At 40.1% G+C, this 143,612-nt stretch overlaps 7 protein-coding genes and 3 long non-coding RNA genes across 17 annotated transcripts; 6 read left to right on the top strand and 4 right to left on the bottom strand.

Moving 5' to 3' along the window:
- Positions 1-654: 654 nt before the first annotated feature.
- LOC147172777 (free fatty acid receptor 2) lies at positions 655-1,665 on the bottom strand. Its single transcript, XM_086078783.1, has one exon. It carries the CDS (start codon positions 1,663-1,665, stop codon positions 655-657), a length of 1,011 nt encoding a protein of 336 aa, XP_085934909.1.
- A 14,498-nt stretch (positions 1,666-16,163) lies between these two features.
- LOC147172776 (uncharacterized) lies at positions 16,164-41,705 on the bottom strand. 4 transcript variants are annotated; one of them, XM_086079298.1, is made up of 11 exons: positions 41,627-41,705; positions 40,201-40,413; positions 39,928-40,118; positions 32,990-33,050; positions 30,153-30,488; positions 26,032-26,295; positions 24,114-24,401; positions 21,270-21,383; positions 20,188-20,249; positions 18,629-20,086; positions 16,164-17,357 (listed from the first exon to the last, which is right to left on the bottom strand). In XM_086079298.1, exons 4-11 carry the CDS (start codon positions 33,030-33,032, stop codon positions 17,328-17,330), a joined length of 2,595 nt encoding a protein of 864 aa, XP_085935424.1. In that variant the 5' UTR covers positions 33,033-33,050; positions 39,928-40,118; positions 40,201-40,413; positions 41,627-41,705; the 3' UTR covers positions 16,164-17,327. The 4 variants fall into 4 exon arrangements, with proteins under 4 accessions (XP_085935424.1, XP_085935425.1, XP_085935427.1 ...); XM_086079299.1 differs by lacking the exon at positions 41,627-41,705 and adding an exon at positions 40,664-40,692; XM_086079301.1 differs by lacking the exons at positions 39,928-40,118; positions 40,201-40,413 and having other exon boundaries at positions 41,627-41,702.
- LOC147172775 (uncharacterized) lies at positions 32,772-42,286 on the top strand. Of its 2 annotated transcripts, XM_086079303.1 has the most exons (7): positions 32,772-33,207; positions 34,354-34,385; positions 39,125-39,184; positions 39,380-39,757; positions 40,224-40,463; positions 40,796-40,895; positions 41,657-42,286. In XM_086079303.1, the coding sequence occupies exons 3-7, from the start codon at positions 39,133-39,135 to the stop codon at positions 41,715-41,717; spliced, it is 831 nt and encodes a 276-aa protein (XP_085935429.1). In that variant the 5' UTR covers positions 32,772-33,207; positions 34,354-34,385; positions 39,125-39,132; the 3' UTR covers positions 41,718-42,286. The 2 variants fall into 2 exon arrangements, with proteins under 2 accessions (XP_085935429.1, XP_085935428.1); XM_086079302.1 differs by lacking the exons at positions 32,772-33,207; positions 34,354-34,385 and adding an exon at positions 37,297-37,526 and having other exon boundaries at positions 41,657-42,282.
- A 5,534-nt stretch (positions 42,287-47,820) lies between these two features.
- Positions 47,821-75,477, bottom strand: ago3a (argonaute RISC catalytic component 3a). 2 transcript variants are annotated; one of them, XM_086077534.1, is made up of 19 exons: positions 74,703-75,477; positions 63,858-64,029; positions 63,652-63,772; positions 62,474-62,682; positions 61,554-61,690; positions 59,896-60,030; positions 59,741-59,828; positions 58,517-58,664; positions 58,305-58,424; positions 58,073-58,216; positions 56,485-56,618; positions 56,215-56,399; positions 55,167-55,326; positions 54,995-55,085; positions 54,681-54,875; positions 53,374-53,508; positions 51,836-51,937; positions 51,549-51,748; positions 47,821-50,380 (listed from the first exon to the last, which is right to left on the bottom strand). In XM_086077534.1, exons 1-19 carry the CDS (start codon positions 74,719-74,721, stop codon positions 50,272-50,274), a joined length of 2,604 nt encoding a protein of 867 aa, XP_085933660.1. In that variant the 5' UTR covers positions 74,722-75,477; the 3' UTR covers positions 47,821-50,271. The 2 variants fall into 2 exon arrangements, with proteins under 2 accessions (XP_085933660.1, XP_085933661.1); XM_086077535.1 differs by having other exon boundaries at positions 58,094-58,216.
- A 655-nt stretch (positions 75,478-76,132) lies between these two features.
- ago1 (argonaute RISC component 1) lies at positions 76,133-102,002 on the bottom strand. Of its 3 annotated transcripts, none has more exons than XM_086077724.1 (19): positions 101,637-102,002; positions 95,245-95,431; positions 93,015-93,135; positions 91,618-91,799; positions 91,113-91,249; positions 90,899-91,033; positions 90,729-90,849; positions 89,000-89,147; positions 88,815-88,934; positions 88,401-88,523; positions 88,180-88,313; positions 86,957-87,141; positions 86,730-86,889; positions 86,487-86,577; positions 82,652-82,846; positions 82,291-82,425; positions 82,104-82,205; positions 81,455-81,654; positions 76,133-80,150 (listed from the first exon to the last, which is right to left on the bottom strand). In XM_086077724.1, exons 1-19 carry the CDS (start codon positions 101,659-101,661, stop codon positions 80,042-80,044), a joined length of 2,610 nt encoding a protein of 869 aa, XP_085933850.1. In that variant the 5' UTR covers positions 101,662-102,002; the 3' UTR covers positions 76,133-80,041. The 3 variants fall into 3 exon arrangements, with proteins under 3 accessions (XP_085933850.1, XP_085933851.1, XP_085933852.1); XM_086077725.1 differs by having other exon boundaries at positions 90,729-90,840; XM_086077726.1 differs by having other exon boundaries at positions 90,729-90,816.
- Positions 102,003-102,989: 987 nt separating this feature from the next.
- dhdds (dehydrodolichyl diphosphate synthase) lies at positions 102,990-108,939 on the top strand. Its single transcript, XM_086078499.1, has 9 exons — positions 102,990-103,026; positions 103,362-103,431; positions 104,440-104,556; positions 104,621-104,763; positions 105,028-105,144; positions 106,111-106,212; positions 106,448-106,562; positions 106,638-106,745; positions 108,358-108,939. Exons 2-9 carry the CDS (start codon positions 103,369-103,371, stop codon positions 108,595-108,597), a joined length of 1,005 nt encoding a protein of 334 aa, XP_085934625.1. The 5' UTR covers positions 102,990-103,026; positions 103,362-103,368; the 3' UTR covers positions 108,598-108,939.
- A 918-nt stretch (positions 108,940-109,857) lies between these two features.
- Positions 109,858-113,584, top strand: LOC147172771 (uncharacterized). Its single transcript, XR_015095469.1, has 6 exons — positions 109,858-110,083; positions 111,358-111,375; positions 111,473-111,499; positions 112,729-112,776; positions 112,855-112,908; positions 113,000-113,584. It is a non-coding gene; the product is annotated as an uncharacterized LOC147172771 (long non-coding RNA).
- Positions 113,585-119,887: 6,303 nt separating this feature from the next.
- LOC147172770 (uncharacterized) lies at positions 119,888-123,415 on the top strand. Its single transcript, XR_015095462.1, has 3 exons — positions 119,888-120,358; positions 120,927-121,015; positions 122,937-123,415. It is a non-coding gene; the product is annotated as an uncharacterized LOC147172770 (long non-coding RNA).
- Positions 123,416-123,885: 470 nt separating this feature from the next.
- Positions 123,886-126,683, top strand: LOC147172769 (uncharacterized). The gene is made up of 3 exons (XR_015095438.1): positions 123,886-124,140; positions 124,880-124,958; positions 126,238-126,683. It is a non-coding gene; the product is annotated as an uncharacterized LOC147172769 (long non-coding RNA).
- Positions 126,684-133,079: 6,396 nt separating this feature from the next.
- LOC147172768 (uncharacterized protein C1orf232) lies at positions 133,080-138,039 on the top strand. Its single transcript, XM_086078915.1, has 5 exons — positions 133,080-133,218; positions 133,294-133,543; positions 135,460-135,537; positions 135,617-135,723; positions 136,896-138,039. Exons 2-5 carry the CDS (start codon positions 133,463-133,465, stop codon positions 137,269-137,271), a joined length of 642 nt encoding a protein of 213 aa, XP_085935041.1. The 5' UTR covers positions 133,080-133,218; positions 133,294-133,462; the 3' UTR covers positions 137,272-138,039.
- The last annotated feature ends 5,573 nt before the right edge of the window (positions 138,040-143,612 follow it).

The raw sequence follows: 143,612 nt of genomic DNA, 5'->3' as shown, positions 1-143,612 counted from the left end.
TTTTTAGCGCAAATGTCAGATGCTAACTAATAATTTGGCAGATTGCTATATATGAATGCAAATTCTTATAATATCTAAAACGCAGTTTGCTTCCAGACAAAGAATCAGAATGCTAAAATAAATGAATTTTACGAAGTAACACCAGAACTCGAAACTGTATAATAGTCTTATATTAATGGTGGACATGGGAATTACCAGTTGCATGTTTTTAATTATTTTTCAATTTACGCGACGTTAAAATGCTATAATATGCTCGCTAAAACCCGTTGACATTATTGACACTAAAGCGGAGTGTTTTGTTGTTTTGCAGTCAATTACATGGAGTAAATACTGGAATCTGACCCAATCATTAACCTGACCTTAACCATCTCTACCACCAATGTAACCCAAAACCCTCAAATAAACTTACCCCAACTCAATCCAAAACCAAACTGTACACTCTTTTACATCTTTTGATATTCATTTTTCTGGTGCCTTTGTCCACATCCCGCCATTGTACAAAATGGTTGCTCTGCTCATCGTGACAGGCAGCGGCCCTTCTGCGAAGCGGCACGCGGCACCACAACACGCCCCGACTCACGACTCACGTGCGACAAACATAAACATGACATTAATTTCCTGCCGCCGGCGGTGATAAAGAAATAAACCAAGCTGTTAGATAGCATTGATCTCTTCTTGTTTGCTCTCCTTATCGCCCCCGCCCTGCTTGGGGGCCCGCCACGACAGGCACCCGCTCAGGCGGGCCCTCGCCCCCTCCATCACGTTGCCCACCGTACCCCGCACGGCCGCCGACGAGAAGTAAAAGATGAGCGGGTCCAGGCAGGCGTTGAAGGTGCTGCACAGCAGGGCCTTGTCCCGCCAGTCGGGGTTCCGCCAGGTGATGAAACCCACCACGTGGGACACGTTGTAGGGGCCAAAGCAGACGGCGAAAACCAGCAGCGTGCCCAGCGCCATGCCGATGGCCCGGAGGCGCCTCCGCCGGTCGATGTGCTGCAACCGCGAAAGGATCCGGATGAAGTTGATGTAGCAGAAGCTGCAGATGAGGAAGGGGATGCAGAAGAGGACCAGGCAAAGCTCCAGGCGGACCGGCAGGAGCACCTTCAGCTGGGCGTCGGAGAAGTTATCATAGCAAACCTTCTCCGGCGCCGGCGTGGTGACGTTGGATTCCGCCGCGGCACTGACGGGCTCGTCCGACGCGCCGATGAACGGCATGATGAAGACGATACTGAGGTGGGTGAAGGAGAAGATCCAGAAGAAGACGCTGGCGGCGACGGCGTAGAGCGGCCGGCGTTTCAGGCTGTGCTGGATGGGGAAGGCCACGCCCAGGTAGCGCTCCACGCTAACGGCGGTCAGGAAGAAGATGCTGTTGTAGATGGTCATGTAGAAGACGAAGCCCGACATGGGGCACAGCGCGTAAGGCATCTCCCACAGCATGTTGTTCACCGCCTCCTGCATCTTGAAGGGCAGGAAGAGCAGGAAGAGGAGATCCGAGATGGTCAGGTTGAGGAGCAGGATGTCGATGGGCGTGGCCTTTTGCCGGACTTTGGTGCAGAAGGTGTAGAAGGCCAGCACGTTGGCCGGGAAACCCAGCACGAAGGTGATGACGTAGACGGACAGGCACAGCTCCATGCTGCACTCCTGAATGGACAGCTCCTTCAGAGACATTGGACCGGCGGCTCCCCCCCCCCCCCCCCACCCCACCCACAAGGAGGACGTTCACGGCGGGTCGGGACGAACCCCGGCGAGAGACGTCTGCTTCCGGTTGCCGAGCCCGATGGTTAGCTCATTTTTTCTGCAGAAAAACTGGAAAATGGAAAAGAGATTCCTTCACAATACATTCACAACTGGTGGATTCCGGGAGACACGATTACTGTAACTCATTCGGAATGCCGCAGCTCGGGTTCGGACCAGAATATATTACTCCAGTTCTAAAGACTTCTACACGAGCTCTCAGTCAGCTCCCGAGTAGACTTGAACCCACTTGGGTTCTGAGGTCCGCAAACTCGAGTCAATTAGTGGGGGCCGGAGTTCAAAAGCAAACATGGCGAAGCAGCATTTAGCTGATATGTTGCTACGCAAATGGAATAAGCTTCCAACAGAAGTGTGGTCAGCCCAGAGTGTAAATGCTTTTAAATCCAGGTTTAAAAACTTTTAGCATAAAGCTAAAATACTATTAAAAAAATTAATCTAAATCTTGTTCTTGCATTGTACGTCCTTTTACTAATTTTAGTAAGATCGTTTTAAAAAAAAATAATTTTACTTTGCTTTTAAATGTTTATTCTTTTTTTTGTAAATGCTTTTAAATATACTTTTAATAACGTGAATCACATTTTTGTACGACACGTGAGTTTGTGTACAATCGGATAAATTCAACTTCCTCACAAACACGATGGAGTGTCTTCTTCTTTATTAACTGTCCGCTTGTGTTCTCGCAAGAGGCAGACAAACATGGCCCACTTTGACTCCATGATGCTCTCTGATGTCATTCTGCACACACCAAACAAACTGTTGTCGTTTCTTTTGTGTGTGTTTTTTTTTACTGGCCAGCCCCTGCGTTTACCGTCAATAAATCATTGAAATTAATTAAATGGATTCCACTTCAAAGACGGCAATATTACTCGAGAGAGAGAAAAAAAAACACATTTACAATCACAAAGTAAATGGATTTGAACACTCGATATTTAATTTCCCTCATTGGAAAAAACAAAGCACCTCTACGTATCTATCTAGCTAATAGGCTTAAGATTTACATTTGGTTCAGCTATTTAAAACTGAAAAAGTAAGTTTTAACTCATTCACTGCCATTGACGGCTATAGACGTCAAAAATTCATTTTAACTTTTTTTTAAATAGTTGAACATTTTTTTCCAATTTTGTTAACAAGAGTATGAAAAAAAATTGGACATTTAACAACAGATATAAAATTTTTGATTAATCGTGAGTGAAGTCATGCGATTAATTACGAAAACATTTAGTCGCCTTCGCCCCTCATTTTTAATAATATTTTCTTCTTTAAAAAAAAAAGGTATTTAAAATTTTTTAAATAATCTTTTCTTTTTTTTAAAGAAAAATAATTTTTTTAAGCGTAATTAATTCCATGACTTCACTAGTTAACTCACAATTAATCACAAATTTTATATCTGTTCGAATTTTTAAAAAATCTAGGTTTTCATACTCTTGTTAACAAAAGTGGGAAAAAATGTTAAACTAACAGAAATAGTTCAAATACATTTTTGACGTCTATAGCCGTCAATGGCAGTGAATGAGTTAATGATATACCGTAATAAAAAAAAAATCAAATAAAAAGCAAGTCAAAAACTGTCAAAAACATACAGTAATGGTAAAACTATTAACTCAATGTTACCGTGACTATCAAATGAAGCCACTTAACATGCTAATTCTTAATTATGAGCATTTGCAACTTTTTCATTTCAATAATCATCACAAACAAATGATTTCATGTTTCAGAATTTTTTTTATTTGTGAGACAGCTAAGATATTAATTTGACAAAAAACGAAAGTCAAAACTATCAAAAGCACAAATATTGAAAAAAAACAACAAACACGTAAAAATGCTTGTAATGATGAATATTAAAGTGATCAGATCAGATCAAGTCGAACCACAGTTAGCATGCTAATTCATCATGCTAAGAGCATTTTTGTTCAAAGTTTCACCGTCAACAACACTTCTACTACACTGGTAGCACTAAAAACATTGAATAAGCAATTATTATTTTTTTAAACAAAAACAGAAATTCTTACCTTGCATCCAACAAGGTGCACGCAAATTTCTCCAAAGTCCTCTCGTGTTCCCTCACTTTTTTTGCAGCTCACTTCCTGTTCCAGAAGCACTTAATCGGCCCCGCGTTTGTCGCCGTCTTGGCCCGTCCCCCTCGCCGGCGTGCTTGCTCAGCTTGCTTTATTGGATCTCTCTCTTTATGCCGAGCCGGCCGTCCATTTCCACTTTATTTACATGGCGCTCCCGAACATCCAGCGTGCGGATAACGGCAGTTATTGCACCGCTGCAATTTATCAGCTCGCCAAACAGCGTCTCCCCGGCGACGGGCGAGGGGCTCGGACCGCCTGATGCGGGTTATTAAATCATATTCGGTTATCTGCGCTTCTACATGGATGCGTTCCGTTGTTAGAGCGAGAGTTGGGGGCGGGGTGAAAAGGGCATTTGACCTGGCGGACACACGGCCCGACATACGGCGCGGTTGGGCTAATCAAACAGCAGCCTGTTGTTTGCCGACTCGTATCGTGAACGAGGTTTTCATTCAAAGGTGGATTATGGCTGACAGGTGAGAAGACTTCTGTATGCCAAAGTCCACCCCTGCGATGCCTGAAAGTACATTTAGTCCACATTGAAGTGTTTATTCTGCTGTGATGAGAGTGACGCGGTGTTGACGGTTTAGGACTTGGGGTACGGGGATGCATTGAAAGTCGCCATGCACCATATTCAGGGCCCGGGTTCCAAATTTCAACTTTGAACAGACTCACTCCCCTGACTTCCTGGTGGGGGCCGGGTCAGAACCATGTAGACCTACTTGACCTTTTGGGCCATAGGGTGCCGATTGGGTATATTTAAAAGGTTAGGGTTTGGCTAGGGTTTGAGTTTAGGGTTATGATTAGGTCATAATTTAGTTAATGGTGAAAAAAGTTTGTAAATGATAACCAGGCATTTGACCAGGGGTGTGTAGACTTTTTATATGCACTCTATATGTGCTTACATTGGTTATGCGACAAAACCTGCTTTCGACAATCAAATTCAGTCGGGGTTTTTTTTTTGGGGGGGGGGAGGTCAAGGGTGCGAAAACAGCCGAGTCATCCACCATGCATCCGAAACAAGTGTTTATTTTTTCATACAAGTAATGGATGTCATCATAAAAGGGATTAAGGGCAAGTAGTAGCAGTCAACTACACGAGATTATCTGTCTGTTTATTAATTTACTGCATGTCTGACTGTGTTGTAAGCGAGCCGCCCTTCAAGCAGCAACATGGCGGCTTAGCAGAAACTCATCTCGTCTGTCGAGAAGGCCGGGCTGGGGGGGTGTGAAGTGTGTGTGTGTGTGTGTGTGTGTGTGTGTGTGTGTGTGTGTGTGCGGGGTGTCTTCTTATTCACCGAAAAAGTGAAGGTTCATGCGCGAGGGATTAACAACAACAAAGAAATCCTACCCGATACCATAACTGTAAATTTCACAAACCCTAATCTTAGCTCATTCACTGCCATTGACGGCTATAGACGTCAAAAATTCATTTGACCTATTGCTATTAGTTTCACATTTTTTCCCACTTTTGTTAACAAGAGTATGAAAACATAAAATAAAAAAAAATTGTACATTTAGAACAGGTTTAAAATTTGTGATTAATTGTGACTTAACTATTGTCATGTGATTAATTAAATATTTATAATTTAAAAAAAAGTAATCATCTGACGCCCATAATTTTTTAATAATATTTTTTGTCTTTTTCTTTTTTAATTAGGGTCATCAGGCGAATAAAATTCTTAATTGTAATTAATCACGACTTCACTAGTTAACTCGCGATTAATCACAAATTTTATATCTGTTCTAAATGTACAATACATTTTTTTCTAGGTTTTCATACTCTTGTCAACAAAAGTGGGAAAAAATGTGAAACTCATAGAAATAGCTCAAATTAATTTTTGACGTCTATAGCCGTCAATGGCAGTGAATGAGTTAAATCATTTACTGCCATAAATTCATTTAAAAAAAATGTTTAATTAATTGCATGATTTCATTAGTTAACTCACGATTAATCACACATTTTACATCTGTTTTAAATGTACAATAAAAAAAAATCTAGGTTTCATACAATACAATTTACAAAAAAATGTTAAACTAATAGAAATAGTTCAAATGATTTTTTGACGTTTATAGTCGTTAATGGCATTTAATGAGTTAATGTAACATAACTCTGACAACTGAATTGAGAAAAAACATATTTTCAAGAGGCAAATAAAAAATAAACAACTGTGATAACGTGGTTGCACAAGTGTGCACACCCTATTGTAAGTGACTTTGTTGGGATTTAACCAATCAGACTCAAACTCCTGTTAAATGTCAGCATACAACTTGTCACTGTTTGAAGTAACTCCAAAATTCAGATGTTCTAGTTGGCTTTTCCTGACATTTTTTGGAACTGTTCATAATTCCCTTCACTTTGATTAAGGTCCCAGTTCTACGAAGATGATGAGCAGCGTTTAGAAATCATGGCCCAAAAATTCAACCGTGGTTTTTGCCAGATTTCAAGCAAAATTCCGAAAATGTGGGGGTTTGGGTTTGGTTGAGTCTTTGGGAAAAGTCAGGTTTGGCTTAGATTGCGTATTTGATTTGCGGAAGTCGGATTTCGGGTTTCAGGTTTGGAGACGGGTTAGCGCTGAGCTTTCGGGTTAAAGAGAAGTGGCCGCAAATGTGACACGCGGGTCACGCTTTGAGCGTTATTGCCAACGTGCTTGCGTCACCTGTCTTCCAATGTAAACCAAGCATGACAGATGTTGATCATTAGCAAGGTGCGCCATCATCACGTCATTTCAAAACAGGGACTTGCCTTATTTGCCACCCAGCAATCGCATCTTTCATTCATTCTATTTTTAGACTTACGACTGTTGGGCTTTCGATGCTTTCGGAAACAATAAAAGACAGTTGCATTGTGAAAGCCAGCCCAGTGATAAATCTGAAGGTGGGCCCCAAAAAAGCTGCTCGTATTTGGATCAAGACGATAAAAATGTCTGGAAAGGTTGAGCGGCATTGTAAAAAGGACAAAACATATCTGATGCGAGGATTCACGTCAAATGGCGGCTGATGGCGGCGATTACGAGTGTCCTTGAGATTAGGGTTTACCTTGAGTGGAGGCTTCGGGTTCAGGGTTAGGGTTTACGGTTTTGGTAGGGTGGCAATATGGGTAGGATTGGTGTTAGGACAACGATATGGTTTATGGGTTCATGTTACGTAGGGATTTAATGATAATGAAAATATTGTGATATCGCGATATTAACGTTACAATTTCGTCGTTGCCATGTCATGACATTAAAAGTGGCACATTACAGTTAGTTGTAGCACCCCCTGGTGGTTAGTTTATTAGTGCATCTTAATTTTAATTATGAGTGTTTTGGCCACTGCAGCGGTTATTAAGGGCGGGAATCTTTGAATGTCTCACGATTCGATTCTGATTTTTGGGTGTGCGATTCGATTCAGAATCGATTTTCGATTACGAATGATTTTTGCTTCAAAATGATTTGACTGACAATGATTTTTGCTTCAATTTATAGATGTTTAAGGAATCGTAATGATCTAATCCAGTCTGACTCGCTAATGCTAATTAGTGCGCTACTCGCGGCACTTTTTTTTTTTACTCAAAAGAACGGCTCCACGCTGCAATTTTTTTTTATTGGAATAACTTGATGGTGACTTTTTCCTTCTACGCTCTAATGTGGCTACAACTTAACAGTGTATCAGACCACGTGGAACCACACTGCCCCTCAGTGGCCAAATACGGTACAACATGAACAGCGCTCCCAGTAAAGGCGCACACAAACAAAGGCAAGACAGTATAAAATCATTTAAATACAATCGATTTGGGGACATTTAAAATCGATTCTGAATCGCAGTAAATGAGAATCGCGATTCTTATGAGAATCGATTTTTTGGCACACCCCTAGCGGTTATAGTCCTATAAATCAGTCAAACGAGCAAATATTTTTCAACATATCTGTAAAAAAACAACAACACTTTTTTTCGCCTGCTTCAGCCGAACACAGTCTTGTGAACTACAAAGACCATGATGCTTTGCACCACCGAGCCAATAGGAGCACATGATAATGACATGACCAAACCTATTTTATGTCACTGTTGTTATTACGTACAAAAACAACATTTTGTTTGTTTGTGTTTCCAGGAAGGAATAAAGCATGTCGGCGGTGAGACGCTGACAGATAAATGATTATTACAAGGTCTTTAACGTAAAGGAATCGGTCGGCGCAGCTTTCAACAAGTCCGCCGCCAACACGGCAACACGGACGACGGCAAACATAAAACATTGACTTCCGCCGCCTAATCTAAAATGTCTCCAGTGAAGCGCACAAATGCACGCGGAACATATTATACACGCCGCAAACTTTGTGCTGACTCGGCCGCTTTGTGCACAGGCATGCAAATGTCTGACAGTTTCCCGTTTGAGACAAAATGTCACCGCCTAAAAGACCTTCAACGTATTTGACAAAAAGCTCTCAAGGAATATATGAGAGCGAATGATTATTATTTTTTTGCTACAAATGAACCCTGACAGAAGGAATGTGTAAATGTCACCATTTAACGCCGTCACATGACCACAGCTGACATTTGGACGGGCACAGATTGTCCCGCTTTGCCGGGAACACATCAAATGGAATGAAGAACAAAATACACACAAAACACTCAAGCAATGGGCTTAACCGACTGATTCGAACAATTAATACCAAGAAAACATCACTAAAAATGGGACATATTGGTACCATTTTTTTATCTCCAACATGTCGGCCATGTTTGTGGAGCGTGTTGTATTTGTTTAGCGTTTTGTCCGACATTTTGTTTTTATAGCTTGTTTTACTGCCATTTTAGTGGATTATGTTTTCCGCCATGTTTATGAAGTGTGTTGTCGGCCATATTTGTAAAGATTGTTGGCCACCGTGTTTGTGTTGTGCACAAATCGGTTGTGACTCTTGTTGAATTGGCCGTTAAAAATGTATCGGAATGTTTAGCCGGCTAATGATCATGATATTAAACTGTTAAGCAAACAATCAATAAAGCAAGTGTATCAACATCTTTGTCGTAATTTGCCGTTTTGCTGTCGTTGAGGTTCGCAAACTTGGACGCTGGACCAGAGAGACGAACCCTCCTAGGTTAGCCTAGCGCTTGTGAGAGAGTACAGAACACGAAGGGATTTAAAAGTTTACCAAAATATATTTTTTTAAAACACACTCTGGGTTCTGTTGTTGGCCAATGCACGGCGAGGGATCCTACAGGTTAAAGTTATTTGAAACTAAAAAGGAAAACTTTTCCGTAGGTTGACGCGGCTGCGTTTAGATTCAGAATCGATTTTCGATTATGAGCGATTTTTGATTCAAAATGATTTGATTGACAATGATTTTTGCTTCAATCTATAGATGTGCAAGGAATCGTAATGATCTACTCCAGTCTGACTCGCTAATGCTAATTAGCGCGCTACTCGCGGCACTTTGATCACTCAAAAGAACGGCTCCACGCTGCAAAAATTATTTTTTTTACTTTTATTGGAATAACTTGATGGTGACTTTTTCCTTCTACTCTCTAATGTGGCTACAACTTAACAGTGCATCAGACCGCGTGGAACCACACTGCCCCTCAGTGGCCAACTTGTGTACAACATGAACAGCGCTCCAAATAAAGGCATACACAAACAAGACAGTATAAAATAATTGAAATAAAATCGATTTTGGGATATTTAAAATCGATTCTGAATCGACTAAATGAGAATCGCGATTCTTTTGAGAATCGATTTTTTGGCACACCCCTACTGTTTACCATTATGAATGATCAAATTGGATTTCTCATGTTTTATGGTCTACGACGTGATTTCGTTTTTTGGCGGGAGTACAATTGGTCGAGTGATCGGGACTCACTGGTTACAAACGAACCAACGAATACGAGAACGTAGACTTGTACGCGTTTCTGGTGTGTACTGTCGGCCATGTTTGTGGACTGTGTTGTCGCAAATGTTTCTGGACTTTGTTGCCAACCGCGTTTGTGGAACGTGATGGCGGCAAAGTCTTTTGACGGCCAAATTTGCGGAGTGTGTTCAAAATGTTTGCGGACTATTTTTCGGAGCATGTTGTCAAGCCATGTTTGTATTTTTAAATTCAAACTGGTGGGTGTATAAGAACACATTAAATGAGTAAGTACCGAAAAAAAAAAAGCAATACAAACTAAAAGTATTTATGTTTAACAGTGTGTGTTTGCAAATCGCAGTCATGCATTTCATCGTCTTTATTTTTTGCCTCGCACGCTGCACCATCCTTAATACTCGCAGCCAGGCAATAAGCGGGACCCCCGCTGCTTTTGGATCAGGCTCTCGCAGCCCTAAATACCCCAATGACTTTATTGGTATTGCGCTGGAAAATGAAGCCTACGCAGCGTGTGTTGTGCCATGTGAGTCGCGCTATTAAAAGCTCCACTGCAGACATAGAGGACGGAGAGGAGAGGAGGGGGGGTAGGGGGGGGGGTTTGCCGTTACTGGCTCAGGTGTTTGGTAGGAAATCATACAAAAAAGTCAAACCGGAAGCACCTGCAGAAAACATCATCTCCACACAGGAAGGCCAGGGCACAGACACGAACCCATGACCTCTGAACTGTGAGGCTGTACTGCCCATAGTAAAATATTTGATATATTTTTATATTAAATCATTTTCTTTCACATATAGTCTTGCTTTTTACAATTTTAGCAATTTACTTTAGCAACAAAAAATATTTAGCTGGCGTCGGGCCAAAATCTAGTGCTGCCAAAATCATCACCTTTCAGGAGCTACCCCAAAACAACATGTTTTTCTAAGCATTAACATTGCATCATCAAAGAGAACAAGCCATTTTCAACACTTTCGATGGGTCAATAATTCGTAAAAATGACACTCACACGTTAATTGACCAAAAGTATAGATTTTTGAGAAGAAAAAAAAAACGAAATTTGGCAAATTGTGACTTATGAGTTTTCGCCAGTGAGAAATTATATATAAATCATACACGGTTTATATATTTTTTCCTTTCTTTCCCATTTTATTTTCAAATATATTCTATCTTTTTTTTTTTTAACACAAAAATATTTTAAAAAGTGTGATTTTTAATGTATTAGTTGATTGATTTTACATATGGATTTTCCATATTTTAGTTATAATTGTAATATGTTTAAAATAAATAATGTGTACAAATAACAATCATTATATGTATTTTATTCCCTTTACATAGATGTTGTTTTTTCATTGACATGCAAATTATATGCGTGGACATGAACATTTTCGCCGCTTAAATCACATTTTCATTTTAAATAATTATTTAAATCATTCTTCGTGATCAATATTTTTCCCCACTCCAGTCCAGGTGGGAGCGGTAACGCTCATTCCAAGCTTCTTCCAAATAATTCAAGGCAAAATAGACACAAGTATTTGAGCAATTCTAAGTTTTCACATGATAAAGTTCAGAAATCATGAAGTGAATTATTTGAGGTGGCGATTTCGGATGTTGTCGGGATTATAAATTCAAATACGGCACGATCCAAAACTGCTTAAGTACAAAATTACACTTGACAGAAAAGCGTAATTCCTTGGCGGAGGTAATAAAACAAACAGACAAAAGAATTCAAAAATTATAACCGACTTAAGGCGTGTCACATTTTACATTTTCAGCCAGCGTGTTTTGCTTCGATTTTCTGTGATCATTATTTCTTCTGCAATGTTTCAAACAAACAATGCTTCGCTTTGATGCGCTCGTCTTGAGGTGAGCTTCGGCGGATCACTTACAAAAGATGTCCCCCCCACCCCCCACCCCCCCTTCTTGTAATTGAATTCAAAGCAGCAGGTGCATCACTATTCTAAATGTTTTGGAGGCGGGCTTTCACTTCTAAGAAAACGCGTGTGTGCCTTACAAATATGACAGCAATAATATATTTTTTTAAAAAGCCTTTGATTTTCTTGTAAAATGCTTCTTGTTAGGTACTCCCAAAAGGCACGCGTTCACCTTCACCAACAAGCCTGTCGATTTAATTTATGTTATGATTGGCAATGATTTTTGTGAGGGGGGTTTGGGGGAGGGGGTGTTGAGGGGCTTTGATGCTGCGCAGATGGCGAGGGGCCGTCCTCGCCGTCCCCTGAGGGAAAACAAAAAACTAAACGCTGCGAGCGATCGATGGCTAACCTCACACGGCTCCCCCTGGTGGCAGTTTGAGAGTATCATTTACATTTTTTTAGACACTCCCGTCTGGAGCTATTTACAGTTATGAACCGTCGGGGATTCGGCGTCCTGCTCAAGGACACCCCCGCCGGATGTAAGGCCCCTCCAAACAGCGGTAAATTCAGGATCACAAAAAGTAGTCAGCTGCGGAGCCATAAAGTCCATACGTTTGTTTTATTTGATGCCTCCCCCCCTCAAGGGACGACATGTTCACAGGTCTCTAAATGGCGTCGAGGTGGATGTCAGTGACAATATGGGGTAAGGACGGGAAAGACTAGTCCACTGGTGGACTTTACAACCGCAGTCATGTTTGGTGCATGACCTTGACTAGTTGCTAATTCCATGCATTTGCCTCGAGGCTGCTGGCACTCACAAATGAGCGTGCCAAATGAAATGAGGCTGTCACCTTAATTGATTGAAATTGTTTTCTATTTTTACATGTGCGGCTTTAGCGGGTGAGGGTGAACAAGTAAGGCAGGATTTGGGAAAATATTTCGATCCATGCTACCAAATTGGAAGATGAATGCGCACACACTCTCTGAGGCCCCTGATTGATTACGTAATTTAAAAAAACAAACACAAAAAAAACGTTTTTCTTATCTGTCAACCATTTCCAGCAATCCACGACAAGCTTTAAGTATTACCATTTCAAACCAAGAGTTTAATCGATTCTGAAAGCTATCTGGGATCCAGGGTAATATCTGTGTTTGTTTTTGTCAGCACTGTGTCAGCTGCCATTTTCCAAAGCATTCGCCTCACTGTTCATCAGCAACATTTGGTCATCCGCCTCAGTCAATTAAACACAACATAAAAATAAAAAAAAATCAACCGCAGTCAAACATTCATAAATATTTTAGGACCGCCACGACTGAGTAAAAAAAAAAAAAAAAAGAAAGAAAGAAAAAGTCTAACTTAAATGTGCAATGTGTGTGTTTTCGTAGTGAGCAGTCATCAATACACAAAAACCAAACCGGCCTTTAAATTACGCCTCCAAAGGGATGCGTAAGCATTCCCAGAACGGCCCGGCCTGCACTAAATCATCCGAGTGGCAAAAACAGCAGCAGATTTACATGCAAATAGGACGAGCCGCGCCGGCGTTTGTCTCGTCGTTTCAATTGTTGCGCCCCGTAAACAAGCCACTTAACCGCGAGCGAACGCGGCGCATTTGCCAAAGCCATCGCAACTTTCCCATAAATCACCACTTTTCATCGCCAGGCCCTTGGCACACCTCCACTCGTCAAAGACTCTCCACCGGGGCGCTGGGAATCCTCAGCGGGATTTATCGTGAGAGGACAACATGCAAATTGACTTTGAGTTCGGTGAGCTAACAGGATGGCCATATGGTAACACGTATGGATGAAAATGAAATAAATGGCTAAATAAATGAATAAAGTTCCATTTATATACAGTACAGTGTTCGCTAGTTAGTACGTGGTTCACGATTTTTTTTAGTGCAATTATGCTTTTTTTTTTTTTTTACAGTAATGTACCTATTTTATCAAATTTATGAAGGTTTGAACATTGAGAATATTTAAACGAGAGAAATGTGAGAAAATGTAAATGCCTTGATGAGAAAAGTTCCTAAACTTTGTGGTGAGGGGTTTTAGAGCCTTAAAACATTTCTAATAAATGCAAAATATAAATTTCAATTTTAAATCTAAATTTTAAGTAAATTAATATAAACTTCAAACAATGGTTATCAGCCTCCTTGACTATAATATTCGGTATTGGGTTTGGAGAAAAAAAAACATATCGGACTAGATAATACCATTTTCTTTACCGTTGCCTCTCTTTTGTTTAAAAAGTTGTTTATTTCTTAAGTCTTGTATGTTCAACCTTATTTACGTAACTGAGACGATTACTAATTTGCATATTTGTATCCTCTTTTCATTGGAAAGTGAGTTCACGTGACATGACTTACCCGCGCGCACGTGCATGTGGCAACAGAATCACGTGACTTCGCCAGCAGCGCCAGTAGCAGCAAGTCTGTATGGAGTTTGTGATTTGTCCAGCAGTGCCCATCGATGACTAACAAGTTATATTATTTTTATTTACTTGTCTGTAAACATCTCGTCAGAACCAGCCATATCTTGTTCCTCCCAAATGCTTGTTAAGAGTGTTTGGACGACGTTTCTCATACGCACGTTACCGCGTAGCAATCTTAAAAAGTGATGTTGCGCCGCTCAACTAGACACCGGAAGTGTCACCATTTCAGTTTCACAATAAGAGCGCACACCGGAAGTGCCGTTTTAAATGTCGCTAGCTTAATTGCGCTTTGGTTAATTTGCCTCTTGCTTATTGGCCTATTCTCCGTTTTTCACCTACACTCACACCAATAGCCCGCGAATACTGAACGAATGTTGCATGATGATGGAAGTGAATTGAATGAAGAAACTTGGAGTAAATCATTCACTTGAAACAGTGAACTGTTAGTATATCCCTTACACGGTGGCTGCGTGAAAGGGTTCTCACTTCTGCACACAGTTGCGGCAATGTCCCACTTGTGAGGGTTGTTGAAAAGTGTGTGTGAAACGTCTTAATGATTCGACAACATCACAAAATGAAGACATGCTGAGGAGACACTGTGCAATCAAACAGTCTTTCAGCGTCGAGCGTTCGCAGCGATTCAAGAGACATAACACACACGGGAAGGTTGTGTTGTTCTACTCCACCAGCGCTGACAGCTCTTCACTTTTCTAAATTTAAACACGGGCAAAAGATGCGAGCGGCAAAAATAAACAGTGCTCTTAAAAAAGCGTCTGCGAGAGTTTTGACCTATTCACCGGCGGCGTGTGCTATACGAACACACACGGCGCAACGAACACCTTGCGATGGGTTTACTTTGGAATCAAAGGCTTACAAATATGCTTAAGAAACAGAAAATTGTTGATTTTAAAGGCAAAAGTGGTTCAAAACGGTTTCAAATTTGTGCTTGTTAAAATCTTGCGGTATTCAACCACAGCAAGCTCAAACATTCATAATCAATACAGTCCTACTTGAAATAATGAGATGAAGTGCTATTAAGTCACAAAGATTGTCAATTCATGCAAGATGTCCACTGTAAACAGACTTTTATTATTTACGTTCATTGTTACCTTTGGCACTTTCAGCTTTGTTCTTGGCAGTACGAAACATGATGCCACAAGCTAAATAAAACATTCTGAAGCACATCCCTGAGTTGCGAAAATCCCAAATCAATAAATACAATATGCAATAATGACATTCCTTGATGATTATGACCCTGGCGCAAGACAGTAAATTGGCTTTTTCAGCGGAAAGCGCCTCGGGCTGGGCCTGGCTCGTCTCTTTGTGCTGACCTCACTCATGCATGGGTGCGATTACTTCCCCAACTCATTTAAGTCGCATAAAAGCCTTTAATTAATAAGCAGCCGTCCAATTGTGGGATCCCCTTCATGGTTAGCCGAGCGTCGCTTCCCCGGCTCCGTCGAGGCCAATCCTCTTAATTGAGAAGTGTCGCGGCGAGCATCCGTAAACAGAAGGCGCAAAATAAATAGTGCATTGGAGGTGAAGAGGGCGCCGTATAGCTTATTTGCATTTACTTTAGCCGGATAGGGTATTTTCCCCATTAGGCTTTGTTCACGCACATTTGGCATTTAAAAAAAAATCTTTTTAAGCCATTGGTAGGATGTAATCGCATTTCAAATAGTCAGGTGGCGAATAGAAATAATGTAGCAGACCATCAGAAATCATTTACAGAAAAGGCACTTTTAGAAAGGTATGTAAACAAAAAATAAAATTCTAAAATAAAATAAAAAATATATAAATTGGCCAGTTTAGCTAATCAGAAGGCAGAAGAAAGCAATTTCATGAGAAGACGGAAAGGCCAAATCATACCGTTAAATATATTACTTTAAAACACGTGAAAATTACATTATTATTATCAACTATTTTTTTAAACAATATTAACAAATGACAGTTGGCGCAATAATCACAACCACAACATTATAGCCAAGAAGAAAGTCATTCCAATGAACAACAGTGGTGAGCTGTGCAATTAATACCTTTTATAAACGTATTTTTCCCACTTGCTGTCGACTGAAGATGACATCATCTGTGCTGAGTAAGTAGGTAACGACCAATCAGGGCTCAGTTTACTGACCAAACTCAGAAAACAGGTGAGCTATTAAATGGTCGTTACCTACTTCCTCTGCACAGGTGGTGTCATCTTCAGTCGACAGCAAGTGGAAAAATTTGTTCATAAAGCTATTAGCTGTACATGAAAAATAGTTAAATTAATAAGTAATTCTGGACAAAATAACTTTTTACTGCTGAAAATGGCTCAATGAGTCAAATATCCCTTTAAATACTAGAAAAAGGTGCACGCCAAGCAACTGGTGGCACTTTTAACCCCTACCAGGCCTTTTAGCCAATCAAGCGGAAGTCAATTCCGGAAAATGCCCAAAAGCTACAATGGTGAATCGACGGAATGTGTGCCAGGCCCTTTTAGCCAATCAGAAGGCTAGGATTTCATTTTCAGTGAGGCGCAAAAAACTACAAAGGTGAAGTGACGAAAGGCCAAATCCTACATGCACAGATACTCCTTAAACACGCTTTAACAATAAGACAAAACAAATTGCATGTAAACGTAAAGAGGAACTCAACCCCCAAAAATGTTTTCTTGACAATAATATGTTCTATGCAGCCCCATTAGTCTAATATGGTATTTTGGTTAATATTGTGTTAGTGGAATATGAGTTAAGCAGCAAAATCCAGCCGTTTTTATCAGTATCAGAAGGCGGCCATTTTGAAAATGACATCAGTTACTCAGGGCCCAGGCAACGACCAATCATAGCTCACCTGTTTTCTGAAGCTGAGCTGTGATTGGTTGTTACCTGAGACCTGAGCAACTGTGATGTCATTTTCACTAGGCAGCACGTAGCAAAATGGCCGCCTTTTAAGATGGATTAAAAACGGCTGGACTTTGTTTCATAACTCATAGTCCACAAATATAATATTAATCAGAATGTCCTGTTTAGACGAGTGAGGTCACATATAAAATATTATTGTCAAGAAATGTTTCAGTTTCAGCCAATCAGAAACCAGACATATTTACGCAAAAGACAGAAACAAAAATGGCGACATCACCCAAAGACACAACCTTACAGTACGTTTTCATTTCGCTACTGAACTTGTCTGTTTTCAGTCAAATCTTGTGAAACGCGCTTGTGCTGCTTCATCCATCATAAGGCAATTTATTTTTTATTATTATTTTTTGTAACCATATTTAGGACAAAAGGAACCTTTGTTGTTGTTGTTGTGGTGTTTTTCCCAACTCCCATTCGTCGTTTGAACGTCGAGACGAGGCAAAGCGACGGAGTGCCGACATCTGTCATCACCTCGGCCTCCCTCGGTGAGCCTGATGCTGGAGACAAGAACGCTTCATTGTTGATGTGCAACAAGCACCGAGTGCAAGAAGACAAAGTGCAAACAGAATCGCGACTGACGACAAGCAGCCGTGCGCTTAAAAGCTGACAAAAAGACAAAAAGCTTATTTTTTCTTTTTTTTGCGTGGTGAAAATGTGATGGGATTACATTACAGATGAAACCACGTTGTCTTTTTTTCTTGAAATTAGAGCTGTCAAAATTAATCGATTAATCGACAGTTAATTATCAGATTAATCGGCAATTATTTTAATAATTGAGTAATATTTGGAGCCTTTTTTTATTGTCCAAATTCTCAGATGTTAGCATATCAACAATAATTGTGATTTCTGTAGTCCTTCATGAAGACTGATTATCATCTGTTTAATAATCATTTACATTTTACTTCGGAAAACATTGACTGAACCGGTAACATAGTACAACAGCAATCCCCCCCTCCCCCCTTTTTATCACTATACAAATACAAAGTACGAAATAACCATCAATCACTTGTTAATAAACAGTAATTAAGTAAAATAATAATAATAATAATAAACTTTAATGAAAAATTAAAATGAATCAGAATAGTCAATCAATCGATTGAATAATTGCTAGATTAATCGATTCTAAAGAATTTCCATCGTGACAGCACTAGTATGGTGTTCCTCAGGGTTCAATTCTGGGGCCTCTACTGTTTTCACTATATCTGCTGCCCTGTATTCCATCTTAAAGGGGAAGTCAACCCCCCTTTTTTTATGACAATAATATGTACTATGCAGCCCCATTAATCTAAACATGGTATTCTGGTTAATATTGTGTTAGTGGAATATGAGTTAAGCAGCAAAATCCAGCCATTTTTATCCATTTGCCACTTGCTTGTTGCTAAAGTCTCAGGTAACAACCAATCACAGCGCAGCTTCAGTAAACAGGTGAGCTGTGATTGGTCCTGAGTAACTGTGATGTCATCTTCAGTCGACAGCAAGTGGCAAAATGGCCGCCACCCTGAGATGGATAAAAATGGCTGCATTTTGCTTTATAACTCATGTTTAGACTAGTGAGGTCACATATAACATATTATTGTCAAGAAATGTTTAAGGTTGACTTCCACTTTAAGAAAACAGCTGTGTTTGTTTTCAAGTGCTCTATAAATAATATTGTTGAGCGCTCCTAGCTATCAAGCAAAACTGTAACACTTCCTGAATTTGAAAGCTGATTGTCTTCTTCTTCTGAAGGAAAACCGGCGACAATTTGACAGAATTGAAAACAACTTACCTGCTGCGGGTGGGCGACATGACCGTGGCCGCTACGACCGTGGCCGGCGTGGCCTCGGGTGTGAGCATGGCCGTGCGCGGCCTCTTTTACAGGATGCTGATGGTGCCCGCCATGCTTGGGGCGGTGCTCACCAGATTTGTGACGGGCGTGAGTCCTGGGAAGGCTCTGGAACCCAGTGAGCGGGATAACAGGCGGCGGGGTGGGCGGTCGCGGTCCCGCGGGCGCAGAAGTCGGTTGAGACCGTGTTCCAGGGTTAATCAGGGCTGCTTGTGTTTGTTGTCTCCGGTTCTGGAAGGTCTGCGTGTTCTCGGTGTGGGATTTAAGTGCCGCTTGGGTGAGGGCACTGGGTTGTCGCTGGTTTGAGACGGCGGCAGTTTGGCGAGGTTGGCTGGCGCTGCGGGTTTGAGCCCCTTGGCTTTGCGCTTGGGCCAGTGCCGCCCTCTGTTGGTGGGTCACTTGCGCTTGGTGGAGGTGGTTCGGATCAGCCAAGGCTCTGGTATCTGGACTAAACAAGTTCGTTTGTCTCAAAGCAGTCTGCTGGTTTATGAACGGGTTGCTGCTTGGTGTGGTTTCCTGACTGGAGGCAGGTTGGGTACCAGGCGGGACCCTCAACTCTCTCTCCCTTTGCGTCGTGGGGCTTTTGTGCGAGTGGTTGACGGGCTCAAGTTGCGGCACTCTAAGTGTGCGCCAGTCCCAAAAATCAGCCGAGTGGCTCCTCGTCCCGTCTTCCCGACCCTCCCTGAAAGGATTTCGACCTCGCGATTGATTTTGTCGTAAAGGCGGGTGGTTGGTGTAGTCTGTCGTTTCTGAGGTCAGTCCCCTCGGGAGGGTGCCGCCCGGGTACGCCGGCGTCCCTCGCAAGGTATCCCACGGCATCTGGTGGGAGGAAGCACCGCGGACTTCCTGTTGGTAAGTCTGCGTCTTGGCGTTGCGCTGAGCAGCGTGGGATCCCGTCGGGATGAGCCCAGGCTGCGCCTGAGGATTCTCCGTTGGACCCCGGTGGGCTGACCCGCTTTGCATTCTGGGGTTGGACTGCCCTGCGTCCAATAATTGAGGAGCGTTATTGGCGGCTTCCTGCTGAGGGAAGGTGTTAAGGTTGACGTGGATGGTGGGCATCTGCGCGTTCTGCTGGGAACCTCGCGTCAAGCTCAGCTGGACCCCCGCGGGCCCTCCGTTGCCTTGCGCGGCCCCCGTCTGGATCACGATGTTCGAATTGGTCTGCTGCGTGTCCGCTCTTGCGAAAGCCGGATTGTCGACGCCGTCGAGCGGGTACGAGGACGCGTTGCCAAGGAGTCGAGGGTCGCTTTGCTGCAAGCGGTTCAGCTGCAGGTCGGCGGGTCTTTGGTGCTGGGTGGCGTACAACTCTGCGGGGCGGCGGGCTTGCGGGTTCGATTGAAAGATAGGGGGGTTGGGACCTTGGGCCAGATCCCTTGCAAGGTTAGCGCGGGGATCTGGAGGCTTAAGCGGGAGGGAGAAAAATGAGGGAGGAGGGTTAGCTTTTAGTGGCGCCATCACACGCTGGTTCAAATCGATAGCGAATCATGTGCGAGCTGGCTTACTAGAGGTTGGGGATTTGTGCGGTTCTTCTGTACTATGATGGCTTCTTCTCGCCTTTGTCGCGCTGGAACAACACAGCCGCAAACAATTACCAGGAGACAGCTACAAAGTCGTGTACAGTAAATACAAGATTTAGTGAGAAGCTTGTGCTGTATTTCCTCAAATATACCTCCGTGCAAATAGATAATTATCAAACTAATTGCCTTGTCTCAAATAAATGCCTCAGGGGGAAAAAACGGTAGTAACTCTTCTTTTCTTTTTTTTATTACTTTCTCTGTGACATATTGTGTGTTTCGTAGGAGGACTTATGGAAGAAATACCAATTAATTGATATTTGTACAAAAACAGAACATGACTTGCTGTGAAATGCAAATGGCAAAAGTTGAAAGACAACAAAAAATGTGTGCCCGTTAATAAATAAATGCCTCACTTCCGATAAACAGTCATGATAGATAGATACAGGAATGAATTTGAAATCTGGACTCAGTCATATGGAAACTCTAAAAAGAGAATTGTTGAACCAATTTAAGATTATGAATTGAATTGACCAACTTAAAAAATGTGTTTTTAATTATCGCTTCAAGTGGTAACACGTGATTGAATTCAATTATTAAATAATGATTAAATAATAAATAATGATTAAATAATGATCAATAATCAATAATCACTTACATTTAATATATTCACCTGAATTAAGTTCAAAGTGACTGCAATCCAAAGTATGAAGTTTATCCATCCATCCATTTTCTTAACCGCTTGTCCTCACAAGGGTCGCAGGGGGCGCTGGAGCCTATCCCAGCTGGCTTCAGGCAGTAGGCGGGGTACACCCTGAACTGGTTGCCAGCCAATCGCAGGTATTAAGTTTAATGAACTTTTTTTAAGCTGGTCAACAATTCAATTTGTACACTCTAAAAACAGTTGGGTCAAAAGTAGCCCAATTATGGATCAAAAACAGAACGATCCACTTTATGGGTCAATTTGACCCAACTTTCTGGGTTGTTTTATACAAAATGACCCAATTTGACCCAAGTAAAGGATTTGATCAATATGTATGAGTTATTCTGAAACTAATTAACATCCTTACCCCGTCTCCTTAGTACAAGACACACCAGCAGCACGATGAGCAGCACTAGGATGACGAGCAGCAGAAAGCTGCCGATCACGATGCCCGCCACTTCCCCGGCGTCCAGACAAATGTCTGGAATAAAAAAATAAAAAATAAAACACAAGTCAAATCTCACGTTATATAATTAATTAATAATTGACGCTTTTTAGAGTGTCCCGAATACTAATTTTTTCTCTCGGCTGGCCTGGGAACGCCTTGGGATCCCGTCGGAAGAGCTGGTCGAAAAAATGTTACGACGACGTCGTTAAAAATTCCTCAGGAGACGGTAAATAATATCTCTTTTCACCGGGTACATCGGCTTGGAGCCCGTAGGGGCAACAAAACCCGTCCTATTATCGCCAAGTTTGAGCATTTTAAACAGAAAGAATTTGTTAAAAGTAAAGGACGGGAGCTTAAAGGGACCTCATTTGGAATGAATGACCAATTCCCGAGAGAGATCAATGAGCGGCGAAAGGTACTGTTTCCTATAATACAATAACAGACCCAGAGGGCCGATACATTATTATTCAGGTGACTATATTTAATAAAATATATACATTTGGTAATTTATATGCCCTTAATAATGATGATCCGGCCTTTTTCCATGAATTTTTCTCTCAGCTGTTTGAATTAGCAGCGAACTCTACTATTATTATTGGAGGAGACTTTAACACATTCTTAAATCCATTAATAGATCGTTCTAATAATACAACATGTATAAGGCGATTACAATCTACTAAAGTAATAGGGGAATATATGGATGATTTTGGCCTCGTCGACAGCTGGAGAATAAAAAAAACAATTACCTTATTTTCCGCTGTGCACCGGTCTTTTTCAAGAATTGATTTTTTTCTTACAAATAACTCTATTGCTGATAAAACTGTTACAAAAATACATCCTTTTATTATTAGCGACCATGCACCAGTCTCACTTTCCCTACAAGTTGATTATACCTTTTAACCACCCCCGACATGGCGTTTTAACATCTCACTGCTAAACGACGCAGAGTTTGACAAAATTATAAGAAAAGAGTGGGCAGACTTTTTGGAAATAAATGACTCTAAAGACTTATCTCCATCTCTTCTCTGGGAAAGCAGTAATTAGAGGTAAAATTATATCATATTCATCTTGTAAAAAGAAACAGGATAAAAAATTAGAAAAAGACTTGGAAGATAAAATTAAACAACTGACGGATGAGTACGCAATAAACCAAATAACCAACTATGGACTGACAAAATACAAAAATACAGTTAGACGATATGCTATCTAAAAAGACAGAGTTTATAATACAACAATTGAAATACAACAACTTTGAATATAATAACAAATCAGGTAAATTTCTTGCAAACCAACTTCAACGCAATCGGGAAAAAAACTCTTATAACGGCTATTAAAGGGACAACTGGTGAATGCACACAATCACCAGAAGAAATTAAAAAAAAAAATGTATAACCATTATCGCAACCTATACTCAGAAAACAAAAATCAATCAAAACAAAATCAACACTACTACCTATTACAGAAAATTCATGGAACCCTGCAAGCCAGGACCCACACTACTCATTTCCTATAGGTAATTTAAAATACTGAGGCATAAAAATCTCACCTAAATTAACTGATTTAATTCATTTAAACTTTACTCCACTTCTGGATAGCATTTATAGTGACTTGGAGCGCTGGAATAATCTTCCTATTTCTCTAATAGGACGAATAGCCACCATTAAAATGAAAGTTTTACCCAAAATAAACAAATTTTTTCTCAATGATTCCATTTAAACCTACGGCTATCTGGTGCCAGTTGTTGGACTCGGCCGTTACAAAATTTTACTGGAATAAAAAAAAAGCAAAGATTAGTCTATCTACTCTTCAGAAAAGCACAATACACTTTGTTTATAGACATATAGGGCACACTTTGGGGGGCTGGGGTAGGGTGGAGACACAGTCTTCGCCCTACAACTGGCGGTGGGGGTTTGGGGGCCTGGGGTGGATGGCGGGGGTGGATGACATGTCAGATCGGTAAAATTACCGAATGAACAATACTGAGCTCTCCAGAAAAAAAAAAGGAAAAACGAAAAAGAAAAAAAAAGGAAGAGCTGGTCGAAGTGGTTGGGGAAAGGGAAGTCTGGGCTTCCCTCCTAAAGCTGCTGCCCCCGCCACCCAACCCCGGATAAGCGGTAGCAAATGGATAGATGGTCATTTTAATATTACAAGAAAAAAAAATCATCATTTTAGTTAGAATTTCACTTTATTTGGTTTTACAACTTTTGTTGTGGTAAGTGGTAATACTGTGGGAAAAAAATAATTGTAAAAGTAGTGAAATGAAGCCATATTTTTTTTATGAGTCAATGTTACGACTATTCTGACAACTTTACGACTATTTTTTCTCCCTAATTTTACTGTATTTTTATTGTCTCAATGTGACCATGCGGATATTAAATAGCCATATAAAGTTTTGAGGAAATTAGGTGGGTTGATTTTTGAGTTATGGTGGTAACAAAAAAACCTGCTTTGCCCTTTCAGCTTGCCAGCGGTAACAAACAAAGATAATGAGGCCAGAGAGAACAGATAAGAAGGAGGAGAGTGAGAAAGAAAAATAAATGAAACCAAAAGATGGAGGTGTGTGTGTGTGTGTGTGTGTGTGTACGCGTGTGTCACCAAATGACTTTGACCACATTCCCGCCAGATCAATCTCCCAGGATGCATTGTGTCCCTCTGCTGTCATGAAGACAGATACGCGGAAGGCAGGGGGGTGGGTGGACGCCGTTCTAAAACCCACCGCCATCATTATTATCCGCCTAGAGGTCAACCTTGGTCATAACTCACTTTCCACCGACACGTCCGTCGCACGCTCAGACTCGCCGCCCGTCACGGCGTTCCGGGCGGTGCACGAGTAGCGGCCGCTGTCGTCCGTGGACGACGTCTGGACGCTGAGCGCGCCGCTGTCGGGCTGCGCCGACGCCACCGGCTCGCCGTCGCGTTGCCACGTGAACAGGGCGGGGGGCAGCGAGTCCGATAGGCAGTTGAGGCGCAAGATCTGGCCGGCAAGGACGTCGGCGCTGCCAACGCAGTCTTTGGGCGCGTCCTTGGTCAGGACCGGCGTGTCGGGCCCGTCTGGTGGTTTGTGGGGAAGAAAGATAAGAACACAGAAACAATATTATGAAAAGCATAGGGCTGAACGATTTGGATAAATAATAATAAAAAAAAAAAAAGGGCTGAACAAAAATAAATAATACATTTAATAAAAATAATAAAGGTCTTAATACTTGTCTAAACATGCCGCAGTTTGAGCAAACGGGTGTCGGGTCCGTCCGGTGCAGTGATGGACACAGCAGGTTGTTATCAGCATCACAAGATACACTTGCTATTGATTTGTTTTCACCTCCAAAGACCAAAGAGACTTTCTGGGTTGTTGAAGCCAATTTACTACCTCCACCAAGGAGCTTAAGGTTCGCTTTAATTAGCTAGCAAAAAAATGACTATGAATCTATGCATCATTATACATCTACAAGTAGATAAGGGTGCATCTTAGGTATTGTTTTGCATTTTCAGCAGTTGCCTTCATTTCTCTGTGACTAATATATAAATAATGACAACATCTAAAGCCATTAGAGACAAAAGGCCTAATGTTATGCAGATATATGCATGAGTCATGATAGAGAAAAAATATTTTAAAAATGTAGTATAAAAAGTTGGAAAGTTATGAGTCATGTCCCAATACTACGAGAGAAAAAATACAATATTTTATAGGTTTACCGTTGAAAAATTAGTGGGAGAAAGGTTATTAGACTAAAGTCATAATTTTGACAAATGAATATTCGGACTTTATTCTGCAAAATTTCTTGCATACCGTCTTTTTCGGACTTGAAGTCACACTTTTTTCATAGTTTGGCCAGTACTGTGATTTATATTCAGGTGCAACTTGTAGTGAAATTAGAGCTCGGTCAATTGTGGTCAATCATTGCGCCTTTTCTTCACAATTCATTTTAGAAGTGTGAAGAGACTTGTAGTTAAAAAATAAAAACTTAAATAATCATAATTTTGTTCTCGTAATTGTTTTTTTGTCAAGTTTGTCAATAAGATTCAAGTGCTAGTCAGAAATGAAGATTTTTTTTAAAACCCAGATTCCTACTACAAAAACATTGTTTTGCATTTAAGTCACTTTATTCTTTTACCTAACAATTGAATAGGAAAAAAATTTAAAACTAAGAAAAAGTCAGAATTTTACATATCTATTTGAGAAAAAAAAATGTCTAAATGCTATCAGAGTACATTTGTAATATTGCGAAATGTGTTTTTATATTTTTGGGGGGGAAAGTAGTGATTGCTACACAAATAGTCAAAATTGAACAAAAGTGTTATCTTTGTAAAAGAAAGTCATAATGTTACCTGAATAGTCACAAAAGAAGAAAATAATTTGTTGTGTTATGCAGATAAATTTGTAACGTAGTACACAAAAATAGTACTTTTTCTAGAAAAAGTTTACATAAACTGTTGTAAAATTATGAAAAAAATTTACATGACTAAAGTAATTATACAGTTTTTTTTACTTATTATAATTAATACATAATTTTAACAAGAAAAATCCTCTACTGTTTTTTTTTTAAATCTCAAAATACCAATAGATAAACAAGAAAACTGCACCAAAGTCCCTGTCCCATTCCTCCACAAACCGATTTCATCCCCTCCTTTCAACGACAATTATAGAAAATGATCACGTTAACAATAACGCTCGCTCACTCACAAAAGACGGTGAGACTCCGTGTGGTGGCGAGGCCGCTGACCGGGTTGCTGACGGTGCACGTGTAATCGCCGGCGTCGCCGCGCTGGCCCGGGTTGATGATCAGCGATCCGCCGATGATGGTGATCCTGCCGTCTTCGATGATGGCCACGCCGTCTTTACCCCACTGGAAGGTGAGCTCGGTTCCACCTGAGGCGCACGTTAGCGTGATGTTGCCCCCTTCCGTCGCCACCGACGGAAGGGTGAGCGTCACCCCGGACACGCCGTCTATAAAAAAAGCCATTAATCTTGCGTTTAAAAATAATATGAATGGCGTTAAAGAAACTTTAAATTGACTAAAAATGAACGCACAAATTTTGACACCCCTAATATTTGCAATAGGCCTACTGCACGTACTGTAGTATTTGTGTTTGGATGTTAAGGGGCGTGGCCTAGAGCGTGACATCATGAGCTGGAGACGGCAGCTCCTTGCAAGTGTTCTACTTTCGTATTTGTGTGTTTGACTGTTTGTCCCGTTCAATAAATGGCTGAAAGTGAATCGGCGACTGTGGCTCTCCTTTCCCACATGCAAGGGCATAACCATACCGTAATTGCACCATTTTGTTTTGTGTGACATATTTGAAACTCGCTTGTACGTCAAATTCTGTCTCGCAACCTGAATTTTATTTTTATTTTTAAGTTGGTAACACTGTACTGCAAAAACTCATTTTTTTTAAATGGTCGCGACAAACCGCAGATTTCGGAAATTTCTGCAACGGACTAGGCGATACGTTCTACAAATAAAGCAGCGATATACAGTCCAACGTTGGTTTGATGTTTATGGTGAGGCTACAGCACGCAGGTGCGGGCACAGATGGTGAATAAAGGCCAGATGAATGAGTGGCGCAGAGATGCTGGCTGGCGATCGGCCTGAGTTTAATCACTGCACAGGGAGCAGAGCCTCAAGGATCATCTGCAAACATCAAGTATTGATGATGCAAGTGGACGCTGGGTTTCAAGGATTGTGAATGTGAATGTACGTTTGGGGTTAGGGTTAGTTGCACAAATCAATTGCAACGAGGAGGACAGAGAGAAAGCAATACGGAGTCATGAAAATATTATATGCCATTTTTCCGCAAATTGTAACCGCTATGCGAAGACGTCTAAACATTTATTTATTCTTTTTTACAATTTCAGTTTCAAATTATTTAATCTGACAATTTACACATTCTATGAGTAAATAACTGAGTTATATAGATTTTGCATAATATATGTAAAATGTATCTTTATAAATATTGTTTTTAATACATTTTTGTAAATATTTTATTTTAAATTGCAAAAAAACTTTAATATAATAAATATTTATTTTCACACAAAAAATATTGTTTATTTGTATATAATTGTTAATGAACAACATATATTAGAATAAAAAAATGATTTGAATACTAATATACTACTATATTACTAATATGTTAATACATTTCAGATGTTTCAATTTAACTCATTCAGTGCCAGCCATTTGCACTGAAGCAACCCCCTTCACTCCTGGCTGTTTTACTGGATTTTGACTGATTTTGCAGCAATTAGCATTAGATTATAGCTAAGTTTCATCATTATTTACAAATCGGTTTAGAACTGTGGGTAAATTAGTTTTTTTCAACATGGCCTGGTTGATCTCTTATACTCTGGTGCCACCTGCCGTTTTTTTAATAACTACCATTGATTCAGCCGTTCTCTGCAGTTGAGAGGCTGCATCAAAGCCTTCTGTATGCTCTAATGTAATTTTTAGTTGTATTTTTTACCTATAAATTTACATTTAAATTAGAACGTATTTATCTGTTTTTGGGAGCAAATGAGTTGAGGTCGCAATGTAGCACCAACTACTGGCACGGAAGACTTACTTCATGTTTTTCTTCTTCTTTTGCTTTAAGTATCAGCAGCTGGTATCGGCATCCTTCATAAGTACTGGATAGCTTGAAATAAGGTATCGTCCCGATACTCATCCCTAGTTTTTAAAATTTGGTCATATGTATGCTGTCCTTGGGTGTTCTGAAAGGTGCCTTTAAATAAAACAATCATAAATTACAACATTGGTAATATTATTATCATTCATAATTTAATAGCCAATCACTTACAACTAGACCGAAACTAATTTTGAGTCCCTGTCTCTTGTTGATACAAGGCATTTATTGTTATACAATTGATTGTATAAAACATCTCCCTGATTATGTTGAAGGAGGAAATGATCCCAAACGTCTCTAACGCGACGGCTGCTGTTTTTCCCTTTCCAGCCGCCCTGCTGACTCGACTGCAGACGTGTGGTATTTTGTGCCAGACGCACAAGGACGTGACATCGGCGTGCTCTTCGGCAAGCGCGCACGTCGCAACCTTTTCGGCAATCATTTGCTCCACCCGTCACCCCATTAGCGACGCCGCTGGGAAACGGAGGTGGGCTGGACGACGGCAACGTGGGATGATCACAATAGACGTTGTGCAGAACCGGCCTTTATGGAAATCAATGCAAATAGTGCAGATAAATATAATACAAAGTGCGCTGTGACACATCTAATAGTGTGTGTGTGTGTGTGTGTGTGTGTGTGTGTGTGTGTGTGTGTGTGTGTGTGTGTGTGTGTGTGTGTGTGTGTGTGTGTGTGTGTGTGTGTGTGTGTGTGTGTGTGTGTGTGTGTGTGCTGCATATCAATTGAGTGAGGATGAGTGGAAATAATCCACACTGTAGACTAGGTTACATGAGCACACAATGTACGTGTCATGGTTAATGCAATTTCTCCTCTCGCCAGTTATACAAGCGATAACAACTAACTTGCGCATTAGAAATAATTAGAATGACTAGAAATAATCCACCACTGTCGAAAAAAACATAAACCACATCAAGCACGGACATGTGCACAAGTTATTTGTCAGATAATGAAACTGCTCCTCTCCCTTCAGGCCGACACATTGCACAGTAGAAATAGACAGAATCACTCGAAATCGAATAAGTCAAAAAAAGTCCAGGTCATACTTGTGCACAAGGTACACATCATGATTAATGTGATCATCATGCCTCTTGCCAATTATGTATAACTGATACCTTGCACAATAGAAATACACTGAATGACTATAAATACAGCAATCCACCACTGTTGAAAAAATATAATCCACATCAAGCACGGACATGTGCACAAGTTCTCATAATGTGACTGCTCCTCTCTCTAGGCCGCCACCTTGCACAGTAGAAACTGAATTACTTGAAATAATCTAAAATAAAAATAAAAAAAGTCCAGGTCATACTTGGGCACATGATTAATGTGGTCATCATATATTTTGCCAGGTATGTATGATAACCGCCACCTTGCACAATAGAAATAAACAGAATGACTAGAAATAATCCACAGTCAAAAAAGTCCACATTCCCCACAGGCACATGCAAAATTTAATATCATCATTTAATTGTTGATTGTTCATCTCGCCAGTTATTCATGTCAGCCACCAACTTGGGCAATAGAAATAAATAGAATCAGTCAAAATAATCCACAGTCATAAAAAGCCATAGTCCCTACAGGCACATGCAAAATGCAATATCATCCTTCAATTACTGTGATATTACCTCTAGCCAGTTATTCACGTAAGCATCCACTTTGAACAATAAAACATAAACCAAACCAGTCAAAATAATCCAGTCAGAAAAAAAATAGTTCACAGTACTCTCAATAATGTACCTGTTAAGATGCAATCACTCTTCTCACCAGTTATATACGATAGTCATGACCTTGCACAATAGAAATTATAACGACTTGAAATAATATTTAAGAGTCAAACAAAAAGGTCCATAGGCACAGTGCTCACGCACTGTTCGCATCCAAATTGATGTGACTACTTCTAAAGTAACAAGCACCTTGCACAATAGAAATCAAGAAAATGGCTCAAAGTAATCCACAACTATGGCAGGCACGATTGCATGCGCATGCAATAAACATTATATTGCTTCTCTCGCTAATTAATCATGATAGTTGCCACATTGCACAAATGGAAAAAGAAGAACCCCACAAAATAATCCACAGAGGATACAATTTTGCAGCCCAAACAGGCGTGTGCGCAGTATACAATCTATCATATAATTGATGCTTTCTTTTGTCAGTCCTTACCAAAAACCCTGAGCGGCGCAGATCTGGAGTTTGGGGTGAGGCCCGTGGAGGCAAGCGGGACCACCTCCACCGTGTACGAACCCGCGTCCCCCAGCTGGGCACTTCCGATGCGGAGCTGCGTGGCCGTGATGGTGACGCGGCCGCGAAACTGCGGCACCTCGTTGATAACGGAGGAACCGCCTGCAAACAGGCCCAGCGTCACGCCCTCGTACAGCCAAGTCATGGACAGCACGTCCGGGATGGTCAGCACCGTGAACTGGATCTCGGTGCCGGTCAGCACCAGCACGGGGTCAGTCTGGAATTGGATCTGGATCTGGTCCTGTGCCAGCACCAGGACTGGAAAGCAAACATGATGGTGGAAAACTAGATTAGTGACCATAAGGGTTATTTCTATTAAGCAAGATGGGAGTTACTTTAAAAAACTGGTGACATGTGAATTGTGACATTTGCCTGTGCCTGCCCAAATGCAGAGTTTTTTTAATTTATTTTTTTAACTGTGGATTACTGTGAGTTTTTTTTTGTATATTTCCATTGTGCAAGGTTGCGTGTATCATTAAACACTGGTCAATTGCATCATAATATGATTATTCATGTAACGGAGTACGCAGTGGATTCTTTTTTTTTGCATGTGGATTATTTCAAGTTGTTTTATTTATTTCTAATGGTGGTTATCAGAAATAAGTAGCGAGTGGAGCAATCACATTAATTATGAGCTACACTAAACATGTATGGACCTGCCAACTTTTTTTTTTGACTGGATTCTTTCAAGTCGTTTTATTTATTTTTTTATTGTACAAGATGACAGTTATCAGGAATAAATAGCAAAAGAAACAAAAGCATTAATCATGACATGTACATGGCGCAACGAGTGCACCATGGAATACTTTTTGACTGTATGGGTTATTCCTCGTCATTCTGTTTCGAAAAAAAAGTCCTACATTCTATGTTGGCCTCTTTTTCTAGCATCTCTTTGTTGCCAAAGTTAAGCTGGACTATTTTGTCATTCCTACAGAGGTTCCCTTCTTTTTACACATGCATGTTAATAAAACGTGACAATTGACCACATTGCATGATTCTACCTTTTTTTTTTTTACACTTTGTTTTTATGACTAACATTTTGACCTTGGAACAGACTCGTTCTATTGTTGTGAAGTTTCCTCAGCTCTAAAACAAGCAGAAACAAATGTGCAGCAATTATCCTGACCTACTTATTTAATTATAACAAGCAAGCAATGTCCCCATATAAGACTGTGTATTTACACAAAGAACAAGCACGATTCACATTCAGGAAAGACTCCAAAGTCCAATTACTTCATATTTTCATACTCAAATTAATGACTCTGCATTATTTATGATTTCAAAGAAGCTCGATTAGGGGGAAGTTAAAATAGACTTTGGCAGAATGTCCTCAGACTGCTTGGTGGGCTCAATCACCATTTTGCCAAATCAATTTTCAATAGGCAGCGGGGAAAAATGACTATTTAATTAAATGAGAATGTCGGCGATTACGACTTGAATTATTATCTCTCATGCATGAACGGCGGGTGCCGGACGACGAGCAAATTGAAATGTAATTTCAAATTCCCGACGCCTAATTTTCTCCGCCCGTTTGCCGCAACGATATCTTTGGCACTCTGTCTTGTTTTTTGTTGTTTTTTCTTCATGTGGGTGCGACAGGCAGTGTGGCCTGTGACAAGTGGCAGAATTAAACACCACCACACGTTGTTGACATTTTGCATGGTTTTAAAGACATTAAACATTCAATTTGAGGAGTTTGTCGCTTGTCTCAATGGCTTAAAATCTAATAATGGCTTTCTCGTGTCCAGAAAATTGAGTAAACAAAAAAAAAAATCTTCTTGTTACTACAATAAACATATGCAAACATGACTACAATAAATACCATTTTAATATTAAAATGATCTGCAGGAAAGATAAGTAAAACAAATAAATTGCAATATAAATCAAAACATTTTATGAACTATTCATATTTATATATATTCTATATTTCACCTCGGCGGGTAAGTAAATGTGCAATTTAAGTCCATTCACTTAACAACAAAGTAATGCAAGACAATACGATAAACTATTTTGTAAACAATTATTACCATACATTCTATTATCAAAAACTCTACATAGATGATTATTTGTTATAAAATATTTTAAAAGAAAGAAAATAAAGACATCACCCCTAACAAAAACCGTGTACATTCTGCAGGAAGCAAGCCATATATTTGGTTGTGTTATCTAATGATTTTATCAATTTGATATTTATTTTTTGTAAAACAACGTTTTATTGTTTTGTAAAATGTCAATAATTACTTGAAAAGCACAATAAAGTTATGTTTATTTTGGCAACCACCGGTAATGACGTGTTACGTTCAGGGTCATACGCTTCGGTGGGTAAAAGAAGACATCTCTAAACTAGATATGAACAATTAAATCACGTCTTCTTCTTACACTGGCTCAACAAAGATAATACATTATCATTGTCATTGGATTAACGATCATTACAAGCATTAATGAGCTAAACACAATTTAAATTGTTAAACAATCACTGTCTCAATGATGAATTGTTAGAATTACGAGCACGAGATGAGGCCTTGAAGGCATCACGATGGGAATGCGGTTGCTCTCGTTTGGGAGGGAAGACAAATGAAGGGAAGGCGACTTTGCGGTTTGAAGGCTTTGCTTTTCTTTTTTTGCCACCTCCCGTGGACGTGTTTGAAATACCACGCAGCTCGTCTTGTTTTCTTCCCACGTCACCGACTCGGAGGTCATTTGGGGGCTCTTTCTGAAAGCTGGAGGGGGGAAAAAAAGTGCCGTGTTGTTTTGATTACCTGCCAGTGAGATCCCGACGAAGAAGGCCACAAGTTGTCTCATGTCGCCAGTCAGGATGCCCTGTGGGCAAAATTTGACTTTTTAATCTGCAAAATAACCCCTGGGATGACGTCCACAAGCAAGTTTTGTGATACATTACAAAAGGAATTAATGCTGTAAATTACTAACTTCCTCGAAAGCGTCATCAAAACAAACAGACTATCCCTCATTTGCGGAGGTAATAAGTTTATTATTAACTTACCCGCGCATGTTCTCTTCATGGGCATATTGGTACGTGATTAATGTCATGCTCAGTTTCGGGACGCATTGCTGAGTTAATGATGTAAACTTCCGGGTTGCCACCCCTACCGCCTGTCAACTGTTGCACCTGTTCTCTTAAAGAGCCAGCACCCTAACAATGCGGAAATAGAAAACACAAGCGGTCTACGTGATGTGTTTACGTGGCAGCCATGTTGAAGGAAGCAAAGACAATGCATGTGTATTGACTTGCTCATTTCTCATCCGATTTTCACGAGGTTCACTATTTTTATCAATATCAATAGGTCTTTATTTGTCCAAGAGCATTTTTGCAATTATATTAAATTTAAATGCATTTCTTCTCATTTTCTTTCCAATACGTTTGGGACTCTCTTTTATTTTTATTTTTTTATTACTCAATATTTACCAGTTGACTTATAAAGGTAATGATGTATTGGGAAGAGGCCTTTATGTATTTCAGAGCATTCTTAAAACCTACATAAAATACAGTATTTATCATTTTTAAAATATAATACCATGTGAGCAACTGCAGAAAACACTAAGCACTTATTAGCGATAAGGCATTTATTTTTCCACAAATAATAACACTTAATTAAACCACAATATGTGTTATGTTCAGTCCCATAGAGCCCAATGCATTTAGTCCCTAGTGTCTCCCTTTCGGGGGTTTTCAACACGACTCAAAGCTTTAAAAATGTTAATTTCATGGCTTTATTATAAGTAAAGCTAGCAATTTCCAACCCTCCAACAATATTTATGAGTTAGCAGAAAATTATTCTAGCACCAAGCCGTATGGATGTGCAAAAAAAAATAAAAAGAGAAAGTGAGCTAACAAACAATTTTTCTGTTGCAAAGCTTCACTGTAGGCAATGTTCACTCTTAATCGCCTTCTTCCTAAACGCTTCCTGCCAGCCGGCTGAGGCATTATGCGAGAGGAACAAGGTCAAAGGAAGAAGCTGTTCAATTATTAAAACTCGTTCGCGTTGTTTTGCTTTGCTTTCTGCAGTAGCCTTCAACGCGGCTTGTTGATTTAATGCTAAACATATAGTACATGTGAATGAGTATACAAGAGCGTCTGATGTCTTTTTTTTTTTTCTTCCAACAGGGCGAATTGTTCCTGAAAATTTTTCATTCAAGGTAGGTTTGTTTGTATTTACATGTATTTTCTTTCAGTAGGATATAATGAAATAGTTTGTTCTACGGTCAAGTCAATACCCCGTTGCATTATGGGAAAACATTTCAAAACAAAATTATGCACTGCATGACATGATAATAAATCATGAAAATTACAATTAATTGTAACTAAATATTCAAACGTATTGTGTAGCATTGTATGTAGCATTATGTAGCATTTAGCCTACAAATACGTTTGAACGTATTTGCAAGTACATTCAAATGTATTTCGATTAGGTGTGTCAAAATTAGTGCGTTAATTTTGAATTCATTTAAAGTTCCTTTAATGTCACAAATTTTTTTAACGTTTGATTAATGGACGCCCGTTTACTTGGAAAGCCTGTATTAGGGGAATTCCAGTTGCAGCGGAGCAGACACGTCCGCGTCCAAATTTAGCAGTAATAAATTGAATAATAAATAATGCATGTGTATTTATGGAGACTGGGGTCAAGTTGTATTTTACAATTTTAAAAATGTGCAAAATTTCACAAGTTACTTCATGGTAAAAATTAGCTAGCTCTTAATATGAAAAGAAAAATGCACCGAGCTGTCACCGACAAATGCAATTATGCCATCTAGTGGCAGATAAATGACCTCAACACAATTCAATATCACACTTGTTTTTTTACAGTACAGTACATTTAATTTGAACAAAATTTTGTAAATATTTATGAAATTGCTATATCAATGACTAAAAGATGCAGCCATATTTCTATTAGTTAAAAAAAATCCACTTTTATGTTAACAAGAGTATGAAAATATGTGATTGTACATTTAGAACAGATTTTTTTGCAATTAACCGTGAGTTAACTATTGAAGTCATGCGATTAATTACGCTTAAAAAATGTAATCGCCTGACACCCATAATTTCAATACGCTCAAACATACTTGCCAGTCAAAAAATTTTGAAAAATAATCATAAAAAGCAGAAGCAAAAATAAATACAAAATAAAATAAAAAATAAACAGCACTGTGTATGCCAGAAAATGTATCTGACTTGAAATTTCAGCCATGAGCTGCGCATAAAGTAATTATTATTATAATTTGATTATAAGATGTTTGAGGACAAAACTGGCTTGAAATTTCTCACACAACTCCAAAGTGTTGGACTCCGTGTTGTTTATATCGCCATGGTCACCACATTGTATTGTTCATCTAAACAAAGTGGACAATGATGGCACTTGCAGCACAGCATACATGCACTCATTTTATGTGCCAGTGCCCCCTGCTGGTTAAAAGCAGTAATAAGAGCGCCCACTGGGAGTGAGAGCTGTTTGATTGTTCATGAACACTCGGCAAGGAGGCGTCGGATTCAAATCATCATCATAATTGCTCGTTGTGTGCCTCCCCCCGTCGATAAGTGATGTCATTACGCCTCACGCTCGCTCTCTAGGAAGGAGGTTGACAAAACAGTCTAATCTCGCATAATGGCTGTACCGCCACTCGCCTAATATGGCCGAAAAATAGTCCCAGTGGGAATGCAGACACACAGGGAGTAATTCTCATATGACTTTTTTTTTTTTTTCCTTCCAGCTACAGTTTAGAAGCGGAGACAATATGTATTGTTCCCGCTCGGGAGGGATAATAAGACAGCAGCACAAAGAGTATTTTATGGCTTCCAAGTCCTACATTGTCGCCGGTTTCCCTTCAGAAGAATACTGCGAGCAAGCGGTGGCCAAGTGGGCAGGAATGCGACCTGTGACCCAAAGTTCGCCAGTTCGCTTCTCGCGACCGCACCGCATCATCGTGAAAGAAATTTCAAGTCAGCTGGCCTTCCAATGCAGGAAGTGTTCCTACAGTTTTGCACGATAGCTAGTAGCTACCAACACTCAACGCACTTTAAAACAACTACCGCTGTTTTCTTAAAGTCAACCTTAAACATTTCTTGACAATTATATGTTATATGTGACCTTACTAGTCTAAACATGACATTAATATTACATTTGTGGAATATGAGTTATGAGGCAAAATCCAGCCCTTTTATCCATCTCAGGGGCGGACATTTTGCCACTTGCTGTCGACTGAAGATGACATCACAGTTGCTCAGGACCAATCACAGCTTACCTGTTTTCTGAAGCTGCGCTGTGATTGGTTGTTATCCCACTAACACAAAATGAACTCATTCACTGCCATTGACGTCTATAGACGTCAAAAATTCATTTGAACTATTTCTATTAGTTTAAAAACAAGAGTATGAAAACCTAGATTTTGTTCATTGTATATAATATATCTGTTATAAATGTACAATATAAAAAAATCTCCAGGTTTTCATACTCTTGTTAACAAAAGTGGAAAAAATGTTAAACTAATTGCAATAGTTAAAATGAATTTTTGATATCTATAGCCGGCTTCCCCTTTAAGAGCAGCAGATACAGTGAAAACAGTAGAGGCCCCCGAATTGAACCCTGGGGAACACCATACACATGAACACAAATTTTATGCATTTTTAAAAATCACAGCAAAGCTATTGTGTCAAATTCTAAGTCCGAATATTTAACATGAAATGTGCTTAATGCTACATAATTCATATTACTACAGTTTGAGTTTTTAAAACATTTTTAGAATATGATTTTTAGGCGCCACAAGTCTAACTGGCTTGAAATTTCTCACAACTGGAGTGGCTTTAAACATGCACACGTCTGTTTTCGTATTACTTTTACTTTTGCGAGAAATGCATTTTAGCAACATTAAATAAATGCCCCAAAAATTAAATTTCTCATGCAGGTCTGTCAAATTCTGTCGCCACGGTTACAGGATTGTTTCGCTGTTGCTTTTGAGGCCCTTTCTGTGAGCTTTTGCCGCTTTCGGAGGAGCGCTCGTTTTCACAATAGAGACGTCCAGCTGCAGGCCAGAGGAAGCTTGTAGTGTAGCCTGCAGGAAAGAGAGGTGGAGTCCAGCGCGAGGAAACGGCTTGAAAACAAGGTTACGCCTCGCTCGGGCTTGTGTGACCCGCTCACGTTTTCACCAACTCCGCCACGTCCGTCTCCGCGCCACCTTTCTGGCTATGCGCTGACGTTTTTTCATTTGGCATTTTCGGGGGACTTTGGCAGCCAACCACCTTGAACTTTGACCGTTGGGAAAGCGAAGAGAGAACATTTTGGGAAGGTGGGTGAAGTTTCAGGCTTTGGGGGGAGGGGGGGGGGCTTCATGTTAAATGTTGCTGGCGAGCCCGTGGAAGTTGAGCTCGCGCCAAGCGCGTTGCTATCGTTGGCCGTGAAATCGAATGAAACAAATAGCCGCAAAATGTGCCTGACATGATTGTTGTTTTAACCGCTGCCAGGTGCAAAAGTGTTTTTGTTTTTCAAAAGTTTGTTGTTGTATGTTAGCAGAATTACAGCAAAGCCATGCCAAGGAAAAATATGTGAAAGGGAAAGGCATGTGAGAAATTTCAAGTCAGTCAAAAATTCACTAGTTATTGCTTCTGTCTGTTTACTACAACCAACTGGATACAAACTATCTGTATATATCTCAGCCATTTTCACTGAAGCAACCCCCTTCGCTCCTGGCTGTTTTACTGGATTTTGACGGATTTTCTTTAAGCAACCTCTTCATGTCAGAAGTTGCATCAAATTTGTGATTAATCGGGAGTCAACTATTGAAGTAATGCGATTAATTACAATTTAAAAAAATTATCACCTGACGTGATTTAAAAAAAAAACAAGATTACTAAAAATTAGGGCCGTCATAATTAATCGCATAAATTCACTAGTTAACTCAGGATTAATCACAAATTTTATATCTGTTATAAATGTACAATTAAAAATTCTTGGTTTTCATACTCTTGTTAACAAAAGTGGGGGAAAAAATGTTAAACTAATAGAAATAGTTCAAATGAATTTTTGACGTCTAAAGCTGTCAATGGCAGTGAATGAGTTAATATTGTGTTAGTGGAATATGAGTTAAACAGCAAAATCCAGCCATTTTTAATCCATCTCACGGGGCTGTCAACTGAAGATGACATCACAGTTGCTCTAGCATTTAAAAAAAAAACACAAAAAAAAACGTATACATACGTTTTGGGGAGTGAAGGGGAAAGTATTAAAAAACCTTATTTATACGTATTTGAATGAGTTAAAAGACGATTCAAGAACGGTACAAGTGGAACGATTTGGTTCGATTCAATTTGATAAGGTTACGGCTGTACTTTTGTCATGTTTATATGTAACAAGTTGTTAAAAAGTATTCAAAATTCAAACTATCCAAGTTAATTAAATTTAAAACAACAAATCAGCAGCAACATCAAATCGATTTAGACCTGGTGTGCATCTCTCATTAATTTGGTTGGTTTAAAATCAAAACCCATTTTCTGATTAAAAGTTGTTGTTTTTTACACCCCTAATATATACGTATGTGTATATGTTTGTAAATATGTATACTTTTTTTTTTTCAGTTCCTCCTCACCTAATCAGCTTCCGTATTTCAAACCATGTCCCCGCTAATGTGCACTGGTTCGACTAACAACAGATGGAGCTTGGTTACAAAAGTATTGACAACGTCGCTCAACGTTACAGACTCCTCTTGCGACTTTTTTTTTTTGCAGCTAAGAAACCTACAACATGAGCAGAAAACCTTTTCGCATCGTTTTCTAAATGCCCCCCCCCCCCCCCAAAAAAAATACGAGCTTTTGATCAAATATTGTGATGCTTGTGAATGCAGTAAGGGTGTACGCGTTGATGTGTGCACGTGTTGTGTGTCCACATCAGCTGGCGTCATGGCTCTAATGGACTTCCTGTGCTGGAGAGCTGCCACATTGCTGCTACTGTGTAAGTGATGTATTGCTTGTTTTGTTCAAGTTGACTATTGTCCCGTTTACTGGACATCACGTTATATGGTAAGCACACGCCATTTGCTCCACCCACTGTCACCGTTTTGTGTTGAGCGACATTATGAGGAACATTTGCCTCACGAGTCAATCATTTTGTGTTGATCATAAATGTGTTGTTTCTTGATTTGTGCAGTTGCCAGCGGGCTCGAGTGCATCTCGGTGCACATCTCCAACGAGGAGCCCGTGTACATCATCCCGGGCTCCACCCTGGTCCTCCGCGCCCACATCCAGTACGGCTCCCCAGACCAGCTAGCGGCCGTCACCTGGGAGCGGCAGCCCGAGAGCGCCGCCCCCGACGGGCGGGCCATGCTGGCCTCCTGCCCCGGCGGGAGCCTCCCGCTGCCCGTCCAGTGCGCCGCCACCCGACCTAACGTGCGCGCCAGCGTGGAGATGGAGGCCAGCGTCCTGCACGTTAGCAAATACGGCAAAGCCGACGTGGGGGTTTACGCCGTCACCGTGACGGGCAAGGCGGGACAATCCAGCACGGCGAGATGCATCGTCAGAGAATACGGTGAGGTTATATGTAACGTATACACCTTAACTTTTTTTTTTTTAACACATTCACTGCCATAGACGGCTAGAGACGTCAAAGATTCAGATTCATTTTTGTGGGTCAAATGAAAAAGATTATATTACAGTACATTTCATTTTGTAATAGCATTTAAGCGTGACGACCGGGACCTTTGCTTGGTTTGGGGGTGCCGCCTGTACCCCGGTGCTCCTTTCTCTCTTTCTACCCCACCACAGTGTTCCGCCCTACCACGTGGCTGGCGGTGGGGTGGGCGCGGGTGCCCTCACGACGCCACTGTCCGGCACCTCCCCGGCGCCGATTTCTGGGAACGGGTGGTCCCTGGGGGTCGTATAATAGGGGGCTGGCAGGGGTGGGAAATATATTTATATACACACATATTTATTTTATTTATATTACTTTCATTTAAAATTCACATTTCTAACCTTTGCGTGCGTTTGCGTCGCAGAGGCGGTGCACCACGTGTCGGTGAGCATCAACGTGTCGCACTCGTCGCTGGTGTGCGGCGAGGCGTGGGGCACCGAACCCCAGTTCAGCTGGCTGCACGAGCGCGACGCCGTCACCGGCAGCGTGGGCCGCGTCTCTCCGGACGGCGCAACCCTGGTGGTCACCAAGTTGCCCATTTGCGGCCACTTTACCTGCGTGGTCAGCAACAAGATGGGTTACAGCTCCGCCACCTACACGGCCGGTACGGAGACATGTCAAATCAACAGAAATCTGAATTATTATTTTTTGGGGGGGGTTGTCATTATTATTGTATTATTTTATGTAATAATGCAAAAAAATTGAAAAGAGCTAATCAACTGATAAATCCAGCGAATTCGAGTGTTGACATGAAAAGTAGCAGCAATCAATTTCTGTCCTTCCTATGTCCTTCCTCACCCCCACCTCATTCTTGCCTTTCTCCCTTCCTTTCAAACCGTCCTTGTGTTGTTCCTCCCTTCCTTCCAACCTTCTGGGCAACCATGTCCGATTTCCTTTTACTCCCCCCCCCCCTCCCCTCCCCTCCCTGTTGCGCAGCACCGTGTGAACCAAGCGGCATCAGCGGCTCGACGGTGGCTATTGTTTGTCTGGTGGTGCTGCAGATCTTAGGAGGAGGCCTGGCTTTTCTACTCTGGAGGCAAATATTGAACAAATCTTGAAGAAAAAAAAATACAAAAATGCTTTAACCTATGTATTGCTATTTTCTACGTTTACTGTCAAACTAATAAAAAAAACAGAGCCACAATGACTTTTGTTTTACAAAAGTCCTTTAGCTCAATACTAAAACGCAATCGGAAACACCATAGACAGGCTAACAGAACTAGCATCAATGTCATGCTATTTCTAAACCTTAATATTTGAACACAAGTGGTGGCAACACATATACACAGATAATACAACAATACTGACGGGCAAATATTCTTTATCCCTCTGCAAAAAAAAAAAAGTTCTAATATTGCTTACTTAAATCGCCACATAGCTTAGCCTTTAGCCCGCTAGCTTCATGCCAACGCTAATTAGCATTAGCATAGATTGGACACAAATTTTGTCCAATTTCTATAAAATTTGTACAAATTATGCTACACAAATAAATGACCTAATTGACCAAATACTTTTTTGGCATTGGTAGAATTTTCGGAAAAGTCAGCCCTCAAAAGCAGTTTCATGTAGCAACATGAAATTTGACCCAGGAAGTCTGCCATTTTAGTTTGAAGCCACCATTTTAATGTCATTTGGCCATGTCAAGTGGTCCTTCAAAAGGTCAACTCGTCCTAATGTTGCCAAATTTGAACTAAATATACAATCCAGACTCACAACACAAAACTGCAAGATTTAAAGTTGTTGTTTTTGTCTGTGCTGTGCTTGTACCTGATTTATTTTTGCTGTTTTCCTTGCCAGGAGGAACCGGAACAGGAACCGAGGCGACAGGCTGCGAGAACATATTGACGACAACATTTAAAAAGTGCCAAAAGGATGGGTGGGGGGGGGGGGGGGGTGTTAATGTATATAATACATTTGAGGAAGTCTTTCTATTGTCACCAGCAGGACTTGTGCTACAATATCAGGAGTCTGTATCTACACTGCCTCCTGCTGGGCCACACTTGACACTGTTAGTTTAATCAGTCATCCTCCCGGGAACACAAATAAAACACGAGAAACAAAAAAACCGCTTGTATATAACACATACAACTGTAGAAAATTGCAGTTAAGCATTTTAGCAAGATACTCTCTACTGTTTCTATGAAAAATAAAGCAGAAATGCTCAAAATATCGTTTATGGTGCCTTTTGTGTGAAAATACATTGAGAAGAATGCATTTGCTTGTTTTGGAGTTCAAATTGTCCAGAGTGCATTTTGTATACAGCGTCATTGTAAAGTGCATGAGACAACCTTGGTTGCCATAAAATCCGCCAGTCCTGTTTATGCCTCTTAGCGAAAGGTTACGTGCAGCAAGGGAATTGACAAAGAAACCACCAAATTGTAAGCCAATGTAACATGCAGTTTTAACAACACAGTGCTAAGAGGAAAAATATATTTAATGGTTCAATTAAACTTTTGTACACTCTTTTTGTTTTGTTTAAAAAAATGTGTCTAATGGTTTGAAAACAAACTACAAAGACTAAAATGCTAATTATTGAACATCAGGCAGTGATTTGCTTGCAGATCACTAGAAGAAGCACAGGTAACAATGTGATTGTCCAGTTCATTTTAAAATAATTCAGTTGATTGCATTGTATTGGCTGTAACTTATTTATTTAAAAAAAAAATCATTTTTAAATAAATGTTCATATTTTACAATGTTTTTATTCATTTTTGTACATAACAAATCCTTACATAAATGTTAACAAAATAATAAAAACAATTACTAATATTGAACATTCTGAATCGTCACTTAATTCATGCAGAAAAAGTTTAAAAAAAAATAAGTGTACTCACCATCAAGTCGTCATGCTGCACAACATCAATGACTGTTTATTGCATGTTCCTGAGAGGCCAGTCTCTCCACATACTGAAACCCACAATTGACTTTGTGGTTTACATTATGAACGCTGCTTTAGCTAAATTGTACCAAGGACTATATTATATAATAGTAATCTATTGCTACCAATTAAGATCCATTTCCTGTTCAATGGTGGGAAGTACAAATACTATTCCTTACTGTAGGCATTGGTACTTTAATTCAATATTTATTTTTCTGACAACTTTTTACTTTTGCTCCCAACATTTGAAGACATATCTGTACGTTTTACTACTTCCCTTATCAAAATGTTTTTTGTTTTTTTTAGTAAAAGTCAAATTCCGAATTGAACAAGCACATAACAAAAGTTCCCACTGTGTGTGACCAAGGTAAAGCAAAGCATTTTATTGCAAGTATTAGTCAAACATACACTTCAAACAAGAAGCAAAGCAACACTAAAAAAGGCCAACAACCGAAAGGAAGAAGTTACAAAAAGGAACGAATCAAGCAGTCGGTACAATTGCGACAAATGCAAATCACGTAGGCGCCGTCGCCGAGATCTTTACACATGTGACTGACGCAAAGAGATGCTACGTTGCAGGAAAAAAAATAATAATAATAAAATTGGGGTGTCAAATGAAATGTTTCCTTGGCCACGGACGAGCAATCGGGACGTCTAATCTCTTTCGCATTATTTGGTTCAACTTCGGTAGTGGAATGCTGAAGGGGTGTGAAAAAACATTTGACTGGATTAAGTAAGAAAGGGTTGTTACAGTATTTCGCTTTTGTCAAACAAAAACGTACAATCTTGTTTGCCCGAGTGTCGAAACGAAGACGCGATGCAGGCACAGGTCTCACTAGCTAGCCTTCTGATCGGGACCGGATCGGATTTTGTCATTACGAAATACTCGACACTCGGATGGCCGGACAGGACAGAAAACTCGCTGAGAAAAACTCGGACCATCCCGAACGGCGAGACTTTAGCGTAGCGATTTTAGTGGTTTTGGAACGAGAAGAGACGAAACGTACGATCGGTTTCAAGTACGCAGGCATAGGACACAAATAAGGCTTTTTTTTTTTGACACCCGTCCTCCTGTGGCACAAGAGCTCGAGAAGACCTTTCGTAGAATCACAACTCACAAAAAATTAAGGGTATCGGATTTATGGATGAAATTTCAGGATGAACCTAAAATGCAGGGAATTTAATTTGATCTTGTCTAATTTTTTTAATGCATTGTTAATGGTTTTTGTTTTATTAGCATCCACTAGCACATTTTCAGTTAATCACCGAATACCCCTAACTTTTCTAAGTAGTATCATCTATCCAATGGAACCGAAATGGCAGATGTAGCCCAAAGATTCAGGTCTGAAACGGCTTATGACGTCGGGATTGGCATTTGGAGGCTAAATTAGGAAGAAGTCCCATTTAAAAAATTAAATTAAATAAAAAAAAATTAAAAATCAGCCCGTTCGCATATTTCGTTGTGCTTGCGCGTACGAGAATAAGGCTCCAAACACCTTCCAAAAACAAAAAAAAACACTCAATAAATACGCCATAAAATACTCCGCATATATAGGCTTCTTATATATATATTTCATTAACACATTTAAATAGGACATCACAAAGGAAAAGTCGGCTCAAGAACAAAATGTTTAAAAAAAATCTGATAACTTTTTTTTTTTTTTTTTTTTACAGTTACCGGTATATATTTGGACTCTAAAATAGTTAAGAATGTCAGGCATTACTCGAGCATGTGTGTGTACACGACTTGTAAGTCGCATAAGCAATTCGCAGTTTTCTCTTAGGTCGTCGGACATTATGCAGCATACCAAGGTAAGTGAGGTGCAGTGTTTCTGAGAACTCCCCTAAAAAAAAAAACATAACAGTTCGCCCGCCCCCCACCCACCCACCCCACCAGGATTTAAGACCTTTTCAGTCTACATCCTACTGGCTTGTTCCGCCCCCTCCCAACAATGCACTACCCTTAGCATTAGCATGAGGGAGTGCCAGGTCTCTGAACCATTCAATACTGATGCTGGTCTCTTTTTTTTTTTCTTCTTTTTTTTTAATGCCCTTCGAGCCAAATGAAAGCCTCAAGTCCTCCCTCCCCGTCAAACGTTTTGTTGACATCCCCATCTAAAAAGGTCCAAGTGGTGGATTAAAGACTCCGGGTTGAGACGTAAGAGACTGAACCCTCAAGAGTTTTTCAATGGTGGTCTCTAAAGTGCTGTGGTTGACATTCATGGGTTCTCCATATTGGGTTATACCAACGACAAAATCCGAGGTCCAAGACACTTCCAACGTTTGCCCGTTTCTAGAGGAGGAGGAAATAAAAGCCAAAAGTTTCTTGAAAAAGGAGCGTCAAGAAGAAAGGCACTTTCTGTGTGCGCCGTTACTTTCTGTGGACAGATTCCACTTTAAAGGGAGACAGAGCTTTTCTACAAAACCTGGCAAAACATCCCATAAACTTGCTCCACTTCCTTTCACGTGAGCTCATTCATTGGCAAGCGATGGTTTATTTTTCTGCTCAACGCGAGGCCTTGTAAACATCAAGTATCAACTCCACCTTCCGACAGAACCAGAGATCGTCGGATCCAAATCAGAGAAACCTCCCCGGCAAACCATCACTTTTTTAAAGGGGTATTGTGTAGGAACTTGAGGGCAAAGAAACAAGTTCTTTGGGGTCAGGGAGACAAAACTGCAGAAAAACTCAAACCCATCTTCCAACAGTCCTTGAAAATGGATCACTTGCCAGTTGTGGAGCAGGCATCAGCAGCAGGTGAGTAGGGTGGGGGTCATTCCCCTCCCACGATAGTACCGGTCCCTCAGACCCTTCTGTGTTGTTAGACGGGAGTGGGGCTACCCCGGTAGCAGGGCTATCCTACAATGACCAGGGTTGTGGGGGCACTCCCACACCCACAAGGGTAGGTGCTGTACCATTATCACGGGGTTTCACCAGGCTAGTGGGGGTCCCCGCGATGCCCACCAGAGTAAAGAGGACCAAGTCATACCCAATTCAAGTAGTTGGGACTAACCCATACACTCCTCAGGACTGAAGGCTGCTTTAGACTCAATGGGGTAGTAGGGGTTTAACTTGTACCCACTAGACCCAGGGGTAGGGAACCCTGGTCCTCGAGAGCCGCAGCCCCGCGTGTTTTAGATGTCTCCCTCCTCCAACACACCCGTTTCAAATGATCAGCTCATCAGCAAGGTCTGGAGAAGCCAGATAACGCTCCTTATCAGACTCTGTGGCGTAGTGGGGGCTCTCCCATACCCACCAGAGTAGGAGGGGCCACCCCAAATTTTCCTGCCAAATCGTCTGGGTTGTTTGATGGGAGTGGGGTCATGCAATAGCCACCGGGGTAGCAGGGCTATCCCCACAATCACCAGGGTTGTGGGTACCACGCCCACAAGAGTAGGTTCTGTACCATTATCACGGGGTTTCTGCATTGCCCCAGATTTACCAGGTTAGTGGGGGTCCCCGCGATGCCCACCACAGTAAAGAGAACCAAGTCATACCCAATTCAAGTAGTTGGGACTAACCCACACCCTCCTGAGGACCGAAGGCTGCTTCAGACTCAATGGGATAGTAGGGGTTTAACTCATGCCCACTAGACCAGGGGTAGGGAACCTTGGTTCCCAAAAGCTGCAGTCCTGCGCGTTGTGGATGTCTCCCTCCTCCAACACAACTGATTCAAATGATCAGTTCATCCGCAAGGTCTGGCGAAGCCCGTCTCTAATCTGACTGTGGCGTAATGGGGGCTATCCCATACCCACCCGAGTAGGAGGGGCCACCCCAAATTCTCCTGCCAAACCGTCTGAAGAGACGTACAACAAGCAAGCACCAGCAACTGCCACATCTTCCAGATTGTGAAGGCGTAAAAACAAACGACCCAGTTCAGTCTTTACAACACAAATGGATCACTTGCCCGCAGTGGGGGCAGGTGTCAGCACCAGGGTGGACAAAAACAAAAAGCCAAAGAACATTCAGGAGCTATACAACATATTTTCTCACGCTTTGAATACACGTCTACAAAATTAGCATTCAACATCGGGTCGGCGGTTCAGAGTTCGCCGCCCGATCGCTAACAGTACGACAGTCACGGTCAAGACACGGCACTACTTTGGACCACCCGCCACCGGTCGCACGGACACATTATACGATTTACAGTGACACAAGTCAACAGTCTATATTGCAATAATAGTATAATAAAAACTTTGTAATGAACTTTTTTCTTTAAACTATAACATACGACGATACATTTATTACTAAGAATAATTAGTCTACATCCTTTTTTAAATCTGTTAGCAAAAATAATTGGTGTGCATTACATCATTTGAAATGTACAAATATACTTTTGATCTGGCTTTTTTTTTTTTTTTAAAGGCTTTTCGTCACGGAGGCTCAGACCTCCGCAAGCTTTCCCATCGGAGGGAAACGCCTTCTTGAAGGTAGTCCAATGCAGCAGTGGATAAAAGACTTGACAACACACCTTTTCCAGACTCTACCGTTTTCAAGGCTACCTCCACATGCACCAGGGTAGCGGGACACTATCCCATACCCAGTAGGTGTGCCGGAGTATTAGATGGCTGTCCCACGGACAGAGATCTTGGGAACAGTCCAAAACACAAATATTCCAATGGATGTGGGGGATAGTGGGGATAATCCCAACACCAAAAATGGGGAATGGGGCCATCCCATATCTTACCAAGGATGTCAGGACTGTACCCACAATCACCAGGGTAGTGGGAGGCCATCAGCCATCCCACAGCAGTAGAGGGGATTGTGCCACATCCATCGGGATAATTGAGGATGCCTCCGACCCAACACGAAAGTGTTGTAATACCAACCAGGGCATCCCACATCCACCCAAGACTCAAGAGGTATTGGGGCTGTCCCATAATCACCAGGGAAGTGGGAAGACGTCCCACAGCCACCCAAGACTCCAAGGTACTGGGGCTATCCTACAATCACCAGGATATTGAGAAGCGTTCCCAAAAACACCAGAGTCGCAGAAGACTCCCACACCCAGCAGGGTATTCGGGGTCAGCCTACCCCTACTCAGGTATACCCCACTACCTCGATGGGTACCATCGAGGTAGTGGGGTATACCACAACCAGAAGGAAGTCCAACATTCATCAGGGTATCTCGGGCCATCCTAAGACTACTGGGGTGGATACTCATTTAGTAGTGAGGCTATCCCACAATCACCACGGAATTGGTGCCTGCCCGACACCCAACATAATAGTAGGGGGGGCCGTCCCACCCTCACTGGTCTACCAGAGGCCGCCCTGATCGTTTTTGATTTTCCTAACCTGCCCAACTAGTCACAAGTTCAGTTCAGCTTCTGATTCTCCATTGGTTCGAGTAGCACCACGCCTGTGTTCACAACCAGAACACATGCTTCGTTTAGTGCAGTTAACTTTGTAAAGGAATAACCCCCCCCCCCCCCAAAAAAAAAGCTTCAGACCATCAGCAGCGCAAAGGAGCCGAGTGGCGACCGCTCTCTAGACACATTTGAAAGAGTAAACCGAAAAAAGTGGTCTCCAATTGGCTCTTTAGCTTTTTTGTTTTGTTCCGAAGCCAGTCTCAACTTGTATAGCAACTCCAAACTGATGATTATTATTATTTTTATGACGATCGGACTGCTGCGTCCAAGCAAAGCTACCAGCTAACACTGTGATCCAAGCAAAGCACACACCGACGTCAGGATGAAGTTGTGTAAAAAAGTCAACTTGTCGAGAAGAACACGAGGCATCGGGTGAAACATTTTGTCGGTTAAGTTCCTTTGCCCGTTCGACATGGCGCGATTCACCCTTTCGCCAGGCACTTAAATACTCCCGCCCCCGCTTTTATGGCCTTTGTACTCCACGCTGCTGCAATCAGGTCCAAAATAACTAATTTATCGAAACTTCTTAAATGACACGCGTATAAATCCTTCAAGTAAGAATGTGAAATGTTGTCAAAACAGAAAAAAAATAACCTTTCCTTTTAAAAGTGCCTAACAGTATGCAAACCTCTCGCCAAACGTATCAATTCTTTCACTCTTCCCTTCCTTTTGCACGTTATTGCACAAGTGGAGACCTGCCGACATGACCTTCCACTCCAAAAGCAAAACAAAGCACTGTCTGGGGAAATTAAAATGGTTGCAACAAGGTAAAAGGACATGTCAAAGCTTCACATGCAAAAATGATAAAAATGGGGAAAAAATTACATCAGGATATAAAAAGACAACAGTGTTATACTATTATTATTATTTTAAATCCAGGGATGGCTGTGATGGCCGTGTCAAGACAATAAAAACTAGTGACAGCATCTTTTAACATTCCCCCCGTTTTGCTGTGGGTCAAATTGACCCATTGTGTCAAGTTTTACTCTCCTGTTATATTGTGGATTAAATTGACAAGTCAATGTTTGCTTCACAAAGGCTGTGGGGTCAAATTGGCCCATTAGAATCCCCAGTTATGTTGACGGTCAGATTGAAGTTTCAAAAGTTTAACCCTACTGGCTCCCGCTGTTTTGTTATGGTGATAAAGCATACCAACAAATGTGACTTAAAATGTTTTAAAAATATATTTTTATATATTAATAAAGCCGGTGGAAAACGTTATCCTGAAATTTTTGTACATAAGCACACAAAAAAAAAAAGATATATATATATATATTTTTTTTTTTTTAAAAGGTAGTGTAAGAAGGTATCCTATAATTTATGTATACTGACAAGTAAGAAAGGGCCAGGGGAAAAGTAAAAATCTGAAAAATAATACTTGATTTTTACTGGTCAATGTTACCCACAATGGAACAGGAGAAACAAGACAATGTCAAAAAAACACGCACACACAAAGCTAGCAATTAAAAGTTTTAAACTTACATATTTTGTACTTTGTACATTAAAAATACCCAAATTTGTATACGTCAATTTGATTTTGTTTGGAAAAACTCTCAAATTGACCCATAGTAGAACAGGAGAATGTAATGAGGTGTCTCTGGGGAAGACGTTCCACCTCGTAGCCAGCTGGTGGCAGTGTGCTCAAAGAACTGGTTATTTCATGAGAGGGAGGGAGTGGGGGGAAAAATGAATTCATAATCTGCAGCCTTCCCGCTCTGCTCCCTCGTTTTCTTAAAAACACAAACATAAAGAATGTAAAAGTGCTGCTGCTTATGAACTGAGGAGCTGGGTAGAATGTAAACAGCGGAGAGGGACAACAGCCTATAAGAGCAGTAAACACCTAAAAAAAAAAAAAAAGGATGGAAATAAAAGGAGTTGGCTGGTTTCTATTGCATATTAGTGCTGAGTTTTGTTTTGTTTTTCCTGGTTAAAAGCAGCGTTTTTGCATCCTCAATCCAGTGTGGGGTGCCGCCTCCTCCTTCTCCCTGCTTCCCTCTGCACAGTGTCGGGTCCGGATTGACTAGGCGAGTGTGTGTGTGAGGACTTTCTGACTGGCGAGCCATCCGTGCATGGCTGTGTGTGTGTGTGTGTGTGTTGTATGTGAGTGTTCATGTGTGGAGGATGGAAATGGTGGTGATGGTTGTGGTAGTGGGTGGATTGCAGCTCAGGCGAAGTACATGGTCCTCAGGGTGTCATGGTGGATCTGGACAGCTTTGGCCAGCGCCTGCGGGTCTCGGCCGTTACTCTGACCCGACACGTGGCTGCCCTCGGCGCTGCACGGAACAATATATTCAAAGATGAACTATCTTAAAATCACGAGGATAACATTTTATTTGCATTGTTTTTTTTCTTTCCAGTTGTATTTTAAGTAGAGCTGTCAAACGATCACATTTTTTAATCAGATTAATCACATTTTAGAATTTTGATTAATCACAATTAATCGCATGATTAAAAATGTTGATTAAAACATCAAAAAAAATTGCCCGCCAAATTTAAAGAGCAGTGTTAATTTTTTCGACGTCTTCAAAAAAATGTATCCACTGCACACACTCATCCTCCTCTTTTTCTAATTAGTTAATTACTTGCATAATGTAAAATGGAGAAAAAAAAATTACCCGAATGGTTTGACATGAACATATATTCTGAATGTCATACACAAACATTTATTAAATGCTTTAATTTAATGTATGTAGTTTTGTTTATTGCTCAAACACAACCTGTGCTACTTTTACCATCAGATGTCAGCTAAAGGATCATCTGTGGCCAAAATTAATAGTGTGATTCATCTGCGTTAATACATGATTAATGCAATATTTTTTTGTGATTAATTAGTTAACACTAACTTTGACAGCATTTATTTTAGGATTTTTTTTTTTTATTATTATTTTTTTAAGAGGATTCAATGTGTAATCCTACAAAAGTCATAATCTTATGCGAAACCATGGTACCTCTATTTCCGAGTGACCTGACTTGAAAGCATTTTGAGATATGAGCTGTCGCTCAACGTATTTTATGCTTTCAATTGCGAGCAAAAATGTAATAATTTTACAAGAATAATCGCATTCTTTAGGAGGAAAAAAATGGAATTTTAACAAATTATATTTTTGGGAAGGGGGGGGGGGTCAGACTCTTGCATGAATAACATTTAGAAGTGTTTTCTTGGAGAAAAAAATCTCATGTTGTAATCTAATGACATAAAACATTATTTGAGAAAAAAAATATTTAGATTTTGAGACTAGTAGTATTCTTACGACAGAAAAAAAATTCTTACATGTTGGACTGAGAACATTTCCAAGACAAAACTCAGAAACATATTCACATGAAGAGCACTCTGGATTTCATGTAGGTCACACCTCCACTTACAAATAAATGTTCCAAATCTGAACCCGAGCATCAACATTCAGTGCCATTTGTACGGCAAATCTCCTCCCCATGCCTTACCTGTCGTGTTCTTTGTCTACCAGATGGTAGCGGGCGCGGAAGGCCACCAGGTGGGCGTAGTAGGCGGGCGCGGGGATGGACACCGAGCGGGTACAGCGCACGTAGGTGTGGCACAACTGGTAGGTGAGCAGCTGGAACTCGTCGGCCGTGAAACAGTTGTCGTCCCACAGCACGTGGTAGTGGGAGGGTCGACTGGTGCCCTGCCACATGGAGAAAGCAAATATTTGGATTTCATTGCAAATAGTACTAAATTAAAAAAAAAACAATATGCTAATAAGAGAGCTCACCTGTATTCCAGCGTGACTGCAGAGGTAAAAGTCAAACTCGTAAGGATGTGTGATGTCTGTATCCACGGTCGTACCAGCAGGAATGTTTCCGCTGCGTCCAACCTGACAAACACATCAGCGCAACGTCACTCCTCATCAATGTCATCCATCACACACATTTGATCATTTCCCGTTGAAAGACTTTAGAGTGTTGCAACAAAAGCTATATCATAAAAGTGAAAAGAAATTTGAGCAAGGGAAAGAGAATTTATGTTATGTTAGGATTAATGTCTGCTTTTTTTCTTTGTTCGGGAAAGAAAAGGATTGTTGTTTTCTTATTTTCAAGAATAATCATCGCCTGTTGGGACTAAAGCATATTTATTGGGAAAAAGCTGTAATTTCATGTCAAGTTACTGAGACAACAAATAAATTATATCTAAAAAAATATACAAAAAAATTATATCTAAAAAAATATATCTTTATTTAGCCCAATTAGTCTTATGAGAAATGTTATAATCTTGCAAGAATAAAGTCTTATTTTTCAAGAACGTTGTCATTTTACAAGAATTACATCAAATTCAACAAGATAAACAGTCAGACGAAAGAATAAAGTCCTATTTTGGAGCAATTTTACAAGATTAAAGTTGTAATTCTTCTAGAAGAACAATCAAATCTATAATCTTGCAATAATAAAGATGGATTTTATTCCAATAAAGTTTTAGTTTTTCAAGAAAGTCGTAAGAATAAAGAGTCTTTATTAGACTCATAAAAAAACATTTTATGAAGGGGAAAATAGGTTTTTTTTCCCTCTTACAGATGTCAGAAACTTGCAAGATAAGGCATATTTTTTCAAAAATGCCCTATTTTTGACTGTATTTAAGAAAAAACAAAAGATGGAATCCTGCAACAATAAAGTTGGACTTTTCAGAGAAAAATAAATCAGAGAATAAACTTGGATTGTTTGTTGGGACAACTGAAGTGACATTTTTGAGGGAAGGAAAAGTGATGTGATTTTAGGAGAATAAATGAATATATATTTATTTTAAAAAAAAAGCTTTAAGTCCAGTAGTATGCCACTGCATCCTATCTGACAAACGAATAGCCGCTCTGACAAAGCATTCAGTCAGTTCCCACTAATGCCATCCATGAGCAATTTTTTTTATTTCCTCTAACCCACTTTTCAGCACTGTAACAAAAGCGTACAAAAAAAAAACCCGTAAATGCCAAACATTTAATAGTAGGGTATGCTCTTAAAGCTATAAAATCCCATCTGGAAGCTAAATGACTTGATGGAGCGAGCGAGTCAGTCTCGGTCAAACAATTAAAAGACTTAATGCTCTTGAGAGCTTACGTCTCCATGTGAACAACACAAACAGAGTATGCGGGCTCCGGGGGCCTTGAGTTCCACTCCGCAGCTCTTTGGGCCCTAATGCTTTAATCGAGCGCTACTTAACAAGGGGCGGAAAGGTGAACGGCGGACCCCACTGCAAAAGGTAATCAAAGTTGGCCGTTCCGAGTGCTCTGCTGAGAGCTTTTGTACATAGTGGGAGGAGACTTACTCGCTCGTTGCGGTCGGCACAGAAGAGGCGTGTGTGGTGGCGCTTTTGCACCACGATGTAGGTGATGCCCGGCTGGTACTCCTTCTCCAGGCTGATGCAGGCCTCGCGGATGGCCAGCAGCTCATAATACAGCACCTGAACAACAAAAAGCACACACCTAACGTATAAATTGGCAAACAAGAACATACTATTCACAAAGTGTTAGGAATATTCGACCCTAAAATGCACTTTAATCTTTGCAGGTGAACTATTTGACCTTCTCTGAACTTTTTAATGTAACCTACTGATGACACTCTCAAGCTTAGTGGCTACTAAACATACATACTAAATGGCATTTAGTATGCCACTTGTTTCTTGACCTGCCTCAACCCGACATCTAGATTTTGGCCTGTTCTATTGCCGCTTCTCCTTTTTTCTAAAATTGATCTGTAAATTGTATAGTATATGGTAAATCCCACACTACTTCAACCCTGTCACAAATAGCAGCAAGTCTGCAATTAACTGATACCCCCTCACAAGGGTTCCCTCTAGAAGGACACATTTTGGATTATCGGCCGGGCTGTTTATCGTTGTCGATATTTGGCATTTTAACAAAAATCGGCATCGGCCTTTTTACGAATCCAAAAGCCGATAAAGCTGGTATCTCACCGAGCTGTGAATGCTTACGAACGTAGCGAAATTTAGAGTTTTCATCAAGATTTGTAAGATGTTCACACTTTTAACTTGTCGCAAAGACATTTCGAACATATTCAAACCATTTTTCACTGTCTGCGAAGATCTTTTGAAACCTTTTACAAACCCTGACGAAAACCCTAAATTACCTGCATTCATATGCATTTGTCGCTCAGGGAACTTTTCATTTGTGAATTTATTTCAATTTCCACCAAAAAAAGATGCTGACACTGAACTCCCTACCCCTTTGTATGTTTTAAATTAAAATAAAAAGTAATTTAACGCCAATATTTTTTCTTTTACTGCAAATGAATATCGGCTTTAAATATCGATTATCGGTCTCCTTGACTACTAATAATCGGTATCTGCCTTGAAAATAACATATCGGTCTATCACTATTTTGCATAAAGCAAGGTCCTCGATTGCCACAAAGATGCCATCAAATGATTCTTCAAGAGAAAAAAAAAACTTTTTTGATTGGAACTTGTGGCTAAAAAGCAAAGCAAACACATTGTCGGTTCATACTGAAATTTCTATAGGACGTGTTTTTTTATCATTTCTATAGTTCATACTGCAAATTACTCAAATGTCACCTGAAAGGTGACTCTCTCACTCTCTGCAAGTTAGAACCTGACCTGTCTGAACTGGCCTTCTGACACTCCGTCCCTGTAGAAGATGATGCGGGTGGGTTTGTAACGCGTGGACTTGTAGAACTGGATGAGCAGCTCGCGCACCATGGAGGCCAGATCCTGGATCACCTCCTGCCTGGGCCTCTGCACCCGCACGGTGGCACAGTAGCGGCTGGGGTGGGCGTCCATGCTGCCCACCACCTGGGGGAGACAAAAGCACATTGCTATCACTAATGAATAATTGTTGCAAGAAAGTAATAAGAGACAGGCTGCCTGTTCTCCCAAAAATACTCGGCGTAAATACCCAAGATGAAACTTACTGCGGCAATCGAGGGCTTCTTGCCATCTCCGGCAGGCGGATGTGTCACATCTGCTCCCAAGAAGATGACTGGCTGCTGAAACACTGACGGCCTGTGAAGACACACACACACACAAAATGAGTCATTGCTGTAGTGAGCGTTCAAGAGCTAAAGAAGTGAAGGATAGGCTTACCGTTGGTGCGGCACCAAGATGTTGTTGATGCCCCCCAGCTTGACGTTGATCTTGAGGCAGAGGTTGGAGAGGGTCTGAGGGGACGTCTTCACCACGTTCTTCACCTGGACGCACTGCGTGGCCATGCCCAGCAGAGTGTCACCCACGCGCTTCACCTCGGCTATATTTGGACATACAGCATCAACTTACACGTGGGGGATAATCGTGTCTTCTTGTTATCATGTCAATATGTGAAAAGCATGATGGAGACGATTGCTAAATAATACCGAGTTCTAAGTCAACCAGGAAACGTATTAGTCCATTCATGGATCAAGCATCTGTTGTGAATTTTGCAGTTCAGCTCTTTGTTAGATAAACAGTAGTGAAACATTGAACAGTTGGACATTCAAAAGTTTAGAGATGGTCAAAATAAGTTCAGAAGTGAAGTTTATATAGTCCATTTGAGGTTCAACCTTTAATTTCTGCCAAAATATCCCAAACTTTTTGTGATTACAGTAATGTCTTGCTATTCGCGGAGGAAAGTGACAGAGCACTGATGCTAATAGCATAAAAGCAAGTTTTTCAGTGAATAATGGAGGTTAGGTTTATAATGATAATAAATGAAAATGAATGGGTGAATTCTTTATTTAGCTAAAGTTAAATACATTTGCATTTATTCTTTAACTGTTTTTTTAAACATGCATTTATTTAATCTCTAACTTTTATGTGAAACACATTTTATGCAAATCAATATTTACCGTATTTTACTATGAAGCACAACGGGTTAAAAGCCACACCCACCTGGTGTGGATTTTATTTTATTTTTTAAATCCACATATTGGCCACGCACGCAACACAATATTCTTGCAAAATCAGTAAAAATTCAGTAAACAGCCGGGAGCGAAGGTGGTTGCTTCAGTGAAAACGCCTGGGAGTGAATGAGTTAATGTACTTTATAGTTGTCACTCCGGTGACGTAATCTTTTCCAAATAAGTACTTTTTGGTGCACTTTTTGTAACAAGTTGGACATTATATATCTTGTCACGTTAATAGAACCTCATTTTCTTACCATATACGGGGGTTTTGCCTGGCAGGATGACGATGATGAGCTGCAATCCGGCGTAGGTGTTCTTCAGGTGTCTGAACATGGGCTCCACGCTGTCCGCTCCCTGGGCGTACTTGCAGAAGCAAGGCTGGCCCTGGATGGGCATGCCGGCGTCCTTGGAGATCTTGCGCAGCTGGTCTGTGAACGCTCTACACAGACATTTTGTTACATTACTACCTCGTCGACAGCTTTTTTTGTTTTCTTTATAAATGCAACGCTTTTATCTCTTCTCACTTGAGAATGTCTTCCCGACACTGGCGCTGCGTGGCAAAGCAAGCGATGGCCCACATCTTGATTTCTACTCCGGTGTGGAACTGCTTGCCCCTCATGTCCCACACGCCATGACTGGGCGTGGCCACTGTGCGGTTCTGGAATGACAGGTGTAGTCTCACCGTGTGCACTTGTGATTATTGAAGTAAAACGTGCAGACATTTATGAACTAGAACAAACACTACTCAGACAAACACACATCTCATGAATCAATGCAGCCGGGAAGTATTCACAATGTTTCATGTATTTCAAAAAATTTTTTTTACAATGTCACGTTGTGCGAAGAGTTTTGAGGGACTGAATTTAATAAATTTTGGAATGAAGCACTGTGAACGCTATCCAGATGCACTGTATAATTTTACCTAAGTCAAGTTTGAAACTAGCTTAATATTTTCCGAATTTAAAGCTGCTTTCACGTCGTAACAAAAAATATATTTTACATTCTACAGTCAAGACACACAAAGAAACAATCCTAAGAACACACTAAATATCCACTTGTAACAATGTGGTTGAAATTCCTGCCATGACAGCCGGAGGTGGAGCGTTGCAACCAAGTTAGGGCTACTTATTAGTGACGACTTTACAACCCATCTAGTGACCGTTTTGTTTTTTGTTTTTTTAAATCAACAATTTTTGTGGTATTATTGCAGACTTCCATAGACTCTGTCAGACTCCCTTCATTTAGATTGCTAATGAATGGGGTTTGTGTAAAGCCACCACCAACCAGCAAGACTCGACTGCATTTTCCCTCGTGGAGGCAGCACTTCTTCACCAAGTCTCTGTAGTACACTATGCAAATGAATGTAGCAAATGTCTGCAAATGGCACATGCAGCTGACATCAATTTGTCTATATGCGGCTTATCAGAAACCGGATTCCAGTCGGCATTTGAAAATGCTAGATCTTCACACAGCCAAGCAGTGAAGTCATGCATGTGGAAAACTCGGTGATATGTAAATTTGCCAAATATATCCACCAAAATTCATTAAGGCTTGCTCAGACACATTCAGAACTTGGCATCTTACAAAAGATTTATGTTTATGATCGAAAAGTGTTAATGTTCAGAGATTCATAAAAAAAATATAAATAAAATCTTTTTCAGAAGACTACTCCCTACCAATGTTTTTAATGTAAAAAATAATTTTGATTGTTTCTTATGTAATGTTATAATTTCTTGAGATTGGTAATTTGAGTTTTCCATTAACTGTAATCTATAACCATCAAAATTTAATTATGTTCAATGACAGTCTAATACTTCACTTCTCATTGTTCCTCTTTAAAATTCATCTAAAACTAAGAGACCTAATACAGACAGATGTTAATTCAGATTGTGGCTCAGTCTCAACTTTTTCTCCTTTTTCAAATTTTGCTTTAAAAATGCGTTTGTTCCCCCACTTTATTAACATTAAGAGATTGAGCCACAATTACGTACAACACACAAAACATGAAACCGAAGCTAGTGCGTTAGTTTCCCCCGCTAAGGAAAGTGGGGGGCAAGGGTGCAGCATGGCAGACAAAAACAAGAGAATGGGTGTGATTTAAAAGAAGGGTACCATAAAGTGCTCTGTGCTCACCCTGCCGCCGTACTGCAGCATGGGGGCGGGTAGCACTCGCCCTGTCACATGGGCCATCTCGTCACGCACTTTGAACTGGAACTCCTGGACGAAGGGGTCGGCGTCGTAGTTGGCGCTGCGTACCTAAAAGGCAGAGGAGGAGCGAGAAGTCAGAAGTCAGCTTTAAAGACTTGAGTTACACGTAACGAAGGTTTGTTCTGTGGGGGCTCACCAGCCTGCTGATCTCTTCCTGTCTGTCGGGTGCAGAACGAGCCGTGGCCTTGATCATGGTGGAAGTCTGATTATCAGTCAGCTTCTTGATACATCGCTGACCGGCTACAATGTTACACACCTACCAAAAACAACAGAGAACGTCACTTTTCTCTCTCTCTCTCTCTTTCTCTTCATGGTTGTTGTGCGTTTTGGGTAGATGGTGTCGCTCACCTCCAGGGGCAGGTAGGTGTGCTTTTGCTCCTGGCCCACCTGCAGACAGGGTAGGTGGGGGTACTTGAGCTGCAGGCTGTACTTCTCCCTGAAGTACTGGGCTACAGTACGCTCCACCGTCTGGCCATTCTCCAGCTGGAGGGGGAACCTGCGAGAAAACAAAATGGTAGCTACATTAAAACGCGGCTTTCTTGTTCACAGGCAGATCCTGCAAAATAGTCTAACAGTAAGGCTGAACTTGGTAAAACCACGTTCCATTTTTCCGCTGCATACTCCTGGAACACTCACAGTCTTTCAAACTCAACACAACTGTTACCATGTGCAAAACAAGGGTGAACATTGGAGCTTCCTTTGATAGGTGGAGGGACTAAAGGCATCTGAGAGGATTCAGCATCAGTGTGGAATTATCAGAATTTATCCTCGAAAGGGTAAATTTAGCAACTCTTTTCTTTTTCTTTTTTAAATTGAATGTAACTGCCATGGCTAACGTCAGCTTGATTACCGTGCAAGTTACATACAGTGCGTGTTAAATGGCTTTGGCCAAAGACTCAGAAAGGTGGGGGATCAAATGTTTTAAAACCATATACTCCCTCTTTAATGAGTATAACAGAACATAAAAATGGTTCATTTAATTTATAACAAGCGTGTTCTAAAATAAAAACAAGTGAATTATCTTCTGTGAACCATTATGAGCGAGAGGCAATGTGCTAAATTTAAATTGTTAGCACTGGAGTTAATGAGATACAACCATGTTTAATGGCATGTTTTTACAGTTTTGATACTTGTGGATAATTAACCCTGGAACATTATTATTGATGTCCCTAAAAAAATCAACATCAGAGTTAAAATTTTAATTACAATGTACAAATTCATGTACAGTTACACCCACAATTACTTCTTCTTCTTCTTCTTTTTTTTAACACGCATATGATTTACAATAGGGACTGAATATCTTAGAGTGCAAATGTAGGTGACAAATCCTTAAAGCTTCAAGTATTTTGTTAGTTTTAATCTTGGGTCATTTAAAAAATGAATGAGGCTTTTTTTAAGATGACAAACGGTGAAGGGCTGCTTCCCTACTGGATGACTAATTCTGACTCCATAATGAGCCAGTCGGCAAGCATCTGGTTTACTGGGTTTTTGATGTGCAGCCGGTCTTAACCGCCCCCGTGCAAATGACCACAGAACCACGTCGCCTTGTACCAGGCCCCGAGGGTGACTCACGTTTGATGGCTGGCCGGCCGGCGGGTCACGTTGCAGACGCGGTACTTCCTCCGCATGGTTCCACAGTGCGTCACTTCCACCTTCAAACCTAATAAACACAACAAAACGAAAAGTTTTCCTCTCAGGCAAAATAAACTTTAGTCCCACGTCTTTACCTTTGATTTCTTTGGTGAATTTGACCCGGTGCGAGTCAGTGAGAGGGCGGGGCTGCTCATCTATGTTGTGGATGTCCAGCACTTCGCACATGAACTGGATGACCGGTTGGGCCTTGTAGAAGGCGGTGGCGGACACTGCCAGATAAAAGACAAAGCATGTCATGGCTTGTATCGCAACCGTGGGCGACATGAAATAAAGCAGCCAGCCAGCATCAAAGCATTTAAAGGGGACAAATTATGTAAAATTGACACTTTAAAGTGTTCTATACAAATTGCTGTGATTCCGGAGTGGCGTCCAAGAGGGAAACTGAACCACCAAGTAAATTTTTCTGAAAATGTGCCTGTGAGTGAGCCCTTCTGAATTTCCAAACCACTGTTACCCAACAGTCCGTCTTGTTTACATAATGCCACTCCCACAACAAGTTTCTTCGCCCATGACTAAGCAACCAGTGAGTGAAGATTCACCGTCTCCGAGCATTGGCCAAACTACACCACCTGAAATGCTCCGTCAAAGTCAAAAGGTAAGCAGAGCTGCATTGAGGGTTTTTTTGGATGTAAAAATATGAGATCTGATAATCATGGTATTGTCTCGTTTGTATGAGGCAGGGTACACGGTCCACTACGATATATTTAAAACGGGGTAATTTCAGCAACACAAAAAAATTATTTAAAGTTTGCTCTAATTCTTGGTTCTTAGGGTATTTTGATGAATGCATGTTACAGACCAAGACACCTGAGAACCATTTTCAAATTGTTATACGGGGGGGGATGCATGTCTCCTTCAAAGCACTGTCTAAGACTCAAGATGTAAACCCAGAACATTTGTCTGTTTGTAGACTGCTACGTTAGCTTCCTGTGCTAGCAACTAGCTAATACAGGTAAGTGCGACGGTAGGTTCAGCTGCTGTCATCTAACTGATTTCTTTCACCAACTTGTATTGAGTGACGTCAAGATGCACGTTGTCACATCCGCCATGATACACCACTTTTACCACAAGGGGACCCAACCCAGCACCCCCCATCCACACACACACACACAAACTATGAGTCAGACAAGCTAAATGCAAAATTGAATTGAGGGGTGTCACTTCTCTGTAATTACATTTATTTAAAAAGAAGAAGTGTCTGAGTGTGTGTCTTTTAATGTGAGAAACAGACTTTCCCCCCACACAAGAGCACTTAGCTACCAAATTAGCTTTGAAGCATTTTATATTTATGACAAAATTACGATACAGTGTGCGACCCGCACTTAAGATGACGGGGAAAATAACACAATGAGATAGAAGGGAGAGGTAGTTTTGAAGTAGTTTGGAGCAAAAAAGCTAGAATGGAAAGGAAATGCTCCATGTAGCCAACACACACAGATCTGACATTACACACAGCCCCCACCCTGCCCTGTACATAGGACCGTCGTGCACAGACAGACACGGCATCAATACACACACATAAAAACACACGATCATCTCTCAAAGACACACACTCATGCACTCTTTAATACAGCCCCACTCACACTACCACACGCTGCCTTGTTTCCATAGCAACCAATTAGTCAGCTCCCATCCAGCCCAAGGAACCTCGCTTCCTTTCGCTTACCCATAAGCGTCATTTGACTAGCCCAGGTCACAAGTGTTGTACAGCAGTCCGCAACCTGCCACTCACCGTCAATGTTGAGCATCATCTTCCACATGGCGGGCCGCACCGACTGGTGGAAGCCGAACCACACCTCCCGGCCTCCGCCCAGGGGGTGATCGTAGCCCTCTGGTGCTGAGAAGAAGGAGCGGCCCACCGGCGTGTACCTACGAAGGGGGGGTTTCCATCAGCGCTCATATCAACAAAGTTATGCAGCATTGTTGAATTTTTTCATGGCTTTAATTAATAGGCAGATTGGCTTCTGTCGTGGTTCCATTAAATTATTTAGCAGGGTTTTTTACGTATAGCTTTAAATTCCATCTTAACTGTCACATATTTTGAAACATAGTTTACAAAGTTATCTAATCAAGAAAATGTGCTCCAATGTGCACCTTAAATAAAAGTGACAACTGATGGGCTAATGAAAGATTGCCTGAAGGCTGATTGGTGTTTACAGTACACAATATGAGCAGTCAAGAGGGCATTGGCGAGCTCTTATTATACTGCATTGTGGCATTGAGGTGCAAAGGGCACACATTTTGCAATGTGAAAATGTGTCAAGATGCCAATGCGATAGCAGGGCCTCTGTAAACAAACCCAAATGAAAGATGGATAGAGGCACCTTTTGATAAAGCTTTATAGAAGCCACAGTGAGATTAGTTATGACGGCGCCCTTGCCGAAGCTGAGGAAAGTGATATCAGGTTAGAGGATGGCCTGGCTGCAGCCAATGAGATCCCATTTGAGCCTGGTTTGATTTCCGTTTGGATGGCGGTGTCGGATATTGTTGCAGAGCGGATAGACGGTACAGTGAACCCGGTCATTGAGGGAATACGTTCCAGACCAACCTGCTTTAGGTCAAAATGTTTTACCCCTCTCACTGCCGTATAGCGGGCTGTGAATGATGAACCACGATTTAGCAGAGGTGTCGGAGGGATTCCATAAAACTCACTTCATGGACGGCAGGTGTCTCAGCACCACGTCCACGGCGTGCACAGGGTTGGTGCTAATGGGCTTGTCCAGCTCCAGCGGCTCGGACATGCTGCGGCCCGTCAGCACTTCGTGCAGCATGTGCCAGCTCACCAGGGACACAAACTTGATGGAAACCTTGAAGGGACGATCTTTGCCCCCCTCGCCCGGCAGAGTGACGTCAAGGTCCACCTGAGAAGAGGGCGGGTAAAGTTACAACAGTCAATAGGTTTGTTTGTTGTTTTTTTTTTTTTTTTTCAACAGGGAGGAGGACAATAATAAAATAGTAGGATGAGGAGAATGAAGACAAGAAGGACAATAAGGTGGACAGGTAGAAACTGTGTGGAGGAGGACAAGAAAAAGAAAGGCTGAAGTGGGAGAAGGAAAAGAGGAATAACAATACAATGAGGATGATGCGAAGGAGATGCAGAAGACGAATGAGGACGAGGATGGCAATAAGGAAAGGAATGTGAGGAAAACAAGGATCAGGAACACACAAGGAGAAGATGATGTAGAAAAAAAGCAAAGGAGAAGTATAAAAATATTGTGAAGCTGTCAAGATGGGGGGGAAAAAAAGAGGATAACCAGTACGTGAAGAACGAGTAGAAAAGATGGAGGACATGTAGAAGAAGGTAGGGAAAAGAATGTCAAATGAGAAGAATGAGAAATAGTGGAGGATGAGGAGAACAAAAAGGACAAGGAGGACAATAAGGAGAAGAATGTGAGAAAAAGAAAAGGAGGCGAACAAGGAAAAGATGTAGTAAGAAGAAAATGAGAAGTGGACAAGACAAACAACACGAGGAGGATGAACAGAAGACACTGGACCAATAAAGGAGCAAGAGAAGAAAAAGATGAGGACAATTAAGAGAAGAAAAGGAGGAGGACAATGTGTAGAAGAGGCAGGACGAGGTGAAGTTGAGTAAGTTAAGTAAGTAATAGTAAGAACAAGGAGGGAGAGGAGAAGAAAGCAAGAATGAAGAGAATGAGTGTGAATGAAAAAGGACAAGCAGTAGAAGAAAAAGAAACAAAAAGTGCACATGAAATCTAGTAAGCGCAATCTTTAAAAGCATCCAGACTGCAGCGTCCCTATGTTTTTTTTTTTTTGTCCGATATGAAAATGTCTGTAAGTCAAGTGTGTGTGAGTGTATGTGGTTATCTGACCCCCGCGGGTGCCACAGGCAGCGGGTTGGCCGTGTACAGACTCCTCTTGCCATCGTAGACCGGCCTGCGATCCCCGAAGATGGTCACCTTGAAATGCTGCACCATGGAGTCAACCACCTCCCTGTGACAAACCAGTTCATTCTTGTTACCGTCACGCGGAAGAAGCGCAAACGGTGTACGGGAGGGGGTGGGGGGTGGATGCTTACCTGTTGACTCGTCGCGGGCACTTGTCAGGCTTGATGTCCACCTCGTAGAGGTATACGTCCATCTTGGGGATCTCCACCTGGAAGCAGTTGGCCAGCAGCTTGATGGGCTTGCCCATGGTGCCATAGCCGGGCCGCCGAGGCATGGCGAACAGGGACTGGGCCCCAACGGCTCCTGCAGGCGGAGCACACAATGGAGGAGGGGATGAGTACTTTCAGCCTCTCTGGTACGTGTGACATCAAAATTTAAAGAAAAATAGCACTCTATACTGAAGCCTTAGCTCCTCAGTAATGATATTGGTCGTTCTTCATAGAGGATAAAGAATATATGCCTTAAGCTAATTGAGTGAGTTCAGTGCCACCAAACGGCATTTGTATCAAGTTTTTAGACAAATGGGGAAAGAAAAAGGCAGAACAATGGCTTTTAGTTCACCTAAATCACCTCAAATGTACATATTGGGTTAAGGGCAGGGTGAAGGAGGATGCATTTAAGATTCTTTTTTTTATTTTATTTTTTTTAAGTACACTAGTTAAGTAAACACTCGGTAAAGATGTAAACCACCGTAGAACCTAAGACGCAAAAGTTAATATGTACAACATTAAGTAAAAATGTAGCTTTAAATGCAACACTGAAATAAAAACAAAGTAACAATCATTAACTTAAAATGTAACACTTCAGTAAAAACAAAACTAACAAAGCATGACAACTATATTACAGAGTTAAAATGTAAATTAAATGAAAAACAAACATAAGATTAAGCTACAACAAAACAAATACTGTACAGACACAAAAATCATAACAAAAATGTTCCAAAATGTAAACATTTACTTAAAACTTTACTTCCAGGGGGTGCACCAACATGCTTTGCGAATGTTAATTTTTACCTTGATCTTACACTGGCCTATCGAAAACTTTAAGTCTTAAACAAAACAGAATAGAACACAAACACGCACACAGTAACTGATAAACACATCTGTTTGTGTCTAACGGCAGAAATTCCAAATGTCAACAATACCGTGGGTGCTACTACGGAGGGAAACCACACAGCAGAATGAACTGTGAGTGACATTTCCAAATACAACAAAAGCCCCCATCGCGCCAGCCCTTTCTCCACGCTCTGGGAATCCAACGTATTTATCGCACCGAGATGTCTTACACATGAGTCACTCTTGGCTCCCCTTTGGACCCCCTTACAAAAAAAAAAACACAGCTTAAAACGTGCCGCACACATGCCTGCTGAGTCTTGACTGCCATGTCACGCTTGAGAAAACATTTTAAGTCACCGGGCTATTTAAATATGGCACTCGTATTTCCCCAACACCACCCTCACAAAAAAACGAGAGCTTAAGTTTTGTAAAGCCTGCACCAGCAAATCTAAAGTGATTCATCGCAGATTTGACTCATGTGCACGGGGGTGAGCTGAGGCCCCTTCAAAGGGGGGAAAAAAGTACCAAAACAACACAAGTCTTGACTGAGTTGTTTTGTTTGTTTACAGTCAGTGCCCTGCTTCTCTGGGGGAAGTCTGGAATTCCTGACATGCAAAAAAAAAAAAGGCATGAAAAGTTCTGTTATGATAATTCCCTGAAGGCCGCCCTGTGTGAGACACAAAAGATGGAGAACAGATATTCCTCAAAGCTTTCATTAAAGGCCACAGGGACACACTTGTGTAGCGGGCAGACCGAGGGAGCTGTCGTCTTAATCGGACCATAATTCAATTTGGGCCCGGATACGAGCCAGTTTAGCACAGAGGTTGCGAGGGAGTGGCAGGATTAAGTGGGAGCAGGCGTGGACATTTGGCAACATTAAAATCTCGCCACGCCGAGCTGGTTTTCCTTTGAAATGCAAGACTTCCTAGTTTTCGTAGACAACAATAAGGTGATGAGAGTTGAGTCGACGACGTCATTAATATTTTTTCAGTACAGTTATAACAATAAAAACATTTTTAAAATACACGAATGTCGTGATGCCTTTTCCAGTCAGATTTAAAAAATAGACAGTATCACCAATCCCTAAATTCAATGCTGGTACTTTAAGGTCAACATAACAAAGACGAGGAGCTCGCCCCTCCAGCCAACACTGCAGTCATGTGCCGTTATGTTCAGCATCAACTTGGTTTTTGAGTTTCAACATGTTTACCATGTTGTCACTATGCTGCATAAAAAGTAATGGACCCGTGTTGCTATAAGCGGATCTGCATTTTCCTCAAGTAGGGCAAAAACATCATTACAAACATCATTAGCGACGAGTCGACGTCAAGCTGTAAATGTCATTGAGGAGTAGCGCGGTAGACTGGTCTGTACAAACCCGAGGCATGAGTCACAACGTCCAGCTGTTAAGACTCGGATGTGGCATTCAGCAGGCTGTTCAAATTATAATGAAGTATTTGACGACCACAACAACAACAACAACAAAAATGTTTGTTGTCCTGCTAGTGGTTTAAATCGAATCCACGTGATTGTCTCTGGCCACATTCTTTGGCTTCCTGCAAAGAGCTTGTGTCTCTCGTATGTGGACTAAAGTATTGGGACGCCTACCCACTGTGCCTGTATTCCCACTTCCCACTACTCTAGGTTGTTTAAACAATTAAATGCAAATACGGGAAGTACAGAAATGGCTGTTTAACACTTATGGACAGCAGCAGGGTGAACTAGGCTTTGCATGTTTTCCCCCATGCTGAGTTGTCCTTCAGGTACTCCCTCAAATATTTTTAGAATTGAGCATTCGACCAGTTATCCCATAAAAATTGATTCTGCATTATTAAACACTTTAAAATTTGCATGTGAGTTGCAGATATGATTCTTGTCCATTTGGGGTCACCATCCACACAGCGACTTGGCCTGGTGAGTGACGTGGGTGTCAGCACATTATAATGTAGAGTTGGCTGGCTGTTAACTGGCTAACCTGTTAGCAAGTCTGCATGCCGCGTTAAGTGACTCGTGGATATCAGCAGCTCGTGCATAAGTCTTATCATTAATATTGCGTGTGTTTATGCACCATTTATTGAATAAAACGACTTGACAGTGCACAGGCGGCTGTGTCCTAGACTACTTGCTGCGCCGTTATAATGTGTTCTGACTACTGACTAGCGATGGTAGGCTATATTATACTGGCTAACATAAATACATTACCTTGTATTGTCATTTACTGCACGGTTGGGGTAGACATTTTCTGTGTTAAATTATCCCAAACTTTGGACATTCGGTCTTTTACAGACTCTTCCTCCTGGCTCGCTGCCTTTGTGCCAGCGACACGAAGCACTGCTTGTTGCAACTGCAGTAACTTTATCCCATGTGGAAAAATGATCCCTGCAAAGCTTCCATGCAGGCCGAGATCTTACTTCGATCTTTTTGTTAATCAAATTATTTGAGTAACTCGATAATCGTTGCAGCCCTATGCTAGGCTATTCCGTGATCGATTAGTCAATTAACTAACTTAAGCCCAAATTCTGTAGGCTTGGACAGTAAGATTTCAAAACTGCCAAACATATAACATAAAAAGTACTCCCATTGGTGAATGAAACCAGTTGTGGCTGAGATCCAAAATGGTTGTGGGGACGGTGAGAAGCGAGACCGACATCCATCACCCCCAAGTACACAAACGTCCACACCACTCACGAGTGCACACACACACACACACACACACACACACACACACACAATACAGCTGTTGTGTTTGTAATCCACAGAGGCTTGAGCTGTAGGAACACAGCACAATGGCGTCAGTCACACACACACACAAACGCAGATTGATTGACAGTGTCTGACTCCTCCCCCCTCCACGTGCCCTTCCTGGGCCTCTCTGGGGTGTCGCATCTGGCGTTCGCGGGAGTTGCAGCCAACGCCGCCACATCCTGCACGGTTAGTCACTACGACGTGACAAAAATACCAGAGGAGGAAGAGGAGGAGGAGGAGGAGGAGATGATTGGACGAAGTCTCTGTGGTACAGCCTTTAGGGATCAATGGAGCCGAGCCAGGGAGTGTCAGCTTTTTTACGCCAATTTGAGCTGCTTTAAGTCAATTTACGGACAGGCAAGTAAGTCAAACATATTGTCAGTGTCAGATAAAAACATCCCAAGACCACTTTATGGCCAAAGCATCTCCTATTGCTGCCAGAACTGTCCTTCAAAAACAATACTTAAGAGATTTGAAAGGCAAAAGCAGACATCCCTTTTTTGCAGATTGAGTAAAATTACTTAAATTAGGCTAGTAGGCGAGGCTCTCAAACCCTTCACTGAAATATTACTAGTAAATCAGCTTTTATACAGAAGTCTGCTGCAATTCAGGAATTGTCAAAGTAGGAAACTTTCCAAGGGAATTAACGGAAATAAATCAGGAATTTACTCAATTGAAAGTTGGTTCGTAATTGGGAACTTAAATATGGTTGGGGAAAATATTTTATAATAATCCTGACTAAAGCAATCAGAATTCCTGCAAAGTAATGTTGAACTTTTTTTCTTTTTTTAAATGAAGAGGCTCAACTTTTTGAAATGACGGGCTCTTTTCATTTAAGATTTAGAATGGGACTTAGTTGGCATTTTTGGATGGGGCTGCATTTTTGTTAATTTTTTTAACAGGGTGGGTCAGGGGTGATGAGTACTTTATAACTCAAAGTTCCTGTTTTTGTTCTTTAATGAAATAACTTAATATTGAATTAAAAAAAATCAAAACTTGACAAAGTTCTACTTAACAAATAAATCTATTGAAAGGTCCTGCTATTCAAATGCATTATTTTGCATGGTTTTCCATCCTTTGCAACACTATTCGGAAAACCCTTCTACACGAGGTACCCTTTGCTACAGTTGATCACAAAATTTGCATAAACTGCAAAATAGCGGGCGATCCAATATAGCCAATTATATAGGTAGAAAGTCTTATTATGTGGTTACATAACATAGCATTACATCATCACACATGGTCAATAAAAGGTTGTGAACAGGCTAAAAGCAGGTGCCGCGAGCATCCTCCACTAACTATTGCAGTGTGAGAGAGTGGGTGGTGGTATGCATGGTGAGAGTGTGGTTAGGGCCTTGCCAGTGAGTCTTTTATAAATAGTCATAGACACGTAAATTTGTCTGCACAAGTGAAGAAAGGCCTAATTAACCAGAGAGTACAGTTTGTAGAAGCCAATTTGAGTACAGTATTTTAGTTACCGTACAAATTTGCGAGAGTCAGTTAGCACATTGAAAGGACCAAGCATAGAAAGCCCGCTGGTGGTGTGGTGTAGTGGTGGTGATTAGCCACGTTGGGGGCATTTGTGATAGCAGGCGGGGGGAGTGCGGTGGGGTCTTTTATTGTCAGCAGACAGCCTGAATGAAAAGAGCGAGATGGATAGTGACTGCAAATGAAGCCCGCCTTAATGAGACTACGCTGAAGCAGCCTATTTATCCGAACGGGTTTTTCCATTGAGAATAGGAGGCGGTGACCACGGAATTGGGGGCGGAGGCAGGCAGTGACAAAAAAGAAGAAAGAAAAAAAAAAGAGCGGGAACATGGATGGTAAGAATGTGGCAGCATATTCTGTATCAAATGATCCTGTCAATTACATACTAAATATGCAAACTGCATTTCAAAAGTGCTGAATCATGCAACTCAAAGCCCATCTGGGAACAAAACGTAGCGTATGAACAGGTACACAGTGAAGGAGGTTATCCCCCACAAAATTAACTCATTTAGATTGTTCAAAAATGTGCAACGTGATACTGGAGTGTCAGAAAACTAAGTTTAGTTTGTCTTCAAAAACCCCCTCTTTGTCATTCAATCGTCCAGTATGGAAATACTATCCAACACTTGCTTTCAAATAGGGACATAAATCATAACATTTTGTGTTCTCCTGTCCTGGTAAACATAAACACCCAATTTAATATGGCTAGGTAAAACCTGTCCCGGCATACAGATTTTTAGATTCATCATGAAAGTTCACCCGAAAGCAAACTTTTTGTTCTGTGGGAACTCAGTAGAATCCTTCAAAATCAGACAAGAACTGTTTCGCCCCTCCGAATATGAATCAGAACAATCCTGGTATGAGATCTCCAGTATGACTGTGACTAATTTTCGCTTCAAGTTTAGCAAGCTGTGTATCAAAACGCATTTGACTTATTTTGTGCCAGGGGGGAGCCTGGCCCATATTTATGTGGCAGCCGGTGTTAATCTGGTCAGTGTCGCCTTTCAAAGCTGGTGGCCGGTTGTGACAGTCATTTGCATGTTCTCACGCGACTCTGCTTGTCTGCTTATAAACGGCAAGTGCGACTGAGCGCGCAACATGTGTGTGTGTGTGTGTGTCTGGGCGATGCGAGAAGAAGGTCGAATTTCGACAGGAGGTGGGCGGCGGGGGCGTTTGGCCACTGGCCTAGTCGCAACATCAAGGCGAGAGTGGAAAGCTCAAGGCTGACTAGAAGCTAACACACACACACACACACACGCGCGCGCACAGAGGGTGACGCTGTGAGCAAACACCGCGCTGACCGGGGGCCCCTTCGTGGCGGACATTTTGGGTCGGTGTCATTACCTCACTTGCAGGCGCTGCGATCAGAGGCTCACTGTTTACATCCTACACAAGATTCCGTCCAAAAGTCGAGCAATTCACGGAGACGTCGCAATAGAGCTGCTGATGATCTTTTGTTAAAGTGAAAAAAAAGATTGTCAAATGAAATAATTGCATCTTAATTTATAAGAAATAAAAGTTAAAAGGTCAAAAAAGTGAGGCTCACATAGATTCATTAAACACGGGGAAATATTTTTCAAGGCTATTTACTAACTAGCGTCAGTAATAGAGAAGTTCAATACCACTTTTTCTCAGACAGATAACCAACTTTTGAGTAGTCGCCAATACCAAATACTTAAACCACTACTACATAAAATTCTCCCCAAAAAATGACAGATAATTTAAAAAAAGATATATATAAAAATAGTATCTTTCCAAAAAAAAAACAATTTGAAATTAATGGCAATTTTTCATTTCTAGTTCCTGATCATAAAACGGTCACAAGAGGGCGGCCAACACTGGTATCGGCCACCGTCACGAGTACCGTTACCTTAAAGGTGTATTCAAGGATTTTCTCGGAAAGTTGCAGCCAAATGTCAGTTTGTCACGTTTTAAAAAATGCGCATGCAGAACACCATCCTAGCAGCTCTCCTGCTCGTCCGAGGGAAATTGTCGCTAACGTGCGAGCTCATCTTAATCATCATCTTCATCAGTCTGCAGCCGGCCTCACTTCATAGACTGATAATAATAATAATAATAATGCATCGGATTTATATAGCACTTTTCTATTTAATTAGACACTCAAAGACGCTTTACAATGGAACTGATACATTATTCATGCACTCACACATCCACTGTGGTGGCGGTAAGTTACTTAAGTAGCCACAGCTGCCCTGGGGCAGGCTGAAGGAAGCGTGGCTGCCAGTGTGCGCCTACGGCCCCTCCGACCACCACCAAACATTCGCACCTTTTCTACACCAGTGCGAGTAGCACTGGTGGCAATGTGTGTGAAGTGCCTTGCCCAAGGACACAACGACACATGACTTGGGAAGAGTGGGGATCGAACAGCCAACCTTCTGGTTACTGGACGACCATCTCCACACCCTGAGCCACGGCCGCCTCTTGCGATGTCCTCTTGCGGCTCTCAGCTATTTTCAAAGTACGCGGCGAGCTCAGTGGAGCTACAACGATGAATGGCTGAATCCGAAGCTCAGCGGCTACATGCGACAAACGCTCGAAGTGCGCATGCGCAGGTCGACGTAGAATGGCTCTCTGCCGAGCAACGTGAAACGCCAATGAAGAAAGCAAGGCAAGCCTCGTTACGTTCCTAAAGAAACAACATGCGATCGGGAGAGTCACCCTCGCCCACGTTGCGCTCCTGTCGTTCGTCAGACGCATTCAAGAGTTTTGATCGTCCCTTTAGAAACGCTACGGAGGCTTACCTTGCTTTCTTTATAGACGCTTCACATTGCTGGCAGAGCAAGCCGCCATTCTACGTCACTACGCACTGAATGCGTTGCGACGTAAATAACAATGTAAATAAAAGTCCAAATAAAGTTTCTACAAAATGTTTTAAACTGGAAATGATTTATTAAAAATGAATCTCATAGTTATGTTAGTAACAAACTAATTAATAATCTAGAGCAAACTTGTCATTACAGTCGGGGTTCCTTTTAAAGGAAAAATTTGCCACTGCTCGTGAATTTAGAGTATATCGTATTTTAACTTATTGAATTGAGAATATCAGTAGCCCTGACGATGGTGAGCCAGACAAGACGGCTTTAAAAGCAACAAATCAATTGTAACTTCCTCTGTTAGCAACTCAAGATAAACTTAGCTCCTCCCTGAGATACAAAACAAATTTCTCAGTCAAGATGTACGGGTAGCCTATGTCAATTTGAGAATGTTGGACTGCCTTTCGTACTGGATCGCAAAGAAACACGTTTCATTCGCTTCATGGGTACTGTGAGCTCTTGTAACAGTATTGTCAGCATTTAAGATGCTCGGTTACTGGGAAAACACCTCCTGCTCCCTCATGTTACATGCCACAGGAAGTGCCTGGACACTAATGAGGAGGACAAAAAGGAGGAAGAACGGGGGGGCGTTTGTGAAGATCAAATGATGTCAACTGCGCCTCCGGCCAGTCGGTTTTGTACGGTCACATTAAAGTGGAACTCTTCTATTACAGCGGACACAGCCGGGTAGTTTGTGCCGTTTAACCGTCACTGGGATCACAAGGGGGGCGGGGGTGGGGGGGGGGTGGTGAGTTTGCCTGTCAAGGACTCAACTGTTGACATTTGCATTATTACAAGACAAGTACAGTAGTTGTAGGTGGGGGAAATCTGTAACAGTCAGCACAGTGTTTGCGATCAGAGTGACGTTTGTTTGTCATGAAGAAATGTGAAGGGTTCTTCCCTTGGTTTCATGCGATGAGGATTCTCAGAGATATGGGGGGGGAAAATAAGCCACCCAAAATGAAATTGGGTGGACATGTCTATGGTCACAGGACAAAACGAGGGAATTTGCCCAAATGAAGCCCAATCACAAGCAGGTGCCATAAACAGATGGATGACTCAAAATGGCAAAGCTTTGTTTGTTTTTTTGGCCTACATCTATTGAGGATTCTCAGAAAGCACCCGACAGCACTTTCAGCGGAATTTACCCAAAATGAACCCTGAAGCAGCGATTCAACACAAACAGGACAAAATACACCTGCTGTTTGTAATAATTGCGAGCACTTTGGAGCACTCGACAATGGCAGTACGCGTTTTAGCAATGACTCGAGGCCTAACATGAGAGCAGACACAGCATGTTTGCCACTACCAAATATATTGAGGTTAGTGAAGGGTCAGCGCCCCCACCCCACCCAACCACAGCCTCGAAAGAAGAAACCACTGTCACTGGCACCCTTACATATTAAATACAGGGAACACTCACAGATTCACCATTCACAAACATGGCAACTGGTGATTTTTTCCCCCTTTCTGTTAAAGATGACAAACTATTAGCTGAAAAGTAATTTAAGGGTTCTGCTTCTGATGAGCTTGAAATGATATCAAAAGCCTTAGTTTGCGGTATATTTAGCCGTTTAGCTATTACTATAGGCAGCAATCAATATTTTTATGGGACGGTGTCTATTATTCGCTATTGTTTTCTATACACCCCTAACTAGCATGAATAGTAAGGATTTAATCACTGCACATTGTTCCAAGTGGTTCCCTAGAATAGAGTAGATCAGTGGTTCTCAACCGTGGTCCTCAAGTAACCCTATCCAGCCTGTTTTCCATGTCTCCCACAACTAACACAGGTGTTTCAAATGATCAGCTAGTCAGCAAGCTCTGCATGAATGAAGCCTGATAACGATCCTCAGTTGTGTTGCCTGAGAGAGACATGGATAACAGGCTTGATAGGGGTACCTGAGGACTGGGCTTGAGAACCAGTGCTCTAGAGTCTAGAGCACTGTGATGAGGAAAACTATCCAATTTCCCTGAATTGGTTTAAAAAAAAAATTGCGTTTGAATATTCCATCGAGTATCTCATCGGTTAACGGAGTAATCAGATAAAAAATAATAATTTTGAGTTATGTTAAAAACAACGTAATTCAGTTACTATTTTGCTAATGCCTTATTTTTTTCTCATTTTTATTGTCTTATTTTGATTTCATGGAGGACTGCAGAAATCAGACTACTGGCTGTTGAGAGGCTGAAACGAGGACGGCTCCTGTATTTCTTATATTTTTATATATCGGCTTGACAGATACATAGTGAAGCTGAGAAAATAATTTATAAATATATATTAGCGTTTCAAATAAAATGCTGAAGGGGCTTCACAGATTTCTGACGGAGCTATAAGCCCCCCTTGGCTGCGGTGTATCGTCAGCCCTGGCTCAAAGTATAGGATTAGGACAATTTTGAGTTAAACAATGGCTCTAACCGATTAATCAATTATCATAAGAGTTGTTGATTAATAGATTAATTGTTGCGGCTGAAGTGCAATATATGGAAAAATTATTGCTGCGAAGCTTCGAGGCAGACCTTAATGTATTTACTTACTACAAATAATGGATTCTCTTCAAACTATCTATGCCAGTAACGTACAGTGACAGGGCAGCAGAAGGCATTTAATGAACCTGTGTACAGTTACCTTTGTGACAACAGGTGGGGAGTCGTAATATTTTTCTCATGTAAAATATGAACTTTGCTCAAAATTTTTGGGAAAACGCCACATTACGGTTTGCAAAAGTCTCCACTTGGTGTGTGGCGGTGACAGTCTCCCTGACTACAGTAAACAACTTGGCCGGTTGTTAACCTGCAAGGCCCCGCATCAAACAAAATGCGGTAAAATTCAAGAAAGAAAAAAAAGCCTCACCTGTAGTTCCGATTTCCATTCATGAGGTCACTGCCCGGTTTACTTCCCGGGTTCCACTTGTCAAAAAAAAACTGCCTGGTCCTCCCTGCTTCCTCCCTCCTCCGGCTTCTCCTCCCTTCACGCCGGTGTCTCCCCGCGGCTCAGCGATGCCTGTGCCCCCGCAGAATGGCGGGCTCCGGGCCTCTTCGAGCCCGCCTTGCCTGGGGGAAAGCTGTCAAACCTTAGGTCGCCCCTCCACCACCACCTTTCCGTTGGCAACGTGTCCAATCCCGGGTGTCGCTGCGAGCGCGGCGCCTCTCGGTTTAGCTCAGTTTAGCTCGCTCGTGAAGCCTCTTTTTTTTTTATGGAGGGGGATTAAAAAGTATCTCGGCGGTCAGGAAGTCATCGCAGCGGGGTTGAAGAGTCCAGAAAATACGGAGAGGCGCATTTGGGGTGGATTTAAAACCGTGTCACATGTAATTACACGTCGGAGAAGCGGGCTAACGTTAGCCCGTTAGCTCGCTTGCGACGAGGTGGAATTGTGACGGTTACTTTTACCACGAAGGGAGGTAGAGGGAGAAAAACAGCAAAAAATGGCACTTTCACCGGCTAAATTTTTCGACACGACGCCGGCGTCGTCGTCTTCGAAAGCCCGGTTGCCCAAAATCGAAAGAAAAAACGGATCCAGCTGTCAAATCCTCGGTGTACGCCGAGAGTTGAGAGATTTTTTCGCCCGAGGATGACAGATGAAGTGTGAGGCTGGCAGGCTGGTTGGGGATCTCTCCGAAGGCGAGCCTGCTAAATATGGGCAAGTCGGGCTCTGCGCCGGTGACGTCACGGCCAGAGCTCCGCCCTCGACTTCCTGTTAAGGCGCTATTACGTCCTCCGTGATGCTGTCAATGTCATTTTCGCTCCCACATTGATTTGAAATACTTTTGTGTTCCATATATATATATATATATATATATATATAAATATATATATATATATATATAATGTGAAAAACAGATTACCAAATTTAGTGCAACTAAAAAGCTTTTTGGATGACAGTTCTGGGCCACTGCAAACACAGTAGTAATACAGTAATATTGCATATTTCTCATATTGTATGAATATTATAATTTGTAACTTGACCTCCAAATTTTTATGATTTTTACTCCAGGAAACTGAAAACATATTCAGATTAGGAATATAATGGAGATACTGTGCATGTTTTGCAGTGAGCCCGACAATTAATTACATTTATAATGAGGTATCAATATCTTAACATTCTCAAGTAACCAAATAGCTGAAATATTAGTAGCATCTCTCTGTATGACACAAACTGCAAGGACCAAAAAAAGGTCATATTAAAATGCCCTTTTTAAAGGCCAAATTTGTTTACTTCATCATACTGTGCTTAGTGTGCCTAATTAAGTGAACCACAAGCATAAAAAAAGACATACAGGGAATTATTTAAAAAACAAATTTATTTTCTTCTTAAAAAATAACCCTCCCCCACAGAGTTTCCATTACTACTATCACATACAGAGCCAAAAGAGCGCAACGCTTCCATGTCCTTTCATTCCAAATCTATTGGGAAGTGCTATGACAAGGACTGTTCTTGATCAGTGGCTTCGATATTGCTTAGTCAGATGGTGAGGCTGCCGGCTGTCATACATACATTCCTTAAACCCCTACCCCTACAACCCACCCCACCCGGTCCTCCCGCTCACCTGCCCGCCCCCTCTGGCAAGGTGCTTTGTGGCTTCAGTGAGTGAGAACTGCATCTGGTTTCAGCGGTGCAAAGTAATACCGCGAAACTTTGTATCATTATTATATGGAGAGGGGGAAACGAACGAGGCAGCGGGAGAGTATTGCCCCCCCCAGTAATTGTGACAAGGCCTGGCGAGTGGTGAGCCAAAATACATAACAGGTTAATATCATATATTCATATGTACAAATCACCTTCAACACAATAACGGGTCAGTAAAACGTCGTACAAAGGCTTTTTTTTTTTTTTTTTTTGCTTACGCGAGTCCATAAATGTGATTTAAATAACCGCAAATGGGCGATCAAGGTGACATTTGGACCAAAGCCTCTTTCACACAGAATCCAGCAAAAAGACATGCTGTTTATCCACCAAAGCGAGATAAGTAGGCATAACTGCCTGCGCTTTCTTTCACACAGAGACGAGGCAGCCCAAAAATGGATCACGGACAACAGCTTTACGCACAATTGTTTGGGAGTGTCAGGTGCTAAAACTTCACATGCACTGGTCCAGGGTTTGGGGAAACATAATGCTCCAATTCAGATACTACCTCCAAAAGGTGTGTGTGTGGGGGGGGATAAGGAGTGTAGGCAGAAAAAAACACATTGTTTTCTACAAAAAAATCACAAGATTGGCAATATGGAAAAACAGCAATAGTTGTTTTCAACACAATTGGGTGGTAGAAGTGCGTGTTCGGGTGTTAAACCCCCTTGTGGGAAAAGCCTAGAGAAATTCTTAACATCGACTCCAATACCAACTTTGAAGGCGGAAAAATTGCCCAAATGACCGTTCATACAAAACAGAGATGCCAATCGCCCATCTTCCCAGAATGCCCAGTTGGCAGAAAGTTAAAACATTACAGCTCTAATGTTACCTCTGAAGGTGGAATAGTGCCAAGTGAGCTTTGTCAGTGTTCCTGATTTCTACCATTTGGACTGGGAACATCGGGGTTGCCACCTCTGTTTTCAGCAGAAATGGAAATAACACAAATTTTCCATTTTTGGAGGCGGTACCAGATTCATAACATTGGCAGGACCAGGGTGAAGAAAAGCTGTAGCTAACTCATTTTAGCTTGCTAGTAGGGCCTCCTATTTTGGATTAAAAGTGTCATGGTGGTAAAAAAGTCATTGCAGCAGGGTTAGAGTCGAAATAAAGCCAATGACAATTCACGGAGTGGATTTCAAGCGGTGTCACACATGACTACACATCTGCAAAGGTGGTTAACGTTAGCTAGTTAGCTCGCTCGCGACAAGGTGGAATTCTTTAGCTTTGTCATTTGTAATGATTTCCACCGACTGGGAAAATTGTGAGAGCTGGCATCTCATTTTCTTTATCAGTAGCAACGGTCAACTGTCTTTGGAGGTAGTATCAGATCCATAACATAGTCAGGACGAGGCGGCATAAAAAGTGCTACTTTATCGATTCTTTTCCCATGTTACTAGAAAAACAAAATCCTCTGCAGTCATTATCTGCTGGACCTGTTACAGCATCTCTGAGCTATTCAAGTTAGCCAGCAATAACCAATACCTCTAACAAAAAGTAAGGATGTGTGAAAGGGGCTTCGGTCTCCACAGACACAAGTCACGATACTCAAATAATGTGGTGGTGGGAAAAAAAAGCCTTTTTTTTTTTTGTACCTATTTCACAATCGAGGCAAACAGGCAGCGGCGAGCAAAAAAGAATGCCCACCGTACAAAAAAATTAAAATAAGGTGGCTCAGATAATCCAGTTTTACAACGTGTTACATGCATCATTATTATTATTATCATAGTTAAAAAGGCAGGGTGTATTAAGTGGTCGCAACCCCCTTACCCGTGCCACCCATGCACACGGAGCACCAAGGGAAATTGGCTGACACACACTAAAAAAAAAAAGGCAGGGTTTCCCAAACTGAGTCTATACATTTTTCTTACGCTAGGGAGCGCTAATCAACCTTGACAACTTTATTTTATTTTATTTTATTTATTTTTTTAATCAGAGTAATTTATCTTATAACATAAGCGTGTGGCTCGTTTTGACAGCTGGGCTAGTACAGGTGTCAGAAAGCCATGTGAGGTTGGCAGACTGAACTGTACCATTGTAGCTGTGTGGTGGATGCCACAGGGGGAAAAAAAGATAATAAACTCCTTTGAAAAAAAGCTGAAAAATTGGCAAATACTGACAATTTATTACAATCAGTTTAAAGCAATCAGACACATTCTGCAGGATGAGTCTTTTTTGGAATGGCCAAAATGTCCCCTAAAATTGCCACTTCAAACCAAAATGAAAGACTTCCTGTGTCCTTTTAAGGCATGGCTTATTGAGACTTTTTTTTTTGTGGGTCTACTTATGATAGACAAGCCAACAAAATTTCATGCTGCTTAATTAAACTTTTCTTCAGAGGCTTAATTGTTAAATTCAGCATTGAGAGGCGCCTGGAAACTGCCTGCGTCTTTTTCGGTAAATGGCGCTTAATTGTGGCTCTATTACTAATCAACAAGTTTGGGAAACCCTGCGCTAATAGTTTGAGAAGCGATAAATGCGGGTGTCGAGGCGTGAAGAAGGTGACAATGGCGTTAGATGAGGAGTGTTGAGAAAGACGTGCATTTGAAGAAGGATAGTTTCGAGAGTGTGCTTCTGCTGTCGAGGCGGTGAGGTAAGAGCTAATGTGTATATAGAAGTGTGCGAGTTCTAGTGTACAAAGATGAGGCCATTTGGAAGTAATAATAACAAATAAAAAAAATCAATAATAAAAAAAAAAAAGTGCCTTGTAAATCCTTAAGAGCATACAACAAAAATAATAAAAACAAGCTCCCTGTTGAAGCGCCCCTTTTTCCATTGGTTGTTCTTTTTTGGCTGGTTATTAATGCTGGTTCAGGTGCATGGGGTGCAAGTATCTTTTACACACCAGGGGTGGGGAACCTGCAGACCACCACCACGGCAAATAGGTTCCCCGTCCCTGGCTCTACGCAATGGTCCCTCTATTATTACACTATGCAAAGCCCTCTAAAGGCTCTAAGATATGCTACGCCCGCTTAGGAAAATGAAGACGAGAGCCTACGACGTGCAGGCACCTACATGCTAAACGCTAAGTGCTAATGTAGCTCAAGGCGGGTTTAAAAAAAATGATACAAAAAGAATAACATTATTTGTAAAAAATAAAACATTAAAACAATGAAAAGTACGCAAAGGATACCCAATCCTTGAGATTTTGGAACACTGGCATCCGGACTTCGGATTGGGTTCAAGAGGCAGCATTGTGGACCACCTACTTTTCGCCCCATTGCATACTTACTTGCATGTGTGAAGGTAGTATACAATATTACATCATAATACCGGTGGGAAAAAAACTAACTAAATCAAACAGTCCTGGTCAAGTAAAAACAAAAGACAAAAAAAAAAACAACAACAATCACAATAATAATAATATTCATAACCTTTTGAGTGCATGAGGCTGGAGAGTGTTTTGAAGATTGGATCATTGCGGCTGGCTTGGCTGTAGAAGATGAGTTGTGGGCAGTCACGTGGGGATAAGGGAAGGGGATGAGGTGGTCGTAGTGGTGGGGAGCCGCGTGCCCACTCAGGTGGAAGTGGCATGGCGAAGGAAGTGGCGGGTGGCTTGGTACGCAGCTCAGGCGAAATACATGGTCCTCAGGGTGTCGTGGTGGATCTGGACCGCTTTGGCCAGCGCCTGCGGGTCCCGACCGTTACTCTGTCCCGACACGTGGCTGCCCTCCCCGCTGCAAGCAGATGCACAAGACCACTGTTTCAAGCTGGATTTACACCGCAAGATTTAAATGACATGAATCTTTTTTTCTTTTTTTTTTGCTCTCAAGTAGCACAATTAGGATACGTGTAAATAAAAATGCATGGAATCTGATATTGTCAGATGGGAATCAGGCTTCTTCCAAATGTGGATACAAATCTGCTATGTATTAGGTGTGTGCCAATGCCAGTATCAGTGACAATGTCAGTGAGATATACACAGCTGCCAAAACAACCGATATGAGAGAACATTAGAGGTAAAATATCCTTTATTAGTGGTGCCCTAAGTTATTTAAAGTGGAAGTCAACCTTGAACATTTCTTGACAATAATATGCTATATGTGACCTTACTAGTCTAAACATGACATTCAGATTAATATTGCATTTGTGGAATACGAGTTATGAAACAAAATCCAGCCGTTTTTATCCATTTTAGGGGGCGGCCATCTTGCCACTTGCTGTCGACTGAAGATGACATCACAGTTGCTCAGGGCTCACCTGTTTTCTGAAACGGCACTGTGATTGGTTGTTACCTGAGACCTCAGCAACATTGGTGTCATCTTCAGTCGACAGCAAGTGGCAAAATGGCCGCCCCCTGAGATGGATCAAAACGGCTGGATTTTGTGTCTCTGCTAATCTGTCACTGTGACACTGTCATGTGACACACAGTGACACACCCCTTTTCAAATCTGCAGCTAGCAAGTGCAACATAAACAAACATGGGACAGACAGGAGGTGGATTCATGGTGAAAAGACTATAACATTCCAACAATAATGTTAATCCGACTGCTAACTAATGCCAGTTAACTTACTAGCTCATTGCATGGAGCCATACTAGCCACTGTAATTAATTGTGTGTGAAGTTGTTTTTCATCAAAAAGTTTTCACGTGAAATAGTTTTAGATCTGAAATGTTCAACATTATCTGCTGAAAAAATATACAGGGATGAAATGATTGTCCTGACTAAAACTAGACTGAAACGTTAATAGTTTTTGTTGACTAAATCTAGATGAATACAATTATGTTTACTTGGACTAACATAAAATGCTAGATTTATAGTCAACTAAAAATGGACTAAATAAATACGGGATGAGGTTGACTAACTATGATAAAAACTACCAAGCGTGATTGAAACTGGACTAAAACTGAGACTAAATTTAAATTCAATTAACACTAATATTTAGACTAGTGGTGCTGCATAGAACATATCACTGTCAAAAAATTTGGGGGGGGTTGACCACCCCTTTAACTAGTGGTTTATATTAGTTGTGTTCCCAACCTGTCGTGCTCTTTGTCCACAAGATGGTAGCGGGCGCGGAAGGCCACAAGGCGGGCGTAGTACGCCGGTGCCGGGATGGACACGGAACGGGTGCAGCGTACGTAGGTGTGGCACAACTGGTAGGTGAGGATCTGCAACTCGTCGGCCGTGAAACGATTGTCATCCCACAAGACGTAATAATGCGACGGCCGGCTCGTACCCTGGAAATGGAGAAAAGGCGACAAAAGAAGTCGCATGGAGTGCAGAATGCCAAAAGTTTTATGGTGAATCATCAAACTTTACGACTAAGCTCCGGCCACACCCAATGTCAAAAAATAAAATAGTTTGCAGTTTAGTGCTGCCCATCTGTCTGGTATACAGTTCAAATTTGGTAGCAACCAAACACAAACTCAAGGATAAGTCAGTCTATGAAAGACCAGGTCTGATTTCACCAAACTACACACAGACATAATGCTGAAAATCCAAATGTTTTACAATTTTATGGCACCCAACAGTCTTACTTAATTACAGGAAGCTCATATTTGGTAGCAATCAGATCAACTCCCTGGGGCAAGTCCCAAGAATAGCCATAAGGACCCTAAAATGGCCGCTTCATACCTAAATGGCAGACTTCCTGGATTAGCAGTTAGCACGTTGCTAGCATCCATACCTGTATGCCTGCGTGGCTACACAGGTAGAAATCAAACTCAAAGGGGTGAGTGATGCTGGTGTCCACTGTAGTACCCGCAGGTATGTTCCCGCTTTTTCCAATCTGGTGAATGAAAAAAAACAAAGACGATACTATGAATATAAAAAGGTGGATAACGGTGCCGTCAGGTCTAGAAAAAAAAGCACACCCTCTCAGACTTGTCGGCGCAGAAGAGGCGTGTGTGATGGCGTTTTTGCACCACAATGTAGGTGATGCCGGGCTGGTAGTCCTTCTCCAGCTTGATGCACGCGTCCCTGATGGCCAGCAGCTCATAGTGGAGAATCTAAAGCAAATATAATACGTTTTATGTGCATTGTTTGTGGGGAAAATACAAAAGGAAATTCTGTTTGTCAGCATGAAATATTTTTATTTCAATAACAATGAAACGAGGGAATGTGAAATGTGTTGCCAACCAAAATGGCAGCACCGACGGCTGTATGTAAATGAACCCCCTGTGCAATACGAGACATTTTTACAACACTTAGCATTCAAGTAGATTCTCTCTCGACCTGCGGCAGCTGTCCCTCGGGAACGCCGTCCCTGTAGAAGATGATCCTGGTGGGCTTGAAGCGGGTGGACTTGTAGAACTGGATGAGCAGCTCGCGCACCATGTAGGACAGGTCCTCGATGATTTCCTGCCGTGGCCGCTGAACCCGCACGGTGGCGCAGTACCGGCTGGGGTGGGCGTCCATGCTGCCCACAACCTAGAAGAGCATGAGGGTGATAGCAAGGGAGCATTAGCACCTCTTGGTGGCTAACACAGGGAAGCGAGGGACCAAGCAAGGTCTAGGTTTTTGTTGCCTAGGTAAAATAAAAAATAAAAAAGACAATCATAATTGTAAACATTTTTTTGCAATAGTCAAATAATACATTCTCATTTTTTTATTTTTTAGAATGTGTTTATCGGTAATCATATGGTAATTAACTAAACAAAACTAATTATATAATAAAATAAAGCTTTTTTATGTGTAATTATTATTGTATACTTATTTCAACTCATTTTTTATGCATAATCAATTTAGTTATGACTAATTTACATATTTAATAAATGTGTTTTTTGTGCATGTTAATTATGTAGAAACATTTTTACAATATTTAACCTATTTCATTGATCATTAATTTGACATTAATGTAATACAATTTAATTTTCAATTTTTTTATGTCATTCTTAACTCTTTGACTGCCAGACGTTTTCAGAAAAGGGATGCCGCCAGTGCCAGCCGATTTAAGCATTTTGACTGATTTTCAAGGTCCACAGAAAATGTTCTGTTTGGACTATGGAAACACACGTACTACCAAATGAAAGATTGGACTTTCATCTTTCATCAGAAAAAAAGAGTTTGTTTCTACCTTATTCCGTTCTTTAGTAATCAACAATAGAAAATGGTTAGTTTGACCCAATTTCGCCCGTGTTGGACCAAAATACGGAGAAATCAAGCTTTTAGTGAAACGATATTATTTCATGCATTCTAGTGAATTTGACACTTCTTTTTGTCCATGAATGATGCCACAAACACCTAAATAGTGCTTTACTTCTATAAAACACTACCACCAAGAATGAAAAAGTGTTTTTTGATAGCAAAATACGTTTATTTACATTCAACAGTGTAACAATTTGACAACAATTTGGCAAACTATTTACAAATGTGTGCAACTGTGGTGCTATTTACAAATATGTGGATGTTTCAACGACAGTTTTTCTTTTTGTAACACTCTCCTGCGTGCAAAGAGACGTAACAGCATTTGCACAACAGATTGCCTCTTCGCGTGTGCCACTTTCTTGCAGGCCGTTTTTTTCCGGGGAATAGCAAGTATATACTGCAGTGTGTCATCACGTCTAATATCAGGATCATGCTACGGTTACGTTACGGTGGTGTTACGTCTCGCTTCCCCGTGTCCTTCAGTTGCTATACCGGGTTGGTCGGAGATGTTCTGATCCATTTTATCCACTCCATTCATGGTGGCATCGTAGTCCAGAAACAGTGTCTTCTCCGTGATCAGACTGTACCCGCTCCTCCGATGAATATGCATTGGACTCGGGGTACTCTTCATTGTCCGATCGAATGTCCGCTTGTGCAGCTCCGCGTTTTCCGGCGTTAGCAGCGCTAGCCGGTGAGGCTTTATGACGACAGAATAACGGCCGCGTATAGCTTCCAACTCCGGCGAGGTTGACCATCATCATCATCATCAATGTGCATTGGTCGATGCTTTTCGACTACTCTCCATCGCCCGATCGAATGTCCGCTTGTGCAGAAGTACCCGGCCGGCTATTGTGCGCGTTTTCCGGCCTTAGCAGCGCTAGCCGCGCGTAGCCGGTGAGGCTTACTACGTGATAGTAACAGGCCAAAGCTTCCAACTTTGGCGTAGAGCTCGTTGTCATCATCATCGTTGACATCAATCTGCATTGGTCGATGCCAACTCTCCATCGCCCGATCGAATGTCCGCTTGTGCAGAAGTACCCGGCCGGCTATTGTGCGCGTTTTCCGGCCTTAGCAGCGCTAGCCGCGCTAGCCGCGCTAGCCGCGCGTAGCCGGTGAGGCTTACTACGTGATAGTAACAGGCCAAAGCTTCCAACTTTGGCGTAGAGCTCGTTGTCATCATCATCGTTGACATCAATGCGCTTTTTAGTATTGATTGATGCTTTCCGTCTTTGAAAAAAATGCTCAAGCTGAGCTGCTTGTAACCGGTTGCTTGGTCAAGCCATTGTGGCTTGGATCAGCCATTGTCTCCTCAACACTCTAGCTCCGCCTCACGTCTTCTACTGACGCCCACGGTGGGCGGCCCATCCAACCTTGTGCAAAGAGAGTCATCGCTGCCCTCTAGGGGCCAAAACGAGTCTTTGACTAATCAGATCAGCCTGATTCTTTCAGCACAGCTGCCCAAGGCTTTCCTGCACCCGTTTTTGAAAAAAAAAAAAAAAAACATAGGGGACGTCTTTTAACGTCCTCGGCGCCCTTCCCTAGGTTTATGCTAAACGTTTTATAACGTTTATGGCAGTCAAAGAGTTAACAAGAAAAATTTTTTATGAAAGGGGACAGAAAGAAGTAAAACTTATATCTGCCCCTGATCAACACAACAATAATTCATTCTCATTTAAACTAATGCGTGTAGTTGTAATACTATATATTGTTACTGTAAATAACCAATTAATCAATCAAATAAAACAAGTATCCAAACAATTGAATTGTGTATGTAAATTATGCAAACTAATTATGCAAACTAAACTAATAAAATAACTAATTGACATACTTTTGTGTAATTAGTATTATAATTAATATGCTTTAATTTAAAAATAAATTTAAACGTGTAAATACATTAGTGTATTTTAATTAGAAATCACAAAGTATTTCAATCAATTTAATATTTCTTATAGTAATCAGGAAATTATTCATGTGTATGTAAAAATTCATTGTAATAAATCTGTATTAATTATTGCATAACTTATAAATTACAATACCGAGACTTAATAAAATTAAACATATTTTGCATGGTTAATGCAACACAATTGCAGGACTCTTGTTAAAGTAAAAGCTCTGTGGTCCAGAAGTGGCCTATAGGCTATACTTTGCACAGCGTTGATCCACAATGAAGATTTCCTTGCAAATATTTTGGAATCGTCTTTTTTCCCCCCTGCTCTCTCCTCACGCTCGCTCCCTCACCCCAACGTGTGATTCAAGCATCTGTCACAATCGCTAGGCAACTCGGCAACCAATTGCAGCGCGGCTGATGTCAGTGGCGGCTGAGAGGTTGACGTCATCTAAATTTTTCAACGTGACTCAATGTGATGAGACATTTGTTTCCTTTATCCCCTTAGCGACACCTTCCTCACCACCCCTTTTAATTTTTGTTCCCAGTTTGTTCCACCTCAGTCAGACACGCAGCTTAAGAAGATGGAACCTTTTATTTGGCTCCACCCATTTTTTCATGTGTGTGTATTGGAAGATGAAACATGAAAATCTGATTCCTCTATGAGTGAAAAATTAGGAAAAGTGGGTGGGTGAAGGAAATGACCTCACTGTTCAGTACTGTTCCCTTTTCTCAGAAATGAGTCAGATGTCGTGTGACTTGAGCAAATCACACAACTTTGGCTTGGCTTGCGTCAAATGGATCAATACCGCAAATTATTTTTCTATAGATTTTTGTGTTTTATCTTGTGATGTTACTGCAGTGGTAGCAAAAGGAAAAAATAACCACCAAAACATAAATGTGACATTGAAAAGCTAATGCTAATAAATGATAGACACAACATGGTGCATATTAATTTCCTGCAGTACCCATAAACCACCACTATGCGTGAGTAAAGCTCTGCAAACACCTTCCCGTTCACTCTCCATTGGCACTTACGGCAGTGATGGAGGGTTTCTTTCCATCTCCAGCAGGGGGGTGCGTGACATCAGCTCCTAGGAAGATAACAGGCTGCTGGAACACCGCTGATCTGAAAGAGTAAACACAAACAAGTTAGCCGTATGATGAATCCATTCATACGAGAGTTAAAGGGAGGCATATTAAGGAAAGACACATGCTAATGAAAATGGATGACTGGGTACATAGTACTGTAAGTCTCCTTTAATATTGCTAATGGGCTACCTTTGGTGTGGCACCAGGATGTTGTTGATGCCCCCAAGTTTGACGTTGATCTTGAGGCAGAGGTTGGAGAGGGTCTGAGGGGACGTCTTTACCACATTCTTCACCTGGACGCACTGCGTGGCCATGCCCAGCAGAGTGTCACCCACGCGTTTCACCTCGGCTGAATACGGAGGTACAGAGTCGTCTTATTCAGCACCCATCATGCTAAGATGACATCATCATCTTACCATAGACGGGGGTTTTGCCGGGCAGGATGACGATGATGAGCTGCAGCCCCGAGTAAGTGTTCTTCAGGTGTCTGAACATGGGCTCCACGCTGTCCGCTCCCTGGGCGTACTTGCAGAAGCACGGCTGCCCCTGGATGGGCATGCCAGCGTCCTTGGAGATCTTGCGCAGTTGGTCCGTGAAGTTCCTTTGCGGACAAAATGATCATTTATTAGTTTGTTCTCACTTCTCTGTCAAGGTTTTGATGCTACCGCAAAGTATGGGATCATTTCACACTTAACAAGGATGATTAACTCCGAGCCATTCGCTCCCAACTGTTTTACTGGATTTTGACTGATTTTGCAAGGCCCACAGAATATTGTCTTCTATTGCTATAAAAACATGGAACTTACCAAAAGAAAGATTAAAGTCTCTTCTTTCATCAGGAAAAAAAGTATATTTCTACCTGTTTCCGTTTTGCAGCAATTAGCATTAGAATATAGTTTCATCATTATTCACAAATGTGTTTTAAACTGTGGGGGAAAACAGCTTGTTTGTAACATGGCCCTGGTTGATCTCTTATAATCTGCTAACGACCTACCATTGCCTCAACCGTTCTCTGCAGTTCACAGGCTGCATCGAAGCCTTCTGTATGCTAGCATTAAAAAAAAAAAAGTATATATACGTCTTTGGGACACTGGTAATATTTAAAACAGAACGTATTTATACGTTTTTGGGCGCAAATTAGTTAAGTGCAATGTGTACTAAAACAGCACGACTACGATCGCCAACACAAAAGTAATGTTACCCAATTTAATAAGTCTGCCGTTGCCAGTTACAAAGTAATGCAAGTGTAAAATGCTTTATTAAATAACTGGTAATAACAGCCAATGCTACAGTCTCATATGCTGACACCCACGTCACTCACCAGGCCAGGCTCCATCTTTAAAAACATACACAAGTCACAGACATTGCAATAAAACGTAAGGATAAAGACCCCAAAAATAATACCTTGCACCCTACACTCATGTGTTATTATTGTGCTGAATAATGCAAAAATATTTTCTTATTAGATTACTCTATTAATGAACGATATAATCGGTAAAATACTCTATTGTAAAAAAGAAATAACTCTGATAGCTACAGTGCTAGTTTATAGAGAATACCAACACAGGGTGAAAAAGTCAGATCCATCTCGGCTTGTTTAGGCAGTGTAAGAGGCTGTTAGGCTAACATTAGCACTTACTTTAGCACCTCCTCTCTGCATTGCTTCTGTGGGGCAAAGCAGGCGATGGCCCACACTTTGATCTCGATGCCGTTGTAAAACTGCTTACCCCGCATGTCCCACACGCCCTGATTGGGGGTGGCTATGGCTCGGTTCTGTGACGGGATACACCCAAAAGATGCTTACTATACAGTTTTCAGATTCAAAGTCATACACCAGGTTGTTGTGGTCAAAATATTTACCCGTCCACCATACTGCAGGATCGGAGCTGGAAGCACTCTGCCCGTCACCTCAGCCATTTCGTCCTTCACCTTGATGCCAAATTCCTGAATGTACGGGTCGAGGTTGAAGTTGGCGTTCTTCATCTGCAGGAGGGAACAAAAAATCTGTAAGCCTCTTTGGAACATTAGTCAAATAACAATAAATTAAAAAAATGGCCAAAGTCTTGTCTAACATAAAACGCTATCTTGTATCATCTTGCTGCCAGGAAACTATGTTGAAGTCAGAAGAGGAACTTCATTTATACAGGCCATAGCCATTTGCTGCTATCTTGTGTAACTAGAAACCTTTTGAGGAGGGGTGGAGCGTCAATTACTCTACTTGCGGATTTTTGCTTGAATTTGAAGTACAGATGCATGGACAGTGGTTTAACTCACCAGCCTGCTGATCTCTTCCTGCCTATCGGGTGCTGAGCGAGCGGTAGCTTTGATCATGGTGGATGTCTGATTATCTGTCAGCTTCTTGATGCATCTTTGGCCCGCCACAATGTTGCACACCTGCCACATTTTGAGCAGAGAGGTTTTAAAATGTCCTCATGTCAGCGTGTGATATGCTTCCTCACCTCTAGGGGCAGATATGTGTGCTTCTGCTCCTGCCCCACCTGCAGGCAGGGCAGGTGAGGGTATTTTAGCTGCAGGTTGTACTTCTGCTTGAAGTACTGGGCAACGGTGCATTCTACAGTCTGTCCGCTTTCGAGCTGGAGGGGGAACCTGCAAGATATGAAGAACTGAAATGAAGAATTGTAATGGCCCCAGATAGCAAAAGGTTCTTCACCCTTGGACTAAGTATGTATTAGTATGTGATTTTTTTTAAGGCCACTTTAATCAAATTTACAACCTCTCATTTACCAAATATGTCCTAAGGAGTGTGCTCAGTATCACAATAAATGTAATTTTTCTCACCAAAAAAAAAAGTGCACCAATGAAAGAAGGGTGATGGATTTGATGCTAAAATTCAGAAAACCAGCAATTACAGTACAATTACAATAAAGTAATGTTGCCATTTTGTCTTAAATGTAATTATCAATAAATATAAGCACACAACCAAATGTCAAAATAGTTTGTAAAAAAAGAAAAAGAAACAAAAGGTGAAAAAAATAGGTCGGCATTCAAATGTATTTTTCTACATTTTTCAAGCCAGCAAATCTGACAGTACATATGACAGCATGGTTAAACTATGGATGAAGGAATTGTGTCACTTTTAAGGAAAATTCAGACCTTTGTTTTGAAAATTCAGTTGTGTTACAATATATATATATTTTTTTTAAGTAGCGTAAAAATGTGTACACTTAAGATACAGATATAGATAGTACACTAATGTCCACCAAAACCCTCTATTTCTAAGTCAAATTGACCTGTTTTACTTTTCTTTTCTGTTTTTTGTTTTTTTTTAATCAAAGCAAACCCTCTTCTGGCCTTGTTCTCTATTTCTTTTTATTATTATTTTTTTTACATAGTATATTAAATATATTAACACTGGGAGGGCGCAAAGGAGGGCAGAACTGTCTAAATTTTTGATGATTAAGCATATAGCTAATCATACATTGATCCATGTGCAATAAAAACATAACAGGAGGATTAATATAACATGTCAATTTAAATGTATACTGTATATACCCCAGCAGGGGGAAAAAAGAACAAGCTATCGGGAGATTTTCTTAAATCCATTTTGAGAATGTTAACGCAGGTAAATTTTGACCTGCAACATAAGAAGAGGGTTTAAACTCCACACTGACGAATCCACCAGTACACCAAAAATATTCACAGGTCAACGTGACCTGCTGTCTGTTTGATCATTTATTTAAAAGAAAAAACAACAACACTTCTTACCCCCTTGAGGTCCTTGTGTGCTGGGTCAATATCCATTCATCAAAGCAAGCAAAATCCTCAGTCTCCCTAATTTAGCTAATTATAGTTTTTTTTTCTTACATTTTTTACTGACAACATACTGAAAGCAATTATTTGACGAAAAGGGAAACATGGTCAAATTATTGTGTTTTTTTTAAGAGGGGGGGGTGGAGTGGGGTGCAGAGGTGTTAATAATAAAAAGGCAAAAGCAAAGTCATTGTGACAAAACGTAACAGGGGGCAAAAATAAATAAAAAATGCAAAATTTAGCAACAGCTCTTCTACTGGAACTCACTGAATTGTGCAGGTGTGCCTCATGTTTGTTCCCATTGGTGGGTCACTAACAAAGATGAGTTCATAATGACCTCATGTGGACTGTTGCAGTGAAGCATATCATCATCATCATCATCATCATCATCATCATCATCATCATCGTGGCACTTACGTCTGATGACTGGCAGGACGTCGGGTGACATTGCATACGCGGTACTTCCTCTTCATTTGCCCACAGTGGGTCACTTCCACCTTGAGGCCTGGAGAAGTGGGGTACACGAGACCTGACACTACTAGATATTTACATATTATTTGCGTCACTTGGAGTTGAAAATCGCCCACCTTTGATTTCCTTGGTGAAGCGAACTCGTTGCGAGTCGGTCAGCGTTTTGGGCTGCTCGTCTATGTTGCGGATGTCCAGAACCTCGCACATGAACTCGATGACAGGCTGGGCTTTGTAGAAGGCGGTGGCGGACACTGGAGGGAGCCACAGAACAGTAGTGAGGAAACCAAAACCACACTTTAGGCTTTTATACATCAGAGTCTTGTCACTCACCGTCAATGTTGAGCATCATCTTCCACATGGCGGGCCGCACCGACTGGTGGAAGCCGAACCACACCTCCCGGCCACCGCCCAGAGGGTGGTAGTAGCCCTCGGGCGGGGAGAAGAACGAGCGGCCCACTGGAGTGTACCTAAATGGAGGATTTGACAAAAACAATGACGTATGTGCATGTGTGCGCGTGCAAATGTGCGTGTGTGTCAGAGAGAGAGAGAAAAAAAAACAACTCATACAGTCTGAGCATGACTTCATGTCTTTTCGTCATGTTATCTCATGGCATATCACACATCATTTGTCACCATTCCAAAATCTTAGTGGAACCTCTTAAGTCCAATGTCTTGTGTGATAACAATAGAATAAAGGATAGTATTTTTATTTTTTTTACCTATTCAGCCATTAATTGATTAATCGGCTATTAAAATAACCATCAATTGCTGCCCTACTTTGCACTTCTGGGGAAATAACAGCATCAAGCAGTATGGTGCGACGTCAGATGCGTACCTCATAGAGGCCAAGTGGCGCATGGCCACATCCAGGGCTTGCACCGAGTCGAGGGGCACCTGCAGCCGCCCGCTGACCAGCGTCTCCTGCAGCAGGCGCCACGACACCTTGGCCAGCCAACGGATTGACACCTTGAAGATTCGGTCCTTGCCTTCACCTGGGATGGTGACCTCGAAATCCACCTAGAGTGAGATGTGTCAAAATACGTGAATAATAAGGCGTTCAAGGTAGGGCTGGGCCAATTATCGGCGCCGATATTCAGCCATTTTGAAGAATCATACGGCCGATAATAAATCCTTTTAAAAAAAGTGTTCAGGGAAAAAATTTATAAAAATCAGGGAACTAATTATTTACATTTTCGTAAGATGCTTCTGACCCTGGGAACTCTCTGCACCTTATGTCTTTGTTTGAAATTAAAACTAGATAAGTCAAATTGTAATACTTCAGATATTTTGAAATTTAAAAAAAACTTTGTTTACTGTAGCAAACAATAGGGTGCTATTTACTTACTTTACTTACTATTTAACTTTTGAAGACTTGCTACTTACTGCCCCCTGGAAAATTCCTGAACTTTTTGTTAGATTTTTAAAACAAAGCTGTTTATTGACTAAACTTTTTTTTTAACTCCAATATTTTACAAACCTTAAACGTTGTTCAATAAACATATGCTTAAAAAAATAATAATAACTGGAATTTGTATTTTTTTTTATTTTTGATGCCAATATTTTCCAAATAATCGGTATCGGCCCTAAAAAAAAAATTATATTTATATTTTTTGATTTTTGCGATTTAGGTCCTACTCAGAGGTGGCAAATCCAGGTCCAGAAAGTAAAAACCCTGCTTTAGCCCCTGATGCTAGCTAGCTTGCTAGCTCCCTAGCAGGTAAACGAGCACCATAGGAGCTAGCTAGGGAGCTAGCTAGCTAGCACCTGGGGCTAAAGCCAAACTGTGGCAGGGTTTTTACTTTCTGGACATGGATTTGCCACCTCTGGTCCTACTTACTAACACTTAGAAATACTTTGCTTATTGACCTTCTCATAATTTTTGTAAACAATGGTATTGTTTGTAACCATGGTACTTTCTTGTGATAGAAAAGTCACTGAAAACAATGACAAAAATTTGTGTTTGGGGCACCGCCGGCAGATATATGCCAACATTTTTAGTTTTTTTCGATGCGCATAAAAAATGAAAATTATTGATGACGCAAATAGTTGTCCAAAGAAGAGTCTTATTTTATGATCCTCTCCAATTTAAGGGCTTAGCTGCCATCTTGTGGCATGTATAGGTACTTGCAAATCTCTTTTGGGGCTCATTGAATATCCCTTCAAAATAGACTTTTAATGTATGTTTTTATTTTGTTGCTCATGTGTTGTAGCAACACATTCAACTTGCGTTACCTTCTCACTGCCAATGGGCAGCGCCAGCACTGTGTAGATATTCTTCTTGCCGTCGTACACGGGCTTACGGTCGCCAAAGAGCTGCGGCTTGAAGTGCTGCACCATGTACTCCACCACCTCCCTGCGGGGAGGTCACGAAACAAAGCAGAGCGTTAACACGCGCCACCCATGACGCTCCATCAGTTAAAGCCATCCCCTTGATCGCAGCGCTGCATTGTGACGCGAGATGGCGGAATTATCGATTGTGCGCGATGCAGCTGTCATGGTCATGGGAGGAGGTGGGGGGGAGCAAAAAGAAAGACCGAAGGTTGTGGGGGGGTGCGGGAGGCCACTTTTCAATATGAGAAAGGCGGGAAGGTTGCAGGTCAAAGGGCGTGATCTTGGGATACCTTCTGGAAAGCCTTTATATTCAGTCAAAACCCTCGAGTCAAGAGGCCAGACTTTTAGAGGAAGTTTTTGGGCAGGTTTGTGCTACTGTTTTTGCGTCTTGAGTTTAAAGTTTTGCAGAAATTAACTAAGAAGCACTGAGAAAACCTCAAGAAGCTTAAGTCCTCCAGCCCAAGTTAAATAGCAACTTGAAAAACAGCTCAAGTTGCCTTGTTTGTAAATAAATACCATTTTAGATTCATCTTGCTATGGAACAGCCACACCTGTTTTGATCTATCTCAGGGGGCGGCCATTTTGTGTCATCTGAAAAATGACATCACAGTGACTGGGTCTGAGGTAACAACCAATCACAGCTCACCTGTGCTCTGGTCATGTGATGTTGACAAGCTGAGCCCTGAGCAACTGTGAGGTCATTTCCAGTCGACACCAAGTGGCAAAATGGCCGCCACCTGATATGGATAAAAACGCGTGGCTTTTGCTGCTTAATTCATATTCCACATACGCAATATTAATTACAGTCCTATGTTTAGACTACTTGGGGCGTATTCTAAAATAAATTTGCATTGGGTGGAGCCTTATTTCCTTGTTAAGAAATAGCCACATCCTGTCCACCTAAACTCGATTGTTAAGGACCAGTCACATCCGGTCCACGTTAATTATTAGCACGCTATGAAACCCCATGATTATCCGGTTAAGGAACAGCCATTTCCGGAGAAAGTTCAGAAGATTGGTAGTCCAAAAATCAGCAGAATTTAGCGCCATGAGAAAATGTTGTAGCCCAAACATGTTGTTCCCAGACAAACAAGATGACTGAAATGGAAAAGGACTGTCAAGAGACCTCGAGACAAAAGTGTCGGCAGATTTTTCCCTCTTCTGCTTTCATGTTTGTTTACCGCCGTTTGAGTGAAGAACGAGACAAATCACAAACAAGACAGCTCCTTTTTTCTTTAATTGGCAAGGATGACATTGAATAAACATGATTTATTTCATTTGTCAGCACTTTCTCTAAGAGAGTCCTAAAAGAAGAAAACAAATAGCTTCGCAACTCAACACTAACAAAAATGTGCAAAATTGATTGCTCATTTGAAGCCCTAACCATCCATTCTCTGAATGACTTGAAACCCTAACAAAGGCTTAAATCCTCAACTTCAAACCCTAATCCTGGATTAAATCCCTATGTTGAAAACCAAACCGGGCGGCACGGTGGCTGACTGGTTAGCACGTCCGCCTCCCAGTGCAGAGGACGTGAGACCGAGTCCGGGCTTCGGCCTTCCTGGCTGGAGTTTTGCATGTTCTCCCCGTGCTTGCGTGGGTTTCCTCCGGGTGCTCCGGGTTTCCTCCCACATTCCAAAGACATGCATGTCAGGTTAATTGAACTCTCCAAGTTGTCCATCGGTGTGACTGCGAGCGTGGACGGTTGTTCGTCTCTGTGTGCCCTGCGATTGGCTGGCGACCAGTTCAGGGTGTAGCCCGCCTACTGCCCGAAGCCAGCTGGGATAGGCTCCAGCCACCCCCCCCCGCGACACTTGTGAGGAAAAGCGGCTAAGAAGATGGATGGATGGAAAACTAAACCCTGGTTGGAAGACCCGGCCCGAACATAAAACCTTAACGCTGGCTTCAAACACTAATTTGGAACCCTAACTTCAAAATGTGACCTTGGCATAAAGCCTTATTTTAAATCCTTAACCTAGCATGAAACCTTCCTTGAAATCGACGCCATATGTGACCAGTAGCCGATATGAACTGAGGTCATTACAATTTACAGATGCCAGGTCTACTCTGTTGTCGCGGTCACAGCATTTGGGATCAGATGCCTCAGCAAGAGCAGTCATTTGCGGCCTACCTGTTGACTCGCCGCGGGCACTTGTCCGGCTTGATGTCCACCTCGTAGTGGTACACGTCCATCTTGGGGATCTCCACCTCGAAGTAGTTGGCCAACAGCTTGATGGGCTTGCCCACGGTGCCCATTCCTGGCCGACGCGGGGCGTGGAACACCTGCTGCAGGGGTGGGGGGAAGGCCCCCATGGGCACTGAAGACAAACGGGTGGGAGAAGCGATGTAAGATTTTGTCCGACTGCTACTAAATTGCAACAAATACGATGGGCGAGTAAATTAAGAAGAATTGGAGATTATGTCGGTGCTTGTGGGCGGAGCATGGTGGAGAAGTTTGGTGACTTGGCATAAATCCCAAAACTCCAGTTGATTTTGGCAACATTAAATTTGGTAGACGTGTCTATCATGAGTAGACCTACACGAAAAAAAAAAAGTCTCAAGAAACCATACCCCAAAAGTCTGCCATTTTGGTTTGAAGAGGCCATTTTAGGGTCTTTGTTGTGTTTTCCGGGGAATTTTTAAAGGCAGGATTAAGGTATGTCTGATTGCTACCACATTTTTACTAGACAGATTGGTGACTTGTTCATTGCAGGGTTTGATGACTCGTCAATGCAAAATTCAAATACATCCACTCCAAAATTCCGACCCAGAGACCAGCTGCACTTAGCAATATGAAGTTTCGGTAGACGAGTCTATTACCAGTCAACTCACAACTCCTAATGTATGAAAAGACACAGGAAGTCTGCCATTTTGGTTTCAAGTCTGAATTATATGGTTGTTTCCAGTTGTCCTTCAAAGATGAACTCATCCAACAGCTATTGTCCAATTGCTAACAAGACACTAAATTGTTCATGTCAATTTTCAATCACAGCAAAAATCTATGAGATTCCCTTGTAAAATCCTAAATTCTTAAGCAGGAAGTTTCCATGTGTCCCACACAGTTAAACTTGAAATAAATAAAAAGCCCCCAAGCCAGTTTCCCTCAGAAGCATGAAATTTGGTTGGCATATCTATCACGATGAGAAGACCCACAAAAAAGTCTAAAGACATGCCTGGAAAAACACAGAAAGTCTGCCATTTTAATTTGAATCGGCCATTTTAGGGTCATTTGGGCTCTCCACTTCATAATTCAGCACCCAAAGACATTTTTTTTAAGCAAAATTAAATTTAGTTAGCATGCCTATTGTCTACCATGGGAAGACCCACAGATGACTCAAAAGAGCGTTTCCTGAAAACACACAGGAAGTCTGCCATTTTAGTTAGAAGCAGCCATTTTAAGATCATTTTGGCCAAGTCTAATAATTCGCATTACACACGAAATACCAATACCTCCACTCCAAAATTCAGCCCCCGAAGAGTCGAACTTACTAACATGGAATTTGGTAGACATGTCTATCATGACTAAACTCACAATAAAGTCTCAGGAAGCCATGCTAGAAAAGACACAAAAAAGTCTGTCATTTTGGTTTAAAGCGGGAAACATTATTGGGTCATTCTGGTCTTTTAAAGACGACAGCCAATCGCCATCTTGTTTGACTTGTTTAAAGTGGTTGGACTGTCAACCAGGATAGCATTTAGCAGCTAAAGTAATAACAATCACCAGTTACCAGATTGGCTAGCGATGTTCAAACTTTTTTTGTTGTTCCCCCGAGTACAAAACCCCGCTAGGCGTATGGAGCAACTTGCTATTTCGTGTTCGGTCTGAACCGAGCATAAGTCTGCTTGATTATAAACTGCTAAACTTTTGTGTTTTTGTCATTCTGTGTGAGCAGAATATGGAGGCGAAGTTTGATGGCTCAATGTTAAAAAAATAAATGAAATTCTAACACCTCTACATCAAAACTCAGTCAACGTGAAATTTAGTAGGCACGTCTATCATGGGTCGACCAAAAACAACAACAAAAGTCTTAAGTCAAGTCACCCAAAAAGACCCCAGTGTCCTTTTGTCGTTTCCAGGGGTCCTTTAAATAGGAACTTGTCCTTGAGAGTTAGTCCTATTGCTACCAACTTTGAACTTATTATACAAGGTGGATGGATGAGGCTAAACTGCAAAAAAAAAAATATATATACATATATATATATATATTATTGCATGTGGGCGGAGCTTGTTGGCCAAATTTGGTGACTCCCCACACAACTTGAACAGAAAGAAAACCAGTGTCAGTGTCAATACATCTGGGGTGCTGGGTTTAGCAGTAGCTCTTACTTGCAAGGGGCCCCCGTGTCTTAACCCCTCAGGTCCCCAGAGAACCCCCCCCCTTTACCCCACCACTAACAACAAAGACCCCAGCTGCCCCGCTCCTTCGTCTGAGGCACACATAAACAACACCGGGTGGCTTTGACGGAGGGGAGTGCCCTCACAAAAACGGTAGCGACACCCCCCCCACCCCCCCCCCCTCCCTCAGCATTCCCAGCCTCACCATGGAGACGCCACAGCAACACGGCATTGTCATGGATATCAGAAGACCTGTGTGTGTGAGTGTGTGTGTGTGTGTGAGGGGAGGTTGGGGGCGCCTGTTGGATGGGAGGAGGAGCCAGGACCTTGGCCTCTTGGGTCCTGCAGGGAGCATGTTCCCACATCAGGCCAACCTGGAAAAGCCCTTCTTTAAATAGCTGCAAGGGATTTCCTCAAGGTAAAACTGGACCAATCCCATGACACATCAGGATGGGTGTGTGTGCGCGTGTGTGTGTGCGCGTGTGCGTGTGTGTGTACAGTGGATACTTTGGCCCCACACTCACAGAATAAAGATGAAGTGTTACGAAATCAGTGACAACGGCACTTCAATTAAAACCATAATGCTGAAAATATTTTTGAATATTTTTTCTAGAAACTCAAAGACGCTATATAATAATAATAAATAATAATAAAAAAATTGAAGAAAAACCTTAAAATATTGGACTAAAGCGTGAAAAATATTGGAATGTAATACTAAAATTTTAGATAATTAAAAATATTGGGTCAAAGTATAAAAATAACAAAATATAAGAATAGCAGGAAACATTCAAATTAATACCGAAATATTGGAGAGAAAATTACGCAAATACTAGAAAAAACTGACTAAAATATAAATATTAGAAAAATATACAAATACAAAAACAAAAAGCAAAAATATGAAAAGTGTGCGTGTTAAAAAGTTATTCCCCTTTGGCTGGAGTTGCCCAACTTTTTGTGAACAAAAGATTTAACAACTGTGACCTGTGTTGTTCCTTTTTGGCCACATTTGTCTGCTCTGAGTGAAGACGTAGACTCCTGCGTTTGCATCTCGCACTTGCCGCTGAATTTCTTTGAGTCTGAAATGTGCTATATAAATAATGCTTCTTCTCACTTATGATCAAAAGGTAGCGTGTTACATGAATAAGTACACATGCTTTAATGTCAAACACATTAGCCTACTGCACAAAATCAAGTGCACAAAGGCAGATTGAACATTCATGATGGCCACACGTTAAAACGCACGCACACACACGCCTCGCACCCTTTTGCCAGTGAAGGCAGATGGCGTGAATCCGAGCCAGATCTCCCCGGCGTCCCGAGACAATAGTTTCCGGGCGGTGCGATGACAACAGTGCGGCGTCACAGCATGACCGCACTCGCTAACTTGTTAGCATCTTCACAATGACATAACCACACAAGTGTGGGCTACTTGCCTTTGATGTTTAGTCCGCTCAGTGAGCCCAAAGGATTAAATGAATGCTGCGCATGTGTGCTTTTTCTTTGATTTTTTTGTCACACATTTAGTCCAAAATTAGGAATCACGTCAACGCAAATTAAATAGCTCTCCTTGCCCACATGCCAGGACTCCTAACTCGAAAAACGTTACATTGAGGTACTATAAGTTGAGGCCAACCAATGTCGGGGGTTTTTGGAAAATGTTTACATTTGATTTAAGCTAGTCTGCTATTAGGCTAATGCTAATTGTTTTTTTTGTTTTTTTTAGGTTTTAAAGCAAACATGGTGAAGCAGCATTTAGCTGCTGTGCTGCAGGCTAATTGAATAAAAGAAGGGAAATCAGCCTAGAGTGTAAATGCTTTTAAATCCAGGTTAAAAATGTACGCCAACAAAGGATTATTTTGTCACACTTATTCCAAAAGATGGAGCACCATCAGAGCAGACATTGCACAAGACGTTACATCATCATGCGGTGCCTCAGCCTGTGAAGCAGGTTAGTGCCACAAGTATGTAAACTTTTAAACAGCGACAAAGTATTCCGGAATCAGAAGATGTCGTGTCGCATGTTACAATTGCGTTCAATACAACAGGGTGGGAGAACAGCCACATTACAGAATACAGCTGGAACTCCATCAAACCCTCTGTGTAGCTTTTCAGTCATCCAGGCCATGTACAGTAATCTGCAATAGTTGAATCAAGGCAACCGGACGCTTAGTTGTTAAAGACCTCGCAACTTTTACCCCCAAGAATTCTTCAGTTCTGCTGCTTGGGCACCAACGCCACAGCTTTGCTTCGTTTCAGCATTGACATGATTGTGATTCTGTGGACTGCACTTGTGCTTGAAAGTGGCTGATCTTCACCCAGCCCGGCTACCAGTTTGCAGGCAGATCTTACATTGATTGGTTAATTTTCACACTTGGCAACACAGTAAGCCAAATATTTATATTTATAAAGCAAGTAAAGTCAACTTTACACAATAGATGGCAATGTGACACTTGACCAGATTGCAGTGATGTCTTGACTTATGAGTAATTAGACTCAAAACACTCATATTGCAAATCATCTTTCCACTTTGAAATGAATGGAAATGTCATTAATTCGTTCCAGCCCGCCAAAAACACCAACAGCATGTTTTCAATAAGAAACTCTACAGACAATAACAGATTTTATAAACACACGCATCAGCCACAAGGGGGCAGTGGAATACACAAATGAAGACGGTCACAAACTCACAACTCAACAAACTGCAGTAATAAAAAGATTTTTGCTGAGGATAAAAAATTCATGCCTGTGAGTTTTTTTATATTGTCTGCCAACATCTGTTGCTGCACTATGTAAAAATATCCAATGCTTAAACGGTTATAACTACCGAGTACTGACGTATCGATGTTAGTGTCATTAGCTCATCTATGAAGATTTGAATTGTGTGTTAGCAAGCATACCTTTTATAAAGCAAAGTTTTGTGTGTGTGTTTTTTAAATACACATGTAATTCTCTTGACTTCCCCTTTAGTCGTCCAGTTAACCTGAACTTTTCTTTGCATTGCTTCCTATGGGGAAATTTTTTAATTAATTCATTAATTATTAATTAATTTAATTCTATTTTGCATGTCGCCACACTTAATTAAAAGGCTTGCATTTGACCATCCCACCACTCCTATCATGTAACAATTAATCAGAGGAACAGCCAATTATGCTCCAATTGTTCTTTTTTGTTGACCACAATCTAAACATACTTTTCAACAGCTTTTTTGAATCATCACACATACACACAATAGGAAACTTCACAGACACTGAAGGGGTCCCTAGAATGCCTCCCCCGCCCATAAATCCTAAATTAACTCATTCACTGCCATTGACGGCTATAAACGTCAAACATTAATTTTAAATATATCTATTAGTTTAACATTTTTTCTCACGTTTGTTGAAAATCTAGATTTTGTTTTATTGGACATTTAGTTTAGTACATAAAATTTGTGATTAATCACGAGTTAACTAGTGAAGTAATGCGATTAATTACGATTAAAAACTTTAATTGTCCGACGCCCCAAATTTTTAATGATATTTTCTTTCTTTTTTTTTTTTTTATTCATTCACTGCCGTTGACGGCTATAAATGTCAAAAATGTATTTAAACTATTTCTATTAAACATTTGTTTCCGCTTTTGTTAACAAGAGTATGAAAACCTTTTTTTTTATTGTACATTTAGAACATATAGGATTTTTGATTAACAAAGTGAACTAGTGAAGTCATGTGATTAATTAAAAAATAAATAAATAAATAATCGCCTCTTGCCCCTAATCTTTTTTTTTTTTAAGAATTTATGGCAGTGAATGAGTTAACCACACAAGCCAAAATTGGCACTTGTATGTGAGAATTATTATAGATATAATATTACAGTAATTGGGAACCAGCACACTGTCAGTAATCGGGGAGAAGGGCAGCCCAAAGCACACAGCCAGATGCTGGTGGTGGAAGGCGGGCTTCATTCCCACGACCTCGGTGGCCGCCCCCCGCCCCAGCGGATAGTCAACACCGTTTAAAAGGGCTCGTCCGCGGCTAAAAATCGAGGAGAAATTCGCTTAAGAGCCCCCCGCTTCCCTTGGTCTCCCCTCACGAGGTTGTCATCCAGCCACTAGCCGAGGCCAGGCGACCATAGCTCAGGTTATTCTTCCACAAACATTGCCCCAATGCATTATTTTTTTTTAATGAATAATGTTTAAATATACATACCAGCGCCAGACGGTCCCGGCTCCATCCCATTCACTTAGCCGCGCGGGTACAAGATAGCAAATCCGGGGTGGTTTGGCCGAACCGCCGGCCCCTTCAGGCTGGGAGGCAGACTTCCAGCCCCCTCCTCTCGGCGTCTTGTCTTCGTCCCTCCTCGGTGTGTTGTACCCCACGCCTCCCCCCGAAAAAAGACCCACAAGATGGGGCGATAGCTGCCCAGAGGTACGCCACTCGTCTGCTTCGCTGACCCCCTCTTGTCTCCGGCTGCAGTTTGTCGCTTCGGTATGCCTCCCCACCAACCCGCCCCGGGATTGAGCCGACGGTCCGCGGCGTTGGGGTGCCTCGAGCGGTGTGTTGTGGCTCTCTTCCCCGCCGAACAAAAAAGGCCAGCCCCCCCCCCCCCCCCTCAAGTCCCCCCACCGCCCCAAAAAAAATAATAAAAAAAAAATCTTAAACTTCTTCTCTGACATCAAAACTGCTGGAGAACTTACTGACGTGCTCTGGTGGCGGTAAGGGGAATTGCATTCAGGAGTTCACCCGACGTAACCCGTTTTTAAATTGTACGTAACGTCAACATAATTTTTGTAAATCGGACCGCTACACACTACGCTAACTCAAAGGAAGTACGACGTACTATATAAAATGAAAAATCTGAAAAATTGTCCCTTGGAACCCTTGGAATTTTTTTGTTTAGAAAAATAGATACATTTATTACACTATAGCTGTTTAAAATAATTGTATTAATTATTTAACATGCTACAATTTGTGATTAACTTTATCATTTATCATTTATGTTAAATGTATTGATCTTTTTAAAATAAATTAAATTAAAATAAATGCATTGTATTATCTTTTAAAATAATAGTTATTTTTTACTTTTATGCACAGTATTTTTATTTTGACATAAATTTATGAATATCAATGAATACATGTATTTAATAGTTTTTCAAAAGCATTTGAGTGCGTTTTTAAATTGATGACATTTATTCACCATTACAGTCGTCATACCTCACTACGATCGGGGCCTTGCTGGTATTTATCAGTTCCAGGTAATAAACAAATGGGGAAACAAAGTAAAACTTCAATAACTTTAAGGACAACAGCACATGTGAAAAATATAGTAAAAACACATTTTTAAAAAAGAACAATAAAATACATACATATATGATAATTATTATTATTATTATTATTATTATTATTAAAAGGAATGCTTAATTTATGCTAATTATCAGTTTGTATTATATTGTAAATCATCAGTTTCTTAAATGTTCGCATTTGTAATGTAATTAATTAATATTTACCCAAACTATCGGTAAAAAAGTCCTCCCACGTGACAGGAAAAGCTATGACGTCACCTACTCCAATGCGGAAGCGGTCGTCATCTTAAAAAACGGTGAGTTGGAAGCTTGGTGAAATCTGCGGACAGATTTGTCGTTTTGGTTTAAATCGTGTCTTTCCTCTCTAGTTTGAATGAATGTTGATGTTTACACCGACAGGAGCTCATTTGACAGTATATTGTCAGCGCGTATGTGTCTGTGTATTTTGTATTTTTTTTGAAGCAGACAAGCAGTTGCCTCGATTGAGCGCATGTGTCGTGAATCATTGCAGTGGGATGACATTTCACGGGAAAATCCTGTCACTCAAATCCCATTACGTCTAGAAAGACATTTGCTTATTTCTATTTGTTTGTGGGCATTTTTTCGTTTTTCGTCCCAAACCTCCTCACAGCCTGAACATGTCGTGGATAAAGGAGGGCGAGTTAAACCTACTCGAGAGGATTGCAGCCAATATCCTCAAGGTATGATTTATTTAAAAAAATCCTCTTCCTTAATATAATACTGTCTATACACATATAAAGTGTCTCATACGAGGGCGAAGAAATGGTAATGATTGGCGCAAATCTATTTTAGTTTATTATTTCAGGCTTGAATGAATGTTGTATGAAAAAAGCTACCAAAAAAATTATTTTTTTTAAGTCAATTTATTACAAGAAAGTAATAAAAAATTACGAAAAAATACAATTTAACTAGAAGGTAAAATAAATTATTTGAATTTTCTTTATGAGACAAAAGTATTGTTTTTATGTTTTGTTTTGTTTTAATATATGAGTGTCACAATTTTGACAAGAACTTACAAACTTGTAGAAAGTCCCAATTTCATTTTAATTGTTCAATGAGAATTTTTTAATGAGAAAAAAATCAATTTTTATGAGTGAACACATTTTTAAAAGAAAGTTAGGTTTAACCAGAAAAAAATGCAACTTGAAAGAAAAAAGATGTATTTTTACCAGAAAAAGAAGCAAATTTTTGAAGAGACGTCACAATTTCTACAGAAATCTGAACGTCACAGACACAAAGTCAGACTTTGAACAAGAATGAAAAATCATTAAAGTCACAAAAAATCTTGTGCAATAAAAACATCTTTTTTTTACCAGGCAACAGTTACAATTTCAAAATTAAAAAGTCATAATTACATTAGACATTTTTGAGGGGAAAAAGTTGTGTTTTTAATAAAGTATTTTTTTGTATAAGGAAAAAAAAACGATTTCCTTTTTGAAACAACAAAAGTTTTTTTTAAGAATGCTACAATTGCACTAAAAAAACAAAGGGTGAAAAAGGCAAATTCCACAAGAAAACTCACTGTTGGCATTATATTAGTAATATTAAACTTTATTCTTGAAATTCTGTGAATGTGTCTTTTTAACTTGTCACTAATACTCTTTCATAGTACATGTACTGCCCATATGTGTACATTATGAGCATAGTCACTGCTTTCACAAGCGACCCATGCCGTCCCCACCCCCCAGGCGGGTCCCATGCCCAAGCACGTGGCCTTCATCATGGACGGCAACCGTCGCTTTGCGCGCAGGAAGAACATGGAGCGCCAGGAGGGACACATGCAGGGCTTCAACAAACTGGCAGAGGTGAGCCAGGCTGGCATTTAGTGCCAAATGGTCGTCATGTGAATGGCCCTCGCTTGTCTTCTAGACACTTCGCTGGTGCAAGCATCTGAACATACAGGAAGTGACCGTGTACGCCTTCAGCATCGAGAACTTCAAGCGCACGAAGGACGAAGTGGACGGACTGATGGTACTGGCCAGACAGAAATTTGAAAGACTTTTGGAGGAACGGTGGGTTTCCCGTTCAACAGCGGAACCTTTAATATGCTCACAGTACATACTGTGAAATGTTATAGCCTCACATAGAGTCAAACCTCTGATGGACTCTTGTTACAGTTGTAGTTGAGTCTCTGGTCTCTCGATGAGGAAATGCGGATGAGCATGTGATGCGTTTTTATTTGTGTGCTTTTTTTTCCCAATGAATCAGTTAGTGCTGCTTGTGTTTGTATGCATGGGACATGATGTGTTGTTTTGATGTTCTTCTTTCAACCGCAGGGAGAATCTGGAGAAGCACGGCGTTTGCATCCGGGTACTCGGCGACTTGAACCTGCTGCCGCTGGACCTCCAGCAACTCATCGCCAAAGCCGTACACTCCACGAGAGCTCACAATAAGTATGCTTCATAGTCATTTTTAAAAATGTATTTGTCACAAGAAAAATGTAATTATTTTTTTATGAGAGAAAAGTTGCAGTTTTAACATCTTATTTTTTATGAGAGAGTTTTTCTTTTACAAATATTTTTTTACTAGATGACTACAATTTTACAAGTTAAAAAAACACTACTTTAATTATAAAAACAAATCAGAATTTTTCTAAGAATAAAGTCAATACATATTATGAGAAATATATTTTTACCAGTGGAAAATATTCATTATTTTAAAGAAAAAAATGAGAAGTCTTTTTTTTTTTTACTAGGAAAAAGTCATTCTTAAAAAAAAAAAAGTCACATTTTAACAAACCTTAAAAAATCAGATTTTTTTTAATGAGAGAAGTCACAATTTATAAATAAATTGTTTTTATGAGGGAAAAAGTCATTTTTAAAAAGTCACAATTTCTAAAATATGCAAGCGTCAACATTTTATAGGAGGAAAAAAAGTCATCGTTTTACAAGCGAAAACAAACACATTCCATTTAATTTAATTTCAAAGAGTTCCCATGAATCTTTCTAACATGTCTGTGACAAGTTTGTCAAAATCACCAAAAGATGAATAATTACAGCTCAATTTACACCCTCGCTTTTTGAGTCTGACTGAAATCAGTCTGTTTTAAGGCGGGGCCAATGCCAAGTGCAGCTTTCTGCACCTTGACGAGTAAGAGCCCCACATGACCCTTTCCCCCTCAACAACCCCCAATAAAGAAATCATGGATTGTATTTTCACTCATGGAGGCAGCACTTCATCAACAAGTCACCAAATTACACTTTTGTCAATTAGTATAACAATGGCACAGTCCAGAGACCCATTTCTATGTGACCTTCGTCACTGCTATAAAATATGTACCGCATTTGTTGTATGTGGAAAGATCAAAGTTGGAAAAAGTCCGAATTTAGGTGTCACATTTTTTGTTTGTTTTTTTACAGGTGTTTCTTGAATGTGTGTTTCGCTTACACGTCACGATATGAAATGACCAACGCGGTGAGAGAGATGGCCTGGGGGGTGGAGCAAGGACTCATTAAAGCCAGGTATGAGGTTTTATTATATTTGGTCTGAATAAAGTCAAAGTATAACAAGGGAAATGTTTGTGTTTTATCAAAAATAATGTTGCAGAAAAGTTGTCATTTAAAGAGCGTACAAGAATACATTTGCTACTTAACAGTCTTCAGAAAAAGTCATAGTTTACAGCAATAATGTCAGAATATGATGTTATTTTTTTTAGGAGGAACATTTTTATAAGAATAAGAATTTTTGTGCGCCTAGTGACGTGTCCGAGGCGCTGCTGAGCGAATGTCTGTACAGCAACAATTCTCCCAATCCCGACCTTCTCATCAGAACCTCGGGCGAAGTGCGCCTCAGTGACTTCCTACTCTGGCAGGTGAGGATGACGAATACTTTTCATTCCTTTTTTCAATATGATGAGCATTGATTTGTCTTCTCTGTTCCTACTCAGACATCCCACACGTGTTTAGTGTTCCAGTCGGTGCTGTGGCCCGAGTATTCCTTCTGGAACTTGTGTGAAGCCATTCTCCAGTATCAAGTCAACCACAAATCCATCCAGGTGAGGCTTTGCTTCTGTTGCCCCCCCCAAAAAAAAAATAATAGGCATTCAAAGGAACAAAACACGACAAGTGCAAAGATTAATTTAAATAAGACATTTGAATGTCTTCTCACTTTTTACATACTGAACTCATAACTGAATCATAAATCATTTGTTTGTGCATTTTATTTAATTTTTTTGCATTATTGTAGCAAAGCATCTCGATCAGGGATGTACACCAGCATCCCCGCCCCCTATTTGCCAATTAGTTACCAATCGGGTATCTACGTCATACACTAGATTGTCTCATGACGTAATCGGCAACGTCACCATTGGTCGGCCATCTTGGGACAGGGGACTGCACTGGTTCGCTGACGGAATTAAAAACGGACTGGTTTATTACAAACCTTATTAACGTGGCTATGATTCAGGCTGAATTATTTTTATTATTTTTTATTTTTTTTACGTCAAATAGTTTTTGTGTCATATCTAGTGTTGTGCTCGTTATTAAAAAATAGTAACTCGTTACGGCTACTAGTTACTGCATTTTAAAAGTAACTCAATTACTCTGATTACTTAAACAAAAAAGTAATGCGTTACTATTAACTCATTCACTGCCATTGACGGCTATAGACGTCAAACATTTATTTTAACTATTTCTATTAATTTTCCACTTTTTCCACTTTAGTTAATAACAGTATGAAAACCTTTTAAAAAAATGTTTTGTACATTTAGAACAGATATAAAATTTGTGATTAATCGTGAGTTAATTATTGAAGTCATGTGATTAATAACAATTGAAAATTTTAATCGCCTGACGCGATTATAAAAAGAAAATATTATTAGAACTTTAGGGGCGTCAGGCGATTAAATGTTTTTAATTGTAATTAATTGCATGATTTCACTAGGTAGCTCACGATTAATCACACATTTTATATCTGTTCTAAATGTACAATAAAAAAAAATGTTTAAAGGTTTTCATACTGTTAACTAAAGTGGAAAAAGTGGAAAATTAATAGAAATAGTTCAAATTAATTTTTGACATCTACGGCAGTGAATGAGTTAAAAGTAACTCTTTAGTTATTTCTAAATTATATATAGATAACATACAATTATCCTTTATGCTCAACTAAGTAATGAGCGTATTTCCGCGTCGAAAAACATTGACTCTCCATGACTGCCAAATCCGATACCCACCCACAATGCATCTCCTTCGATCCATTGTAAACAGGAATTAGTACAGTACACAGCAGTCATTATTTGATTCTTGCTTATCCTCACGAGAGACGAACAATTAAATTATGAAATGAACTAATCCATCAAGTAAATAACTAGCGCACCATATTGTTACTGTAACTGGGTTACTGTATTTGAAAAAAGTAATCCGTTAGAGTATTAGTTATTGTAAAAAGTAACTAAGTTACAGTAAGGCGTTACTGGCCAACACTGTTTATATCTATCAACAACTGAGTGATCGAGCAACCCTGTCCCTGTGCTCGTGTTTCTTCCCATTGGCTCACAGCGCGGACGAGACATCTTGTGTTTACGTTATCCATTATCCAAGATGGCTTCATCGTGATCATGTCGGTTTACGTTCAAAGTCTGTTCCGCAACTAAAACTCTCACATTGCAGAACGCACGGGACGTCCACCGAGAACACCAGGCGCTGCAGCAGCTGGAGGCGGACCGCGCCTGTGCCTACTCCGCCGAGCACCTGCAGCGCAACGGCAAGCCCGCCGACGCCGGCCGCAGGCAGGAGGCGCTGTCACACTATGCCGCGCGTCGCCAAGAGCGAGTTCGTGACTTCCTGGAGGCGCTGGCGCACAAGCGGGACTCCTTCTTTACTGACTTGCACGGCGGCGTGTCGGCCTAAGAGCGCCTCCGTGTGGACACCACCTCGTCCTACAAGGGCTTCTTCTGCTCAGCGTCCAGAAGAGGGCGACGTCAACCCCTATGGGGCTATAGAGTTACTGGCATATTTATAAAAGTGGATTTAAATAAAGTTAACAGCTAATACGTATCTGGTCAAAATGTAGTTAAAGGTGTTAATCGTCTTTTCAAGTGCATGCTGTGGTTTGTGGAGTGAGCGCTGTGCCGTTGTATTCCAGTTAATCAATGAAGGTGTCAGTCCAGTCGTGATGTTGCTGACATAACTAGATTTTGACCAGTTTTATCACCAAAAAAAAGAATAAAGTGATTATTGATTGTCAAGTTACATGGTTTGTGATTCACTCTTTTTGAAAGTTTAGTTTCATAATTAACAGAATTTGAATTTGGCACATGTGAAAACATGTCATGCTGGCTTGATTAATTAATTATCCATCTTGGAGTCTGAGGAATATGTTGCTGAAATACATGATTAACATTAAAAAATATTTTTGAAAAATATTTGTCTATATAAATTTGTCACTGAATTTTTATGTAAAAAAATCCATTCATGAATTAAAATTGTAAAAATAATTACCCTGAATCTATTTAATAATAATTATACTGACATTTTAATTCTTTTGTGGAATTAATTTAATGCGGATTTTTGTTTAATGGGATTTTAATAAAACGTTTGTATTAAATTATTTTTATTATTTATCATTTAAGAACATGTCTATATGTCTTAATAACAGTTGATTTTAATTGTTATGTTTTTTTATTCAATGTTAATTAATGTAGAACATTTAGGGCATTTTTTTAAATTGAATTTGTATTCCTATAATCGCATTTTAAACTCAAAGATTCGTATTAAATATGTTTTGTCAATTTAAGGAAATGTAATGTTTTTACTTGTTGATACTATTCATTCAGTATTGATGTTTATGTCATGATGCGGGTTTTAGGATTTTTTTGTGGAATTTTATTCATTGTTACTTTTTTTTATATGTATATAATGAACTTTTTTATTTATTTAATGGCTTATTTGTCGGACCATTAGTTCATTATGCATTAAAAAATATATATTTTCATGCCTTTATAAAACCGATGCGAATTAAATCTACAGGAAGTAGTACTACTGTGCCGCCTAGCACGCCCCCTTCAGGCGCTGATCGAGACTTCCAATGACACCCTTTGGGCTCCCCCTCCCATCTCCCGTCTACGACCAAAAAAGGGTGGAGCCCGGGGCCACGTGACACGGTGGTATCCAATGAATGCCGACGTTATGTCCAACTGGTTCAAACTGGTTTGGCTCTTATATTTCATGGTATAAACTAGAAAAACATTGCTTTGCGATATACATGCGCCATTTTAAGCAGCTCCCCTGTCTGCACACCACTGTGACCCCCTTGTGAGAAGGAGAAAAAAAAGCCCGTTTCACACGTCATTTTCCCCCATTTTTTTTATCGGGCGACGACATGGCAAAAGCGAAGGTAAGACTTTTTTTGTTTTGTTTTTCATTCGCCCGCAGAGAGGTTTCTGGCGTTTCCCTTTTAATTGTTTTTACAATGAAGGTTATGTGAGGTTGTCGTCCTTCGTGTGTGTGGAAACGTCATCGCCATGACAGCCAGCAGTGGCGCGCACACTGCGCAAACCTGCAGCCTGATTAAAATAAACACGTCGCTTTTTTTCCCTCGTTGCAAGCTAGGTACAAATAACCAAAGAATTTGCTCCTGAATAATAACGTCGTGCATGCTTTTTATGTTTTTCTTTGTTTTTTTGTTTTTTTACACTTTGCGGGAAAAAATGCACTTTAGCCTCATTTTCGCGCCAAATTGCACGCAAATACGTGCGATGTGTTCATGTTTACGTAAGCCTGACAGTTAACTGTCAATCCAAATGTATGTTTTGAGCGCGAGGACTGTGGTGGGGGAGGGGAGGTGATGTGACGTCTTTTTTTCTTCTTTTTTTTTTTAAAAACCCCATCCTCGGTTTGTTTTGGCATCGCGTTGTATTTTTTTTCTTTTACAACAACAACAAAAAAGAATGCGTTATTGAATCAAAATGTATATTTTTAGCGTGGCCGTGTTTTGTATTCGAATGACGTTTTGTTGTTGATGTCGACCCTCAGGAGCAGCCATTGGGCAGTGTGATATGAATCGAGTCACTTCCGGGAGTTTGGGTGTGGGGGGGGTTGGTTTAAAAAAATAATCTTAAAATTCGAATTAGGTAACCTTCTGTGGTCTGGCAATTGTGCTAAAAAAGCGGTAGTTGGCTCATTCGTAAGACGGTAATTTCGTCAGTTTCTCCCCGTGGTCTTCTCGCGCTACAAAAAAACACGCACACACACGTAAAAAAAATAACAAAGAAAACTGTCATGGCGCCAAAGCGTTTCCATAGCAACAGTACCCGCCCCCTGCTTATTTGAATTCAAATAAGAGCGGGAAGGTTACGTGCTGCTCAGGTCAAAAAAACCATTCAAACTTTTTTTGCCATGTTTAAATCAATAAAAAACTTTTTCAGAAACCACAGAATTAATTAGTCAAAATTTGGTTAGTTATTTACCTCGATTCAGTGTGAGTTTTTTTTTTTTTTTTTTTTTTTTTTTTAGCAAGCACACTTTTTTTTTTTATAGCAATTGTGTCAATCACGTAAAAATGATATTGGCAATTATGCTACTAATGAAATGTTTGAATTATTGACATCTTGTGTTAACTGTGAAATTTAATAAATAATTTTCTGGTTTATTTCTTTTTCCCCTCAACAGTCAAGTGGCTCCATTGAGGTTTGTTACATTTGTATTCACTTACTGGATTATTATTATTTTTCCAAATAACAATTTATACATTATGGTTAAATTTTTTAATTCTTTCTCTCTACAGAGACGGTGTTCCCCACGCCTGTTGTTGGTGCGTTGCGGTCACTTGAAAAAACAACATCTGACAGACTTCATTTATTTTATTTATCATTATTATTATAATTATTATTGTTGTTCTTTGTTTCCTGACTGGTACTGTAGCCATAAACAGATATTTATTTTATACTAACTAAAGACCATAAGATTGTTACATTGCAATATAGATGTTTTGTTACACTCCAAATTATCCTCTTTGGGAGAAAAAGCCAATCAAAATGAGAAATACACTGCTTAACTGTATTAGAGCCGCACCTATTGTGGTGTTAAATATACAATGTTGATGTTATTCAACCCGAATTGTATTTTTCAATATAAAATATTATTGTAACAGTTAAAGTAGAGCAACACGTCGGTGGATATTTAGCAGACAGGAAAGCAATTTTTTTGTATTATAGAATAGATAACTTATTTTACACTAGGTATGCACACTGTTCAACAAATTAAAAATAATTCAATGATGAAATCATCAATAAGAAATATTTTTTTTACTTTTTCTACTTTACTTTTAACGGGAATGAATGTTCTGAGTTTCTGTTTACATGCCAACAGCTGACGTTGTGGCCGCTTGACTTATTCAACAGCGCCCCCTGCTAGTTGTTGCTGAGCATTGCGTTCCCATTTTTTAAAAAGTTATTTCAAAATTAAGAAATGTTTTTTCAAGCTTTACATTTTGTATGTCCTGTATTACAGTACATAAAAGAAAACAAAATTAGTTTTTTTTTTATATATATAATTACGTGAACTCTAGGCCAGCAGAACAAGTTAAATCACTCTTTTTTTTCTAGACAATATACAAAGATAGATTATTGAAAGTTATTTTTATTTTTTTTACGGGGTATGCAATGTGGAAAAAAGGCCAGCAGGACAAATTTAATGTAAACACAATTTTTCAATATAAATATATAAAGTTTTAAGATTTAAAAAATATATATAATAATTACAAAATCCATGTAATAAAGGGAGCATTTTAAATTAGTATGTTTTATCAAGTTTTTAAGAAAATATTTGTCTGAATTACACACAAAAACAATACACAGAATCAGCCACAAATAGTGGCTATATTATTGCCTTTTTTTTTTTTGCCATAAAGCAAAAAGTAATATTAACTTGCATATATAAGAGTGCCACAATCCTTATCTAGATATTCATCCCACTCCTATTACACATATCGCTCTGAATGAATGGCTGGTTGTAAAAATGAAGATTCATGTCGTCTTACAGAAACCAAAACCCGCTCCAGTGGAAGTCAAGAAGAAAGCTACCACCAAGGTATGAATCCCAGCACTATCATTGATGTTTTTAAAACGCCTTCCTGTGAGTTACTAATGATGACTTGTTGTGTTGTAGAAGGGGCCCAAAGCAAAGAAGACAAAGGCAGAGAACGGCAACGCCAAGGCCGAGGTATTGATACATTTTGCTAACTCAAACCTATATATATATATTTAGTGTCAACTCTTATTTTGAATCAATTATGCTGTGTTTCTCGCTCCAGGAGCCCAAGGCCGACGCCGCGGAATCCAAATGAGTCCACGTGCTCTGTTTTACCCCACCTCCCACCCTCAAACCCCCCCATCCCCCTTCCTGTGTACTTGGTGATTGTACAGTTTGAAATAAGTATTTTTACCAAGTTTTATATTACAAATGTCAGTTATTAGGTTTGCCTTGCACTTGGTGTAACACATGGTGTTCTCACGACGCTCACTCATATCTATTTTGGAATTTCTTAACACCCCTGCAGTTTGTACCTCATAACTAGCTTTCTCTCTTTTCGGTCTTTTATTTGTTTTTTTTGTTTTTAAACAGCTGAATAGTAGATTCTTTGCCACGCATTTATTTTTATTTTTTTTTTTCAAACATAAGGCAGCTATTAAAAAAATTTGAAGTCATGACTTACCAAATGTTTTTGAAACACTGTATATTGTTAAAAAACAAACAAACAGATCTGCCGTCCTCCCCAAGAAACACATATCCTGTGAATTCTAATCGCCCGATGATGAAACTTCCCCATAAGCTATGTTTATGACTCCGATGGTTAATCTAAATGTTACTGAAATAAACATTTTTAAAAAGCGCTTAACCCCCTTTTATATGTCCATTCTCTTTTGTGCCAGCAGAGGGCAGTGTCATACCACATTACATGAAACACTGTATTCTCGTTTTGGCCACTGGGTGGAGCTCTCAGTTTATCACAGATTGGGGGGGAAAAATCGGTCAAATATGACACTGTTGTGAAAACATGGACACTGAAGACTTTTACCCTTTTTTTTGTACACTTAACTGCATCTGTGGCGATAAACTGAGGGAGCTATACTGTGCATGTATATACTGTATACACACGTGTATGTATAGGTGTTTGCAACTGTTTGTCTTGGGATGGGTGTTGAAATATCCTCACTGGTTTGCATTCTAGGAATAACGAGTCATCATGTATTCACGTGAGGTTAGGGACAAAGCTACTTTGTAAGACTAGAAAAATAAAGGCTTACAGATGATTGGATTACAAAAAGAAAAAAGCAAGCATCAAAAGTGTGAGGACGCTGGTGTGTATAGTACTACTTTGCACTTTACAGAAGAAATATGTAATTACTCTGCCAAAAAAAAACAACTTGTGATTTTTGGGGGCTTAAAACAGTCATTTAAGTTGAAAAAAACTTAAATATACATGTTTGACATTAGCACAACAAAGGAAGCAAGTTTTTTTTGCTCTAAATCAATTTGCTGAGTCGTTCTTACTTATCTTTAAGTTGATGTTTACCAAAAGGTTCTGTAAACTCTTCTTAGTCTTGGTTGTGACATGCAGGCAGGCCAACTTTAACAAAAAACTAAACTTGAGATATTTCTTTAAATAGACCAACTTTTTTTTTCTTCCTAACAGCTTAACATTATTGTCAACATACTATTATACTGTATTCCTAATTAGGACATATACTATATGCTACTCCACACATAAAAACGGAAAATTATACCTAATGGGGAATGCGGACTGAGGTATTTATACAATTACCTAATTTAAGTAAAACAGATGTGCTAGTTTAATAGCCTTGCTGGACTGCGTTATCTTAAGCGTAACAAACTGTAAATGTGATTGTTCAATGGTGTCCTGAAATTTTTGGATGGGTGGGGCTTTTTTTTTTGTTATTAAATGAGCTATTCTCATAGTGTGGTACACGAAAATCATCACTACCATTTTCAATGAAGTTCCATATGATATGGCACAAAATATAAAACTTAAATCGCAAGACTTTCATTTATTCGCCGAAGCACTTATGACCGTTTAATCTTATGATCATTTATTTATTCATTCATTCATTTTTAAATATATATATATATATATAACGCTCCTGTTTTCACTTTCACAGTGACCTTTATGGTCCACTATGTACAGTATGCAACATATGTCACACAAATGTCAACACTTCCATCGCTTTGCATTGCAGTCTATGGAAGGAGACAAAATGTTCCAATGCATACAACGCACATGTGGCGGAGGGGCGGGCGAGCTCATTTCTTCAGACGTGAGAGGGGTGTGCTCCATGCATGTGCACGTGCACATACACGGCGACTCCTGGCGTGTGGAGCCCCACCACCCCCCTCCCTTCCTCACGGTATAGAACACGTCCACTCGGGCCCATAAAGGAACTCAGTGACACCGCAGAAACACCCCGGGTGTTCCTGCATCCCAATAAAAGTCACAGCCAAGGATAACGAGGTAAGAACAATTGTTTGGTCAATTAAGTAGCGGTGACAAAGAAAAAAAAAAGGTCATCGTGGAAAAGATATTTGGCCGTCAATGCTCGCCTCATTCATGGTCAATTTGCTACAATTTTCGGTTGTAGCTTTTATCGTTAAAATTGAACGAATGGGTACAAAGTACGACTCGTTGTTGCCGTTAAAGTGTCGATAATGTGCGTTTGTATGCTAGAAAAAAAACCCGCTTTAAAAGTGGTTTCTGTGGAGCTAAAAAAAAAAAAAAGTGTTAAACACTTATTTGAAGTCGGAGACGTACTTTTAATGAATTGCAAGCAGCTTCTGATTCCAACTTGTGCAGTCAGTCGGCAACATTAACAATTAAATGTGTTTCAACTTTATGCTACTTTGTGGGGAAAACTGCTTTTTTTTGTCTTAAATGATCTACGTGAAAAGTAGACTTGTCTGAGAAAGAAACTTGAGACTGTTTGCACGAGTTACTTGCTTTATTGCCATAATTGTAAGCAATTAGTCAATAATTATGAAGTTTTAAATCATTCTAAGGAGTCTTGTAGAACTTTGTTTATACTTTATTTTTCATTGTCCGTTTCAAAAGCCTTTTTAGTTCAGCTACTTTTTGATCCTGCTTCTTTTTTTTAATAGTGTGATGCATTTTTAATCTTATTCAGTTATAGTCATTACAAATATTTTGTTATCAATGCATGCATTTGAGCCAATTTAGATATCACAAATGGGACCCTTTCACATGTCGCCGTAGAATCTAGCAGCGTGTTGCTAATGTAATTAAGTAACTCTGTTTGCTGCAAGCTCATTTGCAAAACAAAACAAAATAATCCATTTTGAACTTTCTCCTTTTTTTTTTGCTACATGGGAGTCGAAAGAAAAATAAATTTGCACAAAGCCAAAACTGAGATCGTATGTACCGTAGCTAAATTTAGATGGTGGCTAATGTTAAAGCTAATGCCTAACCTTTTATGATTTTGACATTAGTTGTTATGTTGGTGGAACCACACTGACCCTCAGTGGCCAAACCGGGTACAACATAAGGCACACAGACAAAGGCAAGACAGTATAAAATAATTTTAATAAAATTGATTTTGGAACTTTTAAAATCTATTCTGAATCATACTAAATGAGAATCGCGATTCTAATGAGAATCGCGATTGATTGTTTTTTGGGCACACCCCTACTATTCATATTAAAATAAATTTAAGGATCTTTTGTTTTTTGCGACAAAGTTGGAATGCTACTCTTACTATAGTGTCTTGCTACAAGGTCAACTGTGCTAATGCTAGCATCAGACTAGCTAGCTCACCCCATTACATTTCTTGCTAATGTCAGTGACTTTTACAGGATAAATTGAAATCATTTAAATCCAGCTTGGAATGCTAATCGCCACCTAGCGTTCAACCACGACACATTTGGGGATGTCGTCTTCCATTGTCTACTTTCTACTTTCCACTTTCCCGAGCCCCGAATTTCCCACTTCCCTCAAATATAGCACAATGCAGCCGGTGTGCAGTATGAACGGGCTGCTTTGTGACGTAACCGTGGCGACAGACGTCCAGTTGCAGACAGTGAAGCCGCCAGCCGATGCTTCTCGCTCAGATTGTATGTCTCGTCGCCATTTTCCCCACTCATCTACCCCCCCAAGCCCCCGCCAGTCTACTACACTGTGAGGAAAGGAGAGGAGGCTGCAAGGGACGAGAGTGAAAAGGCGGGGACTACGATTGACAATGAAGGGATTTCATTGGCTGTCCGGAGTAGAGTACACGATGTACCCTGTGTATGTTCATGCCCGACTCAATGATGCCGATTGATGCAAATAGTCTACAACCTTGATAATAATAATAATAATAATAATCATCATCATGGTTCGATAATAATAGCTGTGTGTCAATGTCAATTAAACAGAGCATGATAACATTTGTAAAGGCAGCATTTTTGCGTCTGATATGTTGTTGTCATTGTCATTTTCACTGTTGCTCAAGTGTGAAGCAGCCTTTTGATTTCACACTTCAGGTAGTGAATTGTTAAGAATAGTTCCCAGGTGACTCAGCAGCAGGACTGCTGGCCAAAAGATCATAGTATGAACCACTCCTTTCTAAAAAGTAAATAAATGAAAAATATTCATAAAAGTGAATGATTTTAAGATTCTTCTTTTTTTTTACCCTCTGGAAAACGGTGGATTATGAACAAGACAAAAATGTAATAAATTAAAACATTGTTTTTAATATCTGACTAAATGAAATGGTTTTATTTTAACCTGCACATCGTTTAGTGGGATTACGGTAATCTTTTTTTAATCTCCAAAACATTTGTTGGTTTTATGGTAGTGGTTCTTTATCGTGTTGGGTTTAAAAATAATAATAATTTTGTGGGTTACCTTAGTGTACTCCATTTGCAGTAGTCGTATTTTTTTTTTTGCTGTGCGACTTTTTGGAGTTTAACCGTAGAATTATTTTAAATGTATGGTAATCTTGTTTTTAACTGTGCAGCCTTTACGAGGTTTAAGTTAAGTAATTTTAGCTGCAACTTTTGGTTATTTTTGCTAGTCTTAAATTATCCAGTGAAATATTGTGGATTCATGCTAGTCATATTTAGAACTGTGCAATTTTGGCGGGCATGTTTTATAGTTCAACAGGTGCAACTTTTTAGTGGATTAGTAATAGTCAAATTTCAACCTGCACTACCATTGGGGGATTTATGGTAATCTCAACCAGTGCCATTTTTTTTTAACAATATTGAATAATTGCTTATTAACTCATTCACTGCCATTGACGGCTATAGATGTCATAAATTCATTTAAACTATTTCTTTTAGTTTAACATTTTTTTCCCCACAATTTTGTTAACAAGAGCATGAAAACCTAGGAAAAAATATTGTACATTTAGAACAGATATAAACATTTTGATTAACCGTGAGTTAACTATTGAAGTCATGCAATTGAAAAATGTAATCGCCTGACGCTATTTTTAGAGAAAAGATTAAGAATTAGGGGCATCGGGCGATATTTTTTTGTAATTCATTGAATTACTCCACTAGTTAACTCATGATTAATCGCAAATTTGATATGTTCTAAATGTACAATAAAAAAAATCTAGGTTTTCAAACTCTTAACAAAAGTGGGAAAAAAACGAATAGAAATAGTTCAAATGAATTTTTGACGACTATAGCCGTCAATGGCAGTGAATGAGTTAAACACCCCGCCCCCTTTCATTGATCAAGTAAATTTGCTTGCTCTGCTGTCCCTCATATTATACTATACTGCAAGTGAAATAATGCTAGTCTCTGATTTTAGCACTTAAAAATGAGGCTTCTTTTCACCACCGCACCCTTTTGCTGCGACTGGTAGGCCACAGCGCCGTTTTTATAAATCAGAAGCCTATCATTGAAATGGTGTATTGACATGTGGTTGCAAACACACCCATGTAGTGTTTGTTTGTAGTCAGTCATCAACGCGACTACCAAGATGGAATGTGATAAATGGCGTCCTTAGCTTCTGACCGTGAATGCCTTCTTTTTTTTCTTTTTTTTGCCCTTGGGCGTGTTTACAGGCAATCTTCATTCCTAGAGATGATTGTTGGATGCCTTTTTAATAAACAGAATTTCCCTACAAGTAGTTGGTTGACACGCGTCTAAAAAAAAAAAAAAAGGGGCGGGGAACCTTGTTATGAGCTGCTCGAACCTTTTCAGTCCACAGTGCAGTTATTAAAACAAGTAAAACCTCTGTTTATAAATAGCCTAAGACTATTTAAGTTACATATGCTCATAACATAGTCTTAGTGAAAAGTTGGTACACACTTTCAAGTGCTATTGAATGAGAGACTTTGTCAAATTTTATATCAATAAAGTTTTGGAATGCCATAGCATTTATATATTTTCATACATTTTGTATGGTCCTCATATTTTATAAAAAAAACAAAAAAATGGGTTTGTTTCGAGAGGTTTCTACATTGGGAACGTAGCCCAATTTCGTACGCAAGTCGGAATGTATGACATCGTTAAAGCAAAACGACGTTTTGTTGCGCAAGGTCATTCATAACTTTAAAAACTCGTATCGATGATGTGATTTTTGGTCTCAACTATTTGAGCATAAAATGTTCTCTTAACTTGCAGTCTAAAAGTCGTGTCGTGTTTCCGTGTGAATAAATCACTAATCTTTTCATTTCATTAAAAAGTCGTTCTAGTCCGGGATTGACCAGATTATCTCGTTAGTGCGATTCTATTTAATCTTAATTTAGTCATTTGTCTTTGTCAAGCGATCTGATTATCTGTATGAAATATTTTTTTTCTTTATGCTTCATTCAAATGTGACACATAAATTAAGATGGGAAATTGCACATGTATAAACTCTTGCAACGTAACTTGTGCTTTTTTTTATTTTATTTTTGTGTTTGTTTTGGGTTTCATCAAATAGTCCCGAGGTTTGTGCGTGTCACATCTCTGCCGGCGTCCAACAAAAATGCACGCATCAGGACCGGTTGCGTAATCCCACTCTCGGACATGCACATGCTCCGCCATGAACGCGTTGTTCCCCGTCAATTCGTGTTTATCTGCTAACGAGCTAATAACATGCGACAGTTTGTTTTGGGGGAGGAGTTGGGCGGGGTGGAGGGGTGAGGGGGGGGGGGGGGGGGGGGGTTATGTTTTGGTAGGGCCAGCCAGTGAAAGTAATGCTTTTTGACAGCCCCGGTGTGCGTGCTTCTGCAAAAAAAGTGGGCGTGTGCGCCGCAGCCCAGCCTGGCAGATCTGGTTGGGCGAGAGCAGAGCTTTTATAAAAAGGCGGAGAGGAAAAAGTACCTCAGCTGCTCTCACCGCTTTGGGTTTGGAGGGCTCAAGGTGTCACTGACTGGATAGCTGGGGGGGAATCTATAGACCACTAGAAGAGTTTCTCAGAAGGGAAATTCTCTGGTTTGGTTGAGGAATCGGCAGATTCCTGGAAGAAAATGAGATTGTCCTGGACCTTTTTTGAGGAATTCTGAAAGAACTTGCGAAAATCAGTGTTGCGCTGTCGAGTTGAGGAATCCTTAGACCCCCCCTGGGATATTTTTTGTAGAACTTCAATTGTCCTGTCAAGTTGGCTAATCCTCAAGACTCGGAAGAACTTCCTGCAAACCGGCAGTAATCCAACTCCAAACAGGTTGGCAATGTTTGTCTTGCGCATCTTTCACCGCGTCGCCCTGAAAACTGATCCGCACAGAACGACGACCCTAACGAGGTCTCGTGAGTTTGCAATGTTCAGATTCAGATTTAGATCCAACCTTGTACCAGTCAAGACTGGTTGGTTTGAGAACATTCCAGGTGTTATGGCGGCGGAAGAAGCCCCAGATGGTCTTGCGTTCTTACAAGACTTGAATCTGCTATTTTGCAAATGCGTTGCAGGGTCTCGGGGAAACCAAACGATCGAGATCAGAGTTGTTATCCCCCCCCGGTTCACGCACGCGGTACATTTTGTTCTTGCCCGGTCCCGAGCGCACGATCGTGTACATGCAGGCCATGTCCCAGGGGCTTTTACCACTGGCCAGATGACCAACACTTAGCACGTCAATCAGACGGATTCCGTGCCAAGGCTTCAGGCTAGCGTTGTTCCTTCCTCATGCCAGGAGGTCAGATGGTTCTCGTTTGCGAGTCACCCGTCATCCAGACTTCCTCTTATGCCGATGTTGACTAATAGAACTCTCCTGGTTTTTTTTGGGGTTTTTTTGCAGGTCCTCAGCAGCCAAGCCCGTCTCGCACATCCGTAGATATGATCATCAGGCTGGGAAGGTTGACACCAGGATACTTTCGCCTCCTCCAGGTAGCGACACTTGCCAGATTCCAGATCACGAATCTGCACCGCTCGCGTTTCGCCGCCGGGTTCGACACTAATCGAACCCGACGTCGGCCATTGTGACAAGGCTTCCCGTGTTTTTTTTGCACCCCAGCAGTCATCACAACCTTCTTTGTTCACTTAATTGGGGAACAAAGGCCCTTCATATGACACGGATTGACATATCCAATAGACGGCGAGGAAAAATGGCGATGGTTACATAATGTATGAACCCACGCACACACACACAAAGACCACCAGCAAGAGTAAATGACTGCTTTCGAGTTCTGAACCTAAATGTGAATGCATTATGTGACCTGCTAACGCACGCCTTAGACTGTGCGAAAACTAAGATTTGACAGTTTAGTTCTGTCTTCAAACGAGATCTAAACTTTGATTTAGAGTGACAGCCATCTAAGATAAGTCTCAACCATGTCAAAATTGCTTTCCGCAAAATTTTATTGGGAAGAAAAAGACTAGTTGAAGTGGGGGGGAAATAGAATCCATACAAACTTTGCAATGTTACAAAATTAAAAGAAAAGAAAATCGTTTTCTATAATCGCAATTATTCCGATTATTTTAAATTGTATAATTTTGTATAACCTAACCAGTATTCACATAATAAATTAACTTAAATATTATAATTTAAATTGAGTACTTTTTTGTAGTTTTATCTTAAATTTAAAATATTTCTTCAAATTAGATATTTAAAAAATATATATTTACTTCAGCGTTTAGTATAAATTACAATGTTAAAACGAAATTTAGAATGATAAAGTAACTGTAGTGTATAAAAAAAAATTATGTATTGGGTCAAATTTTTCTTCCTCATTATATTTTTAAAATATAATCCAAATTAAAATATTAAATTTATTACTCCACTGTAAAAAGAAAAAATTAGCACTAATCACTTTAAAAAAAAAAATATATATATATATATACATTTTGTAATAAGTGTTATATATATGGTGTAATAAAAACTTCCGTTTTGCTACGCTAACAGATGGTTATGACTACAGCACGTGTACTGTATGTTCTTAGACAGTACTGGGATGCTTTGCACGTGAAATCGCTGGCATCTGAAGTGCCCACAGGGGTCGTGAGGTTTACATGTACTGCTTTGAGCTTGACATGACAACTTGGAGGCTCTTATTCCTCCGGTCTGCAATTTGTCTCTCTAAATACGGCGGTGAAGTCCGGTTCTGTCCGGTTAGAGAGTCTTTCAGTGTCACAATTGTTGGAGGTGATTGCTGTTTAGTGCGTCTTGGGCATTTTGTTTTGGTAGGTTTCTACTTCCTGTTTTTGGCCCCCATTGCTTCTGCATTGATGGAACGTTTTGTGAGCAAAGGACTCTGATTTAGATTTCGGTATCTGGTGAATTCGAGTCAGTTTGTGCCATTTTGACAGGACTAAGGAAGTAGACTAATACATTAGCTCGCTATGCTAGGTGCTGTTTATGATCAAAATGTAGTGAAGATGTAGACAACAGTTGGCTTCTCACGTTAGCTAGCTGCCCCTGTAGCTAGCATCTCTTTGTGAGTAAAATACTTACATTTTGATATTTTATGGTATTATATATATTTTTTTGGTTCGAAGTTCATTTGAGTGGAGCGGTTTGGAAAATGGATGTTTGTGCGGAGTGAAACATTTGGACTGCTATTTTAGATTTTTGCAGGGAAGAATCAGACTTCTATGTGAGCTTCTCACGCTAGGCTAGCTAGATGCCGTACATTTATGATCAAAGGGTAAATTTTACAAAATAAAATAAAAATGACTTAAAAATCTTCATGTCTCAAATGGAAGTTTAAATATTGTTAGCCTGCAACTTTGTTTTGTTATTGTGCAACAGTGACAAATGTTTAAGCACACAAAGTGAATCATTCTTGTCTTTGTTTTGTCCCCACCTCAGAGGCAAGTGGCCGGCGAGGTGCAGACGCAGCCTCAGGATCGTGCCATCAATCAGATAGCCATGATGCTGGCCATCATGGGTCTCAGCTTATCCTACTACAGTGCAAAGCAGATGACGGAGAAGGTGCAGGCCCACCCGGCACCCTGAACCGCAGACCGACCGATGGACGGGAAGTGAAGAAGATGAAGCCACAGTGATGCTGTTGTTTGTTTTTGTTTTCTGCATTCAGACTGTAAGGGGACAACTGTTCTGATCGCAGGTGGAAGATGGTGTGTGGCCATTAGTCGTTGCAAAGGTGCATGCAAGCATGGTAAAGTCGCGACGGGGGTGTGGGAGGGATTTTACGTAATTGTACGGCTTGAATTCTCAAAGTGGATCTCCACGTGGAGAGTCTCTGGAGATTCTGTGAATATTTTGCACAATCATGCGGAAACTGTTTTTATAACAAAAACACATGTCATAAGTCACTACCTTTTTTGGGGGGGGGGGGGGGGGGCTATTCTTGTGAAGTCACACTCGACATATAATCAATGACATGTTGTATACTGTATGTAAACCACACTGAGCGCATGTCTGGACTTTTTATCGATGTATGGACTAATCTGTCACATTATTTTGTAATGTTTAATAAAGCTGTGAACCTTTTTTTGTAACTACTGGCTTTTTGTTTTCCTAACTAGTTCTACGCCGTTGAAACTACATGTCCCAGAATGCAGTGTGATATCTATGCCAGGAATAGATTTAGAATATTGGAGCCCAACACTGTATAAATAGGAAGCTAATAACTGTGTGTGATACTAGTAAAGAGCAAAATTGTTTCTAGACGTGTCAAAAACAAACAAAGACAAAAACCTTCATTACATTGTGACTATCTAAATGCATTTAGACTCCTGTAGTTTGTCTACGCGGAGTTGCCGTACGTTGCGTCCATCTTCCGTAAACAGTCACTTGTTAGCGCTGTATATCTCATTGTAATTATGCTTAGCGGTCGTTTTACGACAAAAAGGGGAATAGGGGTTCATAATGGGCTTAATAACACGCGTTTCTTTGTTTATGTACATTACGAATTGACTCGCTAGTCAAAATATTGTTAGATGGAACATTTTGCTTGCTAATAAGTTGCTGCTTCCTGGTGTACTACGGAGGTCTTTAAGGATCAAAAAACGTTTGGCAACGTTTCTCTGATTTGACGGCGTAGTTTCACGTAAGTAAAGTGTATAAATTACTAATTTGCGGTGTTAAAAAATAACTGTTTACAGGGTAACTCGCAAGTTTGTTAGGCAGTTGTACTGTATTTGTTTGCACTGCTTTAAGCGTACTTGTGGGGCACTACTTGAAACGTGTTTGGTGAATTGCTCCATTGTAAACGTGTGACTTGTTTAATAGTCATAGAATCAACACGTCAAGTATGATATTTAAATATGCAATAGTGACTAAAATCTGATACTTATCTTAATTACTAAAGGTTCAGCCAAGAATGGGTTTTAAATAATGTACTGCAATGTGTTTCCTCACCTTTATTTAAAGGTACATATTTTCCACAAGACAAATGTCGCAGCAAACTTACCAAATAAAAATATCACAAAACTTCTACAAACTGAAACTATGATCTTGTATCAATTTGCCAGTGGTGAGCCTTCTCAGCTGGCCTAAAAACTCAGAAGCACAAATGCTAATTTGTTTTAAGGTATTAATTTGTTGAAAGTGGTCAATTGTCCTTATTTTTTTTGTAACATTTATTTGGGCTGCACTGCTTCCAGTACTGTATTTGCATGTGGATGTTAATTTTATTTTTTACTCCAATCAGATTTCAGCCTTTACGTGTCGCTATGCCAGTTTACTCTGCCTCTAACGGGGCCTCCTATTGCTCGCCGATGTCATTTAAATTGTATTGGCAATGGAATTGTTTCTTTAACTAATCATATTTCAAATTCACCTCACAGGTTCAGTCAGCTGGCCCAGCATGACAGCATTTTTCTGTCCTCCGATTGGTCGGTCTTCGACGAGCACACACCAAAACATGTAAGTGAAACAGCATGTAATTGTTCTGCCTGTTATATGTCAATACCCCCCCCCCCCCCCGCCCCAAAAAAAACCGCTTGGCAAAAAAGATGATGTAATCAAATCTTCTGAGCCAAATTGAAGTTTTAATTAAAGGGATGTGCACAACACATCACATTTGAGTAAATGAAGCATTAAATGCATATGGGAGGGATTTAGGCCCACGTTTGGCCCTCAAACCTTTCCTTCCCATTGGTGATTTGCGTTTCCGCACGTAGCCCCTTCGTGTCGGCGCATGCCCACTCGCTCGCCATCGCGACATATCGTGCGACAGGCCTTGAGACCTCGCCTGCCACCACGTGCCTGCCCCCGGCCCGGCCCGGCCCCCCTCCCTCCTAAGTGATGCTTGCTGATGGCCGGCCATTGGCTGAGCGTTGACGCGTCACCCAAATCGGCCTGGTTGCAAGGCGCGGAGACAAAGGGATGAGGATGCGCTCATTGGTGCGAATAATGACGGGGAGGGGTTTATTTTTGATTTATGCAGTGAGAGGGCGGGAGGGGTCTTATCACGTTTTATGACATGCGTTGAACATTTCCTTCACAGAAAGAGTTGTCATATGCATAACCTGAAATGTGTTAAACACGTTCAAATAATCGACAATCACCATTTTGGTTCACTGGCTGGTAAAAGGGCGAAAAGCTGTGACTAATTTCTTAAATTTTTAATGTCATGTATGATAATTCCATCGTCGCTATCGTGACTCAATTAGCAAAATAACAAAATAAAACCCCTTAGCAAAAAAAAGGTGTTTTTGTGTTTGTCCTTTTTTTTTGTTTCGTTGATGTCCTACTTCTTATTTTTAGTACGACAAACTAAAATGTTAAAAATAGGTGGACCAGATTTTTTTGCATTCTGGTTTGGGCAAAAAAAATTCTATCATGACTCACAACGTGTAACAATTCGCAGTATGGCACCGTGCCACAAGGTGGCGCCTCCTGGTTTTTGTTATGCCTATGCAGCACTTTTTCGTTTGGCCATCAGTGTATTTGATGCCGTGGACTTTGCGCCAAAATATGGAGGACCAAAACTGTCAAAATTCAAAATAAATAAATTAATAGTAAATAAATAAATGACTAAAAGTGAAAATAAAAACGGATATAAAAAATATAATTCGGAAATCTAATCCCAAAAATCTAACTATATATATATATATATATATATATATATATATATATATATAAATAAATAAGAGAAAAAGATACAGTACATACATACATCATCGTATTTTGGTTGTTTCAGCGCATGTTTAGTGCGTGTCTCTACATCACCTCGAGTCATGCAGCAGCGTGTTAAGGATGGATCCTCACTCCAGCCCGGCCTCTGAGCTGTAGTGACAACGTGCAGGCTGCAGAGAACACAGTGTCTCCGTTAACAGACACCCCCTGACACCCTTCCTCACGACACTGCCATCATCTGGCTGACCTCATGCAAGACTCCCCCTCTGAAAGTCATCATTTTGATGCAAAAAGCTCTAAAATTGGATTATAGCCGGCTTTCTTGCATTTGCTCTTCGCGCTGCCCGAGCAGTCAAGTACGACAAAATGTTCGGCAATTCAAACTACTCTGAATGTATTTTGTATTTCTAAGTGGCTGTCTTCTTCCATCTTTTTGAACACATGCAAGACTCCCATTTCAAAATGATCATTTGTACACAAAGCGCTCTAAATAAACACTGTAACTCGCTCTCTCCGATTGATGTTTTCAGTTTCTGTGCAGCTAAGTAGGACAAAATGTTCGGGCATCCAAACTACTCTCATTTTAATATTTATTTCCCCGTAAGTGCCTTTCTTCCATCAGGATTGACGTCATCCATATGATGATCACATGAAATTGGTAATTTTTAGATAAAACATTCAAAACATTTATTTTAACTTGCTTTCTTGTATATGTTCTTGATTGAAGTAGTATGAGATCACATTTTCCCCCCAACTTAATTCCCCATCAACATTTACATTAACTTTTGTTCAACTGCATGCAAGACTTCCATCTAAAAATTGACATTTTTAGACATTTTTAGACATTTTTAGACATTTTTCATCCATGTTGTACTGTAACTTGCTTCGTTGTGTTTCTTCTTAGCACTGCTAATGTGTTGAAATAGATCAAGATGTTCTGCTTACAAACCATACTGAGTTTATTTTTTTCATTAACCATGTTGCCTTCCACCCCCCCCCCCCCCCCCACATCAGGATTTACTGAAAAGCTGCTTATCTCCTGCTGGGTGAGCTCAAATGTTCTTTTCCACCCACGTGGTTGATGTTATCATTTTACATGATGATGTCATCTTTCCGTAGCGACAGTTTAGAAAGTCACGTTTTGTCAAAACATTCTACATGAAGCAAATTTATTTATTTCATTAAAAAGAGATGAAACGCGGTATTCCCGGATTTGCGCTCTAAGCTAAGCGCTAGGCATTCAATTGTAGACAGGAAATCAGTTTCCCCCCCGTCCCTGGATGTTCTCACGCAGGAGACAATGCGAACATCCCGACCGCGCGGGGTTAAAACAACTTTCTCAGGCGGTGGATTGTTGGTAACAATAAAGGCATAGACAGCAAGGGTGGAACTCGCTAGCTAGTCTGGAAAAAAAAATAGCCTAACAGATTTTGAGGACTCTCAGCTAACGTCCTCAATGAACCAGGAAGTAGCGTGGAACTAATTTGCATTCGGACTAGGTGGTTTGGCCAATCAAATAGAACCAACATGATCCAACATGTGGAAGATAAATGACATGAACAAAAATCATCAAAGAAACTCAATTATCTGGAGAAATCGAGTCGCTGCGGCCTAACTTGGTCATTGGCAGGAACAGCTGGTGACCTTTGAGGTCATGTTGTATAACATGCAGTCGTGACAGATCCATGCTTGCAGTCATGTCTGCTCGTTAACACATACGTACATACGCAGTATACAGTACATATTCACGGCCTCGGGGTCAATTGAGTGACAAAAGGCACGCGGGCTAGCATGTAGACGTGAGGTCTGTGTGGTTACATAGTATTATTATAATTGTACTTATTACAGCTACAACTTTTCATTCGTATTTTGCATTTTGTTCCTAAACTTAACAATTAAAAAAAAGATCAGAAATCTAAACAATATATATTAAAAAATATATATATATATATATATATATATTGCAATTTTAATTGTATTTATTTATTATTTTTTAATAAAATAAATAGTAATAACTTTTTGCCCCATGGTTTTTTTTTTATATAAATTAAATATATAAATAATATTGTTTGTAATTTCTTTCAGAATACTGTATATTTTTTTGCCCACATCATCAATTACTTTCAGAATATTGTACAATATATTTTTAAGGATATTTTGCAAATCTGTTTTTTTTATAACCAAAATAACAAACCATCATCCTTTTTCTGAGAATAATTTATTAATTATATATATGGCAGCATTTTTTCCTCTATAATATTGTATTTAAAAAATATGAATATTGCAACCCCCCAAACTATTTATTCATTTATTTTTGCGTTGATACATTGTATTTAATTCTCGTATAACCAAATGACGAGTCTAACTCTAAAGTGTATTTCTCCTTTTTGGCCATTTGTGTTGTTGCTTGCTGGTTTCCTGTCCAGTCGCAAACGTCTCCACTGCAATTTGCAACTTCTCTCCACATGTTTGCTTGGAACTGGTTCAAACCACTCCTCAGCTGGTTTGAGCAGGTTAGCTCCCCCCCCCCAAAAAAACATTCCTGCATAAACACACAGGCATGGAAAAAGGCCCATGCAAATAATAAAAACACACTATGAAAGAACCACTGTTGCTTTGTTGTTGTTACATTACGCATATCAAAACTTCATGTATCAATGAATAAAAAGCATACATGTGAAGGAAACATTATAAGGTGCTGAATATGACTTTGTTATGCTAATGAGTGGACTTGTAGCGCTTGTGTGTCATGAGCGGTGTTACAGTATGTTTAGAGTATCTTGAGGGGCCTTGTAAAATGTACCCAGCGTTACTTACAAAAGCGTAGTCAATTGATTGATTTCATTGTTGACAAGAGTAGAAAATCACTGTGTTAAGTTTAATGGAAGTTAATGATAGGCTGTCGTAAAGTAGTAAAGTGACGTAGCCTAATCGCTACTGTGCAATCAAGTCAGGTGTTCAATTTCTCACGATTTTTTTTTTATTTATTATATTTTTACTCCAAAATAATATTGTAGTTAATCTATCTGTGCCACATAAAATAACATTTGTTACTCAAGCTTTGTTAACTTTGACCCTGAAAAGAGACTTTCTTAATACATTGGTTACATTGTCACAAGCTAGCTAGCTAGCTTTAGCCACTTTTTTTTAATATATATATATACAGGAAATCCTCGGTTTACAAAATTTCCAGATTGCAGTGGTCTAAGTATATTGTTGACAATATTGATTGTTGTATATTAGTGGTATAAATGTGTTTTTGATACAACAATGGTGACTTTACTCTTACTGCGTTACGTTAGCATCTGTTGATTGACTTACGGCACATTCCAACACGTACGGTTACATCGCCATCATAGGAAAAAAAAAAAAAAGTGACCACCTGTTGGTGACAAAAATGCGGCTTATTAGTTTTGTGGTTATTGGTGTTTTTTGGGCTGTTTTTTTTTTAAACATACTGGAGGTAACTGTTTTAAATTAGAGCACGTTTATAGTAAGAAAAAATAGCACTGCTTGTTAACATGTTTAAACTTGTTTTTGTTTTTTAACATTTCGTCAAAGGGATGATAAGATGGATTGTCTGCATTATGAAATATAAAACGCATCACCTTGCTAGTTATGAGCTAGTTTCCGATAAGACACAGTTAAATGCTTAATGCTAGCTAGCTGTCACGGAACGAATTAAAATCCTAAGTCAAGATACCACCGAATATAGTTTTTCTGACGTTTTGCTGGGTGGTGTGCTTGCTGTGAGATTTTCTCTAAAAACATTAACATAATTGTCCAAGTCATTTTAAGTTACTGTGACATTATCAATGAAAAATAGCAATATGCTTGCTAATAACTGTGGCTATCTGGCTAATGTAATTACACCGCCGATAGACAGGGGGCAGCGCTTAATAAGAAAACTGTGCGTTTCATCTGTCCAAGTAAAAAGTTTACTACTGCTTTAACATTTCTGATTCAAACTTTGTTAATGTAAAAATATCAATATTGCCTTATTAGATTACTTTGCTTATTAATTACTGTGCATTTTACATTTACAACTCTATTTAAAGTACTGTAAAGAATATGAAACTTTTTGCTATCAAGTCTCATGTTATATAATGTAACGCATTGCGTGAGTGCCTGTTCGTGTGTACATACTACACTCCTTTATTTTGTTTTCTCTGGTGGTTTTTACAAGAGCCTTCGGGCATCTCCATGTGGCACTGTTGCTTCCAAACTCTTATGCAATATCCGCTTTTCCTAAAAAAAAAAAAGCACACTCACACCTCATTTTTGTTGCTTTTTACGAGAGCTGCAACTTATTAAACTGTCAACAGCCTATAAAATGTCAACGGGGCGTGCCGCTTGCCACTTATTAAAATGTCTGCCATGTTGTATATTGTTGGCCTGCATCAGCTGCACCCATAAATGAGGGACGAAACAGAAATATTTTTAGAATCAATTAAATATGTGAATGTTAAGGCAATTTTAGATGGAAAACAGCAAAGAAGCGCTACGGTTTATCAAGAATTACAAACGTAAACTCGCACGTCATTCCTGGTCTTCTTCTTCTTCTCTTAAATTACTGGTGGATCACATATCAATGGTGCATACCGCCACCTAAAGCGTCGGAGTCCGCTCTCAATATTCACAAAAGAAGAACAGATGGAAACGGGCATAAATTGCATGTTCGCTAAATTCACAATTTTTTTCTCGAAACAATTAGATGAAAACCTGACTGTTGTTAGTTGCAGTACCAAAACTGACCTTCGGGCGGCAGCATGGTGTTCCAAGGTCATCCCGACTGATTGAAAGTAGAAAGAAGAAGACCTAGTATTTTTTAAGCTAGCTGCTAGCTTATCTGGTAGCTTTACTGTGATGGGCATGTTATGCAAACACTGAACGCAACCAGTTATCCTTTTTGGTTCATCTATCATAAATATTAAACATGTTTAACATTTCGTTAGCCTAATAGCATAATTACCCAAGTTATTTTTAACTTACATGATCTCAATTAAACATACCAATACTCTTGCTTATTTTGTCTTTATCTTGTAGATTCTTTGTCCTTCTGACTTTTGTTGTGTTCTTTTCATGTTTTCATTCAAATATGATTTAGGCAATTATGCGTTTTCAGAGTAACCACAAGATAACCGCTAATGATAAACTTTTAGAGCAGTTTTGCTGACTTAGATCCAAATAGAGAAAAAAAAATAACCACTGCTATTTAGATATAGTGTGTAAGTGCGTAAATATCTGGACGAGGGCAGAGACGCTCAAATTCCGTTCTGTGTTCCCGATGGAAGCAGCTGAGCAAGATTGTATGATATGGAATATTTAGGTTAGTAGGTCAACTTTAGCAGACCCGCTTACAGTCAAACGGATGTGCTTAAATTGTCATTGGCGCCCCATGATGGCATGCAGTGCAGTTTTATAAATAATATGTTCAATGTATGGCACTGACCCAAGGACACTGAGTTCTGTACATTGTGTCCCTTCTTCAGGCCAAAGTGGAGACTGAAGCCACCTAGTGGTCAATAGAATAACTGCAGCGTAGGGGAGGAGAAAAAAAAAGGGGATTCCTCTGTTTTCGATTTATAAAGTGAGACTGGAAACGACAATCATGGCTAATCCAAGTATATCATGAAACATAATTATGTATAAAATAAACATATGACCTAATCGTATTGTTTCATATTAAAGCAAAACAAAAACATTTTTTTTTTCTTAATTGATTGCTGTTGAATGTACTTACAAATTTTAAATATTATATATATATATATATATATATATATATATATATATATATATATATAATATAAAAATGTTTAACACTCAAACGCAATGTTATTTAATGTTTAAATTAGAAAATATATATTAGTAAAGCAAATCAATCAATAAAATCAATGTATTAAAAAAAAATAGGTACTTGCAAAATAAAAAAAAACCTTAAAAAAAACGTATTCAATGTATTAAGAATATATTAATGAAAATATAATGCCAATGCAGAATGAATGTGATTAAATTCACTTAAGAATATATAGAAATAGAAAATACAGCAATATGGAATTTAGAAGAGAAAAGTAAAACCATTAATAAAATTATTTTAAAAAAAACAAAAAAACATTGAGTCAATGTTTAAAAAAAAAACAATACAAAGAAGAAGGATTAAATAAAAAAAATATATAACAAAGCTATCTCAGTTACTAACTGAATCGTTATACAAATTTAATATTACAATCACAATGTTTTATTTCTCTCTTTAATAAATTTAGCTCCAATTTAAATTGCAATCATACATTTAAAAATAGATAAATAATGATGATGATCATGAAACTAGATTGTAACGCGACCTGCACATCTTTCAATCCGCTTTGCCCACTACTGCATGTGACCATTGCGCCACCTAAAGGTGACTCGAGGCACTTGCAATCGAAGCATGTTGTGAAATGATTACTGCTCAGAATATGTAATTGAATGATATATATTCCGGCTGATTATTAATAGAGTTCCAGTCTGTAGGCCGGCGTAGTGTTAAAAAGTGGGCGTGTCATTTCCACTGTGAAATCTAAACCTCTCAGCGTGTGTGTGTGTGTGTGTGTGTGTGTGTGTGTGTGTGTGTGTGTGTGTGTGCGCGCGCGCATCCATAATTGATGTTAAACATCCTCACAGTAGATCCGTGTCAAACGTAAAAGGCAACGAACATGTACACACGCCATTCACAACAATACTCCGTTTTATAATGCAACTTTGTACTCCCAAGTACCACCTACAAAAATATTTATAAAATATAAATATATAAAAAAGACGACAAAGGTCAAATGTCATTTTTACAATATGCCGCGGGCCGCCCAAAAATGGACAACAAATGGCCCCCGCGGGGTCTACCCTGCTGTTGAGGTAAGAATCTCACAGTATCTTTATTATTGTGGTTATGTTTAAATAATATTTTTTTAAAAAGTGTGTGTGTGTTACTGGAGCCATCTGACAATGGAGCTGTGGCTGTGGAAGAGACACTCTGTGAAATATGCATGAGGAAATCCACACCTGTTTCCAGGTAACCCAGCCCAGTCCTCAAGCGTGACGTTCACTCACCCATTCACCCTGTGTGTGTGTGTGTGTGTGCACGCAGGTATACGCATGCACAGCTTCACCGTTGCGGGCTCTCTGGATGCTACGCTGCAGGCCTCCCTCCGGCTGCCACTTGATGAAGGCAAAAAAAGAAGGAAAAACGAGGACCAGGTCGGGTGAAGTCCACGCACAGGAAGTGAAGTCCAGAGCAGCGTCCAGCCGAGGTCAGCATGAATCCTTTGTGGAGGCTTTATAAGAGCAAAGTCATGAAGACGCTCGACCCGGAGTACGTGGACGACTCGGCTGAGGAGGTATTGATGTGGAACACTTTTTATCGAGAAATCACCCCGTAATATTAGGTACGCCTTATGTAATTTAATGAGACACAAGACAGGAGCTGGTTGTAAAATGATTTTATTACATTTATAATACTGACTTTATTAACTCATTCACTGCCAATGACGGCTATAGACGTCCAAAATTCATTTGAACTATTCATATTAGTTGAAAACTTTGTTTTCCACTTTTGTTAACAAGAGTATGAAAACCTAGAAAAAAAATTATAGTACATTTAGAGCAGATATAAAATTTGTGATTAATCGTGAGTTAACTATTGAAGTCATGTGATTAATTACAATTGAAAATTTGAATCGCCTGACGCCCCCTTTTTAATAATCTTTTCTTTTTTTCAACAACAAAAAAAGATTATTAAATAAAAATGTCTACGTTTTCATACTCTTGTTAAAAAAAGTTTTTTTTTTTTTTTTTAAAACTAATAGAATAGTTCAAATTATTTTTTGATGTTTATAGGCGTCAATGGCAGTGAATGAGTTAAGGTAAGTTGGAAAACAAAAAACAAAAAAAAAGTTGAGTACAGAACTGTACTTCTTTTTTATACCACTAGAGGGAGCTACACGCTGTGAGAGGGACTCTTAATAGTTTGGCTCCATTCTAAGTGACCCACATAAAAAGAGTGGCAAGAAACTGAATCCGACACAGAATCACAACAAAGGGATCGGCTGCCATTGCTTGGAGTGACACACACCAGGTCAAGGCCTCCATTTTGTGTGTGCGTGTACTCGTGATTTACATTAAAGAGACTGAATGAAGCCTTTTGTCTTTTGCAACAAGCCTTATTTTGGCAAGTGGATTTTTAGCCAATCAGTCCAGGAAAAGGTGCAATGCCAAAAGGTCACATACTGTAACTGAATAAACAGTCCGCACAGCTACAAATGTGCTTTTCTTTTTAACATTGTACACGTTTAATGTAATTTTATATGTTACATTTACATTGATGAAAGTAATACATATGTCAAATAAAATAAAATCCACTCGTACCAAATGTCATTTAAAAAAAAAGTAGTAAAAATATCAAATACATTTGGTGAATAATTTTAAAAGAAAAAAAATATATAAAGGTTAACATTTCAAATAAATTAAAATTAGACATTTGAGAAAACAATAACATTTTAAATATACAAATTACTGTTTGACCATAAAAGGACAAATACATGATAAATATAGTCAAATGTTTTTTTCAAAATAATATAAATAAAAATAATTTATAATAATAACAATAATAATAATTTGACAAAAATGTAAAAAAGAAAAGAAAAAAAGACCACTATAGTAGGTTGAAAAAAACTTAATGAACACAAAACCCAACTTAAAACTTATATAAAAAGCCTACTAGAACTTCTGAACTTTATTGGTGTTTTTTCAAAGACACTTTAAATGTTAGCATGTTTGTGTTGACTCCCATTTCACAAGAGTTTAAATGTGTTAATTCTGAACATGGCCACATCTCCATTTTTCTAAGTAATTGTAACTTGAGGAAGTAATTAAAGCAAAGTAATGAAATGTCAGGAAAGGCCTACTAGAACATCTGTACTTTATTTGTGGTTTATCGGAGGCGCTTTAAATAGTGGCAGGTGTGTGCCGACTCTCATTTAACATGAGTTTCAAGGTAATTGGTGTCCCTAATTATGAGGGTGTGTGCACTTGTGCAACCACATCATCTCAGCTGCTTTGTTTTCTTCCCCACCGAAAAGTCGATTGAGTTGTACAGGTTGTATGTCAGTCTCATTTTTTTGTGGTGTGTAGACTTTTTATAGATACTTTTTCAGATATTGTAATTGTTGGTCATAACACATGTAGTACCCTTTAGATCCAGTAGATGGCAGCCCCTGCTCAAAGGTGACTTTGCACTCTGTTTGTTTGTATTCAGGTGAGTGAGGTGGAAGAAGACATGAGTCCAGTCCAGCAAGATGAAGGCCAGAACGCCGTCTCCCAGCTGGCCCGCAGAGTATGTCGCACGTCACTTGACCCAAACGTGAACATCTCCTTTGACCTTTGACCTGTTGTTTGTGTGCATGTGTGTCCAGATGCAGGGGGCGGGGTCTAAGAGCTGGAACAGACTGTCAACTCTCTTCAATAAAGATGACGAGCACCAATTACTGCAAGAGACACAAAGTCATCCGATGGCTGACCAGTGAGTGGACTGTACTGTGCGTGTGTGTGTGTGTGTGTACCCATTTATTTAGGAGTCTCATTTATATTTTTGATATTTTTTTCAGATATGAAGTAGAAAAATATAGTAGTTAGAATAATGTATAAATGTATGAATATATATATATATATATATATATATATATATATATATATAAAAATCTAACATACAAAAAATTCTCAAAAATAATTTTAAACAAATATACTGTATAAAGTTAAACTAAAACATATTCAATATTATGAATGAAAAAAATTAACATTAAAACAAAACAAATAACTTTAAAAACAATAATAGTAAATAATGTGAATTTAATAAGACAATTTTACAAACAAAAATATAAAACTTACTTATTTTTTATTATTTTTAAATGATAAAAGTATACTTTAAAACATATGATTTTTTTTTAATTCAAACAAAAAATGCGCAAAATATTTACGTGTCTTCATTCTCCCAAAAAAAAAGATTAAAAAAAATATGGACTTTGAAAAGCAAAATAAAATGTAAAATAAAAAACAATAAAAATGCATCCAAATAAAATAACTTCATGACAATTAAGAACTAAATAGAATACAAAATATAAAAAATATATATATAAAAACAAATCTAAAGTAGAAACTTAAGTAAAAAATTATGAAATATTTAAAAATAATAAAAATTCCATCCATCCATCCATTTTCTGTACCGCTTGTCCTCACAAGGGTCGCGGGGGTTGCTGGAGCCTATCCCAGCTGGCTTCGGGCAGTAGGCGGGGTACACCCTGTACTGGTTGCCAGCCAATCGCAGGGCACACAGAGACGAACAACCATACTCACAATCACACCTATGGACAATTTGGAGTGTCCAATTCACCTGCCATGCATGTTTTTGGAATGTGGGAGGAAACCGGAGTACCCGGAGAAAACCCACGCAAGCACGCATAAGCATAATAAAAATTACTAAATTAAATATAGACAATTAAAACAAAAAGGCTAAATAGAATACAACCTACTGAATAATGTGTGGGAAAATATAAAATAAAAAAATAAAATGGAAAATTGAAGAACATATTTTTGAAATGTATTATTTTTGTAACATAACCACTAATTATGAGGAAAAACAATCAACTCAAATACCTGATTAGCATCTACCGTATATGTAATGTCATGCTATGTCAGTCCACTTGCAATCAAGCCAGAGGAACCTTCCAGGCCAGCTCGCCGCAGTGCATTCTGGGATAGCTTCGCCGCCAACTGGGCTGCCAAGAAGCAGGCGGAGGCCTCCGCCGCCCGCCAGGCGACGGAGGACGACGAGGGGGCGACGGTGGCGGCCGAGGAGGAGGAGGAGGCTGCGACCGCCGGGCCTTCTGATGCGGTGGAGGCGGACGGCGCGAAGGAGGAGGCGGAGCCACGGGAGAGCCACGGCAACAACGGCTTCTCCAAATACGTCACGCTGGGAGGAGGAGCGGGCGGCGAGGACGCCTCCTTCAAGTGGAACTTTGTTACCAGCAAATTGGCCGAATTGAGGAGAGCCAGCCCGGCCAAGAGCAATTAAGAGAACGCAGACGAGATTTAGTCCCCCTCTGGGGAATTTCAGGTATTACAGCAGGTAAGAAAAAAAATTTGAATCATGATGAAATAATAATACAGGAAACTGGATGGACGGATTAAATTATTCACTGATTGTTTGGAATGTAAACATTTTTGAGTGGGTGGGGGTAAACCTCATTTTTTGTGGAAAACACTTATTGGTTTATACCTGATTATGCAAAAATTACAAGTAAAAAAAAAAGAGTTAAGAATACAGTATATATTATGTGTACAAATGTAATTTTGCACACGTAATTATGTTGTTGTTTTTTCCCGGCCCCATACTGTGCCCCCTCCCTAATGGGAGCACTTAGAAGTTGTTTTTACCCCTCACTCTTCCTTTAGGTTTTTCTTTTCAACTAAGAAATGCGGGGTGCCATTTGGTGACCCATCAGGCTTCTCCGTTCTGTCTCCCTTTGCTGGTCAATATTTTTTTTATGTCACTTCGACGGGTTGTAACTGTTACGCCCGTAACTCACGGCGATGGCTTGTGTGCGCACATAGAGAGTGATTTTCTTTGTTGTTTTTTGTCAGGGTCCGTTCAAGGTTGCAAAGTCATTCGCCAGACACTTGTAAACCTTTTTTCTTGTCACAGAAAATTTGAATATGTTCAAAACTGTTTGAGATTTTTGTGTTGTTTTTTCTTTGATTGTGTCATGTTTGTTGGATTGTGCTGTTTAGTTTTTCTTTGAATGCTGCAATGGAAAAATGTTTACTATATTTAAGGACCGATTAAATGATGATACATAAAATACAAGACCGCTCTACAGTTTTTTTTTTCATTATTTTGTGTTTTATTTTGCCCTATATGGTCAACTAGAACATGTGATTCCTCAAGCTACACATTTTATTTTGTGATTTTCATTTTTTTTGGGGGGGGGTGGGGGGTTAATTTTCAACATGTATTATTCGGCTCTTTTTTATTGTCTATGTTAGATTTTTCAAATGTTTACGTTTTTCCATAATGTGTACTGTAAATCCTTGTTTTGGACAATGACAACCATGGTAAGGCTATGGTGCTTTTGGCCACCAGGGGGCGCGATTTACCTTTACACCGAGTACAGGCAGCTTTAGTCATCATGTCAACATGTCATACAGCACAGCCAGCCAGCGTGCTTTATTTCTTCCTGTTGGGCGACTGACTGATCTGAGGCCAGTTTTTCCTCATTGATTGAATCGTTTGGAGCGGATCCGCTGCACCCACATCCGCTTTTCACTTCCTGTACAGTCATCCCAAAACTGTGCTTCCTTCATTCACATCCTTTCAAGTTAGAGAGTGGAAAGACAACAAATACAATATGACCACATGTAAACAATGAGAAAAATACCGCATAAATAATTCTAATGAAGTTCCTGATTACCTTTCAGAATGCCGATTACGATTATGATTATAGGTTTGGTACCTTGTCACATCCTGGTACCAAAAGGTGTGCTCTGCGAACCTTCCCGCTCACTTCTACGTGACGTCATCATCAGGCGTTTGTTAAAATGAGTCACAGGGGAAAAGGTGTGAATAAAATGAGCTGGCGGCTGTTTTCTTTCCCTCCCCATGTCTTGTTTGGTTCGCACAAACACACACGCGCGCGCGCACACACACACGCATGCAAAAAACACTCGTATAGACAGAGATGTCTGGTGGCGTTCAGGTATGACCATGGTGGGCGTCTCTGTGGCGGTGAAACATCACATCTGGAAAACACACACGCACACACCTGCCTCAAACATGGCAAAAGTCAGTTTTTTTTTTTTGTATGATGTGTGATGATAACCCTAGATCACAAAATGAAACTTGGCAAATTTTTTGCAGTATTTATATATACATAAAAAATGTTTTTAAACACCTTTAAAACTTGCAAAGACACATGAAATATAATTAGACAAAGACATATAAAATGAAAACTAGAAATACAGAAACAAAAAAAATAGAACAAAATTTGAAATCAATTTCTAAAAAAAAGAAAAAATTAAAATGACTCCTCTTTGTTTATGGGTAAGTATTTTTACTTTGTTACACTTTTGTCTGGTCAACTTCTCTTCATTCATCAATCATTTAAAACATTTGTTTACAATCTTTTTCAATTAAATGTTTATTTTTTAAAAAAACGTACTAATAACTAACAAGTACTAACAAGAAAAAAATAAATAACTAAATACGGTAAATAAAAACAGTCAAATATTTTTAAAAAGGAAATAGAAAGAACTGAAAGAAAGAAAATAACCGAATATGATCAAATGTGTCGATAACACATTTAAATACTTTTGATGCTGTGAAAATAATAACATTTAAAAACATACTGAATGGTATGGAATCACATAACCGTAATTGACAGCTTGCTGCTAGTTAGCGAGCTAACTTAGCACTGTCTAGCTAGTAAGCCACCAAAAAATAAGTTTTAATGTGGAAATGAGTGTCAATTAATGTGGTTTTAATACTAATTTGATCAGGAATGGAAATAAAACTGTTCTTACTCCAGAAACCACATTGTCTAGCTAGCTGCTAATTAGCGAGCTAAGTTACCATAAGTGCCTGTGTGTAGCCAATAAGATCCATACAAATAAATCATAGTGGTTAAAATAAGTAAAACTTGTAATGTCGTATCACTAATTTGATCAGGAGAAAGAGTTCTTTCCTAATCCAGGAAAAAGCTAACACAGTGGCTAGCTAGCTGCTAGTTAGCGCGCTAAGTAGGCATAGCTGTGTGTAAATGAACGTGGGCCTACTTTTATTCAATGCTGTGTGGTGATGTTTTTGGTCTTTGCAGCAAACAAGTTAGTACAAGTGCACATTAATCATGTCACAAGCTATCATTTAAACGTAACACGTAGCTTTTACTTTTTTTTGATTTATACGTTTGAAGGGTGTGAATGAATCACACCTGATGTAAAAAGCATGAGTCAGCAAAATGCCTTTTCACTCATTACACACTTTTTGTCCGAGAGGAACGCAGATGTTCGCCTTCCCACCGTAATCTTCTTTACAGCCCAAACTTTTCTACGTTCCCACAATAAACTGTGCTGAGAGAAACATTTATGACGGACAAACATTCCGGGGAGCGTTTCAAAATATGGCTTCAAGCCAGATTAGGCTTTCCAATTAAGTGTCAGGCTTTCAAATTTGTTAGGGGTTTACACTATGATTTTAGTCCTGTTAGGGACGGGGTCAGGGTTTCCAGCCTGTGCCGGTTTGAGGACTGGGGCTAAGGTTTCAAGTGTCCTCAGGATATTTGACATTTTCCCATGTTCAGGCGGAATCTTTGCAAAGCAGCAAATGCTTCATCCTATGTTAACCAGCCTGGGTCTTAGCTTCACGCTAAGCTAACCCCTCTGGACGCATAGAGCGACTAAGTAGATCAATAGAATGACAATCAATATGTTTTATGTGCTCTCATTTGTATGTGTTGACTGATGATGATGATGATTGATGGTCACCAATTGAACTATTTCCTGAGGTCTTTCAACTCTTCATCATTCTTTTTGTGTTGTTTTCTTCTCATATAATTTCATTTTATTGTTTTTGTTTTTTACTCTATTACTGTATTTTGTTTTGTTTCTCTCTTCTTCTTTTTTAACTGATTTTGTCATTTTTAATATTTGTTTTATTCTACTTTTTTTAATTTTATTTGTTGCATTTCATCTTATTTCAGCAATCATTTTAGATTTAATATTTCAATCCTATTTTATCTTTTTGAATTTAACTTAATGTGATAATAATAATAATAATAAAAGGTTTATTTATATTTATTTTTATAATTATTTTTTTATTAAATTTTTCGTATATTTTTTATTTATTATATTGTATTTTGCTGGTCGTCAGTAGTTGAATCTGCTGCTGCTCGGGTTACTGTTGCTACAGCTGCTGCTTTCTCTACATGTTGTTCTTTGCTTCTGTACACTCACGCACACATACACACACATGTCATGAGAACCAATCATTTTAGAATAGAAAAAAAATCTGTCCCAGGGTCAAACAGTGGCCATGGTCAGAGTAGGATTTCAAGTTTGTGTTAGTGACTTTCAGTTTAGCTTGCTAAGTATGCTATGCTATGTCGCGTAACATGATGCTATGCTATGCTAGACCATAGCTATGTTTCACTACGCTATACTACTCTCTGCTATGTTAACTTATGCTATGCAATGCTACAATATGCTGTTATACTATTCTACATGACACTATGTTATGCTACACAATGCCGCTACACTACGCTATGGTAATCTATGCTATTTCACACTATGCTACAATATGCTGTGCTACGCTACACTATGCTGTGTTGCGCTATGCTAAAATATGGTAAGCTATGCTATAATATGTTACCCTAGCTATGCTGTTTTATGCTATGTTATCTTACACTGCACCATGATACACTACGTTGTTTTTACTTTCAGGACCTGGATTTGCCACCTCTGGATTTTGGGTTTCAGTCCAAGCTCGAATTTTAATGTACAAGTCGCAGAACCAACCAAAGTATGAAAAAACAAAAAACAAAACTGCGACTCATTAAAATCTGAAAAAAATATGGTAAATATTTGTCCCTGTATTTGGTTATTCTAATTAAGGAACGGGATAGCAGATGTGGCAAATCCAGGTCCAGAAAGTAAAAACCCTGCCACAGTTTGGCTTTAGCCCCAGATGCTAGCTAGCTAGCTCCCATGGTGCTCGTTTACCTGCTAGGGAGCTAGCTAGCTAGCTAGCTAGCATCAGGGGCTAAAGCCAAACTGTGGCAGGGTTTTTACTTTCAGGTGCTAGCTAGCTAGCTTCCATGATGCTCTTTTACTTGCTAGGGAGCTAGCTAGCTAGATAGCTAGCATCTTGGCCTAAAGCCAAACTGTGGCAGGGTTTTTACTTTCTGGAACCCTGATTTGCCGCCTCTGAGCAAAAGGAATCTTCTTCTTCTCCTCCTTCCTGCTGTTGTCGGCGTCTCCCGGCAGTCTATTTGCGACGTGGGAATGCGACGTGGCGACAGAGTGAAAAGGTCCTCGGATGTCAGGCTGGATGTTGATGGAGGTTGTCAGGAGGTACAACTATTGTTTGCATTTTAACCTTCATGTTATTTTGGGGATCAAATAGATAGTTTAATATATATAGGTCTATATGTCTTCTGGCTAGGAGGTCTAAACAGGAACTTGTACACTAGGTGGTCCACGACTAATGTCATTAAATTGCTGCATATTTCATTTCCCTTTTCCAGACCAACGTTTCCCTCCCGGGTACTGTGCCTGCACACGAGACGATGAGGCCCTAATTGTTTCGCTCCTGCAGCCTCGCAGGCGCACCTTGCTCTCCAATTGCGCAACGACACACCTGGCGTCAGTTCTTGTTCCTCCCGCAGGGACGTCGGCTCGGATGAAGAGGGTTGACGTCTTTGGTTCACGCCGCGCTGCAGGCAAAAAGTAGACTTCCTGTGTATTGTTGCTCGCCGTGACAGGTAGGGTACATGGTTTCCTGTTTGTCTGACAGCCAGTGTGTCATTGAAATGGCGGATACAATTACAGTACATAGCGCTCAGACTGATGTTTAAGTCTGGAGTTACTTCCAGTGGTTTAGCTTGATGCAATTTGCCCACCAGTGAAAAATGTGCGTTTTTGTGATTGATGCAATTGACCTTGAGCATGACTCTAATGAGTTTTTATGGTGATTATCAAGTGTGTTTTTGCTGATTTGCCAGTCAAATAATAGCAAAAAACAACAAAAAAAACCAATGTTTTTTTGGGGTCATTGTGTTATCATTTCTGAAAGCCCTCATCAAGGCCTTTAATATGAGATGCGACTTGGTATGGTTCATTGCAATAATATATTGGGGGGGGGGGGGGTAATCTCAAATAAATCGGAATGAAAACAAGGCATTGTGTCATATTATCGGGACAAACAAAATAACATTATCATGGATCCAGGAAGTCCTAATCAAGGCCGTTAATTTAAAGCTGCAATATGGAACTTCCCCCCCCCCAAAAAATAACTTTATGGTAAGCTTTTTATTTGACCATTTATGACTGAAATGGCTTCTAATTAGTAGATTAACACTTAAAATGTTCACAATGCGTACTACTGCAAGCCTATGGCCAATAGTTTTCAGACTGGATTCGGGTTAGAATTTCCCGCGCCCTGTCCGCGGATGTGACGTAATGTGCGTGGTGTGTATGTGAAGAACGGTATGTGCAGTTAAATTTTTCGTCAGCAGGTGGCAGTAGCGATTCGAAATGGAATATTCTACGTTCAGCAGCTTTAAGATGTGACTCAGTATGGGTCATTGTAGTCTGATTATTATTATTTTTTGGACATATTTTCCTTTTTTTAATCTTTTTTTTCTT

This window comes from Leptonotus elevatus, chromosome 6 (assembly GCF_054856555.1).
Source record: "Leptonotus elevatus isolate MCC_2025b chromosome 6, RoL_Lele_1.0, whole genome shotgun sequence".
Taxonomy (NCBI): Eukaryota; Metazoa; Chordata; class Actinopteri; order Syngnathiformes; family Syngnathidae; genus Leptonotus; species Leptonotus elevatus.
Note: the sequence above shows the minus strand (reverse complement) of the source record. Positions and strands in the feature narration are given on the sequence as shown.

Bases quoted from the DNA above. Each gene is read 5' to 3' on its own strand.
- LOC147172777 (XM_086078783.1), bottom strand. From the start codon at position 1,665: ATGTCTCTGAAGGAGCTGTCCATTCAGGAGTGCAGCATGGAGCTGTGC.
- LOC147172776 (XM_086079298.1), bottom strand. From the start codon at position 33,032: ATGAGACAACTTGTGGCCTTCTTCGTCGGGATCTCACTGGCAG. The intron at 20,087-20,187 runs GTAAGCCAGCTC...CTCCCGCTTAAG, and splicing joins GCACAAATCCCCAACCTCTA to CCTCCAGATCCCCGCGCTAA. The intron at 17,358-18,628 runs GTAAGTTGTTTT...TCTTGTCTCCAG, and splicing joins ATGTCGCCCACCCGCAGCAG to CATCAGGCTCACCGAGGGAG.
- LOC147172775 (XM_086079303.1), top strand. From the start codon at position 39,133: ATGGCTCTAATGGACTTCCTGTGCTGGAGAGCTGCCACATTGCTGCTA. The intron at 39,185-39,379 runs GTAAGTGATGTA...TGATTTGTGCAG, and splicing joins TGCCACATTGCTGCTACTGT to TTGCCAGCGGGCTCGAGTGC. The intron at 40,896-41,656 runs GCAAATATTGAA...TTTCCTTGCCAG, and splicing joins CTGGCTTTTCTACTCTGGAG to GAGGAACCGGAACAGGAACC.
- ago3a (XM_086077534.1), bottom strand. The intron at 56,400-56,484 runs GTGAGAAGAGAT...ATGTCTGTGTAG, and splicing joins TGTCGGGAAGACATTCTCAA to AGCGTTCACAGACCAGCTGC. The intron at 51,749-51,835 runs GTGAGCTCTCTT...TCCATGTGGCAG, and splicing joins GCAGTCACGCTGGAATACAG to GGCACCAGTCGACCCTCCCA.
- ago1 (XM_086077724.1), bottom strand. From the start codon at position 101,661: ATGGAGCCGGGACCGTCTGGCGCTG. The intron at 89,148-90,728 runs GTAAGTGCCACG...CATATCTTGCAG, and splicing joins CGTCCTGCCAGTCATCAGAC to GTTCCCCCTCCAGCTCGAAA. The intron at 87,142-88,179 runs GTAAGTGCTAAT...TTGTCCGCAAAG, and splicing joins TGCAGAGAGGAGGTGCTAAA to GAACTTCACGGACCAACTGC.
- dhdds (XM_086078499.1), top strand. From the start codon at position 103,369: ATGTCGTGGATAAAGGAGGGCGAGTTAAACCTACTCGAGAGGATTGCA. The intron at 106,563-106,637 runs GTGAGGATGACG...GTTCCTACTCAG, and splicing joins GTGACTTCCTACTCTGGCAG to ACATCCCACACGTGTTTAGT. The intron at 106,746-108,357 runs GTGAGGCTTTGC...CTCACATTGCAG, and splicing joins TCAACCACAAATCCATCCAG to AACGCACGGGACGTCCACCG.
- LOC147172768 (XM_086078915.1), top strand. From the start codon at position 133,463: ATGAATCCTTTGTGGAGGCTTTATAAGAGCAAAGTCATGAAGACGCTC. The intron at 133,544-135,459 runs GTATTGATGTGG...GTTTGTATTCAG, and splicing joins TGGACGACTCGGCTGAGGAG to GTGAGTGAGGTGGAAGAAGA. The intron at 135,724-136,895 runs GTGAGTGGACTG...ATGCTATGTCAG, and splicing joins AGTCATCCGATGGCTGACCA to TCCACTTGCAATCAAGCCAG.